The sequence below is a fragment of the Thermobia domestica genome, chromosome 10 (assembly GCF_964235325.1).
Source record: "Thermobia domestica chromosome 10, izTheDome1.hap1.1, whole genome shotgun sequence".
NCBI lineage: Eukaryota > Metazoa > Arthropoda > Insecta > Zygentoma > Lepismatidae > Thermobia > Thermobia domestica.
This window is the reverse complement of record NC_137463.1, coordinates 23,486,427-23,630,605: the sequence shown is the minus strand read 5'-3', so window position 1 is coordinate 23,630,605 and position 144,179 is coordinate 23,486,427. Positions and strand designations below refer to the sequence as shown.

General features: G+C 36.9%; 2 protein-coding genes across 3 annotated transcripts in view; both read left to right on the top strand.

Moving 5' to 3' along the window:
* LOC145662373 (uncharacterized) overlaps positions 1–40,561 on the top strand; it is a 134,992-nt gene extending 94,431 nt beyond the window's left edge. For both annotated transcript variants that reach the window (XM_081727888.1, XM_081727887.1), the window contains exons 4-5: positions 15,312–15,449; positions 39,985–40,561. In XM_081727888.1, the coding sequence (XP_081584014.1) occupies positions 15,312–15,449; positions 39,985–40,452 (606 nt within the window). In that variant the 3' untranslated portion in view covers positions 40,453–40,561. The remainder of the gene's footprint in view (positions 1–15,311; positions 15,450–39,984) is intronic.
* Positions 40,562–56,588: 16,027 nt separating this feature from the next.
* Positions 56,589–139,083, top strand: Clk (circadian locomoter output cycles kaput protein Clock). Its single transcript, XM_081727886.1, has 18 exons — positions 56,589–56,840; positions 80,371–80,508; positions 83,941–83,985; positions 86,585–86,733; positions 88,729–88,820; positions 94,663–94,752; positions 95,238–95,358; positions 97,548–97,664; positions 103,747–103,828; positions 105,443–105,574; positions 114,592–114,698; positions 119,338–119,485; positions 122,693–122,880; positions 124,074–124,276; positions 125,355–125,603; positions 126,854–127,021; positions 128,421–128,633; positions 133,300–139,083. The coding sequence occupies exons 2-18, from the start codon at positions 80,501–80,503 to the stop codon at positions 133,417–133,419; spliced, it is 2,232 nt and encodes a 743-aa protein (XP_081584012.1). The 5' UTR covers positions 56,589–56,840; positions 80,371–80,500; the 3' UTR covers positions 133,420–139,083.
* Positions 139,084–144,179: the final 5,096 nt, after the last annotated feature.

Genomic DNA, 144,179 nt, shown 5'->3' with positions numbered 1-144,179 from the left:
GTACGATTTAAGTGCTATATAGAGGAAAAGTATCTGGGAATGACTTACAAATGCTTAAAAGCGAACCAAAAATAACAACTGAGCAGCTAATAATGAACGTTAAGAATAATTCAATTAACATGTCTGTGCGCCTAATGTGAAAAACTTATAACAGTCAGTACATTTTCCCCCTGAAAGCACATCTTTCACTATCACGACCACTAGGAACAACACTGTTCTATGCAATCAAAATTTGCTAGTTGCAAACGCTTTCTTCAAAAAAAAAAAAAAAAAAAAAAAGCCGCAGCAATCCGTCGGAAATACGGTCTTTTTAGGTTGTCGTTTTCCCATCAACTATTGGAAAAGGATTTTAAACGTCAATGATTTTCTAAATTTTTTTAAAGTACAGGGGTCACACTCCCAATGGAAAATGAGATTTAAATAAAAATTAATGAAGTAAAAATTATAAATAAAAATACTGTAATAAAAGGTATGTGGTGGCGGAGAGATTCAAACCGAGCCTACACGCAAAAAAAAAAAAAAAAAAAAGGTGAAAGTAAACAAGAAAAAGGTGGAGAGTAACCATGCTAGTTTGTCAATATATGGAAAACAGAGACGTGTATCCAAGCAGCCAAGCCAAAATGTCTCTGCATTTGTTGTAACTTTAGTACTTAAAAAAAAAAAAAAAAAAAAAAAAAAAAAAAAAAAAAAAAAAAAAAAAGCGATCACTTGTCTGCTTACACCCATGACTATATTCGTAGAAACCAAACACTGAAATGCACTAAATACAAGTTCTAACGACTAAGTTGTCAGTTCTAACTCTATGCCTTAAATATTTATTTAAATACACTTTATAAGTGGAAATCATATTAAGATAAAATAACAATTAAGTAGGTAACTAATTGTTCATTTAATACGTTCCTATATGATTTATACATTAATTGTATACAATGAAACAGAAAAATGTGAGAAAATAATTTATATCGTAAATGGAACAGCCACATGCACAGTATACTCATAGTGCATACCCATTATATAGAGAAAAAAGGTTAATGAAGTCATTTACATAAAAAATGAAGTGTTTTAACATAATACTTTGCAAAGATCCTTTGTTTTAAAGGAATTCTTTAAGAGAATAAATGAAGGGAAGATCACAATTTTTTCTGGTCTATATTAGCACTAAAAACACACTAAATTGTATTAACAAAATACAATGCACATCGTATTAACTTATATACATTAGCCTATGTAATGAATCTTACCATCATTTAGAAGTTATATGTAATATACCTTCGGATGTACTACTACTTTTTTTTTTTTAAACAGAAATTTGTAGCATTCCATAACATTGAGTTTTAACACGGATAGCCTTCATACAGTATGTAAAATCAGAAAAGCAAATATATATGAAGTGATTACAATGTTCAAAAAAGCACTATATTATTCTAAAGAATTCCTGCTATCCATATTTTGTCTTGAATAACTCAGCCATTTTTCTTTTTTAGCCCATTGATATATACCAGGAAATCTTCCTCTGTTTCTTTGAGATTTTAAGGGTTTTACTTTTTATTATTTTTCTTCAGGTCTATTTAAATGTCTCTTACTTTGTGGAAATAAAATTCTGTGTTGTATGTTTTTAATATTCATAAATGACATCTAATTAAAATAATAATATACTTATATATACTAAAAGATCATTTTGACAAAGCAAGGGACATTTAAATAGATATTCAGAAGAAATCAGTAAAATCAGAACATCAAAAATTTTATTCATTTCAAAGAAAAGGAAGAATACTTCCCCTACAAATCAATGGGATAGAAAAGAAAGGAGGCGATGGTACTGAACCTCACCGTTAAGGAGCTTGTACTCTGAGAAATATAATTACACTTTCTCTCTTAACTGATTCCACGCAAAAAAAAAAAAAAAAAAAAAAAGTTAAGAACAATATCAAACAACAGTTGTCTTTATAATTGAAGAAAACTTCAAACCTATGAAATAGTAATGTAGAATTTAAATAGCTCAGAATCAGGATTGTGAGAATATAGAGAGATACAGAAAATTTTACAACACTGCATAGAAAAGATGAAGTAATAATAAAAAAAGAATTTAACGACAAAAACTGGGATAGGGAGACTAAGGTAATATTGGCAAAACAAAAATCAATTTCAAAGCCGTAATTCTCAATATTTGCTTCAAAGGTAAGTGATGACCATAATTCCCGTGTGATTTGAAATAAACCGCATTAAAATGGGAAATGTTTTACAAATGTTATGATTGAATGAAATTCACCCGTTCTAAAAGGAAAAAAAAAAATAAACTGTAGTCCCACATATATCCTACCACTCTTCACAAATATCTTTAAGGATGTTAGTACATATGATTTCTGTCAATACTCTCCGTTAGTGGCGTAGGGAAGGGGGGCCCAGAGAGGCCGGGCCCCCAAAGAGGTCCGACAATGTAGTTTGATGTTTGTAATTTTTTAGATATTTTTGTGTTTATATATTTTTTGTTTGGAATTGTTCCATATGTACCTATAACAGCACTTGCCCCACCAAACACACATCCTGGCTACGCTACTGCTCTCTGTGGGTCTTCTTCCATTGCAACACTTCTGTATTTCTTGAGCAACATTTCCCCTTGCTTCCAGAAATAAATGAACTATCTAAAATAGAACAAATATAATGCTTTGTAAAATATACTCTTCAATGTGTACGGCGTTGGCACATCACGTATATTTATTACAATCGAAAATATACTTCATCACACCAAAACCAAACCAAACTACACAGTGTAATAGACCTTGTTGCAATGAACCGGCTTCAACGCTATATGTTAGACGCTATATGTTACAAGAAAACCTGTAAGAGTAATGAAAACTATAGTCACTGATGAAGAATTCAATTACGTCGAAACAGTTAACTTTTACTTAATCTTTATTACAACAGTACGGTCGCCACCCCAAATGAGAATCAGAAAAGAAAAGAAATCCTGCCGTATATCCAATGGTAGGAATTTGAGTTTCTTGAGAAATCTTTGAAACATTAACCTTGAAGCTGCAAGTTAAACAATAAATCCCTAAGTCCCTCACCAGACAAAAAGATGTATTAAAATAGAATATTATATTTAGTGAAGATAGCATTATATTACTTTGAAATAGAACTTCGATACGCGTCAGGGTTTTGCGACACTATTGTATTGGCAATTGAGAATTTTGTATTCGGCTGAATACAAAATATTACATCTTAAAATAAAACCTTGTAAGTGGAACAAATAAAATGCACATATACTTAAATAAACTACAGGTAAAATCGATCAGGTGGGCAAAAATGATAAAAGTTTCAAAACAAATAAATTTTATGTTCTCCTAGGAGTCAATTTGAGTAACATATCTAAAACACAAACCATCTGTAATAAGAATTCAATCGAAGGAACATAACTTTGAGAAACGCTATAAAAAAAAATCACAAAACTATAACTTTACATTTGTTCGTTTGTCTGCCGAGCTCCTTTATGGCTGAGCGGTTAGTGTACGCGTCTTAGGCGTGGGTGACCCGGGTTTGCTTCCCGGAGAGAGCTCACGTGGTTCGGATTCCACCTTAATCAGTAGGTCCCGTCTTATATAGCCTCGCTGCTGAAAGGGACGTTAAACACAAAATCAACTCAACTTTCGGCCTTTTAAGTTAAAAATTTCAGAGTACAAGCACAAGACACTCTAAATTCACTGTTTAGATTTTGGCGGCATACCAACGTAATATATCAAAATGGCGGCCATTTTGTCAAATGAACGAGTATCTACGCTACGAAGCGCAATTTTCAGTCTTTTAAGTTGAAATTTTGACGGTAGAAGCACAAGATATGCTAAATTTGCTGAGTAGATTTTCTCGGCGGTCCAATGTAAAAAAAAAAATAATCAAAATGGCGGCCATTTTTTCAAAACGGCAGTGAGTAGAAAATTGTTGCAAGTTGTGACAATGACAATATTGAAATATAAATCACATTTTAACACTTTTACCCCAAAGACATTGAAATATTTCGGAAAAAAACGATTAAACCCAAAAAAAAAAAACAATTAAACTCGAAAAACACCCGAAAAAATGGGCCCAGGTGGGTTTGGTTTTTTCAAAAAAGCCCGGGTTTTTTCAAACCCTCGTTCATGATGAGCTTTTCTCCTCAAAAAAGTTTTAATAGTAGTCGCTAATGGTTTTCTACAGATGTTAATGTTAAATTGTTAAATTTTTTCAAACTTCCGATGTCCAAGTTTTTGTACCTACACATCGTGAAACAGTGTCAGGAGAAAGGGTTAACACTCGGAAAATGAAAATGAAATATTTGAGTTTTACGTCCCACGGTTATGCCGGTTAGGCTAAAGGAGACGGTGATGATGAGAGATGAATGAAAATGGTGGAATGAAGAAAGTGGGAGGAAAAGGAGAATCCCGAGAAAACCCACGCACACGGTGTTTGTCCACCACAAAGTTCACTTGACAGGAGCAGGGTTTGAACCAGGAATCCCATGCACCAGAGATGAACGCTCTACCACTGAGCCACCGCGGCCAGCAAAAAATCAAAATAAGACAGTCTGGTGCAGGTGTAGTTTTGGTGCACTACATTTTGGAAAATTTGCAGGTAAATTTCAATACTTTCCATGAAAAGACATGTTTATAAGGAACGAATTTCTACAGGTAACTTAATTACATACAATGTAATACAACTGTATCTTACGTTTACTAATGTTAAACCATTACAAGTGCTTTACGACGAATAAAACAAATGAGTGCATATGAAAAATGGCTCTATTAGATGTTATTTTCCACGGGCGGCTTATTTCTGCACCGTGTACACCGGCATCATATTTCTGCACAGCGTGCAGAACCTGTATTTTGTTTGCAAGTGGACAGTTACTAGTATGAAACAACAACAAGTGTTGTTGAAACTTGTATTATTCTCAAAACGCACTTCCTTCCACTACCCTCACTTCTCCGCATACACACTATCGCAGACGTGCCTGCTCCCTTCGGACGTATTCCCGCGCGGGCTCACCAGCTTCGCCCTATCTGACTCGGTTCGATAGCATTCGTGCTATTTAGTGGCCACCCAGCACAGATTGTTTTGTACTTTTTTGTGCTGTTTTTATGCTAGACATCTGGAAGCCTTATTTATACGCAAATCGTAAAAGAATTATAATTTTTCAACAATTACTTCTAGAGGTCCCCTTGAATTTTATTTATGCCAAGTAAAATATATTCCGCCCATTTGAAACCGACTAGGGGACAATAAAAAAGAAACTGGTGAAAGAATTATAATTTTTCATTTTTTTTTTTTTTTTTTTTAGTATTGCGCCACAAGTAAACCTGTACACAAGAGCGTTTAACCACTACCTCATTTCTCCTGGTTTTTTTTTTTTTTAATTGGAAGTTTTCGCTCACATGTGAAACAAGTCCTGCAGTATATAATCTAGTGGATCTTATTAGGTTACTAAAGATACACTAAATACTAGAGAATACTAAAGGAACACAAACCTTGTCATGGCACAAACATTATGAGAAATTGTCCACGTTTCTCTAAGATAATTTAGCACCAGGTGCTAGTTGGCCACTAAAGAGCACGAATTCTATATAACTGAGTCAGATCAGGGCAACGCTGATGGGCCCGCGCGGTAGCGCGGGGGGGTGTCCGAAGGGAACAAGTGCGTCAGCGACGGTGGGTATACGCGTAAGCGAGGGTAGTGAAAACATATGGGCTTTGGTAATCATACATTTTTCAATATCACTTTTTATGGTTTCATACTAGTAACGCTTCAGTTGTAAACATAAAATACAGCTTTCGTACACTGTGCAGAAATACATTGGCGTTGAGTTAGAAGACACTTATCTTAAAAACTAAGACATGTACACTTTTGCAATTTCAAGAAGAAAATAATGTACTACAGTTTCTTAACTGTCCCTCGTTTTGTAAATAAAAATTAAGTGAAACCTTTAAGTTTTTTGTCCAACGGTTATGCCGGTTAGGCTAAAGAAGACGGTGATGATGAGTAATGAATGGAATGGAGAAAGTGTAAATAAACGGGAGAACCCCGAGGAAACCCACGCAGACAGTGTTTGTCCATCACAAAGTTCACATGGCGATGGCTGGGATCGAAGCCGGGACCCCAAGTACCAGAGGTGAACGTTCTACCACTGAGCCAGCGCGGACCCTACAATTGTAAGCGAGTTCTTTATATACCGGTAACTCTTTACTTTGGGCAAGGCAATGATATCCTGTCAGTACATAGTATTGCCGAACGAGCGTAAGCGAGTGAAGGCGGGTTAGAGCCCAGCAGGGCACTTTGTTTTCTGTCTTTCCTTCTTGGGAACTGTAACTATAATTGCGGGAACCAGTTCAGATGACTTGGTTATTGTCACTGCCTTGCCTAAAGTAATGACTTGCCGATATACCTTAGGGGGTTCGTGAAGGTAAGCAGCAAGGCAACAAATAGAATCGAAGTTAATACACAGGTTGGGCTAGGTAGTACCATTTAAATTACTTTCTTTGATACCCGCCCCCAAAAAATTTTATATGCCAGAGACGCCAGTGCGCGGGAACATACTATAACCGAATCTTTTTCATGCGCAGCAACAATTAACATATGTAACACAACATATAAAATTCATGACAATTTGAAATGTATATGCATAATATTAAATTAACTCACCCCATGTATATGCATAATAAGTGCAATAATATATGCAAATGTATATGAATAATATTAAATTAACTCACCACTCTCTCACTTCATGTTTTCGTGGTATTTGCTTAACCAGCAACTGCGTACAGTTCCAATGAATGAATATTTTTATGATAAACATTATTTTCCCTATTTGTAAACTTATCTCAACGAATTTTTTTAAAGGACTTTACCCACACTGCATCACAATGTGACAAATAAAGAACGCGAACCGAACATACAGGCAGCGCAACCAGACTACGATTTCTGCAATCAGGCTCTTCAGCGGCAAAGGCGGCTCGGCGCCTGTCCGAGCATCTTTTCAAGGTCGGTCCATCCGCTGTTTGCCGACTTTCTTTCGGCTCCTTTACTTGTCGGCACGCCGCCAACGTTTCGGCGTCTTTCCGACAATATTTGCCGCGGTCGCCGTCCGCTGTTTGCCGTCTCCTTGCAAAATGTTTGTCAAGGATCCTCTCGTACTTGTAATTTATTTTAAGTATTTACTTCTCATATACCCTTTACGTGCAGTCCCTTTACTACATTTCTTTTCATGCATTTACCTTTTTCGTGGTCGGCACGCCGTCAACGTTTCGACGTCTATACAACCATCCTTTGACGCTGTCGTTCCGTCCGCTGTATGCCGACTTTCTGCCGACTCCGTTTTCACAAGACATATTTTATGGAATTAGTGCCCACCCACAAGAAAAACCTTCGGACAGTTTCAATTTTTACTTCATCATTAAAGAAGATACAGGCTCTATTCATTTTCCAAAATTCGACTCTTTGCCGCTGGTACGCGTTATTGCAACTTTCGCCGACGTCGTGCCGACGTCGCTTTTCAAGAAATTGCCGGCAGTCTCTTTTTGCAGTCGTCGTCCGACTGTCTGCCGACTGCTTCGAGAAAGCTTTATACGAGGGAAATATAAGCCCTAATTCGTATTTTAAAGTAACAAATTACCTTCTAACTCTCTTTGTTTTCTATTGGTGAACGAATCTCTTTTTGCTCGTCGCGGTCGAAAATCGAGCGGAAAGACGCCGGTGTCCGGCGCCGGCAATCCGACCGCGGCATCTGGTCGGCATGCACAAATTGTCCGACTATAGGCGGCAGGATCCTGATGGGGTATCATCATCAACTCTGACCAATGATCCACTCCCTCCTCTCAACTGAATAAAGAGTTTACACTTGTACACTTGTAATAAAATAAGGTTGTGAAATTGTCACTAATCGGAGTTTGAATTTCTACGGTCAATCGCTCAAGCACCGCTCTGTCACAATACTGGTGGATCTGACCTTTACGACATAAAATGGTAAAGTGTTTGTCATGGGACATCTTACGATGAATTTTATTTTATTTATCATATATATAATTGTTTAATTGTTGAATTACAAATACTTTTCAGTGGAAAATAGGGTGAAATTTGAGTCTCAAATCAAGATAAAGCAGGCCAACGAAAAAGGAAAAAAAAAAAAAAAACCTGTAAAATTCGACTGTGTCTCGAAAGCAAGGTAGTAAGTCCTATTGCTATTATTACAATTACAAATGTCAATATCCAACAGTGCCTGATGGTTTTCACTTACATATAGGGTAAAGTGAGGTACAGTGAGACATTTCTTCCGTAAGTAATAACTCGTGTATTATATGAGATATTAAAATGAAACAAAAACTGAACAGAAGGTTGTAGTTTGGGCTATCATACAATATTGGTTATTTTATCTTAATGTTAATCATCTCTGGTTTACTTACTTATAAACAAAATATGACAATTTATCTCACTGCACCCCACTATTGGGGTAGAGTGAGATATACACGCACTTAAATGTTTCGTTCTCTGTTACGAAGTTCAACGTATATCCAAAAGATGAAAATCAACAGAAAATGATAAGTATCACATTTGACATTTAGTTTTACAATGTATTAGCGGTTGTGGTAACTTCAGTTTGATGTCATTTGCGTTTACAGCTGCAATATCCTGAACAACTGGAAAAATAAATTTTCCGTACATTTTTTTTTTTTTTTTCGCAGAATGCTAACTATATAGTTATTGATATCACCATTCAGCTTCAGAACCTTCACAATATAATAAATGTCCTTTTTACAGTGAAATTCTACCAGAACATAATCATCCTCATTTATGTTTCCATCGTAGTATAACATCATCTGGGCCAATTTCAAGCAATAATTCAATTTCTTCACCTGATGAGGGCAATTCGACCAATTCTCCCTCTACGTCTGGATCGACTTCGTAGTCAAATAGGCATCTCTTTTAATTTTGTACTTGTTTCCTCTTTGTTGTTTTCTTGATGTTTCTTTCCTCAGCCAATAATTTCTTCTCTGGACACATATCTATTTTGTTTGAAGGAAGTGTCTCACTGTGCCCCAATAGCATCAATCGTATTTCCTCGGAACCACAAAAAAGTTTAACTATTAACAATATTGTGATAAATATCGACAAATAATAAAGTATCTCATGGTCTGAAATTAATCTCCAATTATTTGATTTACTTTGATTTCTTCAGACACTAAAGGAAATACAGAAAATTTAATTTTGCTTAATTGAAAATCACTGAACTCTCTCACAGCCTGTATCCTTCGCGTCAGCCATTTGCCAACTAAGGTGACAGAGGAAGGTCAACAGCAGCATGTCTGTACATCCATCATTTTCAGCTTCATGCGACAAATAATCAAGAAAAGCTCTTATCTCACTGTATCCCACTTTCCCCTACTCATGTCAGGTAAGTAAATAGAAACAAATGAAAAGAAAAAAAAATTGAGGTCTTGAAAGTAAACGTAGACAAATTCACCAGTGTTCAGAAGATGCTGTCTACAATGCATTGAGCGGAGTGGATTGGTTGGACGTTGTAGGTCAGTGGGGCAGAGTGAATAATGGTGTTTCGGTGGGTCAGAGTGGGTCACGGCGTGTCACAATCTGTAGACCCACGACCCACTGACCCACTCAATATCTGGTGGTGGTATGTGAAGATGATCCTTACCCGTAGGTGGGTCTCTCCGATATTTGATACGCAAATACCGTTGAACGTTAATCACTGACTTATTTACATGATAATCAAGCACACAAAAAGATCTCTGTTTCCCAGTCAACGCCATTTTCCTTAACTATTCGCTGGTGACTTAGCGGTAGAAAGTGGAAACACTGTGTGGAAACTAAAATTTTGAAAGTTAACGCATTTCTCACAATTACATGTTTATAAGATTTCACAGAATAAATTTATGAAATCACGTCCATCCTTTTGATTTGCCCTGTATATTTATCCTCTCTGTCCGTGTGTCCGTCCATCCGAGAGGCAAAAATAAATTCAAGAACTATGCTGGATAAATCACCATCAATTTCGACCAAAATATAGAGTGTGAAAAGTTAAAAATCGAGTTCATTGGCGTAGGAGGAAGTTGGAAATGGCAAAAAAAAAAAAAAAAAAAAAAAAAAAAATCAACCATTTCCGGGTTCAACGTTAATGACTATAGAGCAGAAACGGTAATAGATAGCGAGTAACGGCTTCCTGCAATCGATTAACGGTCTTTAGGAAAAATTCCTCTATATCTTTAACTCTCTACAAAACCGGAAGTGGTAGAAATCCACTACAACTTCCGGTTTCAATGTTGATCTATACAGAGCAAAAACAATCAGAAGTAGCGAGAAGCCTTTTTTAAATCTATTTGCGTTCTAAGAATGGGTGCCATCTTATCTGTTAACCGTCTATTCAAACCGGAAGTGATAAATATCAATCACTTCCGGTTGTAACGTTGATCGTTATAGAGTTGAAAAGGTAGTAGATAACAAGAAGTATTTGTTTGCAATCATTTAACCGTTCTAAGAATACATTCCAATTAAACTCTCATCTCTCTGCTAAAACCGGAAGTGGTTGAAATGTACTGCTATTGCCGGTTTTAACATCAAGAAACAATCACGACATGCAAACCAAACTCCTTCACAGGGTGTACACTTGACGTGACACTGCTATTTGTTAAAGTTCCTCATCCAATCTTTGGCCTTTCTCCTTCGCTTTTTATTCCATGGTGCGAGAGGTCCCGAGTTCGATTCCCGGTGGGAAGATTCGGTTCGAGAAGTTAAAAGCTTTTTGAGGACAGCCATTCTGAAAGAGGCTTTCCTGGGTTTTCCCCATTCTTGTGAGACAAATGTCGGGATAGTAGCTAACATACACGTCTCAGGCCGCTTCCTTCTTTCCCAATCCTTTCTCCCTTCCTTTTCCTCGGATATTATGATCTCCGTGGGACGTCATCCCTCATACGTAATAGGCTAACATGGTCATAGATGCAAAATGCTCGAAAACCTAAATCCTAATCCTTTCCATTCCACCATCTTTTCTTCAGTCTTCGCGATATTTATACTCTAGAAGCACACTATGTAAGTCCTACCGTTGGTTAATGGTCGGCTAGTTGAGAAAAAGCCGTTGTTGTAAAAATAAAGACGAATAGATGGTCTCAATGTAGTTTAAAGTGTATGTTGGTCAACCAATAATTCACCATCATTTACCCAACAGTTTCCACCTCACACTCTCTATCTCAATCAAACTTCTTAACGATATATTATAGTTGGCAAATGGTTAACAAAGCGGCCAGTTCCAACGAAGGGCCAACGTTGCCACGCGGCTAGTCTACCTTTACCCACTGATAGGCCTATTGTATGGGATGCCAGAGTACTTTAATACTTTCATAATTTTACTTCTGTTTCGTATCGTCCATACTTCTGCCTCACATAGAGACTACCGGAGACACGCACATAGGCAGAGCCACATTTAACAATTCTGCCTCCTCCAGCCATTAAAAAAAAATGCCGCTTCCTCAATGTAAATAAATACTGGTGAAGAAATTTTTACAGTGAAGTGAATAATCAATATAAATTGGTTTATAAACGTTCAAAACTGTAAGTTGGGGTTTGTCAGCCTGGAGGTTGGGATCTCTAGGGAGTCGCAAAAGAAATACATGGCAGTTGCTAAAATATAAAAGATAAATCTGATAGCGGAAACGATTTTTTTTAAAGTCTATTTTTTATTTTGATAGAGATATTTTTATCTCCACATTTATTCACAGCAAAGAGTATCAAAGAGAACTTTAAAGAAATAAAGAATTGAATTTCGAGGTGGAGGAAAAATAACTGGGGATCAAAATTTATGCATAAAAGGATATAATATATATCCAGGACGCCGGATATTAGTATCAAATTCAAAATTTTGGTGGGCCACTGAGATGAATAGTAACATATCCCGTCGCCGTTCAATTTTTAGTCTCCATCGTCATGGGGATTGATTGATTGATTTTGAGTTTTACGTCCCGTTCAGCAGCGAGGCTATATGAGACGTGGACCTACTGATTAACGTGGAATCCGAACCACATGAGCTCCCGCCGGGAATCGAACCCGGGTCTCTCGTCATGGGGAGTAGGGAGGGAGAAAACAACATATCCAAAGTTATTAATATCAGTGTCAAATTTATAGCCGTTAGGGTCGCTGACGTGAATAGTAGTGACGTGAATAGTAGTGACGTGAATAGTAGTAATAGTGACGCTTCAGACGCTGTTCAAGTTAAGCTTTAGCCCCCATCGTTTTAGGGATTAGGGGGGGGAACAACATATAGAAAATTACTGATATTATTGTCAAATTCACAGTTTTCGGTGTCGCTGAAATGAGTAGCTACACTATTGACGCCGTTCAAGTCCAACTTTACCCCCCATCGTCATAGGGATTGGGGGGGAAGACATATCCAAAATGACTGATATTACAGGTAGTGTTAAATTCATAGTTTTGAGGGTCTCTGAGATGAATAGTAACACCTTCGATGCCATTCAAGTGCAGGTATAACTGTCATTACCATAGAGGGGATTGGGTGAAATAACATGTCGAAAATGATTAGTGTCGAATCCGTAGTTTTCGAGATCACTAAGCTGAATGGCGACCATGCCGATCGCATTTGAGCCCAAGCTTAGGCAAGAAAGGCATGGCAACTGACAGGAGCAACGAAAAGGCGTTGCTATTCATTGTTTATTTATCTCACTCATTCTGACAGGATCAACATCTTAGGGGTTGCTTTTCGTTATTTAGTATTTATTTATTTTACTCATTTCTTTATCAACAAATCTGATATATTGCATAAACCTTATCCTCCCCGTGCGAAGAACAGGTATTTCATCTGGTATTTAATAAAAACAAAATAATTATTCGTCTATAATCAGCTTTTCGCATAGAAAAGAGTCGCCTAAAGCCATCAAATTTTGTATAGAGATGAGTCTTCAGCAGATTTAATAGCATACAAAGCCCTTTTTTATTATTATTATTTTCAGCTCGTGGGATCGGATTTAGGAGGATGAAAATGCAATAAAACCTATCTTTAGCGAAATCGGACGGGACTCGCAAAAATTTATGTTAAAGATAGACTTCCAGTTAACGAAGATAGACTTTTGGGGAAAAAAATTCACGCATATAGTGGACATAATGAGATAAAATGAAAAATCTTTGAGTTTTACGTCCCACGGATATGCCGGTTAGGCTAAAAGGGACGGTGATGATGAGTGATGAAAGAAATGGTGGAATGAAGAAAGTGGAAGAACCCCGAGAAAACCCACGCACACGGTGTTTGTCCACCACAAAGTTCACTTGGCGGAGGCTCGGATTGAACCAGAGGTGAACGCTCTACCACTGAGCCACCGCGGATTTTGGTGTGTAGTTGGTCGGAGTGGGTCATGGTGGGTCAGAATATGCCACGGTGTGTCGTGGGTCAAGTTTTTATTGACCCACGCCATCTCTATCTTGAAGGACTCCTGAGACACTTTGTATTATCCAGAATGTGTACCCTCCATCCCAATCCCCCCTCGAGTAGAAAATCGAAAAGAATAGTTTCGTATATGATAAGATATGGTTAAAGAACAATTTGTGTAAAAATTTATGGTTCTAGGTGATTCACTTGTATGCGAAAATCCAATGAAATACAGATATACATATTTTTATATATTAGTAAGGAACTAATTAATTAAATACTGTTCTAATTAAATGAAATGAAATATACTGGTACAGTTAAGACCTAAAGTCAGTAGCATCATTTCAAACTTTGCTTTGGGGGGAGACAAAATTCTATGCCCACACAAGAGTTTCACGTTTTTATTAATGTATTAATATAGAGTTGATTTCAAAATATGTACAAATTTTTGAACTCAGAGTGGGGGACATTGTCTCCTGCCCTCCCGAAATAACGCCACTGCACATTGTTTACAATAAATAATTATGTATGTTTAGGGTCACCAAATGACTTAATCTACACAGATATGTCCCCTTTTCTGGGCAGTAAAAATGATCCGGGTGAGTATAGTTGATTTTAATGTCCCTTTCAGCAGTGCGACTAGATGAGACGAGACCTTCTGATTAACGTACGAACTATATTAGCTCCTGCTGGGAATCGAACCCGGCTCTCCCACGCCAAAGGCACGAACGCTAACTATTTAGCCATGAAAGAGCTCAATGATTCGGGTGAGTTTTTAGGGAAGTAGGAAAATGTCTTTTTTTTGCGGGGGGGTACATGTAACACTTAATACTGGTATATATATATATGTTTGTAACTAATTTTTAATGTTAATATTGTTGTAGTGGTCAATTTCCAGAGAAATATAACACACCCAGCTGTAAGTGCAAAGGAAATAAACACTGTATTTCCGTAATCAGAATTCTAAAGGTTTAATTGTATAAATTCTATTTTCTAGCTATGATGAGAGTTGATGACAATGAGTTTTGGTGGGTGGTAAGTCAGAGTGCGTCATGGTGGATAGAATGGGTCACGGCTGGTTATGGATCATGGTGGGTTGTGTGACAGAGTGGTTCACGGTGGGTCGTGGTTTCAGCGGTGGGTCAGTGGGTCATGGGTTAAGTTTTCATTGACCTACGCTATCTTCTCTTCTCGTCTCCAGCCTTCAGTTGTGGTCACGTGCCTCGCAAAACTATTTCAGTTCTCGTCTCCGAGACGGGACTTTTCGCACTGGTCGCGTGTAATCTCGCAGTCCCACTGGGAATCGAACCCAAGACCTTTCGTACCAAAGGCGAGAGTGCAAGCTACCACGCTACTCAGGGCCACTCGAAGTTCGCGAGTCTAACGCCGTTGTGATCACTTCCTCAGGCAGACTTTCATTCTCTATAATCGGATTGGTAATATCCTGTCGTCCTGCTTTCGCGTTAAAATCCCCTAATAGAATTTTCATATGGTGCTGCGGAAGTTGGGCAAACACGTTCTACTTCTCCGTAAAAACTGTCATTTTTATAAAATTGCACCACGATCTTTAAGAAGAATAAAAGTAAGTATACCATTAAGAGATTGGACACGTTTATTTGCTGATATTATTCACTTGTGAACAAAAAACCTATTCCTAGTTGTTAATATTTATTTTCTTCTCAATTAAAAAAAAAAGCATAGAATTTACGGTCTCCCTTTCCTGCTCATCTAACATCCTGAATTCCTAGCAAATCCATTCCATATTTTGTCATAATTGTTTGCCTTAACTGTTACTGGCAAAATTACTTGTTTTTCTCAATCCCGTTGTAAGTCTAAAAAAATTACCAATATGCCTCTGACTGCAAACTTCTTATCTATTAATAGAAACGTTGTTTCTAACAGGTGTGCCTGAATGATGAAATATGGAAGTCATTGTATCTGAGATACATTGCTTGCAAGAAAAGGCCATCAATGGACGAGTTAAGGACAGCCAAAAGTCTGGGCTGGAGAAAGATGGTTTTAGACAGGAATCGTACAAAGGTTTGGATTCATATTCGTACATGTAGTTAATATGAATTACAAGTAAATTTTATACAACTCCCTTTTTATTTAAATAGTTATTAGTATTGGAGTAATTAGAGAGGAAGCAGAGGGCCAGGCCCCTCAAGAAAAATGTTGCTCTCCTTAAGCAAAACAATTAGATTATAGTTTGAAACCACTGTCAATAAGAATATTTTGAAAAGCAAGAGCATGTAGATCAGTTGGGGAACTTCAAACACAGGTTGAGAAGGAATTTCCCAATCAGTACAGTACAGTACAATAAAGTACAGGGTGTCCCATAATTATGATGCTTGACTGTAGTATTTGAGATTCTGGACAGAAGGTTTTTATATGGCAACACTGTTGCCTGAGACCGGGGATAACGGTCACTGGACTTAGAACCATTAGTGTATGCCAGACAGGATGGTGGGAGTGAACGAAACGTCCCCGAACCGCTGGATCGGTAGACGTGTGTCTGCGAAGTGGCCAGCTTGATCTCTCGATTTCACGTCACCTGACTTTTTCTTATGGGGTGTTTTAAAGAACATTGTGTATCAACATCTCATGCGAAATTTGGCCTAACTAGAGAAGCTATCACAGAAGAGTTCCATAGGATACCAGTACGAGTCACAAGCTGCTTGTGACAACATTGCTCTTCGTCTCCAGGCATGTAACGATTTGGATGGTGCATTAGTGGACCATTCAATGGAGAACAGAGATTGGAATTCTTGTAAGGAAAGGAATGAGAAGGGTATGATGCTAGTATCTTTACCGCAGTCTTTGAAACATCATATTCATAAATTATGAGCCACTCTGTACTTCAAATTGCTATAGGCTGTCTGTGTGTGTTTTCAATGTGACACATCAAAATATGTCTGAGAATTGCAATCATAAAAGATAGATTTCTGACCTTGCTTCTTCTTAATATTCAGAGGAACATTTTTTAAGCACGATGTGACTGCGCAAAAGACTCTAGATGTATGTTCAGCAAAAAATTAAGCTAAAACTGATCTAGAAACGAAATATATGATCGAGTTATATTATTTTTATGTTGGATATGTACTACGAGGGTATTTCCAAAAATTTCCTGCTTGGCATTGAATCATTACGTCACTGGTATACTTGCTAAGTTCAAATCGTCCCCATTCCTTTGTACTAAAACAAAAACTAACCGCATTTATAAATAACGCTCCAAACAACCCATAAACGACACGAGTGTTGTGTCGACGGGGTGCGTTGTTGCCATCATTTGGGCATTATCAATAATGGTAACAGTTTCACTAATATTAAAAAATACTACAGTATTTCTTTCAAAGCAATAAACATTTTAAGTACGGAGCTATAAAGATGAAACAACGTGTTGACTAAGTTTGTACATCACCTTTTGTATATACAAAAAGATAGAAAATGCAACATGGCTTTTGTTTTTCTTCAGCAGGTCAACCAGAAGACTACCCTCAATTAGAAGGACCTGTTGAAATATCCCTCTTACGTTAACAAAGAAATTTGTAGGTTAATTCAATGGTGTTTTTGACCGCGTTGACTTTAATAAACCAATCATGGTATATACAGGGTGTCCAGAAAGTCTCTTTACACCTTCGCTTATTTCAATTCTACACTAATAATACTGAATAATACTTACAGTTATATGTCCTAAACATCCGTATATGCGCCTCCATTATTCCTTCAGAGCTTGATATTGCTTCATGTCCCTTTACACATCCGCTTTAGCAGCTGCGGCGTCACAAGCTGGAAAGCTTCAAGCACAGAGCATCATTATCCACTTTATGCTTCTTCCCAACGTGTGATTTGATAATATATCACAGGGTTTGGTGTCGTATGGTCCGAATTTCGAGGCGGTCAAAGATAAGGGGCTGATAAATTTGGAGACCTCGTATTATCCATTGTTCAGAGAACAGTGCGTTTAGGCGTTTACGAAAAACAAGTGCGAAGTGGACTAGAGCTTCATCGTGTTCGTAAACAGCCGTGTTGTTGATGCCCAGATTCTACAGCTGTGGAAGAAGTCAATTATTCAACATCTCCAGATAAGTAACTTGGCCCACATAACCCTCAAAGAAGTACGGGCCAAAGATGTGCTCTTCAGTCATTCTCGCCTAAAGCACGATGTGCGGAGGATTGTTTTATTTTCTTGATAAAATATGGATTTTCCTGTGCCCGCATGAAGATATTCCTATCCCATAAACTCCGATAAATAGCACATTCACCAGAAAGAAGAACGCACTTCCAAACAGAAATGGTGGTAAGGCCTCCAATAAGATTCTTCATGCTTTCTGCCGCCGGTTTAAGTCATCATCGGTTACTTCATTGATGGTCATTGACCGGAATGCATGCAGGCCTAAATCCAATTTCATGTAGAGCTGCGTTGTTCTCCTCGCAATTCCAAGTTCTGCAGAACGCTTTCTGATCGACTTGCAGAGTGAACCCATCACTGACGCAATGATTTCCGCATACGTTTCTTTTCGGGTTGGCGGACGACCAGAACAATTGTATCCAAAACACTTCTCACGCGATCAAAATCTGATGACTCGGTAGCTCCTTATCAAATCGTTCACGAAACCTATCCATCACCTGCGGCTAGGGATGCGCACGAGTCGAGTAGAGACAGAATTTTCCTGAGAAAATTCGAGTCGAGACACAGCTCTTCCAATAGAAAAATATACGTTTTTCGAGTCGAGACATCACTTTTACAGCACATTTTCGAGACGAGACAGTCTCAAATCTTGTCTCGTGCGCATCTCTACCTGCGGCATATTTTCATTGCTGTGCTTCCGTTCATGGACCCACAGTCTTGTCACTAAGCGCTCTTCCAAACTGAAGTCACAGGTATCTGCCATTGTTATTTACCAAACACGGAAAGACGAGACAATGAACTGGAGAACACACAACTTTATTCTCCTTCCTCCGTGGGCAATTACATGACAATTCACGTGAGGAGCACTGCTGTCATATCAATGATCAGGATGGGAAGTTCAAAATCTAAAATATCTTTACATCTTATATTGTCACACACATTTAGTTCGGGTGTAAAGGAACTTTCTTGCCACCCTGTAGTGTCATATATAAAACAAATAATGTGCCAGTTCAAATGTCTAGCTGTGCCAGGTCATTGAAAGCAGACAAGCACTTTTGAATCCATTGATGTACGTTGAAATCACATTCTGCATGACAATACTCCAGCACATACAGCCAAGGCTGCATTGCTAAACCTGGGCTGTAGGGTGGGTACTGACTTTCCTGGAAACCACAGTCTTTCACTGTAGCCTCGGAAATAGCCGCGTGGGCTGTAGTATGATATGTGCTCAATGCAGAGCGACTGATCAAATGATTGTCTTCAACGCACTGACGTAGCTGTACAGAAACTGATTTATTATTTCTTCCGTAGATGGCACTGTATTCCATGAATGGTTTATTAGCGATCGTGCGATATTCAGTGTCTGGCCGGAAACTACATTTTCAGAAATGTTATTGCTAACAATATTATTATTATTATTATTATTATTATTATTATTATTATTATTATTATTATTATTATTATTATTATTATTATTATTATTATTATTATTATTATTTTACTAAAACACTGAACTGTACTGTCGTTGAACTGTAATCTAATTGTACAAACAATTCGTTAGAACTACGAGGGCCATTCGGAAAGTAATCTCCGATTGATTAAAAATGAAAAATCAAAGTAAATAAGAATAATTTATTATATACATCTGAAAACTGCTTCTTTACTCTGATTTTCAACATAGTTTCCATAAACATTTAAGCACTTATAATACCTTTGTACTAGCATAAAAATCTGCCGCTAATGTGTTGAGCCAGACTGTGACCGTATGTTTCAACTCCTCATCATCACCAAGGTACTGATATCCAAGCCACTTCTTCATATGCATGAAGAGATTGTGAAAGGTCGATTTTCACGAATTTTTCTATCAATTTTCTGAACGAGTTTATCAGTGACCACTGGTGGCCTGCCACTCCACTCTTCGTCATGAACGTTTGTTAGTCCACTTTTAAATGAACGAACCCATTCACGAACAACTTCTTCATTCACCACACTTTGGTCCATACACGGCACAAAGTTTCCCATGAATAGCTGCTGCCGAATATCTTTTTTATCATAAGGAAACGTATAATAGCTCACACCTCACACTTGGCGGGGTTTTCTATTGCAACACGCATTTTAAGACGCTAACAAAGTGGAACTAGTGATCAGACAACCTTCACTTTACTATGGCTGGATGCAGACTTATCTACCGTGCATGTCCGTGCAAAGATTGTAGCGTTACCCCCAATACTTCACGCACAGTGACCAATCGGAGATTACTTTCCGAACGCACCTCGTAGAAAGCCCACTGCCTCGATCAATTTGCCCTTTTTCTTTCCTGTCGAATAAACGATTTTATGATTCTTTAGTTTTTTTTTTCAGAATACAGTAATTAAATGTTTTTTATTGTGTTATAATGAGTAAAGAAAGATGGAACATACTGTTAACTTTTCATTAAAATTGATTTTAAAAAAAAGGCCAAAATTTTTCTGGCAAAAGTACCGTGAAAAAATCTTCGAATTTTTCAAAACTTTCAAGTTTTTCCAACCCCTTACATCTCTAAAAACAGATCCATTTCCTTTGCTAGATAGAGCTGAGAGTAGAAAACGTAGTGAGAGAAGAACCAGAAAAAAAAAAAAAAAAACTCGGGTGCTATAAAATTCACCCCCAGGCTCAGCGGGGTGCGATGCTAGAGATAAAAGGAAGACGAGGCCTTGTTTCGATGGTAGGGTCCGATAATGATGTGGCAAACCCGCGTGTAACATGTCCAAAAAAAGAAAAAAAGCATCTAACAAAGTTTTTACTATTAATTGGCGTGCAGAAAATGTAACGTGTCCTACAGTAAAACACACGATCTGTGTTTGAATCCCACCACCACTTTTATTTTGTTTATTATTATTATTATTATTATTATTATTATTATTATTATTATTATTATTATTATTATTATTATTATTATTATTATTATTATTATTATTATTATTATTATTATAGGCCATTAAACTAATTAAACCGAACACCACTCCAGATCCAGACAATATTCCATATTATGAATTAAAAGCTTTGTGCAACTGAGCTTTCAATTAGTTTGGCAAATATATTTAAGATTTCATTGCGTACGGACGTATATCCTTCAATATGGAAGCAAGTGTATGTTGTACCAGGCCCGCAACCAGCTACAGAGGTTTGGGGAGGCATGAATATATTAGGGGGGCCAAGTCATTAAAAAAATGTCTTACAAATAGCTAAATTGTGGTTTTTGTATTAATAATAGCATTTTGTGTTAAGATCTGGAGGGGCCACGAAAAGTTTAGGGGGTCCTGGCCCCCTAGCACCCTCTGGTTGCGGGCCTGTATTGTACCGGTATATAAATCAGGGATGGACAAAATGACGACAACTACAGGCAAAAACTCTTGTCAACACATTCTCGAAGATATTTGAACTAATTATAGGAATACATAAACATAAATTTTAATGTAAGAGAGAACTTAAATGATTCTCAACATATTTTTATAAGGGCAATATAATTGTAACCAATCTAATCCTTTTTACAGACTTTACTTAGCATGCACTGAAGAATAAATTGGAAGTCGATGTAATATACATAGATATTTCAGAAGCTTTTGATTCTGTTAGTCATAAACATTTTAGTAGCAAGTTATCGAATGTTGGTTTAGCATCCTTGTATATACATTCGCTGTTTTAAAAGCTATCTGTCAAATAGAATATACAAAGTTAAAATTAAGCCTCGTGTAATCTATATAAAAAATGGAATACCACAAGGGTTGCTCTTGGGGCTCTTCTTATTTTCTTTATTTTTAAATGATGTTCCGGAAAAATCAAATACTCTAACATTTTGTTATAAACTGACGATATGAAGCTGTTCAGATTAGTCAACAATGAATATGATAATTATTTTCTACAGCAAAATTTAGATGTAGTAAATACGTGATGTAAGAGCTATGTTGGAGCTATGTTTACTAAAAGAATTAATGGAAAGAAAACAAAATTTAATAAAATTTAATAAATTTAATACATACATAAATAAGACTCAATATTATGTCGGTAAATACGAAATCAGTAGTGTACAAGTTGAGAAAATAAACATTATTAAAAAATCTAGGTATTACACTTGACAAGTCAGTTAAGGTTTTTTACCAAATAAATTCTATTGTATAAGGTGTCAGAAGGAAAGTAGGTTTTATTTTTAAACAATGGCCTGTATTTCAAAGCGATAAAACACACACACACACACACACACACATAAATTATTCGTAAGACCAAAACTAGAGTTTGGATCGGTAATATGGAACAGCGTTTCTAAAACTTTGACAAACAAGATAAAATCTGTGCGAAAATATTTTGTTCGAGTGTTATGTTTTAAAATGAAAATGAGTTACTATTCACATAGCTATGAATATTGGCGATTGGAGAGTCTTACGAATAGAAGGAAAGATTTTGACAAAGTATGCATGCAAAAGATGCTAGATAATGTGTATACCAGTGAATGCTGTTTACGAAACATTTTAAAATACCAAATCATAGCATAAGGAATAGCACGATTGGAAATGTGATTTAAAAAAAAAATGTCAGATTAAGTTGAAGTCTACAATATCTCTTGCTTCTAGTCGTTACCCTCGTCGAAAATTGGTACCCTGACTAATCGTGGATCGCTAATCATCGTGGCGATAGTCACTTGCTGTGGAAATGTCTTGTTTACCCGCTACGTATAATACATATACCAACCGAGTTATACCCCCAAAAACGCCAGAAAAAGGCAGAAAATGAAAACTTTAAGCAGGTAAGCTGATACCTACGAGAGCGGTGCGGCAGTAGTGCCACACAAACAGTGTTGCCATCCCAATACAAATTTATAGTTTTTCAGATAGAACATATACCGTTTTATGGCATTAAAACAAACGTTATAAAACGTGAAAGAAAATAAGCAAAAGGAGGGTTATCATTGTTGCCAAATAAGGGAGATATGAGGCTCTAAAGTTGAGAAATAATGGGGTTTATGTAGAGAAATGAACAATGTACAACAAGAAGAAGACTGCAGAAGGACCAAATTTACAGTAGAGAGTAAACCACAGCATGCACAGAATTCAGTGACTAACGGGCTTGATACGGGATTCACTCAAAAAGGGCACATGGTAGAGTTGCCGTAGAGAGAAGAAATTCCATGAGACATTATGTCGAAATGTGAACAACAAGTCTTCCTGTAGTGCACAACTATTATGGCGTTTGTGTGGAATCGATATCTCGAACCGTTCTCGAGAGCTATAAAACGAATTGTCTTGGGGTTTCAATACTGTATAAAATCCTGCTTGCCTTCCAAACCACAGAAACGAAGGGGTAGCGCCTAAAAAGAGTACAGAAAAGCTGTGACACGGAAGATAACAAATCTGTGTCAAGAAAGTACGTCAGAATCGATTCACAAAGATTAATGAACTGTGATAGGTGTCAGTCGAGAGTATAGGAAACGTATAGTTAGCATGTGAGTCAACGATGAAGATAAAACACACTGCATTTCGGTTACCAGTAACATACAGGTGCAAAATATTTTAATATAATACACCAATTCGTACAACAGAAAAGTCACATTTAGTATGGAAGAATACGTATATTTCTCGCCCTAGGCGCACACTCGACATGACGTATCAAGACCGTTAGTCACTGGATACTGTGCATGCTATGGTTTACTCTCTACTGTACATTTGGTCCTTCTGCAGTCTTGTTGTTATACATTTGTTCGTTTCATTGTACGGACCCAATAATTTCTCAACTTTAGAGCCTCATATCTACCTTATTTGACAATACTAATAACTCACTTTTTGCTTATTTTCTTTCACGTTTTATGCCAATTGTTTTAATGTCACATACGTTCTTAAAAATTACATATCATACGTTCTACTTGAAAAGCTAGAAGTGTGAGTTGGGATGGCAACACTGTTTGTGTGACACTACTGCCGTGATTTTGGTCGTGTGTTCCCTCCGGTAGTTATTAGTTTACTAGCATAAATTTTTCATTTTCCGCGTTTTTCCGGCGTTTTGGGGGTATAACTTGGCACAGCCTCACCCGTTCACTGCTTGGTATATTATTATACGTAGCGGGTGAACAAGGCATTTCCGCTCCGACCACTATGATTAGCCATCCACGATTAGTCAAGGTACTCCCATGCGCAAAAAAAATTGCGCGTATACTGTAACTCACGATTTTCCGTATTTATTCCTTTTTCCTTACGTTTATGGATAAAATTGAGTTATTAGTATGTGGAGATAATAGAAAGCAATCCATCTAAGGAGATATTTCCAAAAAATATAATAAAATAATAAAAATATAAACAAAAAACAAAATTATGCTCGGTTTTGTGTATACTGGCAACGATGATTTCTAGGGATTTTTTCAGTAGTACAGCACGATTGCGGAGGGAATTCAGTAGGGAAGTCGAGGAGATGGATGAAGGAACTGGATACTGAACCAAAATGTTGCATTTATTGGTTAAAACCTAGTGTGTAGATTGCCTGCCAAATATAAATTAGCTTCTGTAACTAAGATGTCGTACGAAAATATAGAATTAAACAGAAAAACTCTTATGTTAAGGTTCGAAGCGATACGCACCATGGTTATGAAGATTATTTCTTAAGAAAAAAGAACAAACACAACGTAGCCTCTGTGGTTAGGAGGATAGAGTGGCAGACTCGTAGATATTTTATTATTTTGACACCACATCGAATCCCATCCTATCCCATCCTTTTTTTTTTTTTTTTTTTTTTACAAAACATTATAATTTTCATGTTAATAAGAACCGAAGCAATATACTAAGGACAACTTATTGATATCCAGGATTACAGTATTGGTAATAGCTATTGTTTTCAGTTCATGTTGTTGTATAGCTTCTCTCACCCTGTTTTCTTGGGAAAATAACAATTTTGTCTCCAACAAAATGTAAAGGATATATACGGACAGAAAAAGACATCTTAATATCAAACGTGATTTATCGTGATGAAATGGACTAGTTTGCCATTATTAAAAAAAAAACAAAAAAAAAATCCTAAAGTAAATTACTGAAGTTGACTTCCCTTTAGCTTTTAGCTAAAAAAAAATATTTTTTTCTTTATAAGACTATACTTTATGAGGCAAGGTGTGTGATCATACCCACAAATTTAGCTAGGGAGTGAAAGATAATCGTTTATACAAACATTTTACAGGTTTAGGTGCGTGAAACACCAATACACCATGGTCTCGCTTATCCGACCATCCTTTGTTACACATACCGTATGATCCGATATATCATTGCAGAAAGCACCAATCGGCAAGAAGAACTGCAAGTTGTGGTCTTAATCTATTTTTCATGCTCTGGAGTATATCGCCTAGCGCGCCCGTCTACACGTTGACTCATACATCTATCATTCAGTGCAGACACGTATCCAGGTTTTCTATTCGGAGGGGGCCCAACACGAATCCTCGTAAGCACGTAATTCTAATGTTTTAAAAATATCAATATCAATAATAATAATAATAATAATAATAATAATAATAATAATAATAATAATAATAATAATAATAATAATAATAATAATATGTTAGTGGTTTAACCTGTTCTTCTCCATAACCTCAAATGCATAGCATGTAACAGGCCACTACATAATTAAGTATAATGCTTCTCTCATAAAGCATTACTCTTATCTTACCTTTAATAATAAAAATAAATTGTCTTAATCCTCTTCTTCTCCTACAACCGAAGGTTTTAGCTGAAATCTAATTTTTATCTATCAAACTAAGGTTGTAGGTTTTTGCTCTGAGAAATATATATTTAATATATAACACATGTAGAATTGATATTAATTTATTTTTAGAATAAAAGTGCAAATATACATATGTACAAATAATCAAAATTCTGTCATCGAAGTTCTTTAAGCCTTAACTAATTAACCTTTGTATCTTTTGATTAGAAATTATCTTAATCGATGCCCACAGATTCCCAAATTTACTCTACTCGGAAACCCGCTGTCCGCCACTTCGAACTAGCTTCGACCGATGACCTACTTCTATCAAGAAAGTCTGACTTCAACTTTCTATCAGAAAAAAAATTAGATTAACCTTTCATCTATGACACCCACTTGTGAACATAGAAGGTTAACTTCCTTAAAGAGAACACCATCACTTTGGTCTCCTCTGGCCTAAATAAAAAAAAAAAATATCTAATACTTCAATATATTAGCCATTTGAATCTCAGAACTCAGTTAAATCAACGCTTCTGTATAGACCATCACTCAGGCCTTCCCTACATGAATTTATTTCAACATATTCTACGGCCATCACTTAGGCCCAGAGAAAATTACTTCTCTCTGCAACTATCATCACTTAGATAGTTCCCTACATGAATTCGTTTTAAATTAATATTTCTACGGCCATCACTTAGGCCCAGAGAAAATTACTTCTCTCTGCAACTATCATCATTTAGATAGTTCCCTACCAGAAGACAGAGAATTTCAAAAGGACATCACTTAGCCCTCCTGACCATCTTCTAAAAAATTACGACTGAGGGTCTTCTTTTATATGGTCGGTGGACGCGTTACTTTCTCTTTTTTATTAGGTTTATATTTTCGCTAAAGAAAAAGAACAGCTTGGGTAGGCAAACCCTCCGAGATTCTAGTAATTCCATTCTAAAATTTTCAGCCACCAAATATTTAAAAGCTAAAGGAAAAAAAGTACGTTAGAAAAAAAAAATAAGCACAAACTATGAATACAATTCTATACACAAGTTATTCTCTACAATTTATATATGTATATATATATATATATATAGATGTGTGTCTGGCCAGACCTAATAGATTATAAATATATAGTCTTACTAATTAAACATATAAATATGTATAAAATATATTTAATCTTTTTTACCTTATTACAGCAAACCAGTAAGGGCGAAGATACGTCCTTACAAATAATAATAATAATAATAATGCAACAGTTCTGTATTTCTCTTAAACTTTTTCCTACTTTTCATTTATAAACCGGTTTACTTTGGAAACTGCATTATAGCACAAACAAAATGAAACATATTTTCGAGAGAAATGTAACTAAAGAAAACTGTCTGCTACGTATATCACATAACAAAAATAGCAAGAAGACATTGAGTGTATCGTTCTAATATATTAAAGTTAAAAACAGAACGGAAACAAAATGTTAATCCTATTTAATTCCTGTTCTTTAATTCCAAATGGTATAATGGCATTAATGTATGTTCTTAGAATTATAACAAGACAACAGCACATTGCCCAAAGTTTGGACACTGACTATTAGTAAACTGATATAAAAGAATCTCAAAAGGATAAAAGCATGTTTATTAAAAAGTGCTTGAGTTTCGGAGGGGGACAGCCCTCAGGCCCTCACGCTGGATACGTCCCTGATTCAGTGCAGTGCAGTTATTTGTTATAAAACATTATTATTAGATGTGTAATATGTAAAATTATATCATAAGTTTTACTTTTAACAGGTCTTTTCTTAACACATCCATATTATCCAGCGTTCTGCCTGCCTGTTTATGTCGGATAAGCGAAATTCTACTGTATTTCCAAAGCTAGCATATACATGAACTAGAATTGTATTGTCCTAGAACAGACAATAGTGTGAAATGCTTATATTAAAAGGCTGGAATAAAAGAAAATAAATACTGTTTTGGTAGCGTGAGAACAAATTAAAAACAATTCAATATATTTCCTAGGTATTAGATTATCATCTTATTGTGTCGATATGTATTCTTTTTTAAACATAGTTTTAAAAGTCATACCATTCTCAATATTCCTTAGGAAATCGAAAGAAAAACTCCTATGTGCCTCTTGTGGTAAAGCGGCTTAAGTGCGTGGTCTGAAACGTTAAGGTATAGATAGAGTACCCGTACTTCAAAAATGCAAATTCGGGACGCTACTAAATTACGAGAATCTTTGAAATGCTTAAAATTGAAAGAAGTTTTGAATACTAATTTACTTTTCTCCATTAGATATAGTTGTTCAAGCATTACGTTATCACATTTTTATTCCTTTCACTAGACCTTCTTCCAAGGGCGCCGATTTCTCTGTAAATTTTTTTTTTTCTGGGAGGGCATTCAAATGCAGACGATATATATTAGGATTTTAAGGCAAATTGCATTCAAATGATGCCAAATATTGTATATTCATAAATACAAAGGGGGCCTACATGAGCTTTGGGGGGCCCGGCCCCCTAGGATCGGCGCCCTTGCCTTCTTCCTAGTTAAGCAAACGTAAGCAGATGATTTATTCCCTTCCCCTGGTAAGCAAAATTGTTTTTGTTTCTCAAGATTTGTTGTGTTTCGTGAAATAACAGCAGGAATTTCCAGATTACTTAACCATCTAAATGAATGTTTTCACTTAGAGCCATCCCGTCGATTCGCTTTGCCTAGGACTAAAATAAATTAAGGGTCAATAATGAAAGAGACATGTGGATCGAAGATCTTTCTTTGTTCGAACTTTGATTTTTTCAAATCCATGATGGGAAATTATATTATGTGTACAATTTTCGAAATTAATAGTATACAATCGTAAAAATATCTTACAAAACGATGGTTTATTGCAAAATACTTTGACTCAAAGAATAAATTACAAGTAATAAACTTGTTACTTTTCCTGGAGAGTCTAAGTCTTGAATGAGACAGAGGCTCTTCAGCGTAGTGCTTGGAAAGATTGCCTCACTTGTTCTACCTTCCCGTGACTCAGCCTTGATTCGACTTGATCCTAAACGGATTATTCAGAAGTCGAAGTCGGAAGATGTTTCCCATTTTTCCCAAACACTCTTGGTCGATTACAATCTGCCTCACTTGTGAGGGGACAACCCCATGCCGTAAGCGTCGGTGGACTACCGATAGACAACTAGCGACATGTCCCCAAAAATTGGTGGTCCGGCAGCCAAAAATTGGTCCCACTTCCGCTTTGAAAACTATACCACCACTGGCAGAGAAGCGACGGAACGCCAACGAACCACAAAATTGTTCCCCTAAAATACGTTAAATCGCCTTTGCATTAAGGTGAGTCTACAAACATTTTTTAAAAAAAAGTAAAAATAAAGTGCCCTGAGCTGGGCGTGAACCACCAACCTGAGGGTTATTAGGTGCGTGTTCTTCCGAATTCGCCACGGAGGCGATTGTGAAGACACAGCTTGTAGAGTGATAAATCGTTGAAGTATTTTTAATATTTCTAATCAGAGTGCTCCATTAACCGTGTATATTTGACGATAACTGTTTGGAATCAGATCAAATGCACTCGTCATGTAATTTTATAACAAAATGGCAAGCGTCTATTTACTTTTTTCATAGTTCTCCCATATTCACTTGCTAGTGATCGGCGACAGTTGCCAACTAAATTCATACAATTATACGCACCCATCTCAAGATTTTTCACTTCATGATGTAAAGGCAGGAGTTACTCTTGACAGCCGGAGCTCAAGTATTGTCCTTATAATAACAATTCGTCAGGGAAAAGTAATATATAATAATAACCGCATGCACATGACTGGGATAGTTCGTGTTGGTCCCTTTGCGATTGTCCGTGACAAATCAAAGGAGCGGGGATCAAAATGAAGTCCTCGCTGTTACGTGGTGGTAACTTCAATATCCCCGATTCTAGATATCTGCTTCGACTCGACGAATCCCTGCCACTAGTGGCACACTAGCGGCAATCCTTCGACGCGTCGCTATATTGACGATCGCCATTTACCAGCAAGTGGGCCACTAGGTGTTGGCGACGTTTACGGCATGGAGAAGCTAATAAACAAACAAACCAATAAATAAATCTAAAACCTTATAAAAATGTTTTCCCAAAATTTACATCTAGCAAAATCATTTGTTGGTATTCCAGAACTGCAAATTCACCTGTATTCATAATTTACTTCTATCGTAGTTTTGATATGAGAGTGATGTGTCTGAAACTGTAACACAGGTCATTAAGATTATTTTTTTGCTTTAGTCAGATTTAGCAGTTTTACTTAGCAGTTAGTCAATTTGGATCTGTGATTTTAGAGTTTTAGAGATTTCCTTAAATTTTTCATTTCTACAACAGTTGGCAACTAACACCATTAACGTATCTCTTTCGATATTTCCATAGGCAATGGCTTGGTCACTCCCAGTATATTTCATACAATGAACTACGGTGTCTTACTCCATTAATCCGAACTACATTTAATATCCAACAACTCTGGACATTTTCTCTTAAATCTGCAAACTTTCTACTAGGTTAAAACTGAGTATTTTCTATTTTCTTCCTTTCTTGCTAAAACGAAAGTGTTCTTTAGACAACCTGAAATGATGACTCTATATTACATTATGTTGCATAGGGCATTTTATGTAGCATATGATTTGACAGTTGGACACTTTCTTCGTATATTGAAAGCAACAGGGATTAAGTCCTTCTACACTTACATGAGAAGTAAACAAACTCCTTTTAATTCCTGGAATTGTGCCAATGCACTAGGTCCAGAGAGTTTTTAATTTAAGATTATTATTATTATTATTATTATTATTATTATTATTATTATTATTATTATTATTATTATTATTATTATTATTATTATTTTATTATTGACTTAGGTTTTCCTGAATATTAAGCAATATTTCACAAAAAGCTGGTATTTTTAAACAAAGGTGTTCGATATCAAGTTTTCATAAAGTAGTCACTCTCTCCTATAAATAATTTCAGAGGGGCCGCGGTGGCTCAGTGATAAAGCGTTCACCTTTGGTGCATGGGATCCTTGGTTCGACCCCAGCTCGCACCAAGTGAATTTTGTGGTGGACAAACGCCATGTGCATGGGTTTTCTCGGGGTTCTCCCGTTTTCTCCCACTTTCTTCATTCCACCATTTCATTCATTTCTCATCATCACCGTGTCCTTTAGCCTAGTCGGTATAACCATGGGTCGTAAAACTTAAAGATTTGATCTCAAATAATTCCAACCCAAACAGTTGCAGGAAGTATGTCATTTCGAATAAAACAAACTACTCTATAAAATTCTGAGTACAGTATTATTATTTTTTAAATATACAATTCTAGCGGACCTTATTTCTAAATCGAAGGGTAAGAAGACTAAATTCACTCTTATTATTATAGATTAATTTCAATTGAAGCAGTTAAAATAGTTGGGGAAAAATTAGAAAGCCATACCCTATATTCCAGTGTGCCACAACCGGATAACAGGCACACTGGCGCGCCCAGCAAATTACAAGAATATTTGTCGAGTTTATTTTATTTATTATTATCAACGATTCTCTCATGGATCAGCTGTCTGTAGATATACAGTTAAACAAACAAGTATCACGTTGAGGGAATGAGTGTAATTATTTACTTTAATAGTAATAGAAAGGTATATTTTCTTGTATTTTCTACCGGGAATAACTGCATCCGGTCTAGAAAGCTGGGGCTAACAACGAAGGAACCCGATGTGCCAAACACACACCACTCTATAGTCATGAGTGCCACAAGTCCTTTTCTACGTCTTGGCACCCTAAAGGTTGTTGCCTTCAAAGAGAGAGAGAGAGAGAGAAATAACTTAAGTCTATTGCACTTCCATGCTTAAATAAATACATTATGTAAATAACTGTTTCGTTTTCTGTTTTTATTATTATTATTATTATTATAAATTTCTTAGGAAGTTGACTGCCATATGTATGCACACTGCTCTCCCGTGCAGCGCCTCGTGTATGATTTTCCATACATAAACTATATATTCCAAGTTTGTTGTGTTCGTTCTATAGGTGTGTTTGTAATTAGATGCATATGGCGTATAAGTCAAAATTTAATGTCCACGCTACGTATATGCAAAACCATAGACAAAGAAAATTATGAACAAAGACATTTATGGCGCTAAAACAAAGGGCAAAAATAAAGAATTACTGGCGGATTGTTGCCCGTTGTGCACAGGTATTAACGGTTAACAGTGTTAAATTTAAACACATAGTTTTAATTAAGCACGAATTTAACTTATAGAGTACAGTGCGGAAAGGCTGAGGAGTTTGCTAGGATCGTTACAATATCGAACCCCGTAAAATGTACTGCAAACCTGTCCGCAAGCCCCCCGTAATGTTGAACAGATGTTGTGCATTAATGCTCATTTCAATGCAAACCTATATAGACCTACGCACTTCAATACTAAACGAAGGTGCAGAGACTATTCATGAGTTCCAGTATTAAACTCTCTCACCCAATGTATTTTCCTAACATGTCTTCCAGCGATTACAATTTGGTATTTTTTTGGTATCTCAATCACTTCCTAGTAGGATAGCTTTAACTAGAGACCACTGATTAACCTGGTATTGGATGTTTCACTTTCTTACCTTTGGAGTTGACAGTCATGGGTTGGACTTTTACACGCAAATATCTAATATTAACAACGTTTCTTCTAGAATTTCGTAATATTGTATTATTTCTTTGTATTATTCATTAGCTTGGTTAGACTTGTTTAAACACTTTTCTCTTTGCACCTATTCCTTAACGTTGGATACAAATACACTAGCTCTCACCGGGAATCAAATCCAGAACCAATGGACTTCAACCATTTGGCCACAGCAAGGCACACTTAAAAAGAAGTTTCGATTTTCTTAGGAAAATTGTGATTGGGTGTAACATTTAAAAATATATTTAAGAATGGGTACGGATGAAACGCCCTGAATTTTCTCGCTCGAATTTCTTAAACTGACTCGTGTTAGCTGCAGCTATTACTGAAACATTTATTTGGGAAATGCGAATAAAATAATGTGTTTTAGAAAACTTTGTTCGAAGCAACTTACGTCCAAAAGTAAAGTACCCATTCGTCATATTTCTGTTAGAAATAACTTATGCCATACATTAGAATTATTAAGCAGATAATTGTATGTGAACTGTGAGCAAAAGCGTCTGAGTACTTTCTGAGAAAATCGTTAAAAAAGTCATCCCCAAGAATAAAATATCCCTTGTATATCTTTTCAGGACAAACGAGTTATGCTATTTATGAAATACGAACAAAATTGCCAGAGTAATTATCGACAAAATCGTAGGGTAAAACTTGCTCCGAAAAGTAATATACCACTTCTAGCTTTTTAGGATGATGGAATTATACCATATCGTTAGGTTAGTTATGTAACATTTATTTATGAAATATGAACAAAATTGGGTCAGGCGTTAATGGGAAAATCGTCGAAGAGTAGGCTAAACTACCTCTTCTGAATGTTTACAGGACGAACGAGTTGTGTCATATTGTCAGGTTATTAATGATACATTTATTTATAGAATGTGATTGAGAAAATTGTTCAAAAAAATGCATCCCATACAGAAAATTACACCTTACGTATTTTTTCAGAGCAATGATTCATACTATATTTGTAAAAATACAAACAAAATCTTTACAGCCGTTTTTGAGACAATTTAATGATTTTAAATTTTCATCCTTCAGTAAACTACCCTTATTTTTAGGTGTCGGAGGATATAGAATTCGAAACGATAGTGTTATGAACACAGATCTCCGGGTGTAGATGAAATTCCGGCTGAGTTAATTTTAACTGGGGGCGAAAAATTGTGGAACAAGATACACAAACTCATTCTCCTTATATGGAACAAGGAAGAATTGCCACAAGAGTGGAAAGAATCAATCATTGTTCCAATTTACTAGAAAGGCGACAAAACTGTAATAATTATCGAGGCATTTCTCTTCTATCAACATCCTATAAAATCCTTTCAAATATTCTGTTAGCAAGACTGACCCCATACGCAGATGAAATTATTGGAGATTATCAGTGCGGATTTAGACGAAATCGATCAACTATCGACCAAATATTTACCATTCGCTAAATACTCGAAAAAAGTGGGAATACAATACCCCGGTACATCGACTATTTATTGATTTTAGAAAGGCGTACGACTCGGTTAGGAGAGAAACATTATACAACGTCCTTACAGAACTTGGAATACCGAGAAAGCTAATTAGATTAATTAAGATATGTTTAAATGAATCCCAAAGTAAAGTCCGGGTAGGAAAATTTTTGTCCACGAGCTTTCACGTCGAAAATGGCCTGAAGCAAGGAGATGCGTTGTCGCCATTATTATTTAACTTCGTTCTGGAATACGCTATAAGGAAAATCAAAGATAGCAACCAGGGCCTACAGTTGAACGGTATTGACCAGGTTATGGCATATACTGATGATGTAAATTTAATAGGGGATGATAGGAGAACAATAGAAAGAAATGCAGAGATCTTATTAAACTCTTGCAGGGACATGGGTTTAGAAGTAAATGCAGAGAAAACTAAATACATGGAAGTGCGTCGGGACCGGAATACAGCAAATTATGGATGCGTTAAAATATTAAATAATACTTTTGGTAAAGTGGATAGTTTCAAATATCTAGGATCATTATTAAGAGAGGGAAATCATATTCACGAAGAAATTAAATGTCGACTCAAAGCAGGGAATTCGTGTTACTATTCGGTTCAAAATCTCTTGTTGTCGCGAATTCTGTCGAGGAATTTGAAGCTTAAAATATACAAAACGATTATTATGCCTGTTGTTCTGTATGGCTGCGAAACATGGTCACTTACTCTGAGGGAAGAACATAGACTGAAAGTATTTGAGAACAAGATCCTGAGATGAATATTCGGACCCAAGAGGAACGGGAATGGGGAATGGCGGAAACTTCATAACGAGGAACTACACAATTTATATGATCTACCCAACATTGTTAGGGTCGTCAAGTCTAGGAGGCTTAGGTGGGCGGGTCATGTAGCTAGAATGGAAGAAAGTAGAAACGCTTTCAAAGTCTTGACTGGAAGACCAATCGGAAAACGACCATTAGGAAGACCTAGGCGCAGATGGGAGGACAATATTAAGATGGATCTCGCAGAGATAGGAATACAAAGTAGAAACTGGATGCAGTTAGCTAAGAATAGAAGTCAGTGGAGAGCTTTTGTGAACGCGGCATTGAACCTCCGGGTTCCATAGGCCATATAGTTAGTTAGTTTTTTTAAAGTGTTATAAAAACTTTGTCTAGAATTCGGTCCAGATACGTCGAACAGTATGGCCTCTATTTGAATACATGAAAAAGCGTGACGAACCGACAGACGAACAGATAGACAGACATCAAAATTACTTTTTCGATATGTGGGGGCGTGAAACTTGAATTCATTGAAATCTCGAATTCGATTTTTATCACTATTACTACAATTTCTTCTTTCGTCGCTCGAACGTGAAAACGAATAGGAATACAACGACACGTAAGGTGATAATTTGTAATTCCCAAAATTTAATGAGTTAAGTTTAATGTGTTGCCGTGCTAGAAAAAAAGCTTATGCCTGTTTGTTATATCATTTTAATATAGGTTTTTCACGCTACTATATAATGTAGAAATATGGTATGATTATCGTTCATATTCATGCTATCTTTTGGAAATATTCGTGTTCCGCATACATAGATCTGTATAATTTCGCTTCGTTCAACGAAAACCCATTCCTTACACAGACTTATGATTGCATTTTGAAATCGTGTTTTTGTCGTCGTTAGAATTTAGTAAATATAAGCATAACACTCAAATTAGTTTTTGACTTTTACAGAAAACCAAATTTCTGTAAAAAAAAAAAAAAAAAAAAAAAAAAAGAAAAAACTGCGGCTGACTTAATCCCCACCCTCCTTGTGCAGTGCATAATAAAACGCAAGTGTTATATAAATTATCCCCTACTCTCATTCGTTGCCGCTAGCGCAAATTATAAATAAAATTTTTTAAAAAATCATTCCTATAAATCAAAAAGGCCATCTAATCAAAGTAAATAATTTTAAAAAAATAAAAATTAAAAATAAAGTAATTGTTTTTAAGCACTCAGGTTGTTAAATATATAATTTGCTTGTAGTTTACTTATTGTATATTATTTGTTTAATCATAATACATAATACTCGTAATTTTAATCTCACGTTAAATTCTTAGTCGTAATCGCTCGTAACTTTACAGTGTATTATAAAGATCTATAAATTATTTGTTTTAATTTGTTTTTTTTTTATTCATTATCTTTACGGCAAGCACTTTTCTCTTCCCCAATATCTTTTCAGCGGCCGGTGAAAACGGGAACTGCTTATATAATTTATAATGACCTTTCGTGGGTGCTAAGAGCCACAAAGCCAAAGTTTAAAGCAAATGGTTAAAAAAATGTCGTCTGTTAGCAATCCAAAATTAATCGTCCTATTCCCAATAAACCCACAAAGGTCGGTCATAATTTCTTGCAATTGTGGATATGAAAAAAAAAGAGAGAGAGGGAGAAAGTCAATACTCTAAAAAGAAAAAAAAAACACAAGCACACACACACACAGACAAACGATAATTTGACATCAGCTTTTTCCTTTCTTCCTTTTTTCACGACAACAAGCATCATTCGATGTAACGTCATGTCGATATAACAAGGAGTAAACTTGGGAAGACTGTCAAGGTCGCGTATGTTATTTTTCCTGTTCTTGACACACAAATCCGAAGTGAGTTGTCTGCTGTTCAAGAACGGGCAGGTAACATACAAGACCATAAACTGAAAACAATAACTGTTTGCAATAGTACACGTATTCTAATACTGAATAAATACGTCGATTAAAGGATACTATCAATAAGTTATTTCCTTATTATACTGTTTCGGTTCTTATTAACATCAAAGTTATACACTTCCAATAATGTTTTGTTAAAAAAAAAAATGGGATGGGATAGGATGGGATTCGATGTGGTGTCAAAATAATAAAATATCCACGAGTCCGCCACTTTATCCACCTAACCACAGAGGCTACGTTGTGTTTGTTCTAGTGATGAGCGCAAGAGTCTTGGTCTTGCAGTTTTTGCAAGAGTCTTGCATGCAAGACCAAGACCAAGACCAAGACCAAGACCAGGAATCCTGATGCAAGACCAAGACCAAGACCATACCTGCAAGACCAAGACCAAGACCAAGACCATACCTGCAAGACCAAGACCAAGACCAAGACTCTTGCGCAAGAGTCTTGCACAAGTATGGTACTACTTGATTTTTTATAGAATGTAAAAAGGAAGGGGAAAAATCATTACATCTTTCACGTGAACTTCTTGGCTCCAGTAAAAATACCGCCGGAGTGAATTTGTTCCCAGCAGTTTATGCAATCCATGTGAGTCGATCTGCTCCTGTAACATATAGCTACAGTATATCGTTTTTTGAATCGGTTGTTCACGAGACGACCGACAGCATAATTCTATGAATTGTTACAACCTATAATAACTTCAGTGTCTGATTTACTTTGGTCATCATTTGATCATTCACGACGGCCCATGATTGGACTTTGGGAAATCATACGAAGAATAATTGTGTCCATAACAAGTGAATAAGCAAAAATAAACTAGAGCATGTTATGGACACGGTAGCTCAGTGGCAGAGCGTGCACCTCTGGTACATGGGGCCCTGGTTCGATCGCAGCTTGCGCTATGTGAGTTTCTTTGGTGAACAAACACCCTGTGCGTGGGTTTTCCCGTTTCCTCGTACTTTCTTCATTCCACCATTTCTCATCATCACTGTTTCCTTTAGCCTCAGTGTAATAATCGTGGGACGTTAAAGTAGATATTTCATTTCATTTCAAAACATATTAATGGTGTTCTTCCTTCCAAAACTAAAGAAATGTAGTATTAAACATCGGCAATTCCGTACACCATACATGCCGACTACATGGGTATGGCCTTGGCTCTGAGGTTCAAGCATCCGTTGGAAATTTTTAATGTGTACTTATAAAATTAATATTGAAATAACATTTTCATGACATTGACAAAAACTTAGCGCATGTGACCGCAAGTTTGATTTCATAGGTGGATGCTTATACGTTGAATAATTGTTTATCAATATAACTTATAGCCCCCTTAGGTATACGGCATATCTAGGATTTAACGATATAACAATATACAGCAATAAATAATCTATATTCACAACTGAGACTGATTTCGTACTTATTTCAAATAACTTGAAGTTTGATGCCGTTATTATGTATTTCTAATGTAGGTCAAAAGTATTTACATAAATTGAGTTTACACAAAAGACATAGATAGTTGAGTCATTTTCAGTTTTCACTCAAATTATTCTAAGATATTGGGGCCGCGGTGGCTCAGTAGTAGAGCGTTCAGCTCGGGTGTTTGGGGTCCCGCGTTCGATCCCAGCCCCCGCCAAGTGAACTTTGTGGTGGACAAACGTGGGTTTGGGTGTGCGCGTGGGTTTCCTCGGGGTTCTCCCGTTTCCTCCCACTTTCTTCTTTCCACCATTTTCATTCATTTTTCATTATCACCGTCTCCTTTAGCCTGGCTGGCATAATCGTGGGACGTAAAGCTCACAAATTTAATTTCATTTCATATTCGAAAATATTAAGAGGTTTAATTATTATAATTATTTTATTTTTTTCTCTCTATTTTGGTCAATATTGCAAAACATATCATCATCGTCATAATAATAGCTATTCTGCCATTATTGGCAGGTCACTTGCTGCAGCTGAGAAGGTTCGATGATGTGGTCCTCAGCTAGTCTCTTCGTCTTAACGTAGCAATTTTCTGTCTTAATATCTTTCTTCAACTACAATCTCCTTCGCCCCCTCCCTCTAGCATGTCCCTCATAATACAGTTCCTCCTCAGCCAATGTCCTCCTCTTCATTACATCTAAAATTCTTCTTTTCTCCCCTACTGCTACTATTTCTAAAACCTTCGCATTCGTTTTCCGTTCAACCCAGCTGATTCTCTCCTTTTTACTCCATGCCCACATTTCGAAAGTCTAACTGTTTCATCGTTTTTGCGTAATGTCCTTGTTTCTGCCCCATACAATACATATTAGAATCAGTAAAACAAAATTTCAATATTTAATTGGGAGTTTGTTTAATACAAAGATGAGCTAATCGTGGTTGGAAAGAAAAAAATCTGACGCCTTTAGAGTGTAAAAATAATTTTGCAATTTATGGTATTTTAGTAATCTGTGCCGTCTTGGTTTTCTTGCATGCGTCTCACTGTCAGAGGTAGCCTCCCCAGTTTGGGAACCAGTGGAGTATTGGATCTGTTAAAACATATAAAAATATTACGAAATGTTGTGATTTATCTTATAAGTAGTGAAGTGTGATCACCCATTGAAAAAAAAGTAAAGGTAATCGCCTATGTTGTACAGTATCATCACACTTACACGAAGGTAAAATATATTACATTTAGAAACATACATTGTATTTCCCTCACTATTGACGCAATGTAGGATTTATTATCCCTTATATCCAGAGTAAAATTTACTTATGAAAATCATAGATTTCTTAAAAGCAAAACTTGCAAGACTCTTGCAAGCAAGACCATGACTGGATGTGCAAGACCAAGACCAAGACCAAGACTAGGTGTGCAAGACCAAGACCAAGACCAAGACCGAGGGTTCCAGTGCAAGACCAAGACCAAGACCGCATGTGCAAGACCAAGACCAAGACCAAGACCACCCGGGTCTTGGTCTTGGTCTTGCATTTGCTCATCACTAGTTTGTTCTTTTTTCTTAAGAAATAATCTTCATAACCATGGTGCGTATCGCTTCGAACCTTAACATAAGAGTTTTTCTGTTTAATTCTATATTTTCGTACGACATCTTAGTTACAGAAGCTAATTTATATTTGGCAGGCAATCTACACACTAGGTTTTAACCAATAAATGCAACATTTTGGTTCAGTATCCAGTTCCTTCATCCATCTCCTCGACTTCCCTACTGAATTCCCTCCGCAATCGTGCTGTACTACTGAAAAAATCTCTAGAAATCATCGTTGCCAGTATACACAAAACCGAGCATAATTTTGTTTTTTGTTTATATTTTTATTATTTTATTATATTTTTTGGAAATATCTCCTTAGATGGATTGCTTTCTATTATCTCCACATACTAATAACTCAATTTTACCCATAAACGTAAGGAAAAAGGAATAAATACGGAAAATCGTGAGTTACAGTATACGCGCAATTTTTTTTGCGCATGGGAGTACCAATTTTCATAAATATCTCAAATATAGCTGTCACGCTTCGCATACGTTCCTTGCTAGTAGAGAACAAATATGATACTAACTAATCCGTGACTAACGCTTGATTAACGAATTGTCTCCGAATATCGCCCATAAAGTTTATCGTTAAAAGAAAATCAGTCTCATTACTTTTCTAATACATCTTGTAGAAAAATAATTCTCCATATAAATCAATAACCTACAAAATAAAAATGGTGTGGGTTTTCAATACCGTTAAATATGTCGGGCTTTATGCAAAGTTGTTCTTACGCATGATTAGTACCATACTAAAGAGTTCGACTAACATATGTTTCCTGTAGTAGTCAGGCCTTTAGTATGACACTAATCATACGTCAAAACAACTCTGCATAAGGCCCGTTGTAATTAGACACAGAAGCTTAAAAAATAAGCATTACGTGATCTTCTAATTTTAATTTCATTCCACTCTTTGCAGGCATTCCTGAAACCACAACCGTCCACTTTGGCATTGAAACCACCGAAAGGAGATGATAGCAAGAAGCGTCTGCAGGGAAAGAATCTTACTCACCAGCGAAGTAAAACTGAAACCAAAACTCACAAACCCGAAGATCCTAAGAAGGCGACCGAGGTAAAGAAGGTAAAATCTGACAAAAGTAAAGTAGAAATCAAAAAATCGGAAGAAATCAAGAAACCAAGTAATACTAAAAGCTCAAAACATGTAATAAGTAAAACCGAACTGAAAGCTCCAAAATCTGATACTACTAAACTGGGAAAAGGAGTGAAATCGCCAAGATCAGAAGATTCTACAAAGAAGACTACCCAGCAAGGAAAAGGTGATAACAAAATCAACAGTAAACATCTAGAGAATGATGTGAAAGCTAATAGGTTCACAAAGTCAATGCCAAATCTTTCAACAAGAAGGCCAAGATCTGGAACACTGTAAATCGGCTGTAATTTATTAATTTATTGTTGTCCATTTTTTTCTCTTGTTTTTACTATTGTCAATTTAAAAGAAAGAAAAAATGTAAGAGTTCTCAATAAACCTCTTTAACAACAAATATGGAGCTTTAATTACGAAAGATCGGGTGTCACGGAGAAATACGCTTAAATAGGGTTCCTCTTTCTCCCTAACAGTGGTTCCCGACTGTGTTTACCTGGCGCCCCCTTCGTAAACCATGCACATTTCGCGCTCCCCTCCTCGCTCGTTGGCCGTGCATGCTTTTTGTTGGAACCTTTCTGCGATTTCAAATACTGGGAGTATTGCAGAGAACGATAACACTCGAAGTTACATGTTAGTAGGCAGCACACTGTTGCAATGGGAGATAGGCATGATTTACTCGCATTCCAAAAATGCATGATTGTGAATGCCCGAGCGTCAATATCTCGACAACACTTGACGTATGCACTCGTTCCAGTGTAGTGAAGGTGTACAGAGAGTGGCAAGAGAATGGGGTAACGGCCTCTATGAGATGGAACTGAAGGGGCGTACGGAAGGTCACATTGTGGGGCGAGCGTTGCGTCAAATGGCTCGTTACTGCCAAACGAATAATCATTTTCCGGGAATTACGTGACCAATACAATAATGGATGCACAATATCCATATTCCACGCAACTATGCGGCCTATACTGGCACATATGAAGTTCCACATGCGACCCGCTTAATCACCCACTCCTCACAACTCGTCACCGCCGACTATCGCACTTTCGCACTATTGGACGCGGATGATTGGAAGACGGTGTATTGGTCCGATGAATCACGGTTTGTGCTACACAATTCGGACGGGTGCGTGCGCATGTGGCGTCAACAGCATGAAGCTATGGACTCCTCGTGCATGATGCGTACTCTACAGTGGCTGTATGGTTTGGAGATTCTTCTGTTGGCACTGGGATTGTTGGTGTGCATTGATCACAGTGTGGCATCCATTGTATATCTACAGGTATTAGAAGATCACGTACATCTTACAATGCAACTCTTCTACCCACACGGGAACAGCATTTTCCAGGACGATAATGCACAGTGACACCGAGCCAGGACTGTACTTGCTTGGCTTGAGAAACATTCAGAAGCTGCAGCATATAAATTGACCCCCTAACACGCCAGATCGTATTCCCTAGAACATCTATGGGATATGGAAGAACTCTTCGCGCCATGACTCCTGCAACAACATCTGTAGGTTCATTGTGGGATACAACCAGGAACATGTGATGTCAGCTCCCGGTGGAAACATATCAGCAACTTACAGAATCATGCCACGCCGTGTCCAGGCCGTCCTTCGAGCAAAAGGTGGAGCAGCAAAGTATTAGGTAAATGATCGCAATTCAGTGAGCACTCAGTGTAATAGTAGTATAACATAAAAAAGGTTACAGAAAATACTCAGGGCTTGTAATGGATAATTAATGCGTGATAGACGCGGTAATAACAAACCAAGCTTATAGTAAAAGTAGAAACATACACACAGGGTACAATTCAAATCCGTTGCTGTTCTGTTTAGAACTTAAGCCACTTTCTAAATTAATGGGCAACACGAAGTATGGATTAAACACAAAACCAACCAAACAGACAAAACGCACCTAATGCATATGGATGATTTGAAACTACGCGAGCGCGAAAATCTAACTGAGGAAGCTACTGAAGATCACTGAAATGTTCACGACGGTCATTATAGAATTTTGAATACAGATATGTAAAACACTACAGGTTAAATCAAAGGAGGCAAATTATCAAATAATATAAGTCAACCACAGAAAAGATAATGGAAGCTATGAAGCCGAAAGCAGTTCACAAGTACATAATTTCAACGAATCGAAACTAATATCATATAATACAAAAGACTGAAAGATATATTGCAAAACAAACCTCAACAGCAAGAACTTAAGCTAAGCTATCAATATATTTACAGTATTAGTTCTAACATACTCATTCGGAGTAATGAAATAGATAAAGAGCGAAGTAACAGAACTTAAACCAGAACGATATTCAGAGAACAAACCACTATACCCAGGAGTGGCTATAGCAAGAGTACCATTGCCAAGAGAAGGAAAATGAGGACTAATCAATATCCGAAGTTTGTGTTAGAGATATATATTATAAAGTTATTCCTGTGTAGGGATAGATAGAGCTTAGTATGGTAAATTATAGTTCGAAATCGTCTCACACTACCGGTTTTTATTATTTAAAAAATCCTCTATAAACAGTATTTTACAGAAATAATACAATGATGTAACTTCTCTAATATAAGGTAGAAGAAAGTGATCCAAGGCCAGAGCAACATAGGACAGAATTTCCGAAACAAGCTACGTGGAGTGGATTAGGAATCCCCAATGGTCCGAAGCAACCAGAGAGGGGTCAGGAGCCACAGATCTCCGAGCAAGCTAAGCGGGAGAAAAGGAAACGTAGAGTTCCAAAGCAAACTAGAGGCTTTGGGCTGGGTATCTCCTAGAGCTCCAGAAAAAGCTAAAGCAGAGATAGACCAGCTGAGACTTATAGCTGTCCGTGGAATCCTCTCGGCTAGATAAACGCTCCTCGTGAGGCGGTGGTGCTGCTATTCCCTCGTGCGTTGGGTATCTTCTAGAGCTCCAGAGCGAGCTAAAGGAGAGATTAACTAGCTGAAACTTATAGCTGACCGTGGAATCCTCTCGGCTACATAGACGCTCCAGGTGAGGCTGTGGCGCTGCTATTTACTCGTGCGTTGGGTATCTCCTAGAGCTCCAGAGAAAGCTAAAGGAGGGATTAACCAGTTGAGACTTATTGGTGGCCGTGGAATCCTCTCGGATAGATAAACGCTCCTCGTAAGGCGGTGGTGCTGCTATTCCCTCGTGGGTTGGATATCTCCTGGAGCTCCAGAGAAAGCTAAAGGAGGGATTAAGAAGCTGAGACTTATAGCTGTCCGTGGAATCCTCTCGGCTAGATAGACGCTCCTCGTGAGGCGGTGGCGCTGCTATTCCCTCGTGGGTTGGATATCTCCTAGAGCTCCAGAGAAAGCTAAAGGAGGGATTAAGAAGCTGAGACTTATAGCTGTCCGTGGAATCCTCTCGGCTAGATAAACGCTCCTCGTGAGGCGGTGGTGCTGCTATTCCCTCGTGCGTTGGGTATCTTCTAGAGCTCCAGAGCGAGCTAAAGGAGAGATTAACTAGCTGAAACTTATAGCTGACCGTGGAATCCTCTCGGCTACATAGACGCTCCAGGTGAGGCTGTGGCGCTGCTATTTACTCGTGCGTTGGGTATCTCCTAGAGCTCCAGAGAAAGCTAAAGGAGGGATTAACCAGTTGAGACTTATTGGTGGCCGTGGAATCCTCTCGGATAGATAAACGCTCCTCGTAAGGCGGTGGTGCTGCTATTCCCTCGTGGATTGGGTATCTTCTAGAGCTCCAGAGCAAGCTAAAGGAGAGATTAAGAAGCTGAGACTTATAGCTGTCCGTGGAATCCTCTTGGCTAGACGCTCCTCGTGAGGCGGTGGCGCTGCTATTACCTTGCGGGTTGGGTATCTCCTAGAGCTCCACAGCAAGCTAAAGGAGGGATTAACCAGCTGAGACTTATAGCTGGCCGTGGAATCCTTTCGGCTACATAGACGCTCCAGGTGAGGCGGTGGCGCTGCTATTTCCTCGTGCGTTGGGTATCTCCTAGAGCTCCAGAGAAAGCTAAAGGAGGGATTAACCAGTTGAGACTTATTGGTGGCCGTGGAATCCTCTCGGATAGATAAACGCTCCTCGTAAGGCGGTGGTGCTGCTATTCCCTCGTGGATTGGGTATCTTCTAGAGCTCCAGAGCAAGCTAAAGGAGAGATTAAGAAGCTGAGACTTATAGCTGTCCGTGGAATCCTCTTGGCTAGACGCTCCTCGTGAGGCGGTGGCGCTGCTATTACCTTGCGGGTTGGGTATCTTCTAGAGCTCGAGAGCAAGCTAAAGGAGGGATTAACCAGCTGAGACTTATAGCTGGCCGTGGAATCCTTTCGGCTACATAGACGCTCCAGGTGAGGCGGTGGCGCTGCTATTTCCTCGTGCGTTGGGTATCTCCTAGAGCTCCAGAGAAAGCTAAAGGAGGGATTAACCAGTTGAGATTTATTGGTGGCCGTGGAATCCTCTCGGATAGATAGACGCTCCTCGTGAGGCGGTGGCGCTGCTATTCCCTCGTGGGTTGGGTATCTCCTAGAGCTCCAGAGAAAGCTAAAGGAGGGATTGACCAGCTGAGACTTATAGCTGACCGTGGAATCCTTTCGGCTACATAGACGCTCCAGGTGAGGCGGTGGCGCTGCTATTCCCTCGTGCGTTGGGTATCTCCTAGAGCTCCAGAGAAAGCTAAAGGAGGGATTAACCAGTTGAGATTTATTGGTGGCCGTGGAATCCTCTCGGATAGATAGACGCTCCTCGTGAGGCGGTGGCGCTGCTATTCCCTCGTGGGTTGGGTATCTCCTAGAGCTCCAGAGAAAGCTAAAGGAGGGATTGACCAGCTGAGACTTATAGCTGGCCGTGGAATCCTTTCGGCTACATAGACGCTCCAGGTGAGGCGGTGGCGCTGCTATTCCCTCGTGCGTTGGGTATCTCCTAGAGCTCCAGAGAAAGCTAAAGGAGGGATTAACCAGTTGAGATTTATTGGTGGCCGTGGAATCCTCTCGGATAGATAGACGCTCCTCGTGAGGCGGTGGCGCTGCTATTCCCTCGTGGGTTGGGTATCTTCTAGAGCTCGAGAGCAAGCTAAAGGAGAGATTAAGAAGCTGAGACTTATAGCTGTCCGTGGAATCCTCTCGGCTAGATAGACGCTCCTCGTGAGGCGGTGGCGCTGCTATTCCCTCGTGGGTTGGGTATCTCCTAGAGCTCCAGAGAAAGCTAAAGGAGGGATTGACCAGCTGAGACTTATAGCTGTCCGTGGAATCCTCTCGGCTAGATAGACGCTCGTTGTGAGGCGGTGGCGCTGCTATTCCCTCGTGGGTTGGGTATCTCCTAGAGCTCCAGAGAAAGCTAAAGGAGGGATTAAGAAGCTGAGACTTATAGCTGTCCGTGGAACCCTCTCGGCTAGATAGACGCTCCTCGTGAGGCGGTGGCGCTGCTATTCCCTCGTGGGTTGGGTATCTTCTAGAGCTCGAGAGCAAGCTAAAGGAGAGATTAAGAAGCTGAGACTTACAGCTGTCCGTGGAATCCTCTCGGCTAGATAGACGCTCCTCGTGAGGCGGTGGCGCTGCTATTCCCTCGTGGGTTGGGTATCTCCTAGAGCTCCAGAGAAAGCTAAAGGAGGGATTGACCAGCTGAGACTTATAGCTGTCCGTGGAATCCTCTCGGATAGATAGACGCTCGTTGTGAGGCGGTGGCGCTGCTATTCCCTCGTGGGTTGGGTATCTTCTAGAGCTCCAGAGAAAGCTAAAGGAGGGATTAAGAAGCTGAGACTTATAGCTGTCCGTGGAACCCTCTCGGCTAGATAGACGCTCCTCGTGAGGCGGTGGCGCTGCTATTCCCTCGTGGGTTGGGTATCTCCTAGAGCTCCAGAGAAAGCTAAAGGAGGGATTAAGAAGCTGAGACTTATAGCTGTCCGTGGAATCCTCTCGGATAGATAGACGCTCGTTGTGAGGCGGTGGCGCTGCTATTCCCTCGTGGGTTGGGTATCTCCTGGAGCTCCAGAGAAAGCTAAAGGAGGGATTAAGAAGCTGAGACTTATAGCTGTCCGTGGAATCCTCTCGGATAGATAGACGCTCGTTGTGAGGCGGTGGCGCTGCTATTCCCTCGTGGGTTGGGTATCTCCTAGAGCTCCAGAGAAAGCTAAAGGAGGGATTGACCAGCTGAGACTTATAGCTGTCCGTGGAATCCTCTCGGATAGATAGACGCTCGTTGTGAGGCGGTGGCGCTGCTATTCCCTCGTGGGTTGGGTATCTCCTAGAGCTCCAGAGAAAGCTAAAGGAGGGATTAAGAAGCTGAGACTTATAGCTGTCCGTGGAATCCTCTCGGATAGATAGACGCTCGTTGTGAGGCGGTGGCGCTGCTATTCCCTCGTGGGTTGGATATCTCCTGGAGCTCCAGAGAAAGCTAAAGGAGGGATTAAGAAGCTGAGACTTATAGCTGTCCGTGGAATCCTCTCGGATAGATAGACGCTCGTTGTGAGGCGGTGGCGCTGCTATTCCCTCGTGGGTTGGGTATCTCCTAGAGCTCCAGAGAAAGCTAAAGGAGGGATTAAGAAGCTGAGACTTATAGCTGTCCGTGGAATCCTCTCGGATAGATAGACGCTCGTTGTGAGGCGGTGGCGCTGCTATTCCCTCGTGGGTTGGGTATCTCCTAGAGCTCCAGAGAAAGCTAAAGGAGGGATTAAGAAGCTGAGACTTATAGCTGTCCGTGGAATCCTCTCGGATAGATAGACGCTCGTTGTGAGGCGGTGGCGCTGCTATTCCCTCGTGGGTTGGGTATCTCCTAGAGCTCCAGAGAAAGCTAAAGGAGGGATTAAGAAGCTGAGACTTATAGCTGTCCGTGGAATCCTCTCGGATAGATAGACGCTCGTTGTGAGGCGGTGGCGCTGCTATTCCCTCGTGGGTTGGGTATCTCCTAGACCTCCAGAGAAAGCTAAAGGAGGGATTGACCAGCTGAGACTTATAGCTGTCCGTGGAATCCTCTCGGCTAGATAGACGCTCCTCGTGAGGCGGTGGCGCTGCTATTCCCTCGTGGGTTGGGTATCTCCTAGAGCTCCAGAGAAAGCTAAAGGAGGGATTGACCAGCTGAGACTTATAGCTGTCCGTGGAATCCTCTCGGATAGATAGACGCTCCTCGTGAGGCGATAGCGCTGCTATTCCCTTTTGGGTTGGATATCTCCTAGAGCTCCAGAGAAAGCTAAAAGAGAGATTGACCAGCTGAGGCTTATAGCTGTCCGTGGAATCCTCTCGGATAGATAGACGCTCGTTGTGAGGCGGTGGCGCTGCTATTCCCTCGTGGGTTGGATATCTCCTGGAGCTCCAGAGAAAGCTAAAGGAGGGATTAAGAAGCTGAGACTTATAGCTGTCCGTGGAATCCTCTCGGCTAGATAGACGCTCCTCGTGAGGCGGTGGCGCTGCTATTCCCTCATGGGTTGGGTATCTCCTAGAGCTCCAGAGAAAGCTAAAGGAGGGATTGACCAGCTGAGACTTATAGCTGTCCGTGGAATCCTCACGGCTAGATAGACGCTCCTCGTGAGGCGGTGATGGTGCTGTCCCCGTCGTCTGCAACTGTAGTACTCCATAGTAAAGTGAGCGTGGTTCTTGTTTATAAAGAGGAGCACGTGTAGAATGTTTGTAAACGCAAGTACGTGATACACTACAATATTCAAATATTAATAACTTATTTCTACAGAAAATTCAAAATAAAGCAGACCAATAGTAGCAGAAGACCACGCATATATACCATTCCACCTAGACCAGATGGAGGAATCGAAAGTAATAAGTAACAAACAGTACATACAACAGGAAACATAAGGAACCAATGGATGGACAAAACTACATAAAAAATTTCCAGAACAAGTAAACCAAGAACATGTACACAGAGACACAACGTTCCAGTGGATGAAAACAGGAGACTTACGCAGAGATAGAAGGTAACATGCTAATAGTACAGTATCAGGTAATAAATACGAAACATACAGAAAACACATACCGAAAACTATCACAACTCAAGGTGGCAAATGCAATAGATGTCGAATGTATCCAGAAACAATGCAACACATCACAACTAGATACAAAATGATGACAAACTGAATATAAGGAAAGACACGAGAAGGAGACAAAGATCATACATCAAGGAACCGAAACCCAAACTAGAAACAAACACAAACTTTACTAGAACAGATACAGAACAATACTAACCAACCAAGAAATACATTATAAAAGCCCGGACATCAAGTAACAAGCAAAGAAGAAAAGAGGTATACCTAAAAGACACCATGATACCATATACACGAAACCTGTAGAATGCACATGGAGAAAACAGAAATATACAAACAACCCTAGCGGAAACATCAGAAAACAATGGGAAACAAAACCTCCAAACCTGTTAAAATAATAGGAATAGTAATATCAATTACTGGAGTGTCCTACAAGACGTTGAGAAAAGCACTTGAAACCATCGGAATTTAAAAAAAAAAAAAAAAAAAAGATACAGAAGAATATAATACTGGACACATGCATATCGTAAGAAAGTTTCTGAAAACCCCAAAACAAAGAAAACACAGAAACAATAATATACAAGGAATACTGAGAAGTTTTTAGCTTTCCTAAGAAAAACAAATCAAAGTTTTATGATGGATTTACTCAAAATATTCCTTTAATTTGATACATCTTTTACTTCAGTCCTGCAGTTTGTTTAATCTTTACAGAAAAAAAAAATCGGCTTGACGTCAAACAATGCATTTGCAGCTGCAATCGTTTTAGATAAATTTATGAATGTTTGTCCTTTGAGGTGTTTTTCTTTTCTTATTTTCTAATTTGGAAATAGGTGCCATTCAAATTAGGCTAGGTCAGGTGTTTAGGGTGGATGGTTCAAGGTTTCAAACCTAATGTACTTGTGTTACTTATGCATGTTTTAGTTGTCCGAATTGCTATTTTAATTTGCTATCAACTTCCCGCTGAGTTGTTGGTCACACTGTATTCCAGATGGCAACCCTGTTTGTGGTCTTTCATAATCCTAGCTGTCTTTCTGATTGTTATTTTAGTAGGTTATTTCTGGCTTGCTTACTTTCACTCTCGTCAAGATAATCAGTTTCACCGTCGTTACTGACTTTCTCTCATTTCAGTGACAAAATTCTCATCCCTACTTCTGCTCCCTATAGTTCATAGCAGCTTAAATTTTGGTCATCCCTATTTCTCTTCGTGCTCAATTAGACGCCGTATGTGGGTATTGGCTTGCATAAGAGTCATATGTATCTTTATTTGTCAGTCTGATAATGAACCAGTGGCGTGTGGTGTTGTTTCCGATCGGAAAACAGGTCATGAAGAGCAATGTTGGGTAAGTTACTTGTAAAAATGTAACGCGTTAAAAGTTACTTTACTTTCCCTTAAAATATAACGCGTTACTTGTCTCCAGAAAGTAACTGTTACCTTACTTCGAAAGTAACGCGTTACTTTTACGTTCGAAACTTTGAATATGTTAAAAAATCTTATTACTTCAATTTTCCGTACTATTACTACTAGTACTGCTATTATTATTATTATTATTATTATTATTATTATTATTATTATTATTATTATTATTATTATTATTATTATTATTATTATTATTATTACTAGCAGCGTTCACCCCGCTTCGCTGCGGTCACCCCGGAACGCAATAAACTTTGTTACTTAGATAATTTTTACTTTTTCGCTTTCAAGTGATATGATAAAAACCATAGAAGATTGCAGTAAATGTTAACATTATATCGCCTGTCATTTATGTTAACCCGCCCCGCTTCGCTGCGGTCACCCCGGAACGCAATAAACTTTGTTACTTAGATAATTTTTACTTTTTCGCTTTCAAGTGATATGATAAAAACCATAGTAGATTGCAGTAAATGTTAACATTATATCGCCTGTCATTTATGTTAACCCGCCGAGTGACACGGTCATGCGGGTTGCATATAAATACGTTTATTTTTACCTATGATGAACTAACAAAGGATTTGTACGTTATGGACACTTGAATGGTCAATTATCTCAAGACACTGGTAATTAAAAATTAAAGTGATATGATAAAAACCATCTAGGGTCCAAATCCTAATAACCCCCCAAAAATGAAAGAAATTGGTTCAGCCGTATTAGCGTGATGAGGGAACAAAGGATTTGTGCGTTCTCTTTTATATATAAGATTATTATTATTACACGTCCTGAATCGCATTATGTAGATACAAGAACGTTACTTTCCAAGACTGATGAATAGTAATACAGCCTTAGGCATTGTGAAACACTTGATAATATTAGCATGCGTTTAACATGGAAATATTATGTTTATCGGTTTTCTCGGAGTTCTCCCTTTCCTCTTACATGACCATTCCACGAATCACCCATCTAATTTAGACTAAATGTTTAATCGCGGGGGTTAAAAACTTCATTTCATTTTTACACATGCTCGGTCAATAGTGCGACCTGATGGATTTCCAGTTACCAGATTTCCAAGAATCATGGAAATAATTTTTCCAACTGTAGGCCCTACCAGTGTTCAGAGTTGCTATGCCTGTTATTTTTTGAAGTATTATTTCAAAGACATAACTGAAAAATTCATGCTTTACTTTCGTTACAGAATTCCTTGGGTCATTTTGAATCCTATTGGAAGTTGTAGCAAACGTAGTTGGATTCAACAAATTGTTTACAATTTTCTAATCATATCTTACAATCAAATTCAACAGTTCAATGAAGTTGCTTTTGTTCATTGACTTGCTACTCACTTTTTTGACTTCTTTAATTCAGTCCCTGCTTCTGCTGAAACAGACCTTTGACATTAATCAGACATTTTCTTTTTCTGTTTGCTTTTACAATTTTATTATTTTTAAATACTTCATAGAGATGTTGATAATCTACTTGACCGTCAATCCTCGAGTAATCGAATGTCTTCATGTAGTACTTGAATAGAAATGGTTTTTGGGACTATTCATGACACCTACTGCCAGTAGCGTATTTAGAATTTTGTTTCGGGGAAGCTATGCGCAACACGGGGAAGCAAGAGAGGCAATTGCCCACCTGAGTTTGAGAATTAAATATATTTTAATTTATGCATAAATTGAAGTTTTAGTGACAAGAATTGCAGACTGATAAATCTTACGGTGTGTGATATATGATATACACAAACATTTAGCAGTGAATCTAACCTTTTATTATACTTATAGAACGAAAAGGAAGCATCCTCTTGTCGTACCTAATTTCCCAGGCTACTTTTTCCCCCTCTCTTGATTTTCTTAATTCAAAAATTTACCTTTCTTTATAACTAAACGATGTAAATATTCCTTTGCTATAATAACTAAAGCTCCGTTATGTTTATATCCGTGTAAGTTGGTGTGGAGCACCAGTTTCGCTTATCAGCTCCTCTTACAGTAGTTTTGGTTTTACTGCCGACGGCCGACTTGAATCATATCTAATAATGGTCGAAATTATGATAAGAGAAACGAAAGAAAGAAACAACTAAGAAAAAGAAACAGAAGAGTAGAATGGACGGAAGAAAGAAAAATAGAGCGGAGTTCTTACATGAAATGTAATTTGACAAATACAGTATTATTTCTGAACAAAGAGCATAAGAAAATGAAAAGTCAATGCAGTTCTTAGAAATGGTAAGAAGGGGCGGGGCTTGAGCCTGATAGCTCCCTCCTAACTACGCTACTGTCCACTATTTACATAAAAAGGGGTCACTGAATTTTCAGACATTCCAATAACCTTTTAGCAACAAAATAAAATATAACTAATGTAGGATAACAATTAACACTTCATGAACACTAAGTTAATCGTCTCGTAGAAGTATGATGACTATTTAGAAAATAAAATGACTGGTGTAAGATTTTATTTTTGTTTTAAATTCTGTAAGGTAAAGGGTAGACCTGTAATTTAAAATAACCGTAGGTTATCATAAAAATCAGTGAACAAAAAGGACACAATTTGACTTGATCTATCATACATTGCCTGATTCATTTATGTGCAAGACGAAATATTTAAATTCGTGAACCTAGAACAGCTACCACTCACTATATACGTTGCCGTCATTTGCAGAAATTTAACTAGCAGTATGGAAACGAAGGCTTCCATTTTTTTTTAATTGAAAAAGATACAATATTACATACAAGCTTATACAAAAGGATGAACAAATTTCTTTGTTCCTTTGTAAATTAAAATTACCTAAACAAATTGAACTGCCTGAAGTGCTGAATTCCACTATGCCCCATACTGTGGATGGAACGGATCAAACACACAGAACTCCCTGGCTTACTCTGTTTTTCTCTCTATTCGTATCTGCTCGGATTTATTCGGAATAAAATATTTCTCGCGCCTCCAACAACAACTGCATGTTAAAACGCGTTGCACCCTTACAGAACAGACGATATGGACATTGTCATCATTTCAGGTTTTGCTTGGGAGACCAGGATATGATCAAGGGAGGGAGTAAACCATAGTTTATAGGGAATAGAACAATCCCATGCCACAGTGTTGAATGTGTTGCATAATGTCCTTGGGTACCGAAAAATTGCATCGCGCTGGGCACCGCACCACCTTACAGACGTTCATAAATGGCTGATATACGCCCTCGCAGGTGATCATTTGGCACGGTCCAGACGGGAAGGTCGCGTGTTCATGGACAGGATTATCCCACTTGACGAAACATGGGCGCGTTCGTATGAGCCAGAACTGAAGTGCCAATCAAATGAATGGCACCACCCTCATCTCCCCGACCCAAGAAGCTGCGTCAGGAATATGGTAATGTGAAGGTAATGCTGATAGTGGAATATGATGTACAGGGTGTCATTTTACGGCATGCAGTTTCTCCGAACCAGACCGTCAATGCAGTGTACTACCGCAGGTTTCTGGAAGAACATCTTCGTCCTGGACTCCGCAGAAAAGGACCCAACTTCATCAGGGATCCACCCATTGTTTTGCATTACAACGCCCGTTGTCACAACGCAGGTGTTGTGAGGGACCGTTTGCACGATGAGGGTGAGAGGTTCTAGAGTACCCACCCTATTCACCGGACATGAGTCCATGTGACTTTCGTCTGTTCCCTTTGATGAAAAAAAAAACACTGAGAGGGGTGCGTTTTCGCAGCAGAGATGCCATACTTCGAGTTATAGGGCTCTCTCTTGCAGACATCAACAAAGAGGGCACCGCTGCTGGTATCCTGCGACTTCCCCACATCTGACAACGGATGCAACATGCTGAGGGGATTACATTGAAGGCCTGTAGAAGTTTCATGATTGTCCAATAAAGGGTTCGTGAATGATTTGTCTGTTGACACTTTTTTTCCAGCCCTCGTATATATATATATATATATATATATATATATATATATATATATATATATATATATATATATATATATGTGTGTGTGTGTGTGTGTGTGTGTGAAACTTAGGGAGCAGTTTCCCCCTGTCCTCCATAAAGGACGCCTCTGGATAATGGAGCCTTAATGCAGTAAAGTAGCAATGGGACTTTTTTCCCCTAGAAAGTACAGGGTTTAGAATAATCTAAAACTTACTTAGAGATGCACAAGTGGCAAGGTGACCAGACGTCCCGTTTTAGCCGGGACAGTCCCTTATTTTCAACCGTTGTCCCGTTCTTTTCTGATTCTCAAACGGGACGCCTAAATGTCCCGTTTTTAAAAAAACATGACCCAGGTGTCCCGTAATTATTATTCAAAATATAAATGGTCAATTCTACACTCTTCCGTACTAACACTCATTGGGAAGGTTCAGCTGTGCCTAGAACTTCTGAATATTCAAATGAGAATTGAGTGTTCTGTGGTTCAAGTGGGAATTGAGTGGGAATTCTGAGTGTTGAAGTAGTTAAAAGTATTTTTGGGTAGTACTTAAGTTAGAAACGCTGTGTTATCATTCTTACTTGTGTATTTTGTAAATTGAAAACACTGCTGAGTCCCAAAACGCAATGTGGAAGTCACCCCTCCCTCCCGTCGCCAATTCGTATGCGTCCCGTTTTTGAAAGTAAAAGTTCTGGTCACCTTGACAAGTGGGATTGAATAGACTGTTCCCTCTATTTCATGGAGAAATCGCTAATGTAATGAACTGAATGTGAAATTTAATTGTTGGTATTGTTACTTTAAAAGTAACAATGAATAGTAATTATTTGAATAAACGAAAGAGTTTGTTACCAAGACTATATTTTTGCTATGCATAACAAATAGTAAATCAAAGTCGAAATCTTGCATAATGTTTTCTCCATTAAAATAACAACGAACAGGGGGGGAAATGGCGAATGATCCTTCAACACCTAAAGTTTGTTCAATGTGTTTAGAAGTTGTTTTGAACAAGGGAAACTTAAAGGAACAACGATTCGGACTGTTGCTTAATTGTTCTCACTGCTTTTGCATCACGTGCATTAGAAACTGGCGCAAGTGCATACAACCTGGTTATGCTTATCTAGAGACAAAATCCTGTCCCTTGTGTCAAACGGTATCCAAGTTCGTTGTGCCAAGTCGTGTTTGGCCAGAGACTAAAGAAGACAAACTAAAAATCATCAACGAATTCAAAGCCAAGGCCAAACAGAAGAGGTGTATGTTCTTCAATATGAAGCGAAACTGTCCTTTCAGAGACCAATGCTTGTATCGCCATGTGTATCCCGATGGAAAAGAGCCACAGATGGGTAATGCGAGATTCAGACATCAGCTATGACTGGGACAAGACTCAACTAAACTCTCCGGGAACTTTCTTATTTGGCACTGTGTCGACTCGTTTTTTTCTCTAAATGAAGAATTAATCTAGTGCTAAATGTTTCATTTCATACAATTTTTTTAAAAGATTTTTTTTACATATTCATATATGATTATTGCGTCTGTTTCACCAAGTTCATGAATAACTTATGAAAATAAATCTCGCATTTAAGAAAGCATGTTTTCTTTACTGCTCACAATTACAATCCATTATACGAGGAGCAATCTAAAGTTCCCGAAGTTTCCTTGTAACTATTTATTACCACAATATAGGTACACATTCAGTTAATCGCCTTCAAAATAGGGTCCTCGGGAACACACGCACTGGTTCCACCGTTCCTGCCATAACTGGAAGCAACGCTGAAAATCCTGTTTTGGTATGTTCCGAAGTTCAGTGATCGCGTTGAATTGGTTGTCGTCTACGGTGGCAAAACGGCTCGCAGAAACGAACATTTCTCTCTTCTACTAGCTTCCCTACTCACTGGATTTATCATCAGTGAATTTCTGTCTCTTCCCCAAGATCAAAAAGAGCCTCAAAGGTAACCGTTTTACCACCATAGAAGACAATCCAAACTAACGCGAAGTCTGAACTTCGGAACATACCAGAACATGACTTTCAGCTTTGTTTCTAGCAATAGCAGGGGCGTTCGAACAAGTGTGTTTGTTCTCAAGGAGCCTATTTTGAAGGCGGTAAAGTGAATGCGTATCTATATTGTGGTAATAAATAGTTACAACGAAACCCTGGATACTTTTTTGACTGCTCCTCCTTATATATACTATCTGAAATGTCCCTTCTTTCCACAGGAAGAATAGATTCCTGGAAAGTGTGTGAATCCCTTCTCCTCTTAGAAATTTCAGTGAAATTGTAATGACAAAATCTATATTATTATCCAAATCCATAATCTTTTCACCTCCATGCTAATGGGGATGAATTTGGACTTAAGTCCAAAGTCCATCACTATTAATTTTAGCATCCCCGAATTTAAATTAATTCAACAACTTGTAGAATTGTAATGCTACCAATGGCGATGCACAGGGCTGTGGTCCAGGGTATACGGCGGTACTCGTCGTATACCCTCTGCTTTATCTTAGTCGTTAGACTGTACTTTCTGCTTCAAAGCGTATAATACTTTCTACTTTGTTTCGTTTATATTTATATATTTATTTAATCGGGTCACGACTTCAATGATAAAGTGACTATCTATAATCTTTTCTGCTCTTATATTCTTACCAGGTGTACGAGAAAATATAATGAAATGATTTTAGACTATAAAACAGTAATGTATCCTTTATAATTTAATTGAATTGACTCATTCATTTTACATTGTTCATTAAAAATGCCTTCTATGTCTTTTTTGATAATCATAGATGATAACAAAACAGCGTATACCCTCTGAAAATTTTAGGACTACAGCACTGATTACAAAGTTTAATGAAAATGTCCCGCGGAATCCCGTTCAATCCTTCTCGGCCCCTAGGTCCGCGGACCGCAGATTTGGAAACACTACTATATCGATATGATAACGCCAACAAAATTTAAATGGATGGAAAATATCAAAATAATACATTTTATAAGGGAAAAGTATACTTTAACACAGAAGATTAACGTCATAAATACAAAATATTAATTTTTCCGTTTATTTTATTTGTGTTACTTTTTAAACGCTCACTTTTCTTTCGTCTGCCATGGTTAGCCCTATTACTGCCACCTGTTGGAAACTTTTAGAAACAAGATTGAATTTCCGGTTCCCGTAGCAGACGTAAGTTTCGTATGGAATCTTCGAAGATCAAGGTGACTCCGCTTCATTGAAATGGCGTGTTTATGTAATTGCGCGTGAAGCTTAATAATGTTGTGTTGCTCCCACAGGGTAGTGTGATTATTGCTTACAGCCATATATATTAGGTCATTTATACACAACAACCACCAAAAGTTCTCTGCTTCAAAGAGTAAATATATTGTCAAGAAATTTAAGTGGATCACATATGTCTTCATCTGAAGGTAAGGTTTGTCACTATGATGCTCATGTTTTCATTCAAACATTACTGATTTTTAAAGAGGAATGTTTTGTTATCTTTAAATCGAAATATTTATTCAGGAACCTTGGCATTGTTACAGGAAGCTACCTAAGATTTAACTTTAACGAGTTGAATGTTCGACAATTATTATGCTTTATGATTGCAATTATTATTTATCTTGATTTTATGAAATTTTTATCACAGCTGGATTGAATCCATTAAAAAGTGAATATAAGTGTAGCAAGCCTCTAAACTCCTTTGTAAACATGTAATTTTGAAAAGTTATTGAATGTTGCTTAAGGTTTACATAATGATTAAAATTGTTTAGGTTACTCTGATAGACATTTTAGATGTAAAAGTATTATCAGTTTTTTAGTTCTTGTGCCCCACATTCAATTTTAGGCAAAGATACAGAATATGGGCGCCTCAGTTTGGAAAATAGGTAAACTTAGCAATTCCAAAGGAAGATTGCTTCTAAGGAACTGATTAATGCAAGCACTACACCTCTCAGTAAACTAATGTAAATAATGATTTAAACATCATTATCAAGTAATACTCTGTGCTGTTGACGTGCCTTTACTCTCTGATACATGCTAAACTATTTTTAAGACAAATTGATTGTAAACAGCCTGCCCAAGTACCTTTAGCTTACTATACACTCTAGTACTTACTATACTACTGAATTACTGAACATTACCTTCTCTCGCTACTAATGTCGGTAAATGTTTAGCAGAAGAGTTCCAGAAGTACGTAAGAAATGCAAAATTTACAGGAGAAATGGAGGATGCAAGTACTTAGACCTAGCCTAAACTGAACGGTGATAGTGCATATTGTGCAGAACAAGAGATTTTGGGTTAACAGTGGGTGGGTTAACTTTACAATGCGTGCACCAGTTGCTATACTCACTCATAAACGTAAATTAGACTATTAATTTTATGAAAATGGATCGAAACTTCCCAAACCTTATGCTAACCAGTTTCTACTCTACTCTACTGTACCCTTTTCAAGCAGTCCTATTTATCGATGCGCAGCTGGAGCGTGTATTGTAAAGTTTACCCATTATGGTTTCTCCCCCGATCTTGCAAATATAAGATCTCCAGGTTACTTACTTCACAAAACATAGCTGAGCGAGTGAAGGGAGCTAGAAGTCCCGCAGACCTCATTTAAGTATTGGTTCCTATAAATGTTCTGCACAAAGTGTACTCTTACCAACGAAACTAACCTAATAATAATAGAAATAAGCGAGAATTATTATTATTATTTTTTTTTTCGAAAATGATGCTGGACCGCTACTCTAACCTAAACTAACCTAATGTGAACAGAAACTACCGAAATTGTGACATTTTTTAGGAAAAAAAATAGCTGAACCTCTTTTGCTAAACATTGTCCCTAGTCTCTAATGCTCCCACACTTGTTGGTGGCTAACGAAAGAAATTATCTCGTACAGATATACGTAGTGTAAATGAAAGCCTTACAATCATTAGGAGTCAATTTTATGCATTATACAATATGTGTCAAGCCTTACTGATGATTGGGAAGGTCTTTCCTTTAGGAATTTCAATCAACGAATTGATTGGTAAGCAATTGCTTCTTCGAGTCAGTTCCTAACTGTTCCGAAGAATCAGCTCCTTGGAAATCAATTCATTCTATGAGTGAAGCCAAAGGGTGCCTAGTGATACTTGAAATACTGGGAATACTGAAAGTTGTTATTACTAGGGAAATACAAAAGTCCCCTTTGAAACCGTACAAGATCTCTGGCCCGTCAATTGATGTAGTGGTGAGTGGACACCCAGGCCACAAACTGGCCACCTAGTGAAATATTAAGTAGTTTGAAGAGGTCTCGATTAATTTTGGCCAACCACACACACGCGAAAAAATATTGGTTACGATAAGCATTCTGGGATAGGTGACGTACAGATAACGCTTACTATTTTTTTTTTTTAATTTTTTTTTAAGTAGGGTGCTAAGTATCACAGCATACAGTCGTATGTGACTCTCACTTCTCGGGTATTATTTTGTGTCTCCCTCAAATCACTTCATGGTAATTCTGGTTCACTTTGTAGTGATTGCGGTTCGTTATTTGTAACTGTGATAAATATAAATACAATTTGAGCATATGACAGAAAAACTACAGTATATAAAACATGAACCAACTTGTGCTTGATGGTTACTGAAAAGTACGAATGCTATATAACCGAGGCAGGGCAGGATCGCAGCAGGAGACTCGAGTGCCAGCTAGGGGTTACGTCCGTAGGGAGCACGCGCGTCAGCGTCGTTGGGCATTCGTATAAACGAGGTCGTTTGTAACGGTTACTGTAAGTCATAGTACGGGCTCGGGAGCCATCATTGGATTTGGGGAAGATATTAAATGCCCTTTTTTTTTTCTTTTTCTAACAGGGCACTGGAGATATCACATTCTGAGTCAGAGATCAGGCGCTAGCTGTTCGACCAGCAAGGAAGATATGGTATAAGCAAGTGATGTAATGCACGAAGGTCAGAGGACAAAAACGCACAATGGAGGGCACTGAATGTGAACTAGAAACAACATAGCCCTATTATACTCTGAAGGGAGCAGACCTTTCCAGTCCCCCACTAACAATTATACCAAACGAAAATTAAATACCAAGGACCACATCTCGTATTGGTTTATTTTTGGCGTGCCACTAGGAAGAATTGTTGACAAATTATAGTTCTGTGACTAATTTCCTCCTTATTATCCCCTAAAAGATTTGCGACGGGCGAGATGAACTTATCTCACTTGGCATTGATAACGTTTAAGGGGTCCACAGTACATAATGGTTGAGAATTTACATTTCTTTCACAAATTTTCCTGATCTATTTCAACATATTTGCACTAGAAGACATGATAATACCTTCTTTACGTTTAATTTAGTTCAAGGGGCCACCAGAAATAATTGTTGAAATCACTAATCAACCTATGCCAAATCACCACTAAAAATCCCGATCCGAGTCAGTGCAGGGCGAAGTTGGTGGAGCCACGGGGTTGCGTCCGAACTGAGCATTCGCGTCAGTGAAATTGGGCATAGGCAAAAGTGACTATTCACGATAAAAGCACACACTCTTATTCCCTACTTGACCGTTATAACAGTTATATATTTACCGGTACCTTACTCTTACTTTTTTTTTTTTTTTAATCATCCATGCAAAAAACTTTGATGGTCTGTCATTCTTCTTTCCCAGCTCTGAGAAGAACTTATTGTTTGGTATACCATCATTGCCAATGTACTTCCCTTTTGCTACATTGGAAAAAATCTTCGTTCTCTTTCAATGTCAATTGATATTGGGAAGTAACATCGCTTAATTCTTCCATCGTCTTCAGCTCTTCTTTAGCGACTTTACCGCAAAACTTCCACTGTCAACATCGCTAACGTTAATTTCGTTTCTATTTTTTTTTTTTTTTTTCCTTGACAATGCTAAAGAAGGGTCCGAATTCTGACCCAGTGCGAGTCTGTGATAATGCACTGTAATAGATATGACAATACACTGCATTGGGATTTTACGTAAGTTCATGCCGCTTTCTGCTTTCTTGTTTTATATTTCATTCTGTCGCCTACAGAAATTTATTCCTTATAAAAGTATTGTATTTTACCTGTAAATCGTCCAGGATGTGCGCCAAAAACTACACCTGCACCCCGCAATTAATGTTAAATGTCAGTAAAAAAGACATTATATTAGATACCTACTTGATGGTGTCATCCCACCCCCATAGATTTTCTCTCTCTCTCTCTCTCTCTCTATATATATATATATATATATATATATATATATATATATGAAAAATGGAATAAATACTGACATTTTAACTTGAAGGATACAACATGTTTGATAAATGTTGCTGAAAGATAATTTATCCTGACATCGAACATTCTGCTCAGGCTACTAGCTTTGATGCAAAATTCCCTCCTTCATAAATAATATCCAAACTGTAACATCATGCCTTCCGAGCCATGTGTAAACTCCCGACTTCTCTTTAAATGCGGTAATAAATTTTCAATACTCTGATTGTGTGCTTCAGTAGTTGGGTCAACAAAATTACATCAGTGATTAACAGCTAAAATGGTTCCCCTACACACTCCATTTGCACACCGAATACCACATTTGGACCGCGTTTTATACAAACTAAAGTCTTCACTTAACTTTTAATATGCCTCCACTATGACAAAATTTGCAACTGTTGGTTTCCGTATCCCAGGTTCTAGTTCAGTGATGGCCAATTTCTGACCCACTGCGGGCCAGTACAAAATAAAAACTAAACTTTGGGGGCATTTTCAACTTTCCTTATCCTCTCCTGCTGTTTGTTTTATGTGTTCAGCCAATTGAGCTTAAGGTACGAACGTTTGAAAGTAATAATATGTTCTTTTTTTTTTTTTTTTTTTTTTAAATTAAGAATCGGCCTGTTACCAATGGCCTTATCTCGCAGAATGACCTTGGTAATCAAAAAGTTAAGAAAATGTTTTCACAATTCAATCCAGGTGTATTATTATAGGCAACTACCCGCTTCCCCTTCATTTTCGAATTGGAGATCAAAGATGAAAAAGTTCTCCTTTCACATCAAGAAATTTCACATAAGTGTGACAACTGGCAACCCTTACTTAACTGATTCCAGATAGCGTAGTGTATTAGGAATTCTCTGAACCAGCTAGATTACTGAACTAGTGTAGTTATTAGGAATGTAAGTTAGCGAATAAGATGTCCGAGCTGCTTTTAGTAGCAAGAATAGGTAATCTTTTATTCCCTGATAAAGATTAAGATATTGATTACTCAAAGACATTGAAAAACCTGTGGTTTTGCTTCATCGTCATGGGGATTTCAATGGATGAGTCAAAGTGATTTGGACACTTCCACTGTCTACCTAAGTGCAAGGATCTAAAACTCACACTTTCGGTTCCAAACAATACGTCTGCTAGATAAAGAAAAGATAGGCTCATATATGTTTAACTTTATTTTCATGTAAAACCTGTTTCCATCCCTTACTTGTCTGTGATCTCTCTGCTCTTTGAAGTTGGTTCTTTCAGAAACTTGAGCAAAAATTGCAATTGTCGTTTTTGTTATAATATTTATAAGTCAATACAAAAACTAAGCATTGCAAGTTCCACATGTACCTCACGTTTTTAAAATCCACTAGAAACTAATGAACATCAAGTAGTGGCTGAAATATGTCATGATTAACCTATTCATTACTATCATCGTGGCCCCGCGTAGCGTAGTCGCTAACGCTCTTCTCTTCGGTGCGAGCGGTCCCGGGTTCGATTCCCGGTGGGGGCACTCGGTGGAAAATATGTACAACGCTTTTCCAGGCCAGCCATTCTGAATGAGATTTTTCTGGTTTTCCTCATTCATACCAGGCAAATGCCGGGGTGTACCTAACTTATAGGTCCCAGGCCGTTTCCTTCTTTCCCTTTCCTCGGATTGTGTGGTCGCCGAGGGACGTCATCCCTCAAAAATGTGAAGGGCTAAATGGCTTTAGATGCCGAAAGCCCAGAAATCTAAATCCTAAATAATTATTATCATCCTCGTCCTTATGAGTTTATTTGCTCTTTCTCTTCAGAAGACCGTCATTTGTTAGCTTATAATCAGCAAGGTTTTGATTTTGTCGACTTGGAACTTTTTTAACTATTCATTTTCTTCAAAATAAATTTTCCTTTAAAAATCACTGTTAATATTTTATTCTTTCCATTCATTTGTTTCATCAAACTTACCCAAGTCTTGTGGATTGTTCATTGTGTTTCTGTGTACATATGTTTGAGCACTGTTCTACGGGGAAAGAAGATTGTCCGTGACCATAGAAGAGAGGGATCTGTCGACGATAATAATGCTACACTTCTGAAAGCATTATTATTATTATTGACTAATTATGTGGTAGCTCCCATATTTTTAATCAGTGCGCACATTAGTTAGGTAACTACCGTATTTGCTTACCGAAACTCATCTTCTTAAGACTTTCTATGATTCACTTTATATTAATATTGAGAAGTTTTTGGACGAGGGGTGATGGTAGCATTGTGGCTGAAGTAATTTACATAAGAAATTTACTCGTCGGAAAATAGTTCTTCGAAACGGTAAAGTTAGAAACGGGACTTAGGAATTTGTAGTTAAAATTATTTCCTTAGCAAGGTGACGCTGACTTACCTTTGCTTCTCTGTTTATTAATTTTCTATTATGTGAATGAATTTTCACAATTGTTTTCTTACAAGTTAGTTTTTGAAGTGAATTGCCTTAAATATATCTTTAACTGGCTTGCTGTTTTCAGGGTTTGGGGTGACGGACAGGGCCGTATTTCCCAATAGGCCCGGGCCTATGGGCGCAAGCTCCCAGGGGGCGCACGGCCGAGAGAAAAAAAATTAAAAATATCTAGAAATAAAAATAAATAGCCATAGCTTAACATATTTTTTGAATTGATTAAAAAAATGAGACTAATAAAGCATTCTGATTTTGAAGTTCATTGGAACAAATAATTGTTGGTAAAGTTCACCAATCTTTTGTTAATACATTAACGGTATTTTGTTAAGCCCAGAACCAAGTTAATTCCTGAAAAAACTTGCAATTATAAAATTGCATCGTGGAGTGGTGTTTAATCAATTAACATATAGACCTGATATTTTTTTTAATAAAGGTTTTTAGAAAAGTAACTTTAACCAGACTAGGGGGCGGAAAAATACATTGGGCCTAGGGGCGCCAAAATGCTAAATCCGGCCCTGGTGACGGATGATTAAGGCAAGTAACTGATGATTGAAGAATTGGTGGGATGAAATGTGGGAGTAGTTCTAGTAACTTCTCTATGTTGCAACTTGTGAACAAAATCATTTTAGATTGTTAAAACTGCTGTAAAATTAGGACGAATTATTTCAGGATATTTGAGAGCATCCATATCTGGTTACTTTGTATAGGGAAAAGATATTCATTGTTTTAAAGATTTTTTCCGTGTAATTTCTCGACTTCTGTTTTTGTGGTGCTAAACTAAAGGGTGTGCTGCTTTTAGTCAAAGCACCTAAAATACTATGTGTAAAAGTTCATTAAAGAAAATCATCCCTATACCCTTACTTCAATTATTTTTATATTGCAACTCAAGCAAGAAAATTTATTCTTTTTCTTTTTAGTTTAACGTCTCTTGATTATGAAGCGAGACTAAGGGAGACGGTAATACTAAGATGTGTGATAATGGTGGTATGACGAAAGTAGGAAGAAATAGAACCCCTAGAAAACCCACACACGATACGTGTCCCCTATATATTATGTGAACTTAATATGGGCCTGGTGGGGGTAGAAATTTTACTTTGTTAAGGGCGTGTCTAACGTTTAGAGCTGAGATCATCAGTCCCTATATAATAACATGGTGAACTTCTTTCCAAAATATTATGAAAACTATTTGTCTTATGCAGTTCAAACTTTCTCCAGATGTTAACCTACCCCAATACTACATGTTTACTTTTTTATTTTTAATCTAGCTCTTGTAGTTCATTAATATTACATTTTAAAAATAAATGTGACAACGCTGGAAATAATTTAAAATAAACACAAATTCAGGTATTGGAGAGTCACCAGAGTTTCATTTTCTGCTCGTGAAGTTGCAGATACAATCTCTCCTGATTCATTCACACCATTGGGGAAATCCCATCGCATTCCGAGTGTTGGACACAGCCTTAACAGTTGAGAGTACCGGAAATGAGGTGTGGCGGACTTCAGTGTAGATAGCTAATAGTAACAATACGAACAGAAGCCAATAGGGCAAACAAAATGAGTGAGGAAAGTGAAATTGTTCATTTTTCGAAGCAGATCTCGCTTCTAATTGAAATCGAGTCAAGCAACACAAGAGGTAGATGCATATAAAACTATTCAATAAAGAGACAGAGAATGATAGAGTGTATAACATGATTCAGGGGAGATTTCGGAAAATTTAAAGAATGTGAAAGCTCTTTCCGCTATCGATATTTGCTGTGGTTGATCGTAAGCTTGTGCTAGTGGAAGTGGGTACCCAACTGGAAAATGTTAGTAGAATAAACGGAGACAAGAAGTTGAATACTGTAAAATTAAAAACCGAATAAGAAAATGATTTGTATGAACATAAGAGGGTCATTTTTGGAATACCAATTAACCACAGATGCTAACTGGCCGTGTGAGCATATCAGGGTGTCTATCGGTCACGAAAGTCATGAAAAAGTCACAAAATCAGAAAACGGCCATGAAAGTAATGAAATTCAGCTTTTAGGTCACGAATTTTTTTTCATCTGTACAAATATAAGTATAGACTGGAAAATTTTGTTTTATAAAACGTCAAAATTCACCTCCATAGATGTCTATGGTCGGCTTAATTCACACCCAAATTTGCTATTAAAAATGTTACTACATTTTATGGTTTGGGAAAGAAAAGGTCGCGAAATTTCATTTTGGAATTTTAGTAGACACCCTGCATATTAAACTTGCATGCATCAGACCTCATAAATAGTAGAGTATCACTAATAGAAAATAGCTAAGTAAAGCGTAAGTTACAGAAGGAATGGTACAGAAAAAGTGAAGGGAAGGCCTGAAACCTTGATAATATCGAAAGAGGATATTACATAACAAATTAAGAAGGGAAACATAGCAAAGGAAGAAAAGTACCGAGAGGAATGAAGTTATGAAGAGATAAAAAGAATATAAAGACTTGTACGCGAGAGTTAGGGCAGCTCCCTAGACTAGATATTGAAGAAGAAAACAAAGAAATCAGTGATGCTAAAGGGTTTACAATTCGTCGGGTCGAATTTGTAAAAGTGATATTGAATGTGACGAATGGAAAGGTACCCGGGATAGATAATGTTCTAACTGAAATTATTGAAAATATAGGGGAAGGAAGATGGTTCGGATACCGTAATCAAATGTATGAGACGAGAGAGTTGTTATGTGCTCCTTGAACGCAACTATGATATCATTAGCTAAGAAATGGAACTCAGAAAAAGTGAGAAGACTACAGTACAATTGGTGTCGTATCACATGCAATAAAAGTTAGACGTAACAGAAAGTTTATGAATGAACAAATTCGAAAGTTGAGGATTAACATTTTAGGAGGAGTAAGATCACAAGAGATGTTGGTTGTTTAAGATTAATGAGTGAGAACGATTTATAGAAGAGGGCAAGGAAGAAAAAGTTTTATAGAAGAGGGTAGGGAAGAAAAAGGTTTATGAAAGAGGGTAGGGGAGAGAAAGGTTTATAGAAGAGGGCAGGGAAGAGAAAGGTTTATAGAAGAGGGTAGGGGAGAGAAAGGTTTATAGAAGAGGGCAGGGAAGAGAAAGATTTATAGAAGAGTGCAAGGAAGGGAAAGGTTTATATAAGAGGGTAGGGGAGAGAAAGGTTTATAGAAGACAGTAGGGGAGAGAAAGGTTTTTGAAGAGGGCAGGGAAGAGAAAGATTTATAGAAGAGGGCAAGGAAGGGAAAGATTTATAGAAGAGGGCAAGGAAGGGAAAGATTTATAGAAAAGGGCAAGGAAGGGAAAGGTTTATAGAAGAGGTCAGTGAAGAGAAAGATTTATAAAAGAGGGCAAGGAAGGGAAAGGTTTATACAAGAGGGCAGGGAAGAGAAATGTTTATAGAAGAGGGCAGAAAAGGTAAAGGTTTATAGAAGAGGGCAGAAAAGGTAAAGGTTTATAGAAAAGGGCAGGGAAGGAAAAGGTTTATAGAAGAGGGTAGAAAAGGTAAAGGTTTATAGAAGAGGGCAGGGAAGAAAAAGGTTTATAGAAGAGGGCAAGGAAGGGAAAGGTTTATAGAAGAGGACAGGGAAGAGAAATGTTTAGAAGAGGGCAAGGAAGGGAAAGATTTATATAAGAGGTCGGGGAAGGAAAAGGTTTATAGAAGAGGGCAAGGAAGGGAAAGGTTTATAGAAGAGATCGGGGAAGAGAAAGGTTTGTGGAAGAGGGCAAGGAAGGGAAAGGTTTATAGAAGAGGGCAAGGAAGGGAAAGCTTTATAGAAGAGGGCAAGGAAGGGAAAGGTTTATAGAAAAGGACAAGGAAGTTTAAGTAGTATTAGTTAATCTATGAAAGACTTGTAACGGAGCGATGTGGAAGTTTTGACGGAGTTCTAAAGAAAGTAAGATGGAAGTAAAAGTGTCTTGTCTAATGTTCTTACATGTGAATTGCTAGCGGAAATATCCATTCTTAACATGGACGAAACTGCATGTAACCTGCATTACCAGAGTAGGTTGAAGGGCTTCTGAGATACTCTATACTTTTTAATTTTATGAAGATCTGTTTACTTAATTTGGTGGCTCTGGGCAACTTTTTTTTTTTTTCTAAAGTTAATTGTACACACACACACATCCTTTTATAATTTATATTAGTGCGAAAGGAGTAACGAGTGGGAGAAGGAAATGACAAATTTTGCTTTTGATTTGTTTTGAGTTTAACGTTCCTTTTGAGCATCAGCATGAAATGTGGTTCTTAAGGTGGGGTTGTCGAATCCAGTTTGGGAACCACTGCAATGAAAGAATGCATTTGAATGTGTTTTGTCCACTGTCTCCGTTTCGGTCCATTTTATATTAGAAACTATCAAAGAGTCTACAGAAAACCAAAATGAATTTGTAATTAACAAATGCAGTCCCTGTCTGGACTAACATCATTTTTGAAATAGCCCTCATTGCGGCAGAGCCAGTAGGTTTCCTAATTTTGTATATATATATATATATATATATATATATATATATAAACTCTATGGCTTATGGAACCCGGAGGTTCAATGCCGCGTACACAAAAGGTCTCCACTGACTTCTATCCTTAGCTAACTGCATCCAGTTTCTACTTTGTATTCCAATCTCTGCGAGATACATCTTAATATTGTTCTCCCATCTGCGCCTAGGTCTTCCTAATGGTCGTTTTCCGATTGGTCTTCCAGTCAAGACTTTGAAAGCGTTTCTACTTTCTTCCATTCTAGCTACATGACCGGCCCACCCAAGCCTTCTAGACTTGACGACCCTAACAATGTTGGGTAAACCGTATAAATTATGTTCTTCGTTATAAAGTTTCCGCCATTCCCCATTCCCGTTCCTCTTAGGCCCGAATATTCGTCTCAGGATGTTGTTCTTAAATACTTTCAGTCTATGTTCTTCCCTCAGAGTAAGCGACCATGTTTCGCAACCATATATAACAACAGGTATGATTATCGTTTTGTATATTTTAAGCTTCAGATTCCTCGATGGAATTCGCGACGACAATAGATTTTGAACCGAATAGTAACACGAATTCCCTGCTTTTAGTCGACATTTAATTTCTTCGTGAATATGATTTTCCTCTGTTAATACTGATCCTAGATATTTGAAACTATCCACTTTATCAAAAGTATTATTTAATATTTTAACGCATCCATAATTTGGCGTATTACGGTCCATGTATTTCCATGTATTCCGACGCACTTCCATGTATTTAGTTTTCTCTGCATTTACTTCTAAACCCATGTCCCTGCAAGCGTTTAATAAGATCTCTGCATTTCTTTCTATTGTTCTCCTACCATCACCTATTAAATTTCCATCATCAGCATATGTCATAACCTGGTGAATACCGTTCAACTGTAGGCCCTGGTTGTTATCTTTGATTTTCCTTATAGCGTATTCCAGAAAAAAGTTAAATAATAATGGCGACAACGTATTTCCTTGTTTCAGACCATTTTCGACGTGAAAGCTCGTGGACAAAAATTTTCCTACCCGGACTTTACTTTGGGATTCATTTAAGCACATCTTAATTAATCTAATTAGCTTTCTCGGTATTCCAAATTCTGTAAGAACGTTGTATAATATTTCTCTCCTAACCGAGTCGTGCGCCTTTCTAAAATCAATAAATAGTTGATGTACCGGGGTATTGTATTCCAACTTTTTTTTTTTTTTTTTTTTTTTTTTTTAGTATTTGGCCGAACTACTTTGTCTTTTTCATATAACTCAGTGTGTTAAATATATTTTAATAATTCTAAATTTTCAGTTTCAATCTAGAAAAAAAAGTAATTAATAAAAAGAGTTGATGAAGCGAGATCCGGGTGTATCTGAGTGACATCCACACGTACATTCATGATCTACTTCGTAGAAACGTGTTGAGAGTAGCGTATTAATTTGCTCTATTGAGGAGTAGGTCTTTCCTGCTAAAACTACGTTATGTTTACCTGTTTGTTGACGGGTATTAGAACAAAAATGGTAGGAGATAGCAGGGAAACGTTATATATGGATTGAGCATTCCACGAATAGGCTCCACTTCAGCCCATACTCCTTGAATCAAACCGGAAGTAGCAGAAATATGTACCACTTCCTGTGTCAGTACTGATCGCAATGAACGGAAAACAGTACTAGGTAGTGACTTTTAAAAAAAATGTTCCTTACTTTTTAAAATATGGACTCGTAGTAGATGCTTTAAGGTACCTTTTCTTGGGTCTTGAAAGCGAGTACTGCTAACTGTAAAACTAAACACTAATTTTGGATTCTGTGCTGTTTTCATTCCTATAAAAGAGAAAAAGCTCCGGACAGGAAAACGGTATAAACAGTATAGGATGTCAAATTAGTATTTTACAGCTAGTCAAAAGTAGGCTCGTATTTAAGACCCTCTTCCCAAGAAAGCTTGAAATATAGAAGAAAATGAACTCATAAAAGACCAATTCCATTTCAAATCGTCCAGGCAAACCACAATTGGTCCCCATCATAGTCTCAGATTTCATTTATTTTTTTAATATGGGATCTACATGCAATATTATTAGACCCATATTTTTTCTTTTTGCTGAAAAAAATTTTTCCTTCGATATACAGCCTTCCAAAATGGCCGCCCTCCTCTCGGATTGCTCGAAAAACTGAAAAACATGTCAAATTAAAAGTTTTGTTGTAGAGAAACGAGTGTACTTAGTAACGTAATCGCAATAGCAGGAAGAGTATAAAGTTGTATGTTTCGTTGGAGGGCCAAAATTCGTCTATTGGTCCAATAGGAATCGCGCAATTCACTCGCAATGTTGCCAACTTTGATGAAATTTTTGCTAACTTCAAACATTTCTTTTTCTGTCCTCACGAGCAATATCAACCATCTGCTTCTAGCATCGAAATCTACTCCATAAGGTCTCTTGAAAATGTAAAGGACTTACATTTCTGATTATTACATCCCACGTTATAGCATGATGAAAAGCTGAAAATTGCATTAAGACGCCATTTTCTCAAAAAACCCACCTTTTAAAAATCTGAATTTTTTACATGTATTGGAGAAGTACCTAAGTATTTAAAATCCGCTAACCGTTCATGCGGCTGCAGCCCCTAACATTCGCAATTAATTATTGAAATTTCGATTTTTGTACTTGCAATGTAAATATTTCCTATGGGCATTTAGGTCCTATACACAAGGCGATTTGAAAGGGAGTATGAAAATTTTGAGAGTAGAATCCTGACATCAAATCCAGTAGAAAAGTTCCTATAAACATGAGTCGAATTCCGCTTCGTTTTCGAGTTACAGGGTTTCCAACTCGGGATCCAAAATCGGTTCGGGACAATAGAAAATGAAATATATATTTCGCGTTAGATCAGAAACTGTGTGTTAAAGCTTTTATAAAGTTCAGAAAGTTGATTTGTATCAATATGATGATTTTTACGTGCGTTGCAATTCAGTTGGCAGTGTTGCCAACTTGCTAGAACTTTTATTTGTTTCCAAAAGACACTACGTGGATTTTATTTGATATTTGGTATTCATTAATGATTGCCAGCATCACATGAAGCATAATTTTCCCCACATTACCACAGTTTTCGAAAACTTACATGTATTTCATTAAAAGGTTTATCTCATGCGTTATTGATAGTTTGCAACATTACGTGTGAATTTCACTTGATGTATGCCATCATTAGTAAAACCAAAATGTCGAATAAAAACTACGTCTGTGTAAGTTGTAATAATAATAATAAAATAATAATAATAATAAAGATGAAGAAGAAAAATATTTTTTATTATCGCAAAACCTCTCGTAACTCCACGCATCAAGTTCGAACTTAATCAAGAAGTTCTGCTGCAACCACGAAACAGTTTATTACGAGATTCGGTGTCGTGAACATCGTCCTAGTGTTCTCTGGAACCATGAAAATTGTTTTCACTGGTAACATGACATTGTAGTGCACTAGTTACAGTGTTTATGTGAATAACAATGGGGAAGTCCTACACAGAGAAAAATCCGTTCTCCGTACAGCAGTATATTGTACAAATATACGGTATCCTCTTGCTTACTATAGAAATCAGTACGGAGTATACGTTATCCGTATGCTACATAGGCACTGCCCTTAGATGTTACATCATGCTGTTGCAGGATGTCTGACATCTAACAGTTTTCCGTATATCACATGTATATACTTATGTTACTTTCGCCAGCTATATGTTATATACGTCCATTTGTATCTGAGATCCTGAGCACCTACATTATTTCATACAGAAAGTACGTATAGATGGAACACTTATACAGAAAGTATTATAAAACATGCATTTTCAGTTATACGTCTGCTGTACGTTGTCCAAAAAATACAGGAATTACGCATGTAACCTATCTTTTTAAGTTACCACCTACAATTTTTTTCTCAGTGTATTACAGTAAGGACCGTATTAAATGTGTTGATGATTCTAAAAGGCATAAGATAATTGTGTACAGAAAGAATTCTTGACAAACATTTTATCTTGCGGTAAAATATATGTATTGCGTACAGCGCGTCTGCCAAAACGTAGTATTAGGAGAGGATGATTATTCGTGTAAAGGGTGCTTTGAATATTTACCGTGAACAACGTGAATGTGTGTGATATATTGGTGATCACGAAAGAAGATGTAAATATGAAATTATGCACCAGCAAGATAAAGAATTTGTTCCTCTGAATGTAGATTTGGAAACCATTAACCATAACATGCTAAACATGAATGTGTCCCCATTAAAACGGCCGTTATCGGTGAAACCTAAACTACGGTGAAGGATTCACATCTCAAAATTTTTCATACTGCCTTTCAAATCGCCTTGTGTACAAGACACAAATAATCATCCTCCCCTAATAGTACGTTTGGGCTGACACGCTGTACGCAATCCATATATTTTACCGCAAGATAAATTTTTTGTCTAGAATTCTTTCTGTGCACAATCACCTTACGGCCTTTAGCATAATCAACACATTTAATACGGTCCTTACTGTAATAGGACTTCCCCATTGTTATTCACACAAACACTTAACTAGTGCACTACAATGTCATGCTACCAGTGTAAACAATTGTTCATGGTTTCAGAGAACACTAGGACGATGTTCACGACACCGAATCACACAAACTATCAATAACGCGCGAGATAAAACCTTTTAATGAAATACATGTAAGTTTTCGAAAACTGTGGTGATATGAGGGAAAAGTGTGCTTCATGTGATGCTGGCAATCATTAATGAATACCAAATATCAAATAAAATCCACGTAGTGTCTTTTGGAAACAAATAAAAGTTCTAGCAAGTTGGCAACACTGCCAACTGAATTGCAACGCACGTAAAAATCATCATATTGATACAAATCAACTTTCTGAACTTTATAAAAGCTTTAACACACAGTTTCTGATCTAACGCGAAATATATATTTCATTTTCTATTGTCCCGAACCGATTTTGGATCCCGAGTTGGAAACCCTGTAACTCGAAAACGAAGCGGAATTCGACTCATGTTTATAGGAACTTTTCTACTGGATTTGATGTCAGGATTCTACTCTCAAAATTTTCATACTCCCTTTCAAATCGCCTTGTGTATAGGACCTAAATGCCCATAGGAAATATTTACATTGCAAGTACAAAAATCGAAATTTCAATAATTAATTGCGAATGTTAGGGGCTGCAGCCGCATGAACGGTTAACGGATTTTAAATACTTAGGTATTTCTCCAATACATGTAAAAAATTCAGATTTTTAAAAGGTGGGGTTTTTGAGAAAATGGTGTCTTAATGCAATTTTCAGCTTTTCATCATGCTATAACGTGGGATGTAATAATCAGAAACGTAAGTCCTTTACATTTTCAAGAGACCTTATGGAGTAGATTTCGATGCTAGAAGCAGATGGTTGATATTGCTCGTGAGGACAGAAAAAGAAATGTTTGAAGTTAGCAAAAATTTCATCAAAGTTGGCAACATTGCGAGTGAATTGCGCGATTCCTATTGGACCAATAGACGAATTTTGGCCCTCCAACGAAACATACAACTTTATACTCTTCCTGCTATTGCGATTACGTTACTAAGTACACTCGTTTCTCTACAATAAAATTTTTAATTTGACATGTTTTTCAGTTTTTCGAGCAATCTGAGAGGAGGGCGGCCATTTTGGAAGGCTGTATATCGAAGAAAAAATTTTTTCAGCAAAAAGAAAAAATATGGGTCTAATAATTTTGTATGTAGTTTCTTATTTTAAAAAATGAACTAAATCTGAGACAGTCGTGTGGACCACCCTGGACGATTTGAAATGGAATCACTCAAAAAAAGAATTACCGGGTACTAATGTATTTTTAGTTTTTCTTATGGATTCATCATCTCAAGTTGGCTCTTATTCTTCTGTTGAAACTGGAAGTGGCTGAAATCTACTACAACTTTTGGTTTCAATATTGTTTGTCCCATAATACATATATGTATAATTAGATATTGATTCAGCGTCCGAAGAATAGGTTCCATCTCCTCCATTAACCATCTATTCAAACCGGAAGTGGTAGAAATCAACTATTCCAACGTTGGTCACCATATAACAGAAACTGATATATATAGAAGAAGCAGTTTATTGCAATCGATTCATTGTCTCAAGAGAACATATCATTTCCCCCCATAATACTCTACCAAAATCAGTAGTAGTCGAAATTGGCTCGTACTTCTGGTATCGATACTGATTTCTATAGAGCAAAAATGGAGAAAGATATCCAGAATCATTGTTTTTTTTTTTTTTTTTTTTTTTTTTTGCAATCGACTCAGGGTCCCAAGAATAGGTTCCATCTCCACTGATAACACTTTATTCGAACCGGAAGTGGTAGAAATCAATCATTTACGGTTTCAACGTTAATTTCCACAGAACAGAAACAGTAATATGTAGCGAGAAACATTTTTTTTTTTTTTTTTGCAATCGTTCCAGTGTCTGAAGAGAAGAAAGCGGCCTGGGACCTATATGTTAGGTACAATCCAGGCATTTGCCTGGTGTGAATGAGGAAACCCTTACTCAGGATGTCTGGCATGAAAAAGTTTGTACAATTTTTCAACTGAGTGTTTTGAAAGTGGTGAACGTGTACCAGGATACTTACAGTCATAAAATAGTACTAATTAAAATTCCATTTACTCGTATTTTATATTTGTGTTAATAGAAGAAAATAGAAAAATTAAGTGAAATTTTTGAGTTTTACGTCCCACGATATGCCGGGTAGGCTAAAGGAAACGATGATGATGAGATGTATGAAATTATGGGGAATGAAGATACAACGGTTCTTTTAAATTATTGAGCCATTAAAATGCCAACTTCGTTGAATAAAAATCCATTTATTTATATCTTGTCGTCCTGACAACGACATTCCAAAATCCTATTATTTAAAACATATAAAACATATGAATATCTTTTTATATCGATATTATAATTAACATTTTTCTTTTTCTTCTTCGAATTACATAATCAATCTAGTACATATTTTAAAATATCTTACGCCCTAATAAAATAAGGATTTACAAGTGGTAAAAATATACAAATATACAACGTACTGTTGTAAAGAAAGTGGGAGGAAACAGGAAAACCCCGAGAAAACCCACGCACACGGTGTTTGTCCACCAATTGGCGAGAGCAGGGTTTGAACCCGGGACCCCAAGCACCAGAGGTGAGCGCTCTACCACTGAGCCACCGCAGCCTCTAGAAGAAATTAGGTATTAGTTTCTTTTCCTTTAATATTGGAAGGTTTTATAGTGTATTTGTATAAACTACTTACAATAGAATTTCCATAATTATTAAAATGTATATTATTTGTATAATCTATCATTCTTTGAGATTATCTACTTTAGTGTATGATATACAATTCACTTGAACATTTACCTTATTTTCTAAAATCTAGTCTTCAATCTAAGAGGATCACAATTTGTGAAATGCGGTTGTGGGCTAAAAGGGGGTGATGATTGATGAAAGTGAATGATTGTGGAAGGAATTGACGGAATGAGAATGTGGGAGGAAACGAGAACCCGAGAAAACTCACGAACACAATACAGTTCACCACAAACTCTCTTAAACTGGGATTAACCAGAGACCTTCACACCAGAAGTGAGCGCTCTGCCACTGACCTACCACGTCTCTTGTTTCCGAGTTTCGGTCCACACTCACCAGTAAGGTATAAAATTTCTAGGGAAAAAAATGAAATTTTCCAGTTTAACGTCCCACGATCATGCCCGTTAGGCTAAGGGAGACGATGATAAGTGGATAATAATGGAAGAATTGGTGGAATGGAAAAATGGATAGAAATGGGATTGCCCCGAGAAAACTCACGGACACGATGTTGTCCACCACAAACTTACTTGACCACGGATCGAACCAGGGACCTCATGGACCAGAGGTAAGCGCTCTACCAGGAACCACTGTGTCCAAAAAGAATTCTTGAATGAAACGGTAGCGAACTTAAGTTTTAGAAACCAGAAATATTGACATTTGAAATCAATGTGATGATCATACGTCGTAAACGCGCGCAATCTGATGGCCGTAGATTTTTATTGCCTTTAGCGGTAGGGAAAATTTCCAAACTATTAGAACATATAGGAAAAGTAAATGCGTACGTGCAAACATCATGAATATTGTGCAGCTGGATAGCACATGAAATTACACGTGTGAACCAGTCACGCTATTGGTCCTGCGTAGTGAAACACGACTTCTTCCATAGTCAAAGAGCCTAATTTTTAATACATCTGATCAACGAGATTTGTGGTTCGTTGCACTCATTGAGAAATAGGTGTACAAGGCTGAATCATGTATCTCTTCTTTTTTCATGACATTCAAAGTAGTAATTGTGAAATAGTGACTAATTTTTAACGGACGAAGTTTTCTATGCTATGTTACGCGGTTAATAGGTTATTTTATTGCAATATCAAGACCTTAAATCTGCATTTTTTTCTTTTTTTTTTTTTTATTTGTACTTCTGCGTAGTAGCATATTGGTTAGTCCACTTGTCATTGGTAGGCGTGGTCCTGAGTTCGGTCTCCGGAAGGAGTACATAATTTTTGGTGTTGGCTCGATAGTGTGAATCAGTTGAGGATTAATTGTGTAGGATTTACCAAAAACAACTTCAGAACTTCAAAATGAGGTAGAGTGAAGACTACAAGTGATAATGAAATATTTATTATCATAATTGTGAAAAGTAATTAGTGGTATTATGTTTTGGATAGTGTCGTTCAAATGGCCTCCTCTGCTTCGGTAAGAGGAATCGGTTATGATGGTCCGTGTTTACGCGATAAATTCACAGTGGTGCGTTCAGCGTTCCCTTTCGCTTAACTTATTCTCATTTAGTTGACTTGAGGTAACCCCATACAAAATGATGCAGAGTGGAAATATCACTTAATCTGGGAGGCCAGTTCATATTACCATTTCTCGGCAGATTATGTCTGGGAAACTTCCCGTGCAATAAACCAAAGAGAGTGGCGAACTGTGGGGCTAGTTATGCCGTCTTGTTTAAAAAAATGTTTGTCATGATTTGCCAGTTGAGGCCACGAATAGTGCGTTACCTTATTCCTGTATTGGACGCCTTGACAGTGTAATGATTACCATTTTCGTCCTTAAAGGACATAAGGGTCATTCACACTATTTACCCAAAAGTCAAACCACACAGTGACTTTCTCAGAATGGAGGGATACTTCTTGAATTGCGTGCTGATTTGCTTTGCTTAAACCAATAAATCAAACGTTCTGTGGGTCGATTATGTTGGTTATACATTCCTCGCACCCGCAATGCACGAAACGTCTATCGAGTTGAACACACATTTTGATGATAAATATGAATAATTTCTATACGTTGTTGAATTGTGTATTTAGTCATGCTAATTTACTACGCGCAGCTATCACAATTTAATCTCGCCAGTCCAGTCAGTGTTTCCAGAACAAGATTTCAAAGTTCTGACGTTCTTTTTGATAACCCATGTATTAACTAGATAGCAAACTCTTATCTAGGAATCCTGAAATACCGGATGCCCCACACATCACTCACATATAAATTATCTGATTGACCATGGTTAATCATAGACTATAACTAGAGGGAGTACATTGATTCGAAAAGAAAGTGGGTAAACAGACCTGGAATGTTCCTTTGCCAGTAACGAACAAATTGACCTCAATTGGAGCAATTTTCAGAAGTATATGGAGAATAATGTTTTTTGCTAAATCAATGGAATCAAAATTGGACGACTAGTTCTGATGTTTGGTGTGTGTAATCATTTTCGGACATGCTTGCAGGAAACAAATATCTTCACTGTGTCAGTAAATGTTGCACGTTTAGGAAGATTTTAAAAATGCTTCAAAGTATTTTAATTAAAACTTACCGATATATATATACAGGGCCAGTCTTTAAAGTAGTAGGACTGAGTCAATTAAAAATAAGATATTGCCAGAAATAACACTTACGGTTAATATTCTTCGAAATATGATCCTCCTACATCCACACACCGCTGCCAGCGGAATTTCCAGTTTTCATACGCTTCCTGGAAGGCGGAAGCTGGAAATGCTGTTCAGCTGCCTCGTCACGGCCTGTTGTAATGCTTCCACCGAGACGTGATGATGCTCTTTCAGGGTGGTTTTGAGGTGGGGGAAGAGGACAAAGTCTGCTGGGGCAAGGTCTGGATTGTAGGGTGGCTGAGGCAAGGTTGCAATGTTATGTTGGGCCAGATACGCCACCACTCGGAAGGCTGTGTGGCTCGACTCATTGTCATGATGCAGTCGCCAGGAGTTGGCGATGGTTGGGCGGACGCGGACGATGCGTTTCCTCAACCGTTCCAGGACCTAGAGATAAAAAACTGCATTGACAGTCTGTCCGTGTGGAACAAATTCCCTGTGGATCACTCCTTGTGAATCGAAAAAGCAAATGAGCATGCTTTTCACTTTTGATTTCGTCATGCGCACCTTTTTGGGGCATGGGGAATTTCGGGTGTGCCATTCCGCGCTTTGACGTTTGGTCGCAGGGTCATATTCAAACGTCCACGTCTCGTCCCCAGTCACCACATTGTCTAACAAGTTTGGATTTTCTTTCACTTCTTGGAGAAGGTCCTGGCAGATCCGTTTGCGAACGTTCTTTTGCTCGCCTGTCAGCACTCGCGGCACCAACTTTGCACAAATTTTCCTCATTTGCAATTCTTCGTGCACAATTTCGTGAACTTGGGTTTTAGCAATGCCAAGTTCATTGGCAATCATGAGAACAGTTAATCTTCGGTCACTGTCCAGCAAATTCTTCACTCTTGCAACATTTTCCTCCGTTTTGGAGCTCGAAGGTCGTTCTGACCGTGCAGCGTCTTCAACTTCTCTCCCCTCCCTAAACAGCTTGTGGCACTCAAACACAGTCGATTTTCCAATGGCGTTGTCACCGTACGCCGACTTGATCATTGCATGAGTCTCTTTCACAGTCTTACCGAGCTTCACGCAAAATTTGATGGCGTTCCAAAAGATTGGCCATGACGCAGCGTGACGAGGGTCACTCGCAGAGGTTACGATGACGAGCGATCTTTACCCTGCTATGGCTGGCAGCCGACTGGCGCTGCTTCCTGTCTTTCCTTAGACCCACCTCAATCAACAACAGGTGGAGTAACCGCCGTCAGTCTACAAAAAGAAAAGAAAAAAAATCAGTCCTACTACTTTAAGGACTGGCCCTGTACGTCTGCATAAGTTGTAATTATTATACACATAGTACTGGCGATCGTGCAGAAGCTTTATGGAGGTTTTTTAAAAAAATGTATCTACTCCTGGCGTTATTATTATTGTTAATTTTCTTCTTTCTTGGAAGCACAAATCACCAATTTAACTATTGTTGTTACCATTCACGTAATTTACTGTTTCTCATATAGCCTCGCTGCTGAAAGGGACGTTAAGCTCAAATTCAACTCAACCCTTAACTAAACAACACATTCTTATCGTATATGCGAAACCGGAAGTACTGGTAAATTTCAACCATTTTCATGTTGGTGATGATGGTATGTTCTTTTGAGACGCTGAATCGATTAAAAAAAAAAAAAAAAAAACATGTTATTTACCGGTTCAATTCTACTGGGACCAACGAAGAAACCAAAATCGTTAATTTTTACCATTTCCGGTTTGAATAGAGGGTTAACAGGGGACATAAAACTTATTTTGGGGACGCTGAATCGATTGAAAAAAACGCTTCTTGATATCTTTTACTGTTTTTGTTCTATAAAAATCACCATTGGAACCGGAAATGGTTCATTTCTACCACTTCTGGTTTGAATAGAGAGTTAACGGATGAGATGGAACCCATTCTTGGAACGTTCAATGGATTGAAAAAAAAACTTCTCGATATCTCTCACTGTTTTTTCTATTTGGAAATCAGTATTGAAACCGGAAATGTTAGTAAACTTCAACACTTCCGGTTTCGAAAGTATTGTGAGTGGTGAAGATATATAGCCTGTTTATATCAGGAATGACATAACTCAAAAATCGCTCTTATTGACTTATGGGCAGAAAATTAAAGCTAATCTTGATGTCTATCTCTGGTAAAAAATTTCACAGATGTGCTCCCAAAACTGGGCGTTAGAGAGTACTTATGTCGTTCTTGCTCTAAGTCGTTTTCATTGCGTTTCAAAACTTTCAAATGCTTCTTCTGAAACGTTAGGAATTTTGAGTTAATGTCAGTCTCGAAATAAACAGGCGATATGTTCTCCTGTGAAGGAGAAAAAAAAAAAAAAACGCATATAACTTTTTTTTTAACGATAAAGATTGAAACCGGAAATGATTAATGTAAACTGCTTCAGATCGAATAGGGGGTTAACATACTGTATCTATTCTTGAGACTCTGAAACAATTGTAAAAAATATCTCAGTATCCCTGTTCTTTTTTTGTTCTGGTATGCCTGTCGACAGACAGATGGACATAGCCGTTTTATAGAACTTCCGACAGTTATACATAGCATAGTTTGGAAGTCTAATAATACACTTACATTAAGCTATTAATAGCATCATAATCTTTTGTCTGTTAGACTGCCTAACTATGGGGATACATAAGTGTCTGAAGTCTTACAGAACAGCTTTGTCCGTCTGTCGACAAGTATCAGAGTAAGAACGGTTAGAGATATGGAGATGTGGTTTTTTGCAATCAATTCAGCGTTCCAAGAATAGGTTTCAACTCCTTCGTCAACTCTCTGTTCAAACCAGAAGTTGTTCAAATTAATAATTTCCGATTTCAACGTTTATTGCAATAGAATAAAAATGGTCCTGTTTTAAATTTCTGTAACTACTTTGCTTTATTTATTTATTTCAGTTTTTTTTTTTTTTTTTCAAATGAAATTAAGAAAAATTTCTTTTATTTTTTACAGGAATGTTCTTATCTTGGCTAATAACAGACACATCAACATAGATGTAGAACCATTGATGTTTTTGTATTGCCTGTAATCACAGTAACAAGACGAGCTTAGTGTGACGTGCCTATTCGTTTGACCTACAGTCATGATAAGGTATGTATGGTCGTAGCAAGGTATTGTAATCTTTCAGGCAACTTTACTTGCTTTTGCGTTAAATACTAATAATTATATTTAAGATAAACCTGTAAATTGCAAGATAGTGATAGTTTCAAAAGCAAGGAGGGAAACATTGTGTTAAGCATATTTACTACGATTCTATATATTATTATTAATAATAATATATCAAACTATGTCAACTTTCGTGTGGGTGGGTGAATTTAACGAGCTTCTTGTATGTCGATCCATTTTTCATTCATTTCATTGATGTAACGTCTTTGGTTTCTTAGGTCTGTACGGTGGCTCAGTGGTAGAGCGATCATCTCTGGTGCGGGGGTTCCCAATTCGATTCCAGGCTATGTGAGTTTGTGGGGATTAATATCATGTCCCTGGGTTTTCTGGGGTTCTCCTATTGCCTGCCCCATATTCATCACAGCACTTCTTTCATACTCGTTCACTTTTATGGATCATCGATCTACTTAGTTTACAGGGCATGATCGTGATCCTATATCCAAACGAAATATCACACATTTCATCTCGCTTTTCGTAAGTCTTCTTTTTCTTTCGATTTCTCTCATCATTGCTTTCCTTTCCACGTAAGTTTTGTCCGTTCTCAGAACCATCTCAGTCATGTCTCTTACATATTTCTCTGCTTCTGTTACTATAGTAAAGTAAAGGATGCCCCCCGCCCTCTCTTGTTCAAGTTATACCATAGACGGCTCAAGGGCCGGGATAACACTTAGCAATTTCAGGAGGCTGCTTAAGGTAAATGATTATGAAAATGCAGGTGGCAGACACGAGTTTCCCTTCTCAAAGTGCCATAATGTATCCCTCTTCAGCATATATTCTTCAAAGAATGTCATCAGTAATTTGTCAAGTCTGTAAGGGTCTTTCAATTCTTTACCTGTAGTAGTGATTACCTCATTATGGAAGTAAGCATTACAATTAATCAAAGTCATTAGGTGCAAAATTGAGACAATCATCTGAATTGTATTGCTCGTTGGCATTCGTGAACAAAATTGCAAGTTCCTAAGTCCAGTATTTTGTAAAATGTTTATGAATTAAATTTTACACGTTACCTTACGGAGATCCTAAAGCCTCTGATGATGAATAGGCATCCCATAAGGTGATGTAGCCAGCGCCTTAGCGACTACCCACCCGCGACTCGGCTTCTTGTACAACATCTGTTAATAATTCAGTTCTGATTATGCCATGCTTGATTACATCGCACATCAATCTTAGCATTTTCATATCCATTGTCCTTCTTTTGTTGATGTATATTTATTTTATTTTACTTTATTTTTTTGTGCTATACGTCACTAGTTATTCTCCCTAAGCCCTTGAACCGCTGTATCAACCGCTATAGCATCGAGGTTAATTAAAAGTTCTACTTGTTTTCATTTCACTTTTTTCAGTTGGCCCAACTAACTTGCGATTACACAAATATTATAATCGAATCTAAATGTGGTTCTGGCCTGCTAATGGTATTTTTTATTTATTTATTTTTTTGTAAGTTTAGTGTCCGACGCTTATGCCCTTTAGGTGAAACATGACAGATGATTGATGAAAGTCAATGATTATGAAATTATTTTTGTGCTCTCTCATCGGGAATCGAATACGAGACGACGTGTACCAAAGACACACGTGGTAGTCACTAGACCACCAGGGAGGGCTCCTGTCAATAGTAGTATGCATTATGTGGGTTGGTAAACGTTGTCAAATATTGCACTGTCCTAAAAGTAAACTATAACAACTGTCTGTAGTTCCCATAGTGTGTTCATGGTGCTTACTTACGAAAGTATATTGTTCTTGACAAAAATAAATACTTTTTCATTTTATATAAGTAATTACAGCCTATATATATATATATATATATTTTCACTTTATAAATTTGGATCTCATAGCGTCCATTAGTAAATAATTACAACCTTATCTACATTTAATAGAGCCCCGTCTTAATAATAAAAGCAAAATACGTTCATGTTTAACCATGTCTTAATAATAAACAGCAAAGCGCGTTCATGTTTAGTCCTGTCTTAATAATAAACAGCGAAGTATGTTCATGTTTAGCCCTGTCTTAATAATAAATAGCAAAGTATGTTAATGTTGAGCCCTGTCTTAATAACAAATAGCAAAGTATGTTAATGTTGAGCCCTATCTTAATAATAAATAGCAAAGTATGTTCATGTTGAGCCCTGTCTTAATAATAAATAGCAAAGTATGTTCATGTTGAGCCCTGTCTTAATAATAAATAGCAAAGTATGTTCATGTTTAGCCCTGTCTTAATAATAAATAGCAAAGTATGTTCATGTTGAGCCCTGTCTTAATAATAAATAGCAAAGTATGTTCATGTTGAACCCTGTCTTAATAATAAATAGCAATTTACGTTAATGTTGAGCCCTGTCTTACTAATAAATAGCAAAGTATGTTCATGGTGAGCCCTGTCTTAATAATAAATAGCAAAGTATGTTCATGTTTAGCCCTGTCTTAATAATAAATAGCAAAGTATGTTCATGTTTAGCCCTGTCTTAATAATAAATAGCAAAGTATGTTCATGTTTAGCCCTGTCTTAATAATAAATAGCAAAGTATGTTCATGTTGAACCCTGTCTTAATAATAAATAGCAATTTACGTTAATGTTTAGCCCTGTCTTAATAATAAATAGGAAAGTATGTTCATGTTGAGCCCTGTCTTAATAATAAATAGCAAAGTATGTTCATGTTGAACCCTGTCTTAATAATAAATAGCAATTTACGTTAATGTTTAGCCCTGTCTTAATAATAAATAGCAAAGTATGTTCATGTTGAGCCCTGTCTTAATAATAAATAGCAAAGTATGTTCATGTTGAACCCTGTCTTAATAATAAATAGCAAAGTATGTTCATGTTTAGCCCTGTCTTACTAATAAATAGCAAAGTATGTTCATGGTGAGCCCTGTCTTAATAATAAATAGCAAAATATGTTCATGGTGAGCCCTGTCTTAATAATAAATAGCAAAGTATGTTCATGGTGAGCCCTGTCTTAATAATAAATAGCAAAGTATGTTCATGTTGAGCCCTGTCTTAATAATAAATAGCAATTTACGTTAATGTTGAGCCCTGTCTTAATAAACAGCAATTTACGTTAATGTTGAGCCCTGTCTTAATAATAAACAGTAAAGTACCTTCATTTTTAGCATCATCACTATCATTTTGCAAATAAAAGCAGACAGCAAACGTAGCAGATAATAACGTCGCATATTTCCATGGTGATAATATATAGACGCTAAAATGGGTAAAGCGCGTTGATCGTATGGAAAATATGCGATAAGGATTTGAGTATACGTACTTGCATGTCCTAGAACAATATAATTCTGCTGTTACTGTTTTTAAACAATTTCTGTTTGCGATTTCATTTTTAATAGTTAATTTTCTTTTTAATCTGATTTCAGTGATACTATTGATGAAGATAACGATGACAAAGATGACACCAAAAGGTAAGTTAATTTCTTTTTTTAGGAAATGCTATAAATTGTGTCTATTAGTAATTAAACTAAATGTTAGGTCTCTAGAAACATTTACGTACTGTATTTGCCAGCGTATAAAACTTTTTTTTCTGTCTTTGAGAATAATCCAGGGGGAAATGCGTCTTATACGCCGATACACAGATTTTGATTATTTCAGGTTCAATAAGTATATTCCCGGTTCTGTGTTGATTGATTTCTGTTTCCGTATGGTGTGCTTCAGATTCTAGTTTTGTACGGGTCAGTGATTCAGTGAATATACAATATGTGCCAAAATGTACAATGCTGAAATGAAAAAACAAAGAATAGTTCGTTGTTGTCATATGTGCTTTTATTGTTTCTGAGTGTTCGAAATGTGAACCGTCACGCTGCGAACAGTGTTGATATCACTCTCACAGATCCTCAAACATATGCCGGAACAAAGGTTCCTGCAGACTGGCATGTGTAATGCAATCACAGTTTTTGTCAAATCTTCACAGTTGAACACACTCTTTAATATACCCTATAAGGAGGCATCAAGTGGCGTAAGATAGGGAAATAGGACGGGTATGGGAAGTCAGTATTACGTGAAATGATTCTTCCGGGAAAGTTGTCCTGCAGAATGGCTAGAGATTGTCTAACGGTATGGCTGGTTATTCACTCGTATTGATACTTTTGTCGATTCAGACGTAGGTTTTCTCAGATCCTGAAAAAATGGTTTGAGCACCATGTTCCGGTAGCGTTCTTGGGTCACGATAAGAACATTGCCTTCTTCATTCTCAATGAAATAAGGGCCCAGTATGCCGTGTGCTGAGAGGGCATTCGATATTGTCATACGTGCACTATATAACGATAATATCTTGTCGCTGAAAATTAAGGAAAAAAATTGTCTAACGATTGATGTGGCCAGTGCAGGGTTTACGTATAAGCTAAACAAGCTATACCTTAAGGCCCCATTCTCTTGGGGACCCCAAAAATTTTACAGAAAAAAAAGGTGGATGTACATTTCCAAACTATAGGATAAAAAAGAAATTTTAAAAATTATGAAACTTACACACATCAACAGTATTTTGTATTGTGTAGGCTGCTATGCTGTAAGTAATGAAGCCCACGCTGCTAGCCTATTCCCCCAAAATATCACTAGTTTCCTCATTTCTGCACATAGGGTGTCTTTCTTCATTTGCATAGCAGCATGTAACATGCAGGGCAAACAGTTTGACATTGACAAAGGATAGCTGGACATATTGAGGGCCCCATTACCTTCAATTGCTTAGGATCTCATCAAATCTAAATGCAGCTTTGGATGTGGCCTTTTGTAGTGAATGTGATTTTCGTCGGATAACTACACGTTCGTCAAAAATGCTGGATTCCCCTTACCATGGCCAAAATTGTTCCACCATCCTGGCTTGCATACCTGGCTCTTGTCAAGCGTCGTCCAATCTGTATTTTATACAGAAATCCACCTATATTCTTAAAGAATGGCGAAAAGATGTATCGCTGATCCTCAGAAGGACGTTCGTCGAAGTGAATGTAGCACTTGCTGCAGAACACATACTTGATTCTCATTCGTCGAAACAGTTACTGGTCAACCAGACTTCCCCTTCCGTTGACACAAACAAAATTTTGTATGAATTGCTAACATAACTGTCACTTGGTGTCGGCTTAAAAAAAATCTTTTTCGGAATTGTGTCACCTTTTTAAAATCACGACTACTTCTGCAAGAGCGAAAGTAATACTCAACAATGAACACCTTTTCCTCCGTCGAAACCCATCTCCAACGACAATTGCACAACACAACTTCCTTTTCACTATTGGGAACACATGTGAATCTGGTTCTGTCGCGTATTCGAGCTGCAAAGTACTGTATATTTTGACGCATACCGTAATTTGGATATAATCGCTTGATTTATTGTTTCATATTATGCATACTTTTATCTCGATGCACACGAGCTTGAACACCCGACATGCACATGCGATTCTATATTTACTTTGGTAAAAAAAATTTCAATGTAACAAAATTGCTTTTGCAGAGATTTTTGGTATTTTTCATTTTATTTTGTTCAGACAACCATAACATATCGTGTAGTGCTTTTTGATGATGATAGTGGTGTCAGTTCCAAATACATTCTCTGAAAACTGTGTCGACATTCAAACATTGTAAAAACTGTAGTTCCATATAATTCGATTGGCAAATGTATCCTGTACCTGAAATCTAAACGAAAATACCTGATTTATCTCTTTTTACATTTGCTCTGAGGTTTTATGATGCTTGTCTCCATTTCCTATTTCACCATTGGACGCTATGCACCCCTCCTCTCTTGATGTGTGGAGCTAGCCGTATGGTTTATTCTAATTCTATGGAAAAGTATATCAAAGGATGGCACTTTATTTGTGTTCAATCCCCATTCAGCGTTCTTACATCATATTGTTACTGGCCAAAATTGACAAGAAACGATTTTCAGAACACCCCATTAAATTATTCTTTTCTTTGCAAATATAATTTTATCACTTTGTATTTTCTTAATTTTTAAATTACTTCCTGTTTCTGCATTAAAATACGTTGATTAGTTAATTGTTGTTTGTCCATTTGCAGGAAATCAAGAAACCTTAGTGAGAAGAAACGGCGGGACCAATTTAATATGCTTATCAATGAGCTTAGTTCCATGGTGTCAACCACCAATCGAAAAATGGATAAATCAACAGTCCTTAAGTCTACAATTGCATTTTTAAAGAATCATAATGGCAAGTAAAACGTAATATAATTTGGAATGTAGTGGTGTGGTTGCTGTATCCCCTGTATTCCCTGTAATATATCTAAAAGCAAGACCAGTTAAATCATGAAGTACAGGGCGTTTCAAAAGGAATGTTGGGGTTTTAAGTCTTTGTAGTATTTATTACATTTAATATACAATTATAAATACTATGTCAAATGAAAGAGCAACTCAAACACTTTTTGCTACAAGTGTTCAATGTGAACACCATTCCTCATACGGCACACATCGAGTCGATAGGCGAGAAAGGCCCGTAAACTTTCCGCCGGGATATGACACAAGACACATTCAATTAGAGCAGTCTCGTTTCAACTGTACCATCTCGTGAGGATTTGCTGGCCCTCAGATGCAAACATTGTTGAGTGTTCACATCGCCATCGCCATTTGTTACATCGCTACTGAAGACAACACGATCCAGAAATTCTTCATCGTCATGGAGCAACATTTCATTTGCAAAGTTGACATGTAAACCGTAGTCTGTAGGCTTTAGAGCTTGTAGCAATTGCAAACGATAAGGACGTAGTTGTAAGCGTTTCCTTAGAATTCGCCACACAGATGGTTGCACTGTAACTACAGTTCATCTTTGCAAAATGTAGAACAACAAGCTTTCTGCTCACTAGTCGCCATCTTAGCTACTAGCGCTTTCTAACGACAATGCATGCGTACAAAACTGTTTGAGTTCCATTTTCATTTGATGTATTATTTATAATTATTAGTTAATTGTAATGAACTCCACAAAACCTTAAAATCTCGACACTCATTTTGAAACACCCTTTATAAATTACAATAGCTAGCCTGTATATTTAGTTAATTACAAATTATGTTTTGTGTACAGTTGTTGGTTTGAAGCTTAACGTCTCCTTCAGCTCCGAAGTTTTATGAGACGTACACCCACAGCTTAACTTGGGACCCAAATCAATGAGCTTCCAGCGAGAATCGAACCCAGGGGTTCCCCTAAACATATAGCTGTAAGGGAACTCGAAGGTACTTGTACAGTTAGAAACATGAGGGCTTACCTTCTTCTTTACATTTTCTCTTTTGTTTGTGACGAATAGATGAATTTAATTAAAGCAAAAATGGTTGATTCATTAATTCTTTTCGTATTTGTTGTATTGATATAAGACAGACAAAATCTTATCGCTTAATTGTACAGCGAAGAGATAAATTAAAAAGAAGTTTCATTTAAAGCGAACTCCCTTGCAGTTGTATGGTTAGCGTGAGAGAGCCGGGTTTAGTTCCCGGTGAAAGCTCATGTAGTTAAGAACCCACTTTAAATTTTAGGCGTACGTCTGATACAGCCTTGATGCTGAAAGATCCATTTAACTCCAACCAACCAACTTCAGTATTTACTTTGTAGTGACTTGTTTTATAAAGCAACGGTTAGGAGTTGTCTTATTCGTTGAGGATCGATAAATAAATATCAAATAAACAATTGTGTGGTCACTTTCTTTATTCCACCATTTGATTCATTTCTCATCATCATCGTCTCCTTTAGCCTAGACGGTGTAACCGTGGGACGTAAAACTGAAAGATTTCATCTACTTTTCTTTCATTATGGTTTTAGCTTGGAACCAGAAATGTTTAATAGAGGACATAGTCTGTTAATTGGGGTATTCCAACCAAGATCATGACGACTGGTTCTTTTTTAAATATTATTGAGGCTATTATTGTAAAGATTATTAATGAGTTAATTAGTAGCCAAGTGACTCAGATTATGTATGTAGTTGGAGCTCGATGTGAGATTATATAGAATAGTGATTGTGGTATTTTAACAATTCTTAGTAGTTGGCTATCACGTTAGGGTTAAGATATGTATTACTTCGGTAGCCAGGTTATTAAGTATGGCTGAGCCAACTGGTAAGCTTTAGGCTATGGATACCCTTAAGATGTATTATTTTATACTTTACTACATCTATGTGATTTATTATGTAGCATTCAATTAACTTATAGTCCGTTTATTTTGTAGAAATTGCAGTCCGATCGCGGGCACACGAAATCCAGGAAGACTGGAAACCTTCATTCCTTTCAAACGAGGAGTTTACTCATCTTATTTTAGAGGTAAGCAAAATATACGAGTCGTAAGAACTTGACAATGTGTATTTTTCTCTGTATAATAATAACTGATTTCAGAAAGAATGCTTCAATCCAGGTATCTGAACCGCATTACATGTTGGCTTTTGCAGTTCAGTGATTGATGTAGTCCCTTATTCACAAGTAAAGGGTCCAAATAGATGAATCGAGTTGCGGGATGAGACCTAGTGCGCCTGATAGAGGATGTAAAAATATGTATATGTGCAAAGTTATAGCGGATGAGCACCATAAGAAACTGAAGGGGGAGGGGGTCAGAGTTGGTAGGAAAAGGGCTATGCTATGTTATTAAAATATATAAATAAACTGCTGAATCGTGAAAATAGTGAAAGATAGAAAATGCAAACGGTGGTAGTTTCATGGTGGTAGTTTCATATATTGGTAAAAGAAGAATGGCCAAAGTAGATTACGAACCTCCGCCGCCATCTTGAAATCCACCATTTTGAAATTTTTGATATTTTTTGAAATGGAAAGGTAGTCATGTGATATATCAATCCAAGTTGTATATTATTACATTATTATTATTATTATCATCAAATTTCACTGTTAGTTTTTTTGACTTGTAGATATGTTTAACTTACATGTGTTTTCGTGATGATCCAAATTTTCAACATACGAGTATGTGTCGTAGATTCTCGTAAATAACTATAAATAAGATCCTAAATCTTCTAAATATGTACAGATAACGATCACTAATATTCATAATTGACTTTTTGAGAACATGCTGGTCCTAATTGATATGTCACATGACTACCTTTCCATTTCAAAAAATATCAAAGATTTCAAAATGGCGGCGGAGATTCGTAATCTACTCTGCCCATTCTTCTTTTACCAATATATATGAAACTACCACCGTTTGCATTGTCTATCTTTCACTATTTTCACGATTCAACAGTTTATTTGATGTATTTCAATAACATAGCATAGCCCTTTTCCCACCAACTTTGCCCCCCTCCCCCTTCCGTTTCTTATGGCGCTCTGCCGCTATAACTTTGCACACATACATATTTTCACATCCTCTATCAGGCGCACTATGTCTCATCCCACAACTCGAATCATCAATTTGGACACTCTACTTGTTAGATCAGCGTTTCCCAACCTTTTTCAACTTGCGGCACACTACGGGTGTAAGTTGAATTCTCGCGGCACACTCATAGATGATATTATTATTATTATTATTATTATTATTATTTGCAAATATAAAATACCATGATATTTTTTCTGTGATTACTGATCTCCTTCTCACAGAGATGAAAGCTCGATCACTGGTTTTCCCCTATGCTATTTCATTATGTTTATTTTTTGTTCTAATTTTAAAATAGAAAACAATTGCTATGAAATAAAGGACTCAGATTTTTAAAAATACTTTCTTTTTCGAAACTGTATCCAACCTTTCACTAAGAACGAAGATCACTAAATAACGAACGAACAAACAAATGTCTTGTACTTTTACCTTTGCTGTTTTAACCAAAACCGGTGCATATTATTGCAATCACACAGCTTGCGATGCGTGAAAGTCAAAACACAGCTATTGAACAAAGTGTTGTTCTGTCATTCACGTGCGAATGAATGTTCTACGAACGTTCACATGACGCGTACCATACAAGTGCTTCCATTTCTCGGTGTTAGTATGACTCTCAATTGAAGCGTAACATAGCAACTAACCGTGGAAATGAGTACGAACCGAAATACTGTCTGCTACACAGTAATAGATATAGAATAATATATTACAATTACAGTATTTTTTTTTCATGGTAGAAATTCATAGTAATGTGAAATACAAAAATATACATCTTTTTTCCTATGTCTTGCAATTTGGTTGTTATAGAATTAATAATTTTGTTTCGATTTCCTCGCGGCACACCAGCGGCCCATTCGCGGCACACCAGTGTGCCGCGGCACACCGGTTGGGAAACGCTGTGTTAGATACTTAGACGTTGTCTCTGCAACTTATACAGAGTATACAGTGTGCGTCGTAATTTCTTCTGTGTTTTTTGAGCAATGACAAATTACTAAGATGCACAACAGGAAGAAGCATATCATAGGCAAAAACTCATCAAGTTCTTGTAGAATGAATTCGATACATTTTGACGTAGTTATAGCTTTACTCAGCTAGAAGTAACAGTGTCACAATTATGGCGTGCACATACAGCACATGGAACAGATGATGTTTTTCGTGGATGAATTAAAAAAAAAAAAAAAAAAAAGCCCATATTGACAGTGCAACAAAGTTTTTATGCAGAATACAACAAAGCGGAACTTGCAAATAATTTGTAAGTGGTTCTCGGAGACTGGTTGCTTTTGCGCTGCTGAACAAACCAGCTGGCCGAATTTTTCAGAAGTGACTGTTGAGCATGTTCGAAAAACTAGATTACAGAATTAACGTTAGCTTCGTCTCCGAGAAGAGAGAATCAAGCAACTATAATGTTCCCCCAAAATTAGTGAGTTTTGCGTCTAATGACATGCTTGTGTCTGTTGTAGTGTAGTGATTGTTCCCCTTTAGTCTTTTTAAAATTGAATTCGGAAGCTCACTCACTCGGAATATTTATATTGCCTTAAACTGATATTTACGTATTTATACAGGGTGTTTCAAAACAACACCGATAAAGCTTGGGATGTGATTCCTGACACCAAGATAAGACAAAAAGTATAGACCAATTTGGGCGGACAAATACTTCCTTTCCGAGTTATAGGCCCCCGAAAACATGAAAAAAATCAACTTTAAAGGCCCATAGCTCCAAAACTATGGAAGCTACCGTAGTCGGCTCAATACTTCAATTAGGAATAATATGTGCTCTATCCAAAAATGCATGTTTGAGAGCCCTGCGGTTCTCCAGCGACAATTTTTATAGAGGTAATTGGTGACTACTTCAATTTATGTTCGTAGCCAAACTCACTCTATAAAAATGATTGTGGAAGTACCTCAAGATTCTGAAACATGTATTTTTGGATAGTACACATATTAGTTCCTAAGCGAAGTCTTGATCCGACTGCGCTAGGTCCCATAGTTTTGGAGCTATGGGCCTTTAAAGTTGATTTTTTTTCATGTTTCCGGGAGCCTATAACTCGGAAAGAAAGCATTTGTGCACCCAGGTTGGTCTATACTTTTTGTCTTATCTTGGTGTCAGGAATCACCTCCCAAACGTTGTCAATGTTGTTTTGAAACACCCTGTATGTGTGTTTCTTCCTGATTGTGAGTTTTAACCTATTTGATCAGCAGAGTTATGCGGTTCCAGTAACTTACTACATCACAGGTAAAATGGCCAATTACTTTCCATATAAATTATTAAACGTCAAACTCTTCATTCAGCTTGTCATTTCATGGTTTTCAGAACCAACTGATGAAAGGATTTACAAAGGAGATTAAAATATTGATAAAAGCATAGAATAATTGTGCTAGCCTGTCAATTTAAAAATATTCTATAGGCAGAGCTGCTTCAGAATCCACATGATATCCTCCTTACGCCTGTTAGCAAGGAGGTGTATGAAGGTATCTCCATACACCAACAGTAGACTCTCTAAAATTCGCCTGCTCTTGTAGGAATCCTCGGACGGGACAGGACGTTTGGGCACCACCATTTGGGCGCGGACGTTTCGGCGCTGCCGTTTAGGCGCCAGACGATTGGGCGCAAGGTACATAGTAAAAATCACAATTTACGACATATAAAGTAAGCTAGGCACTGAAAATTAAGCGCGAATCAAGATATATATACACTTCTATCTTTATATCACCTCATTTATCTGTATATTTTCTATCTCTATCTTATTTATTCATCTAAATTAAATAGTTTAATGCGTTTGTGGCATTTGTTGCCTAACCTCGTCAAATGGATTGATTTTTCGCTTGTTTACGATTCTTGTACTTCTGATCTAATGATCTCATTTTTGTATTATATAAGAAAGCTAGGAAATGAAGGAATCAGACGAACTGTTAATAATTTTCTTAATGTTAATTAAAACATATTGATTTATTTTTCGTATTTTTTTAAAGTTAATAATTACATACTGATGATTATTAAAATTTGTTTTCTTTCGTATTACGTTTGCCAAACTCTTCTCTTCCTTAAGTCCAATAAAGAACTACCAATAAAAGATTTCCGCGCACTCGAGTTGAGGGAAGTGGTCCCGCGTAGCGTAGTCGCTAACGCTCTCGCCTTCGGTGCGAGTGGTCCTGGGTTCGATTCCCGGTGGAGCATTCTGTCGAAAAATTATAACATGCTCTTTCAGGACAGCTACCCTGAATGAGGTTTTCCTGGTTTTTCCTCATTCACACCAGGTGGTACCTAATTTATAGGTCCAGGCCGCTTCTTTCCTTCCCTTCCCCCGGATAGTATGCTCCCTCAAAAGTGACGGGCTAAATGGCCTTAGATGCCGAAAGCTTACAAATCCTAATCGAGTTGAGGGAAAGATGTTAATACAGGGTGTCTAAGATATTGAGTTTAGGAACTGGAGTATGCCGTATTTTGGGTATCACTTCTTTTTAACATTCCAATATAAAAATCAAAACTTAACACACTTTTTTTTTTTCGTCCCATTGTAAGCATTTAATCTGCATTGAAGAAAGTAGCGAAAGGAAAAAAAAAGAACGGTTTCAAAGTGAAAAATAATAGTTAAGTGTACATATATTGGTCATTTGGCCACTAGAAATGTGTTTGACATTTACACTTATTGCATAACTACAGTAGAAGGCCTGCTTTAAGTTTTTTAATGGAATAGGCTCACTATGTACGTAATGCAGTCAATCTTATCTAGTCTGGTCTACTTACCTTAGCTTGAAAAGTTATCAAACAAAAAGCACACTTTGGCTGAAACTTAAATTTACAAAATTTAATTGTTAATTCAGTTTTTAGAATTTTGAAATTACAGTATTTCTAGTATATAAAACAAAATCCAGTATAATTCTAGGACTTCCACTACAGTAGACACCTTGTGATATCTTGATTCGAACTTAGTACTCAGCGCCTGACATAAAGTCTTTTTAATTTAACTCGCGCCCAAACGTCTGGCGCCCAAATGGCGGCGCCCAAACGTCACGTACCTTCCTCGGAGGACTTTTGACTTCTGTAAGACATGGAATGTAATTTAGATATAATAGATGAAGACTGTAACAAGTAGAAAATGAAATGAAATTTTATAGTTTTAACGTCCCATCTTTATGCACCTAGGCTGAGGAAGATGTGATAATGAATAAGATGGTGGAGGGAAGAAAGTGGGATAAAACGGGAAAACCCTGAGAAAACTCACTAGCATGGTATTTGTTCAGTACACGGAACATTTCCAAAAAAATATATATGGAAAGAAAATGAAATGAAATGAAAGGAAATATTTCATTTTAACGTCCCACGATATGCCCCTTAAGGTTAAGGGAGACGATGATTAAAGCAAGTGAATGATGATGGAAGAATTGGTGGAATGAGAAAGTGAGAGGAAATGGGAGTACCCTGAGAAAACCTACGGACACGATGTTGTCCACCACAAACTTACGTGGCTGGGAATCGAACCAGGGATCCCACGGATCAGAGGTAAGCACTCTGCCACTGAGCCTCCCCTAGACACTATTAAGTAGCAGGTTGTATCAGCGTGCTGTGAACAGAGACACGTATTTTTAACATTAGCACATATTTTTAACAGTAAAATTCACATAATGCTGACAATGTTGCTTATACTACTTGTAAATGTGAAATGTATTTAAGTTTGTTTCACTCTATGTTTGCCTATACTTTGAAAAGAAATCAAATGTTCAATTTTTGTATATAAAATTGTAAAATTGATAATTCTCATAGTATGTCTTTTTTTTAATTACTTCTGACAGGCTTTAGATGGCTTTATCATGGTGTTTGCATCATCAGGGAGAATTTTGTATGCTTCAGAAAGCATAACATCGTTATTGGGATATTTACCAGTAAGTATTAAATCTTTGCTCTTCTTAATAGTGACCTACTTTGCACTTCAGAATAGTAGTAAGATGAGTTGAATTGGGGTTTAGGAGATACACATACTTCAAGACTTGCAATACTTTTTTTTTTTATGTTATGTCATATGTTGAATTGTCGAATTTTCGCTGACGTAAGTATACTCGAAAGTAAAATCACAGGAGTAAAATTGAATAAACAATATAGAAGGTAATGATATCAAATTTCTGAGGCCAAAATATGAAACCATTTGTACATAGTATATTGTTATCTTGTGATTTAGGAAAGTTTCCATTTTTAAATTACTGTCCGCATTAAAACATTTAGATCTATTGTTGATGTAAAACTGAAACATTGAAGGTAAAAGATTGTTTAATTTGAACTGTAATAAGCATTGAAAAAAATGTTCTGATCTTTTATATCTGCTTCTTTATCATGGCTAATATAAATATATGTATATTTTTCTCTCTTTCAGAGTGACCTGTTAAACATGACAATATATGACCTAGCATACGATGATGATAGGTCAGAACTGTACAGTGTTTTAGTTAATCCTACAAATTGTGCTGACCCGTTAAATTACACAATAACCAAGGGTAAGTTGTCAGTATCATTAACTATCACATAATGTTACAGTGCGTTTAACAATTTAAAAGTCTGTATTTGAATAACTGCAGCATACACTGTATAAGCCGCCTGCAAATGTGGACTTTCTCATAGTTTTTAGAGTATGTTTTTTTTTTTTTTTTTTTTTTTTTTTTTTTTTTTTTTTTTTTAAATTCAGGTATATATGCTTTATTTTCCGTTATATTAAAATAATAATTTGGGTGATCTTTTCAAGAATACGTGATCAGTGTTCGAAGTGGAAAAAAAGCAGAGGCGGTATGTTTTATTACGATTTTGACTCGACATACCGGCTATTTAAATGTTGAAATCCAGTTAGGGTATTTTGCCTAAAAGATTGCATTTCTATTTACATAATGACTGAAAACCATTGGAGAGCCTCTCTGTAGTAACAAGGGAGGGAAATATGGAGAGATTTTGATCCCCCGCCATTAACTTCGTGAAAAAAGAAATATATATATCCCCTTATGTTGTATTAGAGAGAATTATACACGAAAATGCTCAAAAACCGAATGAGGATGCTAGCAATTTCCTGTTGGAAAGCTCCAGGTCCCCCACTCGACTGTGGGGTATTCCAAACTCTCGGAAGGCCCGTCCCCCACAGCTGACAACCCCTAAATCCGCCCATGCTCAAAACACGGCATTTATATGCATTAAGGCAAGAAGAAACACATACTTAACAAAGAAACTAGGTAAACTTCTTTGAAAACACATTTTAAAAACACAAGGTAGGAAACGATGATAAAAATGTCGGTGTTGTCAACTTAGAAATTATTTCTGCATAAGAAATAAAATCTTTTTATATGCAAAACTGTTCGTCAATTACTGTATATAAAAATGGGTTTATTAAAGGTATTTAGCATTTACTTTGCAGTGACGGTATGTTTTGATCATTGAAAAACCAGAGACGGTATGCCTTCATCACAAGAACCATAGACGGTATGGCATACCACCGCATACCGTCTTACTTCGACCATTGTACGTGATTGATTGGTTTTCATACTGCATAGAAGCTCCGTCATAACTTAACGATTAATGGTTTTGCCTTCACAAATTCCATGTTAAACCTATGCGCAAAATTCTCTCCTGGCTGAAAAGGGATGTGAATTTCCAGATAATTCAACATGAAAATTGATTCGAAGTCGCTTCAAGTAAAAGAAAGTAAATTATTAATATTTTACTCATTCTCTGTAGCAGGGGATATGGTGGCTCAGTGATGGAATGATACCTCTGGTGTGTGGGGTTCGTAGTTCGATCCTCAGTCAAGTCTTGGAGAACATCGTGTCCATAGGTTTTCTCGTGGTATTCCCGTTTCCTTCCACATTTTCACTTTACCAGATCTTTCATCATCATTTACATGCTTTAATCATTCGTATCCCGTAGCCCAAAGGGCATACTCGTGGGACATTAAACTGAAATATTTCATTTTTTTTTTTTTTTTTTTTCATTCTCTGTAGCGATTTCCTTGGAGCGACTCCCATTATCCATAATATATTGAGGATTAGATTTGTAAAAAGATAAATTGCTTGAGGAATCCCCTGAAAATGAAATGAACCGTGAAACAATATAATAAATAAATAAATAAATAAAAAAATTTAAAAAAAGTACAATATTAAATTTTAGAAGTTTTTATAAAAAAAACTAACGTCCCTTTTCTACATCAGAGCTATATGAAACGTGAACTCACAGTTTAAAGTAGGATCCGAACTACTTGCATTCCTGCCGGGAATCGGATTGGAGTCTTCCGTGAAAAGGACGACAGTGCTACCGACTTGAATATTCGTCAAAAATAGGTGTTGCGGATAGGCTTTTCAAGTTCCCTTCATGTATGGTTACTTGGTGTGTGACAATTGTTTCCGATTCCCCCCCCTCCCTTTCTCTAACGTATGAGTACTTTTCAGATTACTGATGACATCCGTGAACTTTCATTTGTGAGAAGCTGCTTGACCAATCTCGACAAAATTTGATAAGTCTTAAAGAATCATCAATTACTTTCGTGATTTTGGTTGAGATCGGTCAAAATGTTCTTTAAGAAGGTGACAAAGCACGGACTACATAATAAAAATTTATAGCATAGTTAGATTTATCTGTTTATATGGTGTGTGTTCGATGAGTATTTGTCAAAATTGTAATTCGAAACTACTTTCTTTTTCTCCTCCAGAGAATCAAGTTTCATTTTCTTGTCATTTGAAAAGGGGAAGTTTAGATAGTCACGATGAAGTCACGTATGAGCTAGTACAATTTATAGGATATTTCCGCAAGTGGATAAGGCAAGAAGGTATGTATATTTGCATTGTTCACTTTCTAAAAGTATTATTACTGTATAATAACTAGTAGATGCACTAAGATGCATATTTAACATAGGAGAGAAATTTACCTTGCATTCAATGCTTTTGTATCCCTGTTAAAACTTAATATTCGATATTTCAGCCCGCGTTAGGGCTATAATCGTGAACACTCCTACTGCAACTGTAAGAAATCATTGATATATTATCACGACCCCAGCGCAAAGTGAAATATCAAATATTAAGTTTTAACGGGGGTGCAAAATGAATTTCTTTCCTATCATTACAATGTGTTTGGTGTTCTCTTTAGTGGAATTAGAAGATTGTCTCCAAATTGACATCTTGTAGATTCTTTGGAAATGAGAAAATCGGATGTCACTGGTTACTTTCTAGGCTACAGCCTTACATTAGGAGTTAGATTTCTGGGCTGTCGGCAGCTAAGGCCGCTTAGTCCATCACGTATATGAGGGATGACGTCCCTCGGCGATCACACTATCCGATGAAAGGCAAGGAAGAAAGGATTGGAGAAGGAAGGAAGCGGCCTGAGACCATTATGTTAGGTACCATCCCGGCATTTTCCCTAGTGTGAATGAGAGAAACTCAGGAAAAATCTTACTTAAAATGGCTGGCCTGAAAAAGCTGTTACATTTTTTCGACCGAGTGTCTCCACCGGGAATCGAACCCGGGACCGCTCGCACCAAAGACGAGAGCGTTAGCGACTACGCCACTCTTCTTTAGTTATTGCTTTCGTTAAATGTGACGTTGATCCAGAGAACGTTAGGAAATAACTGGAGAATGGTTGGAACCAGGAAGATCTAGCGATAAGCCACTTCCGTACAACTTCACCATAATAATGAATTGTCGGAAAAGTCATGACGCATTTTTGCAGCAGATGTCGCTGGTTTATTGTTGGAAGTACTAGGGTCATTCGCATCTTGTATGTTATTACTATATAATTTGGCAGCTACCACTTACAACTTCATTCTTAAAAGAATGAAGGATTTGACTTAGTTTTGCAGATTTTATAAGTTAAAGATGGAAGAATAAACTTCATTTTAATCATTTTTTAAAATTTTCTTCCATTGAATGTAGAACTCGGGTCAAAATTGTGAAAAGTTTCGTAAAATTTACGGTAACAATGCCCTACAAAAATGTCAGTGCCAACGATGGGGTTCACGAAATTATATGGTGGATGTTTTTGGTCTCAGCTACGCTCCTACAGGTCAAGAAAGCCCACTGTGATTGATGACTACAAAATAAATGTATTGATCGAGTCAAACCCACATTGTACCACACGAGAGATTGGAGAAATATTGGACACTAAACATTCAATCGTTCACAACCACCTGAACAAGTTGGGATGCGTAAGCGAGTTCAATGTTTGGATTTCTCATGACTCAAAGAAGTTCATTTGATAGCACATATAGACATCTGCAAATATTTAATAAACTTTAGCAGAATTATCCTTTTTCGAACCGACTGATAACTGATTATGACAAGTGGATTGTTTACAACAATGTAGTGCGCAAACGATCGTGATCCGTACGTGATAATTCACCTCAAATGACATTAAAAAATGGTCATCCCTTCAACGTGTAGAGATTTTAAAGGCGTGTTTCGAACTTCTGTCAAGGAATCAAGCAATTAATTCGAATGTACTGTCGGTCGGCAGTTGGGACATTTTGAACGAATCCAGAAATATTCCGAGCTCGTTAATTGTAAAGGAAAAAAATAAATCTTTCAGTTGTACGTCCCACGATTTATGCCGTGTAGGCTAAACGAGACGATAATAGTGAGAAGGAATGAAATGGAATGAATGAAATAGTGAAATGAAGAAAGTGGAAGGAAACGGGAAAACTAAAAAAAAAAAAAACTCATGCACATGGTGTTTGTCCACATGAAGCTCACTTGACGTGAGTTGAAATCGAACCAGGGATCCCATGCACCAACGGTGAACGCTCTACCACCGGGCCACCACAACCCTGATTAATCCTAAAGTTGTGTTTTATCACTACAACTCGAGACTACACCCAAGTTAGATCAGCTGTCAAAAATTATTGGAACTTAGGTGGAATGTGTTGCCACATCCACCATACTCGCCTGATCTTGCGCTGTCATATTTCTATTTGTTTTGTTCCCTCCATAACTCCGTGGTATAACGTTCAATTCAGATGAGACTAAATCAGCATCTTGTTCAGTTTTTAGCTGACAAGGATTTAGAATTATGCTCACTGAAAGATGACAGAAAGTTATCTAACAATGGGGAATATGTTATTTCATTGATTTTCCCCTTTACATAGATAAATGATCTTTGAAAAACAGAAAAATACGCCATGGCATTTCTGACAATTGAAAAATGCAAAATGTAACGTTCATGAATCTAGTATATAACTGGAGAAACAATCATTCGAAGAACTAATAAAAAGTTGAATAATTTCCAAGGAGATTAATTATTAACATAACGTAATATAACACATAAGTAGAACATTGTGGAGTACAGGATAGAAATAAAGAGCTTAAATCATCCTTAGTTTTAATGACAATTTTGGTCCTTTATTTTTGTCCTGTACTTTATAACAAACGGAAATGTTTGGGTTATACTCAGGAGCATGTAGCTGACGTGGGAAATGACTTTATGCTCTATTAATAAATTAAATAAAGTAATTGACGCATGCTGTTGAATAATTAAATTGCAACTGACTTACTGAGAAATGCATCTTATTGACAGTTCGAAACTTCCAACGGCAACTTCCTTGTCCTCAGTAGGTAAATACTTCTTGCTAAGTGCCTCTTGTATGCCAAATTTGGGTATCGACATCATAACAATTGCTGATTGAGAGCAGCATGTACGATTTTTCTTCAAAAGTTCAAATTGAGAATGTAGTTTTCTCTTATTTATGCTAAAGGCTAATACCCACACACAATGAAATAATAATTAATTGTGGTGAATATTCACTCGGTATTGGAAAGAAACAAAAGCTACAAAAACAAATTAGAATTTTCATAAAGTGTACATATTATGCATTTTTATAACAATGAATAATAAAATTCTTGATAACCTTAAGTGCTTGTATTTTTACTTAGCGATATTTCGTCCTCCTAGCTTCCTCGTTATGGGCAGAACTTCCTTTCAGATTACAAAAAGTAGCACAAAATCATGGCTTCAAAGTCGCTTTCAAATCTCAAAAAAATCTTCAAAACATTTTGACAGGCTGTAAAATTTGGATGGTAAGGTAAACTCGGGCGTATACGTGTGACCCGTGTAGCGTAATCGCTAACGCTCGCCTTTGGTGCGAGCGGTCCCGGGTTCAATTTCTGGTGGAAGCACTCGGTCGCAAAAGTGTAAAAAGCTTTTTCAGGCCGGCCATCCTGGATGAGGTTTTCCTGGGTTTTCGTCATTCACACCAGGCAAATTCCGGGGTGGTACCTAACATATAGGTCCAGGCCGCTTTCTTCCTTCCCTTTCCTCGGATATAGTGATCGCTGAGGGACGTCATCCCTCATACGTGATGGGCTAACATGGCCATAGATGCCGAGAGCCCGGAAATCTAAATCTTAAATCCTCGGGCGTCTACGACGTGGGTTGATTGTAGCCAACACATATAGAGATAATACGAGAAATAGTGATACGAGGATCAAAGAACAAATCAGGGACTCCAAAGATGTAAATCAAACAGTTTCAGGATTGTCAGAACGTTCAGATGAACTCAAGCATACTATCAAAGAGGTTAATATATACATAAGGTGTCCTCGTTAGTGGAAAAATCATTATTCGAATTATGTTTCGTTGGGACAAAAGACTAAATTGAATTTAGACAAAGGCATCCTAGGTAAATAGTAAGATTTTATAATAAATAACCAAAAAGTTTTATGGTTATAAATACCTACAAAAATGTTCCAAGACTTAAGCTGAGGGAAATCAATTACGTTTTTCTTTTTTTCTTCTTTTCTTTTTTTTCTTTCTTTTTTTTTAAGGATAAAATTTACCCGTTTTGGCATTGTTATCCCGTAATCATTTGAAAATCACAGGTCATGCTCTTCAGGAAATCAAAGTCCCACGGAAGTAGGATAGTGTTGTTTGAATCATTTTCTAGTGAGACAGTGTTGACATCTCTAGAACAATACAAATGATTTACATTTCGGATGGTTTTCATTGGCTGAATAGTATTTCATGTGAAACTGCTCCAGTTCTAATTTGTCTTGCTTTATGCATATACAACGTACTTATCTCATGCATTTTATTTTAAACATAAGCTGAATAGATTTGAAACCAAATGAAACTTGGATGAAATAACAAATATGAACTTAATTACTATATACTTACGAGAAACACAGGAAAAAACCAGTATCTTTTAGCACTAAATTCTTTGTAACTGTAGATTCAATGAAATACCTAAGTATACAGAATGAAAAAGTGCTCGAACACCGATATCCAGCTTACTCTTCCGATGGATTATCCAATCCTTGCCCAGACTAACATACATTTTTCACCCTTTAGATTGGTGTTCATCCGTTTTAAAATGTCACTCTCCTCTGAGGAATAACCGAATAGCGTATTAGTCGGATCGACACCGGAGATCAAAATTCGATATCGGTTGAGTGCACTCTTCCACTCTTGAAATATTATTATAAGTTATAATTACATGGGCACATGGGGGGGGGGTATTCAAATTTTTTTTAAAAAAGGGGGGGCTACTTACCAATGAATCCTCCCTTGAAAAATTTAAAGGTTTTGACGATTCGGAAGTCTCAGCTGGTTCCTTCCTCAGTGGCAAGGTAAAAAGGAAAGGAGAAAAAAGGAGTAAAACCAGGAATACATACCATTATATAAAAGTAACATACAAAAAAAGATCCTGACATGAATAGAGCAGAATGAAAAAAGAATGAACTGAATAATAATAATAATAATAAAAAACTCTCTTTCGTGAAAACTTGAAGGCATACGGTAAACTTGTTAGCAGGTTTTTAGAAGATAATTTAGAATGAAAGTATTATTATCATGCCTTTAGTTGGTAACTTAAGATAGATGGGTTTCACTGTAATTATTGTTTGTAGCAAACAATAATTATAATTCTCATTGTAGAAGTTCGAAATTGTACTTACTCAAGATTTATTAGCATTAACGGTACAAATATTGAGGCGGAGAGGAAATGTAAGTATAAAATAATTATATTGTACAGTCATCGACAAAAGAAAATTGCATCTTTCACATGCAAATTGCATATACAAGGGTGATTCAGAAAGTAATGCTTCCAAGGTGATACCTTTATTTGTGTTTGACATAGCACCGATACAGGTATCAGTCTTTGCAATGTCAGTTACAAATGGTGACATGATTTTTCAACATAGTCCCCATTACGGACTTGTGCCAATGTGGAACAAGGTTTTTCATGCCGTCGGCGAAAAATTGTGCTGGCTGCTGGCCGAACTGCTGCTTCCACGTCCGCGTCACAACTGTAGTGTTGGACCTTAAAGTGATCCTTAAATTTGGGAAAGAGCCAAAAATCACAGGGCGCAAGATACGGACTATAGGCAGGATGAGGCAGAATGTCAACAACACTTTGCCAGCAGATAGGACAACTTTGAATTATTTTGGCGGAAGAGAGGACGTGTGGCGGTACTCTATCGACTGACGCTTCGTTTCCGGGCCGTAATGGTGTATCCATGACTCGTTGCCGGCGATGAGTATTCCTGGGCGTAAAACCTCCCACAGTCAGAAATTTAATGACAGCCCGCTGTTTCAACCGGACGTCACCACTGGATACCATGCATTCCTCCATTATTCTGGAACGAGAAGAGATCGGAAGGTGAAACAAGTGACAGTCTATAGCTTAAACATCAATGCATTAACGATAAAACAGTTTAGAATGTTTGCAGTTCTATTGGCCAAGTAGTGGGCTTGGAGGCATTACTTTCTAAATCACCCACGTACAATATGTTTGTTGTACTTTTGTAACTGACTGTACGTAATGTTACTGTAAAATATTACTTAGATGTTTATATGTTAGTTTTCACTTTGATCTATGTAAATGATGTTTACTTTTGTACTACTTCGTTTTCTATTAATTGTTTCAGGTTCTGACAGGGATACCTCAGAAGTAGAAAATATTATTTCTTCAAGTAGCAAATTTAGTAATTTTTCAGATTCAGACCATAGGTGAGTGATACATTTTTTACTTCTCATAATCATCATTCTAGTTACTTCCAACATTTATTAGGATCGATAATTATTATTATATTTTCTGTATTAACGAAGTTAACTACTTTGTTATATCTTTATCATTTCTGATTTTTTTTTTGTTTAAAAAATAATAGAACGTACATTTCGCAACCATTAAATTGTTATCCATTACTTTTCTAGATAGCCACATGTTTTATTTATTTATTTATTTACCAGTGGAATACCCGTTCTTCGCATGGGGAGAGTAACTTTCATTTTAGACATAAAGAGCTGAATTTGAATTTAAACAGCATCGGAAGTGTCAGTGTCCTGTTCGTCTCAGCGATCCCGAAAACTATGAATTCGACACTATTATCGGTCATTTTTGATCATTTTTATATATCTTCCCCTCCCCCAAGTTGCGGAGCTGAATTTGCATTAGAACAGTATCGAAGTGTCACTGTTCATCTCAGCGACCCCGAAAACTATGAATTCGACACTAATATCGGTCATTTTCGATCATTTTTAAATACCTCCTTGCTCCCCCTTCCCTAAATAGCACCGTCGAAGTGAAATGGTAAAAACTATCCCAGGCCCGAACTTAATCTCTGTTGAAAATTTGATCGAGATCGGTCGTGTGATTCAAGAGTTAAGTCACAAACATAGTCACGTTCACTTTTGTTTATTTTTATATATTTTTCCCTCCCCCTCCCCTAAGTTGCACCATCAAAGTGAAATAATAATTAAAAAAAAAATCCCAGACTCAAATCTCATCTATGTTAAAAATTTGATCAAGTTCGGTCGGGTGGTTTGAGAGGTATGAAGTCACAAATATAGAGTATTCACTTTCATTTATATATATATATATATATATATATATATATATATATATATATATATAGATTTGGATCCAGTGTACTGCGCCAAGTTTAATTCACTAATTAGCTTCGGAATAATACATTGGGGAATTGCTGAAAATAATTTCCGATTGCAAAAGAAAGCGATTAGAATAACTTTCAGAAAACCCACAAAGTCCTCAAGTAAAAAGATTTTCATGCGATGAGAATTACGTAATTCAGTGTTCATCTCATACTCCTGATCTAATTCCCAACGGCAATCAACTCGTCTAAGAACTGAAAGAACCCTCACGTGGTGCGCGATTTCGAAACTTAAAAGACGTAAAGAGTGCTTTGAACCAGTGGACAAAAGAGACTTCGAAGAAGTTTGGGGAACAGAAAAGTTGTTCCGCGCTGGGAGAAATGCATACAGTTAATTAGAAGTTACATAAAAGAACTATTTATAATGTAGGCGAAGAGTAATCAAAATATATATTCAAAACAAAATACCCAGAATTTCGGAAACATCCCTCGCACGAGAACTACTCAGATTTGAGTGCTTCATTAACTTTGAATTTTAACAATGGAATAGAATTTCCAAAGAAAACTACATCAACACGTAACCGTATAGTATAAAGTTGATTGAATCCAATTCTTTATTTAGCTTCATTTTTGTGTCAGTGGATAATGCGATATAATAGTGTCACGAATACTAATAATAATGATAAATGTTTAAAATCTCTGTTAACTATATTTGATGATTATGTACTTGCAGATTAGTTTTCGTGGGAACTGGGCGGTTGCAGACTCCGCAGCTGATAAGGGAAATGTCTATAGTTGACTCATCGAAGAGTGAATTTACCTCTAGACATAGTTTAGAATGGAAATTTCTTTTTCTTGACCACAGGTAAGATCCTCAATATAGTCAGTTGTAACTCAAGTGTACAGTACCTGCTAAATATTTCTGTTTTGGAATTATTTTCGGGCCAGCACTATTTTTAAGCTTTAAGATTTAAGCTTTTAACTATGCACTGTGTATATTTGTAATTAATGGAAAGATAATATACAGTTACGTTCAGAACTACTCCCAGCCATCTTTAATTTTTACAGTAGAGGTACGAGTATACTCTTCGTTACATGCAGTGATGATGCTAAAACATTAAAATAGTCTTACCTCGCTATCCTCTGTATGTGGGTAAATGTAATTTTTTCAATATTTCGGCTAAGAATCGTTAAGCCTTTTTCATCAAGATAGGATGAGATTGTAGTAAAGGCTTTGGAGAAAAGTGGACAGTAAAGATCTTAAAAGTGCACTGTACAAATTGTACTAATCCAATCTGCTCTATTTAATGAAAATAGCGGTTGGATAATCTGTGTATTTAATTATTGTACAGGCGACGACACTTATGTAGGCATAGCAAAAAGGAACACACATCCACACTAGACTGAAAGCACATGTTCACGATGCCAAAGGTAACAATGCTCCAACAGTAGGCCTTTGAAAACACCGGGAAGACACGAGCGTAACATGAATAAAGTGAAATTAATAATAATAAAAAAAATCTTTACTTATAGGAAGAGAGCCACACGAGACTTTTTTTTTTTTTTTTTTTTTTTCATTCCAGTAAGCGGATTAAAATTACAAAGAGTGAAAAAGTGACTGAGGTGTTCTCATTTCAGATCACGTACGTTGTACCACGGCTCCTTGCTCTGATTGAACAATTTTGTGTCTATATTCCGAGCACCTTATGACGGTTGAGATTTCATATATACTAATGAGGGGAAACAACCGATTCTTTTTACACACCAGAATCCTCTGTAGGTGCGAATTCTATGAGATACAAAAAAAAGTGACTTGCTGGATCGGGACTTGAACTCGATACCTCCGACATACCGTACAGATGGATTGTCCAATCACAGCAGAGTCTGTGATACAACCCACGTGGTCCGAGAAGAGAGCACCGTCCTCGAGAGTGAGAGACTGTTCTTGGAAGCTGGTCCCGGGCTCGATTCCCGGTGGGGGCACTCGGTCGAAAAAGTGTAAAAGCTTTTTGAGGCCAGCCACTCTGAATGAGGTTTTCCTGGGTTTTCCTCATTCACACCAGGCTAATGCCGGGATGGTACCTAACTTATAGGTCCCAGGCCGTTTCCTTCCCTCCCTAATCCTTTCTTCCTTCCCTTTTCCCAGATTGTGTGCTTGCTGAGGGACGTCATTCCTCAAAACGTGAAGGGCTAAATGGCCTTAGATGTCGAAAGCCCAAAAATCTAAATCTTAAATCCTAAATCCTGTTCTTGGAAGCTGACTGGGTGGCGTAGTGGTTAAAGCATCGGCACGGTATACCGGAGGTCCCGGGTTCGTGTCACGGTCCACTCATTTACTTTTTTACTCTGTGTATGTTAAAGAATTCGCACTATAGATTCTGATGTGTAAAAAATGTTTCCTGCTTTCATTAGCATATATGGATTAAAATTAAATTTGGACGTGGGCACTTTGGATTAAAATTACATTTGAACAACTTGGAATAACATCATTGACATCTTCACCGCCGTGACCAACTATTGAAGAAAACGAAGTTTTTAAGATGCGTATTCTTTGGAGCAGCTAAAGAATTTTTTTTTATTGATGATTGTAAACATTAAATTTCTGTACACCCTGTTCCTACTGAATAGTGTTCGTTACGTAAGTCTTTTGACAATGCTGACACCTGTCAGCGAAAATTTCACATTTATATATATATATATATATATATATATATATATATATATATATATATATATATATATATATATATAATATTAAATCATCTTTAATAATTGGGAGGAGCAAATGTGAATAATACCTTTTTGAGTTTATTGAACATACTATAATTTTCGTAAGTCGGGATTTTGGATTCTTTAAAATAATAATGATAATACGAGAAGAAAAATTTTAGTCAGTTTTCTTTAAAACAAAAAATCCAAAATTCAACGTTTGACCAAAACAGTTTACAGAAAATACGTTTTCTTAATTATATAAAATAAGTCCTTCTTGGCTATGTAATTAGTGCACTTTCCTTCGAAGCAGGAGACATGGGTTAGATTCCAGTGGGAGCTCATTTAGTTTGGATCCCACGTTAAGCTATAGGTCCACATCTCATATAGCCTTGGTGCTGGAAAGAGAGACTACATCTCGAAATCAGTCAAACAGTTTTTGGATAACTTTAATTTACACAAAAATAAGCACAGTGGTCGGAAACAATAATTATCTAACTGCCAATTTCATCAAATAGAGCCTATCTTGATCACAATTTTTACAGTGCAATTTTAAGATGTACATTGCACACTTCTGTACTCCGAACCTTCAGAATACGATCTTCATGATCAAGTTTTACGATTTTCAGCCGAAATGTTAAAGAAATTAGAATTACTCACATACAAAGAAATTGCACTTACTGATTCATATATAGTAAGATAAAACAGTTCGAATCTGTACTTACCCCGTAAGTAGAGTTGTAATATGAAATCATGCGACACCTTACTTCTTCTGAACTTATTATCACTCAGGGGCGGCTTTATTATTTTCATTTTGGGTAGGTCCGCTTCCTCGCTTATAGATACTTATATATACAAATTTGATTGATTAAGGACAGTAGGAAATCACTTTTACAGTAGTGGTTGATGCTATTTAGTAAATGGTTATCTACCATTAATATAGGAGTGGAAAATACGTTTACTCTTTATTGTATCTTTTAGTTTTTATGTATTTTTCAAAAATCTTTGGGTAGGACCATGCCTACCCGGCCTACCCGCTAAACCCGCCACTGTTACCACTCCTAAATATTAAAAATATCCTATGAACACATTGATGTCGAGTAAAAAATCGAAAGTTTGATCGAAAAAATTGAACCTTCTTATATGTTACTTGCCTGTGCCTGTACGGTTCTACTTGAGCGCCAGGATTCAGCTTCTATTATCGTCTTAATTCTACTTACATTTCTGTTTCTTAAAAGTATCTTAGTACATATAGTTCGTAAATTACCCATACGAGCTATATGTACAGCCCATGTTCAATATTTCGAACATTGTTCGGTAACCTGGAGTTTTTCCTTATATAACTTCCACGATTCATTCGTTTGTTCAGCTATTATTACATCAAATACATATATAATATAACCACAAGTCAATATACAGGGTGATTCAGGAGGAATGTCACATAATTTGTAAGGTGATTTTTTCATGTGAAAATAAACCGAAAAAGTCCTATGAACATGTGTCCGATTTCCTGTCGCTACGGAACTGAGCGGGTTGAAGACTATACACATCCATGAATGATTATGCAGACAAGTGTAAATATTACTTAATGAAAAGCTGTGTAGAGGCTGTGGTGTACAGAATAATGGTGGGACAGATGACTGATCCATCCTACAAGAGGTGTTCAAAATGTCCCCCACCCATCTCAATGCACTTGTCAACGCGTGTGTTGTGTTGCACATCGAACATCATCTCGGCGGGCTTTAATGCGGGCAACAGCGTTGGTGATACGAGTGGTGGTGGAAGCAACACGTGTATCCACCTTCGTAGAATACACATCTCGCTTTAACAAGCCCTATAAACAGAAGTATAATGGGGTGAGGTCGGGTGATCTGGGAGGCCACGGCCAATCCACCGTTGAGGAAATGTGTTATTCAGATACTGGGATACTTGTCTGGTACAGTGAATCGGTGCAACACTTGCACGACACGCACACGGCCTCACGACTGTTCACTGAGGATCCAACCCAGAATTGCACACTGGGTACGCTTGAAGCTGTCGCCTCGGTGCGACGTCACAGTGCTGCCATCTATCGAAGAACCCCCACACCTTTTGTAGGATGGATCATTCATCTGTCCTACCATTATTCTGTCCACTACAGCGCCTACACAGCATTTCGATGAGTAATATTCACACTTGTCTTCATAATAATTCATTTGTGTGTGTAGTCTTCAACCCGCTCCAGTTCCGTAACTATCGAAAATCGGACTCATATTCATAGGACTTTTTCGGCTTATTTCTACATGTAGAATTACTTCACAAATTGTGTGACATTCGTCCTGCATAGAGGCCAGCCTTTCTGGGCTTTGTAGACCTGTGGCTAAGGCTGCTTTACATGATTAGTATTATTATTATTACTTGTATAATGAGGATATCCACTTATGAAAGAAATTTTAGTATTTTTTTTTCGTTTTACATATATAAAACAAATGTTTCAGATATAGTTTATTAGTTTTTATGAAAAGTATGAATCGAATTACAATGTTCTTTTCATTCTGTCTGGTCTATAAGTCTATAAGTAGTCTGTAGCAAGTTAAGTTGGAAGGTGTCATAGTAATTGAGGAATTCTATGTAATTGCGGCCTATACCAGTATAGGCTGTTTCTAAGGAGATTGGATTTTTACATTCTTCGTATTAGGTTGGTATGCCTGGAAAGTTTTATTGCGATATCTCAAAGTTTCGACGTTGCTCCCGTAAACGAACAGAAGTCGTCGTGAGCCGGAAGCTGGTGCTAGTTGACTGAAGAGCATTGAAAAATGTCTTAATATGAATATGGTAGCACGAGTTCACAGTGCGGTGCTAATAATCCGAAGAAACGTAAAGACGTTAAGTTATAAGAAACAAAGACGACATTATTATGAGCTGCATATTGTGTTAAAGAGTTTGACTACGCACAGAATTTACCAATGCTGAAAACACATGAAAGTGCACAATTTTATATACTACTCCTGTTGGTGTATTTGTTTAATGCTCACTGTCACAATAACAGCATTGTTACTGTTGTCTAGAGACTGAATCAAAGGAAGATCCCAGTATCATGTGTTCGTTCCTATACGATTTTACGAGGGTCATCCAGAAAATGAAGACGGTTTAGTTATACAAAATAAAAAAAAAAATATATTTATTGGAAAAAACAATTTTGTTAAATACCTGAAGCTTCCTTCACTTCTCTATATAATCACCTACATTTAAACATTTGTCATATCTATTCACGAGCTCTAGAATTCAGCCATTATACATTTCTGCCGCCAGCTCATTAAGCTACGTAATCACTGCATTCAACAGTTCTAAATCACTTACCGCCCAAAAAGTGTTGCAGCTTAGGGAAAAGGTGGAATTCACTATACTAATGCCACATTAACTTGATCCCTAGTCTTCCGTTGCAAGCGCTGCTATCGGCTGAAGGATTTCCACTCGCTTTCTCTCGCTTAGCAACAGCTGAACCCTTATTGGCTCAACGGGAGGGTGTGTGAGGGTGTGAGCTTTAGTTCGCATTTTTGCCACGGCTCAAGACATTTTGGCAGCACAATAGGAACATGACCACCTGGCTTAATGAACTTGCGGCAGAAGAAAATGAAATGAAATTTTTGAGTTTTACGTCCCACTTATGCCGGTTAGGCTAAAGGAGACGGTGATGATGAGAGATGAATGAAATAGTGGAATGAAGAAAGTGGGGCGAAACGGGTGAAACCCGAGAAAACCCACGCACACGGTGTTTGTCCACCACAAAATTCACTTGGCGGGAGCAGGGTTTACACCCGGGACCCCAAGCACCAGAGGTGAACGCTCTACCACTGAGCCACCGCGGCCCTGGCGGCAGAAGAATATAAAATGGGAATTCTTAAGCTCGTGACCAGACACGACAAATGTTTAAATGTAGAAGAAGGTGATCATGTAGAGAAGTGAAGGAAGCTTCAGGTATGTAACAGAATTGTGTTCTTCATTTTGTATAACTAAACGGTCTTTATTTTCTGGGTAGCCCTCGTATAACACAAAAAGAGACTGACAGTGCACGAATACAAGACTTCATTTTCATGTCTGATCTTGCCGGAGGCCAAAACAAAAATATGGTAATATTTTGTTCTTGGATTACTATGAAATTTGATGCTACAGTGAAACATATATTTCCAGTCAGTGATCACTGTTTTAAGCAGTGGTTTGTGTCGCTTAAAACTGGGCAAAGAAGAAAAAACTACACACTTTTGACAAGTACGTGGATGTACAGAAGGCAAGTCGAAAAAACCCGTCTCCTTTTACCGTAAAACTTAGGGCACCTGTTATCAAATTGTGGAAAGAAGGAGTCAAAAGTGTAGTGAAACATCAACCAATTACATCAACGGATATCTAGAAACTACGTTGTTAGAAAGCCAACCACTGCAGCTGGACCCAGACAAAGGAAGAGACGTACGAAGTTCGTTTCGTTTTCTGGACCTAGATGCTATTATTAGTACAGGGAAGTGTTTCGTCAAGTTTGAAGCACAAACCAAGAACCAGGCAGCGGGGATCCTTATTCGTAGATGGAACCAGTATCCAGTTTGGACTACTTTGCACCTTTATTCCTACAAAAATATTGTTCCATTTATTTTCTGCTATATTCCCGGTCATGGTATTATGTTTATTTCGTCAGTTTCACAAAAAAATATCGTATGAGTGCTGAGATACATGTAGGCAGGGACCATACAAAGTTGTTCACCCTAAGAAAGCCCCATCCACGTACGCTTTATTTTAAACGTCCACATTTATGTTAACAGAGGAACAAGCGCTTAAGTTTCTTATTATTTTGTTGAAGTAGGCAAATAAAGTATGTCTTTTTGTTGAATACACCAGGCGCGCACCCAGAAATTTTTGTTGAGAAGGACGCAATACTATAAGCTACTACATCTATGCGGTATTGAACGGGTATTAATCTGCATCCGAAAAGACGATAAGTAATTGTAAAATACTTCCACCTTTATTTTCATTAAAATAAATAAAGATGATAGAACTAGATTTTTTTTTTTCATAAGAGAAAGAGAACAAATGATGTGTCAAGTTAAATTTTCATGCACATCAATTATTTTGCTGTTAAAACAAGTTCAGTTTTATTGAAAAAGTGTACGAATTCATATTAAGTTACAAAGTTTTGGAAAGGTCCGGACCTGTAGTGCACACATGTTCAAATATTAAATACAAAAGATATCCGTGTTTTAAATATTTGCACGTTATTACCTCAAAACATGGTTTCCCGTTATGGGCCCTTATTACATAGAACTCCTCAGTTACAAATTGTTGTTCAATATTTTTGAACATAAATCTATTGAAGTTAGAGCAATCACCTTACTCCTCGATGCATGTGTAAATTATTAATTAGATATGATATCTTGTAGTATATTCTATACAAGCATGCTCAAGTGAAAAACAAGTGATTTCGGGGATATGAAATACAGGTTTTTTTGTTTACTTTATTGTTCCGTAGCAATTATGCAGTATTGCAAGTAGTTGTATGTAAAGATTAAAGACAGTAGAACTTACCTCTAAACGATTGTATGATATTTCTATTCTACACAGTTTCCGTTGACTGTAAGGTCCGTTGAACATAGTTGTAGTGTACTTTCTTTTGCATTAGTATGTACGAATAGATACTTGTTTTCCTTAATCGTTGAGCATCTCATTTTGGAAAATGTATTTTTTCCTGTCGGTTTGTCGAAAAAAAAAAAAGTCACACACGCAGAGGTTTTTGTGTGTAGATCTAGTTTTCAGTGTAGTACTGTAAGGAAATTTTATTAACCCTCGAGTATATACACTGACAAATAGATAGATTACGTAATTGACAAAGTAATCACTGAAAACTGTAACTTTTTAAAGAAAACAATAATAACCACTGTTATAATTAATGGAAGTAAGCCTAAAATGAAATAAGGTCTTTTAAAATTACCTCCAGAACTTTTAATATTTTCATATACATATTCGGAAACGAATGATTTTATATATATATTTATATATATATATATATATATATATATATATATATATATATATGTATATATATATATATATATATATATAATATAAAGAAAACGAAAAATAGTTAATTACCCTTTGCATGGGCTAACACTTCAGCGTAGCATTGACGCATATTTAGGGGCTTTATCACTATATAAGTTTATATTTATAACTTGTATTTCGGCACTGGAAACCCAGGTTCGATTTTCCGGTGGGAGCTCATGTAGTTCGGTTCCCACGTTTAAGCTGTAAGTCTACGCCTTATACAGCCTCGACGCTAAACTCCAAATTTCAACCAATCAGCAGCGAGTATATATTGAAGTGACTTTAATCTCATCTCTCACTTCAAGGCGTTCGAGTTGAGAAACTTTCAGGAATTTTTTAACGGTGAAATCGGATTAGTTTCGGAGTAAAGAAGTGTTCAAGAATAAACTAAGTTACCGGAAAATAAATCTCTAAATTTTTATCTTTCTAACATAAAAGCTTTGTAAGGTAAATACTAACGTAAAGAAGGCACAATCATTAACGTCGAGATAATAAAACCTAGCCAAACCACTTGGCGTTACGGCCCGACTTGTGGGCCTGAGCCGCTCCAACGCCATCTGTGAGCGATCGGCTGAACTATGTCCATCCTAGTAACGAACTCGTGCTCAGCGCCCTGTCTCTAACAGGCGTATCACGAACTTTCTAGACTTAGTTGCCGTCACGTCTTTTATTCACACGACTCCCCGATTTGCCTCACGACGCTAGGTGGACGCCGAAAATTGGGGAAGCACTGGCCGGGAATCGAACCCAGAACCACATAGACATGAATCCAATGTTCTAACCACTAAACTATGGTGTCTTCTACATCAAAATAATATATTTTGAAAATGCTCATTCGTCAGTCAGGTAAAGTACCATTACTTTGTTACACGTTGAGGGAGATGCCATGCTTCGAAATTATGAGAGTCCTGATATTGAATGGTGAATGTCAAGTTCAGGATTTTTTATTATTTTATGAACGGCTATTCTTGTGTGTAATTGCCAGTAAAACTATTATTTTAGTACTATTTAAATTGCATGAACATAGTGTTCCAAATAAGAGATGCACGTTTGTATATACATTTCTTGCATGTCATTCACAGAATTTCCATTCTCTTCTTCTTCTAGAGCACCACCAATTATAGGATATTTGCCATTTGAGGTACTAGGTACTTCAGGGTATGACTATTATCATATAGATGATCTTGAAAAAGTTGTTACCTGCCATGAAGCATGTAAGTTCATATTTCTGTAGATGAAACAAAAATGTAGTTATGTATTTATACATTTCATTTGTAGATAAAATCGTGAAGTATTGTCATTTCTTTTTTGAATTTACAGAATAAAGTATATATACATAGACACTAGTACTGTAGATGCATTCAGTGAGGTGTTCTATGTTTCAATGATCCTGAAATAACCAAGTCGCTCTAATTGACTTTGAAATATCATGGGTTACTGATAGAGAGCATATACATGTAATGATGAATAGCGCTTTACGTAGACTCAGTAGGAAGAGAATACTAACCGTGAAAACTCCGAACTCATGATAACTGAAGTGTTTGGGTGTTTTTAGTACTGTGATATACGTCAATGGTGGAGACAGGCCAGAACAACATAGTAGAGTACGAGCGGTTTGTGGGGTTCGAGTGAGGGTGTATCGAGTAATCGTTCCGCCCACTGGAAGTATCCGCATTAATGTTGATACCTTGGTCTGGACGCAAGGCTACCATTCTGTGTGCCTCTCGACAGTATTTCCGTAACGTCTCACCACCATACAGATCGCTTCCAATGATTTAGCGAAAGAAGTAACGGAAGGATGAGTAGTGTATCATTATCTTTAGTTATGAGAGCCATTCTTCTTCGAATCTAATGATGCCCGTTTGCGGGTTCAGTGACAGGCGATTGATCCACACTTTCCTTAGTGTGTACGTCAGCGAGACACAGGACCATACCATACGTCAGCGAGACACAGGACCATACCATGATGTGTTGAATAGTAGCCTACAATGGCCGTTCGGGTATAACATTCGTGCATAAAACATTGAACAGTGCTGCGTACATCCAGAACATCTTCAGAACACCGCTCATGATAATACAACCATTGAAATTGAAATGTAATTTCTCATTTATTAAGTTTTATTTATTTATTGTAACTTCTGTGGCTGTATTATTGTACGAGGCAAGAGTATGGGACGACGTCGTCCCCATAAAGAAAAGTTCGAGGAAGTTTTTCTCGAAGGTATCAAGAAAATGTAGAGAGGTAACAAGAAAACTATGACACATAAAAGTGTGTTTAATTTAAGATGCAACGATATAAATCACTTTTGTGTATCAATTGTTTTTCAAATTGTAGATACTTTGTCAAAACGAAATGGTAACATCTACATGAGGATGACAATACATGATATGTACATTTTTACAGAAGAGCAAATCGCAGCCTTATAAATTAAATCTATACGAGAATGTCAAAACAAATGTAAATTTTTGGTCATTTTCTGGATTTTTTCGCTCCGGTAGTTGGTCACACTGAGATCTATATGCTGAAGAAAATTTGACTTAGTTAAAAAAATTCACTATTTAACAGTATATCTTTCGTATTCGTATAGTATTTAACAGTATACAATGTTTTGCCATTCCTCGTATAGAAATGTTAAAATACCTAATGTGCTTAAGGTTTCATGTGTGTCACGAGGATGATAGACAAGAGCTTGTCATGTATTTGAATTCAATATGGAGAGTTCTATAATTTTCTCTTGTGGCCTTGTTGATTAGATTAACTAATATCCACTAGTGGAAATATATTTGAAAACAGCTCGGTTTCATGTCTGATTAGAAAGAAATTTCAATTACATAATGTATGTCTGGAGGGCATAGTGGTCTTAGTTTGAAGAACTCAGCACATCAGCCACTGTAGGGTCAGGTTGATTGTTGAGTCCATGCTGATAGTGCTTTGAGGGACTTCGGACGACGCGACAAGTGTTGTTGTCTGTGCTAATCCGTTGCGTGTGGATTACAGTTTGCAGTGTCAAAATAGAAACAGAGAGCACCTTTTATGCATTTGAATTTCTTTAAACATGACCGTGTGTTTGGGCTCCAAGAGGCCGGGTGGTCAGTACGTAGAGTTACCTCTCGCTTAGCTCTTGAGGTGTCAATGGTTCATCCGTGATGTGATGTATATGTTGGAAAGCGGAAGGTTCCTACATCAGACTTGGCCCCGCAACGCACCGGGAAAGGCTTGAACAGAAGGACTATGTGTGGCCGTCCTAGCTGGCAAAATGACAGTCGCTAGTGTAATCATAGTCATCTTGGGACCCTCATGTGAACACACTAAACAGTAAATAATCGATTGTTGAAAGCAAGATTACGTTCTCGCGTTCCTGTCTCACGTTTACTCCTGATATGTGTCAGGAAAGACTACAGTGTTGAGGCGAATACGGATGTAGTATTCAGTCCTGGGAGTTGGATTTGTATTTCCAACACTGACTGTCATCTGTAGACGTGCAAGTGAGCTGTAAAATCCAGCATGTGTTCGTACTCTCCATATTACACCAGCACTTGACATTCAGGTGCAAGGGACAGTACTTATATATCCCGTTCGCCTCTGATCTTCCTTCAGAGAAGTATGAGATCCGTTATATTACCAATCGTGTCCTTCAACATTTTCTGGATAGTTGGTTTGATCCTATCTTCAAGCAGCAGGATAACCCGTGTCTCCATACCACCAGAACAACCCAACGTCCTCTACCCTGACTTACTAGTTCTACAGACGTATGTCTTATCGAGCACGTATGGGACATACAGAGGTTCTTTCCGATCTATGGTGACGATTTCAGACTGCACTTATCTTAAGAGAAACCATTTTGCCACTGTTAAGAGCACTCTAGTTGGTGGCCCTGTATCTGGGCAATTGCCCGACAGCAAAGTTTCCACTGTAGGAAACTGGCACGCAGTGTAGTAATATCAAGCCGCAACCACTCCTCCTGACAGACTTTCCATAGCTCTTCAACAGTAAGGGGTCTTCTCTGAAACAAGGCTCGTTTCAGATGGCCAAAGGTGCAACAGTCCATTGATGACGCATCAGGGGACTTCATTGGAATGTCTGTGAATGGAATGACATGAATTCCAGTTTCTTCTGCCATTTGTTGGAGAAAGAGGCGGGTTGAGCGAGATGTGTGACTTGACACCTTGTCTTGATGCACCCACACATGATTATTGTCCCTCCCGTAGAGATGGGGAATGTCATTTCGATAAAAGAGTGTCAGAACGTTAGCCTGATAATACTTCGAATTCATCTTCGTATTTTTGGCTACACGTGTATGGTCAGCTTGCCCTGATATGATATCCAACAATGATCATAAAGCCTGTGCCAAAACTTTCCTTGCATTCAGTGAACTATCTTTGAAAGTCTCTCGCACTTGTCGATGGATAAAAAGTTGCACGTGGCTTGTGACAGTCATGCAGATAAAGATAAAGATGCCCCGTCCAGTGTTACAACAAACTTCCATTTTTCACCGGCCAGGTATCACTTACAGTTTTCGACAATTGGTGCGAATTTCCTAGATGTGTTTTGGCAAGAGCTTATGAACACGCCCCTTCCGTCGCTTTCCAACCTCAAATCGCGGTGAATGATGATGTGCTGTCTTCAGTGATATCTGTAGCCAGTTCGCGATATTCCTGTGTGTGGGTGGATTCTCCCTGGTGACTAGAGACCCGACTTCCCAAATTTTAGCTCATGTGCAGCTAGTGACAGGCCAGAGGTTGGTCTGTTTTTGCCACACACGAATCCTCCCATGCCTCGTCTTACCAGCCCCTTTCAACGCCTGTGATATGCCATTTTTGAACATAGTGAATCCACGCTCCTTGCACAGTTTGATAATGGCACTATAACTATAGTTCACATCGGAAAGGGCAGTTTGTAGCCCTTCCAATAAGTACTTATTTTAGGCGGCATTTGTCCCGACATGCACTTAACCACCACACCTGTCTCGCAGTCAGTGGTCCAAGGTACCCACACGACTGGTAATTTCCTTCTCTTCCCGTGGTGGTGCTGCACGAAGTGTGTAATTTCGTCACCATAGATCGGAAACAACGTCTAGTGGAACAGCGCGTCACCCTTATCCGAACCGGTAATGTCCATCTGACAGATACACCAAAATCTGCAAATCTGCAGCAAGCTGGGTTACTGGACACTACACAAACATTCAGCATTTGTACGACCTGGTTCTTGTTCGAACAACTATGTAGTGACTACTCGAGATGGATTCATGTAGTATCAAAATGAGTACTATGTTTTTAAACACCCTGTATAACATTCTGGATGTTGCATGGTCACTATGTTGAGACCATTACAAGTAGCACTTCCTTCTTACGTGTCAAGTTTGATCCTTGAATTCTTACTTGGTCATCTTTAATCTATTCCTATAGACTAAACTAAACTGCTATCAACAGCCCTAAGGGTGGCCAGGGCTTATTAGTCGGCTTGTGGCACTTATACGCTTGGAGTGAAGTGTACATTCACATCGGGTCCCCTCGCCGTTAATGCTGGTTTTCTAGAACGAAATTCGGTAGTTCTTTCTTTCAAGGTGCTCCCCAGTTGTCCTCATGACACCAACACCATCTGGTGAGCACAAACAGTCACCCATCTTCCCTCTTCTCACACTCAACACTGGTTGACTTCGCTAATCTCACGAGAAATGGTATCCCAGTTCGGCGAGGGCGTTGGGTAATCTTTTCGACTAGTGTATAATTGTTGCATATTCAGAATACAACATAATTTCTCATTATGTAGAAAGTTCTTAAAATATGCAATAACTAAGTGTAAGTAGTTTTTGTTATAATGTTTGTAACTTTCATTTTCGTAATTCTTTATAGTAATGCAGAAAGGTGAGGGCACATCTTGTTATTATCGGTTCCTAACGAAAGGCCAACAATGGATTTGGCTACAGACGAGATACTACATAACGTATCATCAGTGGAATTCGAAGCCGGAATTCATAGTGTGTACTCACAGAGTTGTGAGGTAAGTATTTATGCAAGCTGAAATGGGTGTTATCAAATTTTACTCCTGTTTTCTCAAGTTGTACTTTGAAAATGGCTTTTTTTTTTTTTTTTTTTTTTTTTTTTTATCTCAAACGTGTAGTAAACGAAATGGTAATAAAAACCTGAACGACAGTAATAGGAAACAAATGAATCTTTCAGATTCCTCAGTTTGATACTAAGTTTGTAATTTTTTTTATATTGAAAAAGAAAGGCGAGTATGGTAATTAGTTAAGTCTTCATCCCGTCGAAATTAAAATACCGCTAATTTTACAGTAATTATGTGATATCTTCAAATAGATAAAAGATAATTGAAATGTGGAACAAGAGCGCCCTAGACAATATCATTTTACATGAGAAACCGTTATCACGACTTACTTATCTGCTTTCGATTTCGAGCCATTTTGAAAATCGGCATTTATTTTCGCGTTTCTAAACAGCTGAAAACGGAAAGCCACTAGGTGACTTGTGATAACGGTACCTCACGCAAAATAATATTGTCTAGGGCGCTCTTGTTCCATATTTCAATTATCTTTTATCTATTTGAAGATATCACATAATTACTGTAAAATTAGCGGTATTTTAATTTCGCCGGGATGAAGACTCTTAAGAGTGCAAACGTTTTTCTTTTTTTTCTTTTATATATATAAAGTCTATTGAAGTACTGTCTTATAAATAAACTCAAAACGGATACTCTCTTTGTTATAGATACATATATGTTGAACATACGAGGGGCTCCCTAATTGAAGGAGAAGGAATGTCACAAAACTGCATTTTCGAGAAAACGGCGTTTTAATATTGAAAACATAAAAAGAACAGAGTTAGTTAAATATTTTGCCCCTTTTTACATGGGCATTTCTACATCTAAGCATGCATGGCATATACAGTCAAATAGTACCAAGAGTCACCAACAGATAGGACAAAGCACCCTATAAAGCACATACATGGGCATTCCTTGTTTTTCCCCCCCTTTCCCTTCAATTATGAATATGACAAGCGTGAACAGGTCATAACAGTCAGTTTACGAGTAGGGCACCTGAACGGAGAAGTATGTGGTGCTCAGTCAGAATATTGTCGCAGTTCGAGCACGCGCCAACATAAAGTTTTTATACAAATTGGCGAAATCTGCTTCAGATACCTACTTTAATAGTCTTAAAGTCAGTTTACGGTGACAATGCTGTAAGGAAAATGGCGTCGGTATCCGTTTCGTCACCGTAGAAGACATCAAAACCAACGCGACTGCTGAATTTCGGAAGATGCCAAAAATGCCCTTTCGTCGGTGTTCCCAGCAATCGCAGGAGCGGTGAAGCAAATGTGTGTGTGTGTGTGTGTGTGTTCCGAAGATGCCTACTTTGAAGTCGATTAAGTAAATGTGTACTTATATTGTAATAAAGAGCTACAATAAAATTCCGGAAACTTTTTGAAGCTCGTATATCAGGTGGTGACATAAATAATTCATTACTTTACACTTTTTTCTTTTCCTTTCTAAAATTTACGAGTAATATTTCCTTACAATTTCATGAGAATTTACTCGAAAGATTTCAGAATTTTCATGCGCCAATTAGGTTAGTCATGTTTTGAACATTGTCAAGACGCAGACATGAAAAGCCCATAGGTAATAAATACATTTAAAAAAAATATGAAATTGGACTCAAAACAGTTGAACAAAATTTGGAACCCAATTGTCAGATTCTTTGGAAAACATAAAAGGTGTACAAAGTTACCGGGAACTCGGAAGTCTGAGTATGTGTATGGTGGTAGCCAGCTTGTATTTAAGTTGATTTACTCGATGCAGTTTTTTAAAGTTTATTAAATTATTTTTTTTAAAAAAACTTATTTTTAGTTAGTTTTAATTTTGAATCTAGATATTGTTTAGTTATCCTTTCTGTATGTTTATCTTCCTTATATACACGTTTTGATATCAGTTGAGGGAGTCCGAAATGTTCTAAGACGTAGAAATGTGAGTGGCATTGAAATTTTGAATGATCTTTACTTGAAATATTTTGGAATACAGTAGACTATCGATAATTGGAGTCTCAATAATCCGATATTTTGTATAATCCGAGTCACCCAAAAAGAAACCAGCGCTAACAAATGAAAATTCCGTTTCCAGTACGCCCTTGAAGTAAGTACAGGGTGTCCGGAAAGTCGTGCATCCCGACTTCCGGAGCATCGGAACTTTTGAACCTTACGTGCGAATGACGTGGACCCAGAGAATTCCTGTCTGTATAGATAATTTTGAGATAGAAACCATGGGTAGAGAGTTCGACATTCGTTTTTATGAATACCAGAAACATACTAATATGAAAATTGGAGACTGTGTCAACACATGTGGCTGACCACCAAGTATGCTACGGATAGACTGTTACAAACAAACAAAAAAAACTTGCTAATCTCTGAGGAAGTCGTTGCCAGGGGTAGGTAAAGTGTTACTTTTCCCAAATTATTTTCAAGTTTCGGGGGAACACGTTGGCTCAGTGGTTGAGCGCTTACCTCTGATGTGTGGTGTTTCTGGTTCGATCCCCGGCCAAGTTAAGTTTGTGGTGAACAACATCGTGTCCGTGGATTGTCTCAGGGTATTCTCTTTCCACATTCTCATTCCACCGATTCTTCCATCATCATTCACTTACCTTAAGAGGGCTTTCGACGCCGAAATTAAATTGCCCGCAAATTTTAAACTTTTCCGTAAATATCTCAGAAACGTATAAAGCAGAGAAAAATTGCAAGTTGTTGTTCTTTTAACAATATGATTTTACAAATGATAGCGTAGTTGCAAATTCTCTGAATGTTTTCCGTTGTTTGAAAGTTAGGAAATCAACTTTTTAACGCGAAAAAAACAATTCGTTCCTAGCTTTTTACATAACCAAAACATTCAGAGGAGTTGTAACTACGCTATCATTGGGAAAATCACATTGTTAAGAGAACAACAACTTGCAATTTTTCTCCTCTTTATAAGTTTATGAAATATTTAGGGAAACGTTTAAAATTTGCGGCAATTTAATTTCGGCGTCGAGAACCCTCTTAATCATCCGCCTCCCTTAGCCTAAAGTCATGCGATTAACAGAAAGATTTCATTTTCAAGTTACTTGTTCGTAACAGCGCCTCCGTTGTAAAAGAGGAATCAATGTTTGTCATCTTAAACAGATTGTAATGTAGTGTAATTTCTGAAATTTTGTATTTAATTTTTCAGCTACGCTGATGTGATGAAACAGCTTCGGAAGAATAATCAGGATTCCAATAATAAATTGTTGTCGAGTGACAATGACCCGGTGCTCGGAAATGGCGACAGCAACAGTAGTAGTCACAAACAATTACAACAACAACAAGTAACCGCTTCGCAGAGTGGTATGGGGTCCTCGTGGTCTTCCAGATCATCGGGTGAGTAGTAGTTGCTTATCTTAGTCCTCTTGTGAGGGAATTTGAAAAAGATAGCTGAGTAATTTTTCTTGTCATTGTAAAAATTTGTGGAAATGAAGAATACATTTTGTAAAATGAGTTATTGTTAGCATTAAGAACTTGCCATGTGCCACTGTCCTATTATTTTTCTTCAGAGTTTAATTTTTCTCAGTATTTCGGCTATCGTTGTAGCAATTAACAAGAGCAGTTTTAAATGCAAGCTAAGCATCCCTTTATTTTCACCCTGTAAATAATTTCTTGTTTTGCAAAAGAAAAGTTGGCCTGAAGTATTTTAACAAGCACTGTAAAAGAAAAATAAATGGACGAAATATTGACAGGAAACCCCCCCCCCCCCCAAACAAACCAGATAAATAATGCTAAGTTGAAGAAAATTTATTATATCTGATTATAGAAACTTCTGAACAGTCAGCAGAAAAAAATATATGTACCCCTAATAAAGGTTGTAATCACTGAAGTATCCAAATGTTAAAACTGCGTACTGACGCTACGTTTCAATGATCTCTTGTCATCTTCATCATGCGTGTTTTTTAAGAACGAAATTATATTGCTAGGAGATCTACGTATTTTTATCAGTTTCCTTCAATTGTAGAGGAAAATTTTAATATTTTCTTTAGTTGGTGCAAAAAAGTTCTTGCTGAAAACTACTATTTCCATTTCTTACCATGCATTCCGCAAATACGGAAGAATACCTATATCGTATTAACATACTTCATGATATTGCTCCTTGTCGTGTTATTTTTATATATAGTCTATAAGACAGTGAGCCAACAAGAGGTATATCTCTGCTCCAACCGTTCTTTAACCACTTCATTCATAGCAGTGTATTTGACAACTTCTGCATAAGTATTCTGAAAATCCTTACTTCTGACAATAGGAACGATTACACTGTCCGTCTACCTTTGCATGCGCTTGCCCTAATTGATTTTCCTAAATTACATTATACTATAAAGTAGAAATACTTTTGATTCGCACACTTAAATAATTCCTTAAAACCATTACTTAATATATTTATAAACAAAATAGTACCGTAGCTATATATATATATATATATATATATATATATATATATATATATATATATATATATGATGGCACAGATGGATGTTATAGTCAGTCCTTTATAATACATATGTTTTTTGAATTTTTTGTTGCAGCGTGTAGAAGTCCTCGTTTTTCGAACAATGCAAGCCATAGCGTGGGTACAACGATGAGATCTGCAGACGCATCTCCATCAGCGTCGGGAATGAACGTAGGGTCCGTGAGAGTCAAACAGTCTCTACAGGGTCCAGGTTCAGACTCTACTTCCATGTCAGCAGATTCTCCAGGGTCAAGGCATTCGCAAATGACACACAGTACAGTAAGTAACTATTTGACCGTAAGAGTGTAATATGAGTGGTTATTAATCTTGTTCATTCGTATATTATTAATTATCAGTATGTTTCTAGAGATTCTCTAATTATAACAAAGACAGTATTCATACTCACACAGTTATTTTTGGAGAAGAAAATTAAAAATTCTCTATACTATTAACACATTCTTCTAATTTAGAGAGCCGAGGTTCAGAGCCTGATATACAATATTCAGATTGAGGTTGTAGTTACTTTTCCATTAGTTTCCCTTAGTAGTCAGTATAATATTCTCTGACAGTTTTACTAAATCATTATTCTGGCAATTACTCAAGTTAGTGCTACGAGTAAGTATGGTGAATCTGCAGCCATGAACTTATATGAATTGTATGTACGCGTTTTGCACTTATTCTCTGTTTATCATAGTGTAATGACATGAACATTAGACAGTCTTAACCTACACACGAGTTTGTGAACTCCGCATCTTTTTTAAAATCACGTTAGTGGTCCTTCGCTTTAATAGGCGATGCGCTGTATCTAATTAATTCATTTTTGTAAATCTTTTATGGTGTTGGTCTCGATAATTATGTATTCCTATTAATAAACCTTTTTGGTGGTGTTTGTCTTAGAAATTACCATATTCTCATTTTAAATTATCAATATCCTTTAGATTATGCAACCCAATCACCACTATGCTCACTCAACAATACCACAAAAATAATCAATTTTTACACTTTTTACTATGTATATAAAATACATGTTAAGTTGCAGATTATATCGATTACAGTTGGTCTTGTAACGGTGACACCACTACTCCTAAGAATGACGCACACGTAATTTGTAATTTAAATTAATTATTTGTGTTTAGAGTTTCTGTGAACGACAAATTAATCTTTTTTGAACTATTTCATCTTCACATAATAGTAGTGTGTATGAAGAAGGAAATACAGAGAACTAATTATGTCGTTGGCAGATCAATGATAAAATATTTACATAGCCATAACTGGAAGACTAGGTTTCGATTTCAAGCCAGTTTAGCGATCAGTTTTCTGTTTAGTATATATCATTTTATTAATGTGTTACTTTCAGAAATCCAGCGTAGTTCATACTCCAAGAGTATCGCAAGGGTCTGGAAGTGTGTTAGTATCGCCTCCTCCTCAGCAGTCCATGAATAAGCCTGTCGGATCAATGCCTCCACATTCCCAGCATCTACAGACCAATTTCATGGAACAGCCGCAACAACAATATGTTGCTGCCATTCCAGTGAGGCCTGTCTTGGCGAGTTTTCCTGCTCAAGCGGCGGTGGTTACCTCTCTTCCTACAAGTGCTGCACCTGAAGTAAGTAATTATTGTTATGAATAATACACACGAACTGCTTAGCAGCTAACAGTTTTAAAGATAATTAGTATTCACGAGTCATGGTTTCAGCATAAATTACTGAATACTGAAGTACAAGTAATACTAAATGAATTTATTTTATACAGGAAGAAGGATTGTACCGTAACTACTGTTTCAAAAACTACAAGGAACTCATCTTCAGTTATTACAAGGTGCTTCACAATAAGAAGTTAGACAGCAATTAAAAAAAAAAAAAAAAAAAAAGTCAAGTCTATTTCACTTTCAAGGGGCACAATAAAAATGTTAAAATGTTAACAATTTAGCCGCACTGGAATACAACTTCTCATGAGAACAGCAAAGTCAACGCTTGCCTGTCTGTGGGAAGATGGGTGGCCATTCTTACTCACCAGTTGGTGTTGGCAGTGCCGCATCCACCTAGCGTCGTGAGCACAATTGGGAATTCACTTGAAAGAAAGAAGCGACGAATTACGATCTAAAAAGCCATCGCTAACGGTGAGAGGAAGCGATATGCTTGACCACACATCACCCCAAAGGCATAAGTGCAACAAGCCGACTGGTAGGCATTGGGCCCCTAAGGACAGTTGCACTAGGAGTTCAGTTCAGAGTTCAATTCCAAGAGGAATATATCAACTAGAATCAAAGAATACGTAGATATCATTTAAAAAAGTGATTACCCGACCTAAGGATTATTGAAACATTTTGCAACATACTCATATTTGAATAATATTTTGTGACATCTCATATACATGTTTTGAAGTCAGTATAATATATGAAAAGAAAAACAGTTCTACTACTCTACTTATCACTTTTCAAGATATAATATGTCGTGTATACTGGGCAGCAAATCTTTATCCCATCCTCAAGACGAAACGTGAAACATTGTAGATAAAATATCTTGAAATCATTTATACATAAGAACACACAAAAGGAATTATTAACGTTCTGAACATAATATAAAACATATCGATATTTGCGGACTTATACAGGTGATGGACGAAGATTTGTAGTCCGAAAATATTGGTGTGTTTTTGCTTAGAAAGTTGATACCATAAGCCTTCAGTTTTTTAATTGTCTATTCCGTTTATAATATATGTTCAGCTCACCATCAGAAAGTACATCTATATAATCTTTCACCTTATTTTACTATCTTCTTTTTAACTATTGTATTGTAAAGAAAAGTTATTTAGTTTTTGTACGTTGAAAGTTAATAATGACATTTGTGATTCCAGTTGCTTCGTCAGCCTATTGTGATGACGTCAGCGCAGACGCAGCTGCAAGAACAACTTCAAAGAAAACATGCAGAGCTTCAGCAGTTAATAGTCCAGCAACAGGAGGAATTGCGGCGAGTGCAGGAACAGTTAATGATGGCGCAGTATGGCCTTCTTCCTTTCATAAATGTAGGTAGCTTTTGATTATATTGTAATGTTTTGTGTGAATAGAGACAATGACAATTTGGGATTTTAGCCCTTTACGTAAGTTATTTTACAAAATAATACAAAATAGTTTTTGTGTTTACAAGGTTTTTTATGACCAGAGATGTGAAGGAAGGAATGTTTTATACGGGAACCCGGGTAGCCTCCGGGGCGTTTTGCAGTGATTTTAGGTTACGGTTTTTTGATCACCTCAGCTTATGGTAACCTCGTGAGGTACGGTTTGTGGTGAGTAATACCCTTCGCTCAAAACAGCCTCCAGGGATTTTAGGCAGGGTAGAGCTCGTTTGTTTAAGGCGATCTTTAGAGCAGGTATAAGTTAGTGATTAATGGTTAACTGATGTCTCCGTCTTTTCTGGCTTTGCTTTTATAGGCCATTTTCAGGTGGCTCGTTTTTCTTCGGTTTCCGTCGTGCTATTCTTCCTGTCTTCCTGGTTTTGTATATTGTTTGCTGTTTATAAATAATAGCACGTGGTGCTTGTATAACATGTGCTCACGCTGTAAGGTAAGAATCCTTGCAATATATATATATATATATATATATATATATATATATATATATATATATATATATATATATATATTGTTGTATTTTTATGTTTTAATTCCCAAGATTGTGCTCTTTAAACGAAGGAAAAAGATGATAAATAAAGGCTGATAGGGATGTATATAATAGCTATGCTCTGAGTGGGGTTTGAATCCGCTGCAGACAGTTCTTGCGATCATCAGCCTAGTGCTTTAGGTCGCTCGACCGTGCTGACTGGTTTGTATTTCTTTTGAACATAATAATCTATCTTTCATTCATTCATTTTTTTATATTTTTTTTTTTTTTTTCATTTTTCGTTCATTCTCTTCCTTTCCTGTTTCCTTTCTTCATGATTTCTTTCTTTCCTTCATTCACTGTTCCTTTCTCGTGCATTCTTTAATTAATTACCGTATTTGCACGATTACCGATAAATAATTCGTTTCAAGTGTATTTTTGTTAAGTGATTTATGACCTATCTTATATAATTATGCTTGTTACCATTAGTTAAGTATAACACCTGCAACATGTTCTTTTGTTCAAACGCAGAAGAACATCCAAATGTGTTTCAACAAAATGACCAATTTCAACAGTATTATTACAGGCGATTTACGGCAAACAAACTTATATTCAAGTTGTCCCTCTGTTCCAAAGCCATTAGCAAAACACCAAGTAAGTATATTTATGCTGGTAACGGTCTGTCTATTCCAAAGCTATTGATAAAACAACGTCAGTCTATTCAAGAGCCATTGATTAAATGCCATGTAAATGTATAATTTTGCTGGTGAGAATACATTTGTGTCTGAAATAGTTTGTAATTGATTCTTTGTCTTTATTTTATAGGTTAGTGTGCCTTATTCACCGGAGACAGGTGAAAACACAACAAGTACCTCTTTAGGGCATAATTCAACGTCTGCACCCTCCGAAATGTACTGCACACAGTCCACAAGTGAAATGTCGGTGTCCTCTCAGAGTAATTATTCTCATTTTGTTACCACGATGGCAAGTAATCAGTCGCATGTGGAAACAACTAGTATAATAGCAGATCCAAATCAGGTAATAGTATGTTAATCTTTCCTAATAAGTACTACTAATAAAAAGTAAGGGTTCTACTCTCAGTTGCGAGTGAATAATTTTCCGTATATTTTGGAGGCTAGTTGGATTTTCAGGGGATAAAAATGCAGATATTGAGTTGTCCACACACATGGTAGGAAACTACACTTCATGCTCTGTCCTACAACTTCTGTACAGACTAACACTTCATTGTTTTCTTAAATGTGAGAGAAACTTTTTTGAAATATTCAAGTCTAAAGATCCGGTTAATGATCTTTTTGAGTGCTAGACTGCCAGAATTATTTTTAGAAAGAAAACGCGAAATTTCTGTGTATAGTTAGTACTATGAAGAATTCTCACTTCTAATACCTAGATCTATTGAAAGCTCGGAAAACTTTTCTAGAAATTATTTCATTCAGTAACACGGAATCTGCTTGATAAACGTACAATTTCAAGTACATATAATACAAGTGATACAAGTAGTATGTATTGCTGGTAGAAATATTCAACATTCGAAAATGCAAGTCTCGTCCCATTTCTCCTTCTTACGCTTTTACACCGTAATAAATTAGGCTTTTTTTTTTTTTTTTAAACAATATGAATATGTATGTTAATTCTGTAATGTATTTTATATCTTTCAGCTAAAGCATAGATTGTAATGCAGGTAAAATATTTAGGGTTTACTGATATCAACTTTCAGTATACTGTACTTCCAGCTACATTACATCCGATTATTAAATATGATATTACTTTCTCTCTCTCAAGTATAGTTAGATACGATATCAAAAAAAGGGTGGGATATCACGTTCCCATTCAGTCCCAATTTCGATCTTTTAAATTTTACATTAAAAAGAAAAAAGTATTCTGTTCCATCAACTCAGTAAAAATTGCACAGAATATTAATACTGGATGATGTCTTAACATAGGAAACAGAAAACTGGTTAACCCGATTATTGTAGGCTAAGAAAAATTTATTCCTTTATGCATCTTAATACGTATAATACAAGATCCAAGGTCCTGTCAAACATTCTGTTAGCAAGGTTGACCGTATACATATTGGAGATTGTGCCTACTGATTTAGGGGAACTCGATCAACTAACGGAGCTCCTCCGTGGCTAAGCGGTTAGCATACGCGCCTTTGGCGTGGGAGACCCGGGTTCGATTCCCGGCAGGAGCTCATGTGGTTCGGATTCCACGTTAATCAGTAGGTCCACGTCCCATATAGCCTTGCTGCTGAAAGGGACGTTAAACTCAAAATCAACTCGATCAACTAACGGTCATATATTTATCATCCGCCAAATACTCGAAAAGAAATAGAAATAGAACACCCCGCCCCCGATAAATAAATTGTTTATTGATTTCAGAAGGCCTACGTGTATAACTCGGTTAGGAGGGAAACATTGTACAACATTCTTACTAAATTCGATATGCCAAAAAAGATAGTTAATATTTATAAAGACGTATTTAAATGGAATCCAAAGTAAAGTTCGAGAAGGAAATACTTGTCCACAAGCTTTCACGTCGAGAATGGTCAGAAACGAGGAGATGCGTTGTGGCCATTATTAAGTTTTGTTCTGGAATACACTAGGTGAAATTAAAACATAGCAACCATATTCTAGAACTGAATGGCACTTCACCAGATTATGGCTTATGCTGATGATGTCAATCTGATAGATGATATGAGGTCAGTAGAAAGAAATGCAGAGGTTTTATTAAAAATCTGCAGGTACATAGGATTAGAAGTAAATACAAAGAAAATTTAATACAAGGAAATTCGTCGTGACCGTAATACTGCAAATCATGGATACATTAAAATATAAGTAATACTTTCGAAAAAGTAGATACTTTCAGATACACTACATTGCCATCAATAGCCGGTCACCAGTAAGTACTTACTCATCGTGCGCTGATAAGGCGTGAATATGCCATATGTCTGCTTTTTGCTGTTGCGACAACGTAGAGCCTTGTAGGAAGACTTTCCACAAAGTTGCGGTAGATTTAGGCAGGTATTGTTCTCCATTCTTCCTCCAAATTGGCATCCGTGCGGTTGTGATTTTGGAACGTTGTGGCCGGGGTCTCCACTAGTACTCTGACAAATCCCAAAGATGTTAAATAGGGCTGAGGTCAGGGTTTTGGGCCGGCCAGTAGAGTACTTGCAGCTTCATGTCCTCAAACTGCTCTGTTGTAATAGTGTGTGCTTTATTGATGCTGGAATGGGCATGTAGAAACACAAAGGCCCAATACTGAACGGCTGCCAAAAGATTGGTAGCGTAGAATTGTTTAGGATTGCTTGATAGGCGTCGACATTCATTGCTCTAGGCACCAACGCTAGGGGTTCCAGTCCATATCAGTGAGAAAGAGGCCTACATCATGATTCCTCCACAACCAAATTTCACAGTGTGAACAATGCATCTCAGTAAATAGCACTCACCTGGCATGCGCCATGTCCACAAATGTCCGTTGGATTGCCACAATGTGATCAGCGTGATTCGTCACTCCACGTGATGCTCTTAGCAACTTATATATAGACTTTGTAGAAGAACAGTTACGTTCAGTAAATTTCCGCTTTCATACACTAAAGAAATTTCGGTGAAATACTGATCAGTTACAAGCCTATAAGTTTCTTTAAAGTAGTGACTATTTTAGTACTGAAATGATATTAAATTTTAGTTTAATGTGCAACGATTATGCCCTTTAGGCTAAAGGACTCGGGTGATTAATGAAAGTGAATGATTGTGAAATTAAATTTTTATGCTCTCCGGACGGGAGTCTAACCTGGGATCATATACCAAAACCATGTCACCGTCGCATTTACGCTAGAGCAAATGTGAGGGTGCATATTCCTTAGTTGCGCAGATGGCTAGTGGAGTGGTGAGGTGGTATCCAATATTATTTTTAAATAAGAATCAAGGTTTAAATATTTCATATATATTTTATAAAAATATTTATGAGTATCGGATACAGACTGTGCAGGTATACTGAGGTAGATAGGATACTTATCATGACATCCAGCTGTCCATTTCACTTCACAAAGAAAACTGAGTCTATAATTCTCGTCGCACTCGTGTTTCAGTCCATGCACTTCATCTTCCCCGAGCCTGGTCTCCGGTGCCCCCTCGGTACGGGTTCCAACCCTTCCGCTGCTGCCACTGTTGATGTTCTCTACTCGGGTCCCACGTGAAGAAGAAAGGCTCTTCTCACTCTGATGTATACAGCCCCCTTGGCCGGATCCTGCGCTGCCACCTGGCGAGAAAACTGGGAACCATCCAGAGACGTTTCAAAAGCATGGGACGATGTGGTGGCGCTGACTACCACAACCATATACGCTAGCCAATAGACTAATGGGGAGAGCTTTATGTAGAATTGATCATTGTTTCTGGTGTTGCGTAGTACAGTCTGTTTCAAAATCGATGTTAACTAATTATTGAATTCTTCACGATTTTTAAATTCTAAAATTTCATGATACACCTGTTGGGAAACACTGGATTAGAGTATAGCGTCCTGTTCAGAATCAAAGCCATGTGAGACGTGGACCTATACTTTAACGTGGGATCCGACCTACCGGTTCTCCCTTGCCAAAGATGCATACGGTAACCATATAGCCACAAGAGAACTCTTCTAGATTAATGGATGTTGATAAATGCAGAAAACGATAGCTTACAAAGTTTGTAAATTAATGAGACTTGTCAACGCGCGGTGCACCAGTCGCTAGTAGCGCGGTGCACCAGTGGAGGAGTTTGCGGTGGTGGAAGTTCTGAGCTAAGCACCGCACCGAGCGACAGTCGCGTCTGAGCTCTGATGCAGTGAGGATTACGCGTGGCACAGAAAAGCTGTTATTGAGTTTTTGTCACGGCAAACAACGTGAGAAATCGAGCGTGTCCGCTGCAGCAACACTGCGCGATTAGATTTTGCTTTCACCTGGGCAAAACCGTTTCCGAGACGCTAGCTTTGGTCAAGGAGGCTTACAAAGACGACGTCCTGTCAAGAGCCCAGGTTTTCTGGTGGTTCAGAGAGTTCAAGAACAGACGAAAGAGACCGTTTGAAGACTTGGAGCGAATGATGGTCGGAGTCCAGGAGATTGTTCCACACCACTCGTTGAAAGGTGTCCAGATCGCTCCATGTCTTCAACAGTCTCCCGTCCGTTCTTGAACTCTGAACCACCGGAAAACCTGGGCCCTTGACAGGGCGTCATCTTTGTAAGCCTCCTTAACCAAGGCAAGTGTTTCGGAAGCGGTTTTGTCCAGGTGAAAGCAAAATTTAATCACGTAGTGCTGCTCCAGCGAACCTCCATTTCTCACGTTCTCTGCCGCGGCCAAAACTCAAAAATAGCTTTTGTGCAACACGTAATCCTCACTGTGTCAGAACTCGAATGCTACTGCCGTCCGGTCAGTTGGTTGCTTAGGACCCCCCCCCCCCCTTCCCGCCGGGGACTGAAGCGCCATGCAACGGCCAGTCTCATTACTTTCCGGATAAACCCTGTAAGTGTACGATTTTCAAGATATTTTTCGCAAAATGGACATTAAAGATTTAATAAAGTACTGTAAACATTAGTTCTCTGTTACATACTTCTGTTCTGAAGCTCTGCATTACTCAAAATATTTTTATAACCATTGGCTTAAGTATTGCGTACGTTGAAGACTTTTATTGTGATTTGTTCTTTTTTCTGCAGGTTAATATCCAAGAGAACAACGTTGAAGAGGTGATGCCTTTTCAGTTTTCTCAGCAACAAGCTCAACTTTTGTTCTCGTCTGATTTGAATTCGCCAAATTCAGGACATCATAGCCAGTAACCGGAAGTTTTATTTTCCATTGTGATAAATAAGTTTTCTCGTTACAAGACAAGATAGGTGCGTATCACCGACGATGAAATTTTTAAGATTTATGAAAAGCGTTTCGTTCTTTTTGTGTGATGGTGAAAATGAATTTTAACTAGATTTGCGCGTCTTGTGTCATTTTTTTTTTTTTCAGACAATCGTATTACTTCGAGTGGCCAGTGTTGTTGTTTATTTGTGCCGTGTCTCAGTGATGATTGTTTTGATAGCGTACGTGCCGTATTGTGGTGATAGTTTTTAGAGTTTATTGTAGAAATAATATGAATAATGACACACTTGGCATTTGCAATCTGTTAAGGTCAAGTTGCAGTAATTTGGTAAGTAAAACCACAAATGTGGTCCTCTACGTCTTTAATATTATTATTATTATTTCTAAATAAGTAACGAAAATGCGATAATGGAAATGATTTCTGACCTTTTCTTGTCAATCTAGATCTTCCTTTCTCTTCCTATGTTTTGTTCTTATATTTACCCTTTTTTTCTGTCTCTTGATATATACAGTGTGTTTCATAATACCTGTTTCAGCGCTTGGAGGCTGAAAGTAGATATGAAAACAAGCAAAACAAAAAAGTTTATTACACCGAAGTCGAAAGCGGCGTCCTTTCCGAGTTATGAGCGCGGGAAAGTGCAAAAAATAGAACTTTGAACATGAATAGCGAAAAGACTTATAGTGTTAGAAGAACCTGTATGTATGGTGAATTTCAGAGGAAACCATATCTGTATCTTTGAAAAATGCCACATTCAAGATGTTCGGGAAATTACGCAAGATTTTATTAAACCTTGTCCCATTCAATTCACAATTATCTATAAGACTTTGACTTAATTTGTAAAATTCTGTGTCTACTTTCTCCATACTCTTGAACTTGGTATTTCCTGACAACACAGGTGTGATTTCCTCTGAAATTCACCACACCGCTTCCTCTAACACCATTAGTCTTTGCGCTATTAAGGTTCAAAGGGCAGTTTTCTGCATTTTCCCACGCTCATAACTCGGAAAGGACGCAGCTTTCAATTCCGGTGCAATATGCTTGTATTTGTTTTCGTGTTCAGTATCAACCCTCCAAGCGCTGTAAAATGAATTGTGAAACATCATATATATATATATATATATATATATATATCAGGGTTGGCAAAAACCATGGTTTTTATTTAAAAAAAAAAAAGTTTTTTTTCTTTTTGGTTTAAACTAGGTTTTTATGGTTTAAATAATTTGCTCTATATATTCATATCATATATGGACAAAAATAAGTTTGTTTCGCCTTGATGTTATTATGCAACAACCGGGTTATGCTGGAAGGGGTCACATAAAGCTTAAAGCGGAATAAAAACCGCTTCTCGAGTTACATCCGAGAGAAATTGTCCTCCATTTGAACTCGGAACAGGACTAATTGGCCATAAATGCGATACGTCTGCCGACTCACTCACGAAGGAATCCTGATAAAAAAATACGTTGTACTGATCTTTACATGCTTCTTAATATAACTGTCAAGAGTCATTTCAGAAGGACAAAAAGATAAACAGTTGCACAATTGAAACCATTACACAGAATTACATATGAACAATTTCAAAGTACTACGGAGTACAGAAGAACTAATTTAGTTCAAGTTAGTTAACAACGACTTTTATTAGTCCAAATTAAACAAATACACCGACTTAATCTGCATATCAATAAGAAAAGTGAATAAAGATATGAATTATTTGAGTCCACTTTGGCTCAGACTCATTTATACATAAATAGATACCAAAGATACTTATTTCACTAAATGCCTCTCGTGGGGTCTGTATGACCCCCCCCCCCCACACACACACACAAAAAGTACGGCATTTTGGATGTATTTTATCAATAGTAAACATTGAAACGAAACAATATTTAGAATTTTTCTTCGATTGCAATTACATAACAATAATAACAACTACAAAAAATCACAAAATAAACATTTATAAACTTATAAAAAAAAAATTGCTTTTGTAGTATAATCTTTTTGAGTAATGAATGGGGAATTTAGGTCTGAATATAATACGAATAATATACGGGAGTGAAACGTGATAACCCACAAATGTATGTTCATCAAGATTTTACAAACACTTACACTTTTACGAACATTTTTTTGTTTTTTGGTTTAAACCAATTTTTTTTTTTTTTTTTTTTTTTTTTTTTTGAAAAAACCAGCTGGTTTAAACCTTGGTTTAAACCATGGTTTAAACCAGCCAACCCTGATATATATATATATGAAAGAATGATAATTACAGATTCGCCGTAAGAATTATAAATAACGAACGTTCTTCTGTTATTATTTAACTTCAAACTGGTCAAATACTGTAAACATTACTGTAGTAATATGGTATGTCTAAATAATGATGTAAGACCATATCTGGAAGTTATCATTTGGTAACTGGAATTTCACTTCATTCACTATGATCATATTACGGGTATGAAACTTAAGTCTTCTATCGTTAACTACTTACATTAATTTAGATATTCGTATATCTAAGTGAATTTAGTACCTAAAATATTGCTTCTACGAGATTAATCTTCATAGCCTACTTGTCAAGATAGATTCGAGTACTTGTAAGTGTTGGCGAAAAAATAATCTTGAAGTCCATTTAAACACTCGTAATATTAATATATTCGAATACGTTTCGGTCACTGTTTTTTATTGTCAATAATTACGTGATAATTAAGGAATCTTTACATTGATTCATTGACTCGCATAATACTAAATTTTCAGTCCTTAAAAGAAATCACTATTAAACTTCGTGATTACCAAATCACAAGTGAAATTTTTACTCCAAGAAATCACTTGAAGGGTTGGTAAAATTCCGTGTTACACAGTGGTTTCCTTCTTATGTCTTTAGTTAAGTAATTCATGGATGAGGAATTTACCATTCTAAATCTGCACCCATAAATCCAAAAATATTACCTGGGCACTAACTATCGAAATAAAATAACTTGAAGAAAAAATTCTTTGAGGGGTCGCAGGGAATGGATGAGTTGTTTTAAATTCAGCAGTGTGCTTTACAACCTTATTTCTACATAAAAAAAAGGTAGGATGCAAGGAACTTTTTTAATTCCATCGGATAACAAACACTGAAGTTTGAAGATTTTCCAAAGGAAGTAATATCTCATATTATTTTATTTCGATAATTATAACCGAGGTTAAGTTTTTAGATTCTGGACACAAATTTAAAATAGTAGGTACTCATCCACAAATTATTAATTTAACCAAAGATGTAAATAGGAGGAAATATGATTGTGTGATACTAAATTTCATCAGCCTTTTTTAGTGACTCATTGGAGTAAAAATTTCAGTTTATTATTATTATTATTATTATTATTATTATTATTATTATTATTATTATTATTATTATTATGTATTCTGTCTTTTAGCAGGTTTTGGGACTGATGAGTTTTTTTTAATTATAGATTTAGGCCTGGAAATGTTTCTTTCACGTTTTACGATCGTCAGCTTCTTCTTTTAACTCCGAATATTTTCTTCTGTTTCTCAAATTATCGATCATTTGTGTTCTTCTTATTCCTCACTTTCCTTTACATCTTTCTCTCTCTATGACGGTATGAAGGAGACAATTTCTTCGCAAAATGTGTCCAATCCAATTGGCCTTCCTACGAAGGATGGTGTTTAGAAGCGTCCTCTTCTCTCCTATCCGTTTAAAACATCTTCGTTTATTGCTTGCTCTGTCCATTTTATCTTCTCCATCTTCCTCCCAACACCACATTTCGAAACTCTCTTAACATTTCTTCTCCAACTTCCACCATAATATCCAAGGCTCTGAATTATACAGTCCAATACTCCTTACTTCACCAATTTATTCCTTAGTCCAATATTGAGCCTGCTAGTTAAGAGTGATCTTTTCTTGTTGAATGTTTCTTTGGCTATGGCAATTCTTGACCTGATCTCTTTGGTGAAGTAAGCGTCTCTTGTCAAAATACTTCCCATATATTTAAAATTATCGACCTCTTCAAGTTCTCTTGGTTATTCACGAAGTTTAATAGTGCTTCTTTTCCTCAGAATCAAAAATTAGCCATTATGAGATGATGATGAGGGGTCATCGAATCGTATATGAATAAATTAATAATACGGGTGCTTAAGTAAAGTGCAAAGTTAGTACTTTATTAATAAATCTGCATCCTGTTTTATTGTATTTAGTAACTTAGGAGTATTGTTCATTAAAAATAAGACCAGTTTTTATTTTCTTTTAATATTAGAGAGAATTTGAAACTTTTAAATGTCTAATAACGACTTGACCTGAATGCATTGTAAATACTAAGTGCGTGTTGTAGATAACTATAATGTGAAAAAGAAAAAAAAATCATGTAAGTTTTATAAGTTGTGATCATAACTCTTACTATTGAAGTAAGCTGTTTTGACGTCCAGGAAAAAAAAAATCGTAATTATCCATATCGTCAGACGTGGATGAAATCCATGACTGGGTTCAAACGTTAACAAGTAAACTAGTTTAGCAGAAAATACTTATATATATATTTTTGGAAATGATGTTCAATTTGTAATATGCTTTTAGACGAAACAAAGGAGTATCTAATGTACATATGTTAATCATGTGAATATACATCGTAGTACTAGTCATCATAAACCTCTCTCTCTCTCTCTTCCTGTGTGTTTGATAAAAGATTTTTTTTAAAAAAAAAATCTTTCAAAACCAAAATGCTTTAAAAGAAATAATTAACTATTTTGTAGTACAAAAGCACACAAAAAAGAAAAAAGTTACAAGACAGAATGGCAGCAAATTAATCAAATGATTTTTTTTTTTTTTTTTTAAAGATTGAAATTTAGGTTAATTTTATATTTAAATCAAACGTAATTGTTATAAAATATACTGATGTTGATATGACTGTCGGTTTATGTAATTATTTTTGTTTTTTTTTTAGTTCTATGAATCCTGTAATTTTTTATTTGGGATAAAGTAATGCAATTATCTGTTTAAAAAACTTAAATTAATTTTACCATATGTGCATACATGGAAACATGTTTATAGCTATATCACATTTGGCGATATTCTTCAGCGTAACGCATTAACCATAATTTAAATAATTCAATATGCTTATTTATCAGTACCAAAGCTAGGTGAGATTGAATTGACAATTAAGTATGGGGTCCGAACCAAATTTGCCTCAGCCCTGGGATCGAATCCAGCACCATAGATACAGGAAGCACACATGTTTGTTACTTTGTTATCACTAAGTCTGTAACGTCAATTTGATGACTGACAGACGGTGTTTTGTGTGGATAGAATTCGTAACTAGCCTAATGATTCATGTGGGCATTTTTGGTGAGTATGCTTCCGGATCAATTGTCGGTGGAAGTGGCTTTTAGTGCTAGATATAACCAAAGTGCTGTAAAACTTGTACCGATCAAATTCGTAAACGACTTATCAACGATAACACGCATGACATTCATTATATAAATCACGTCGCCAAGTGTGGTATGGTCTGTTAAGTTTATTAATTGTTTTTTATATGTTAAGACTATTTGTGTTAATTCTATGAAGATTGTTTATTCGTTATTAGGAAGATATATTAGAAATGATGTACTGTATAATGATGTAATTTCTGTATAATGATGTAATTTCATTTTTAATATTGTATTTTTAGTTTTTTTTTCTTGGGGGGAGGAGTCATTTGAAGATAACATATATTTAATAAAATTTTGTCAACAATTTATCCATTAGTGACCACGTATTCTGTTGTAAAGAAAGTAAATTTCAAGACTGACTGACTTTTTTTTTTTTTTTTTTTTTTTTTTTTTTTTTTTTTTTTTTTTTTTTTTTTTAGCTTGTAACAACTGAAAAGTTGAAAGCGCTGACGAAAATCAATATTCTTGGTACAACATGGGTGTCTAAACTTTCCAAATTTAATTAGAATAGTATGTACCACCCACGTTGCGACAGTGAACACTTAATGGATTAACTAGATCAGGTCTATTGAGTCAACAGCAGATTTTAATGTGAGGTTTTTATAATTGTTCGGGCCCATTTCATAAAAGGTACATGGCAACTACTACTACTACCGGTGTTCAACTTGGAAAATATATTAATAGACAGTTTAATGCGCCATAAAATTACAACTGTAGGAACAAATTACAAGTAACATTTCAATTTACAGTTGGTTTTATAATCACACAAGGTTGGTATTCCATATTAATTGGTGACTTGTGGAAAAAATTTACAAGTCTTATGAAATGGACCACTGATACTGTGTGAATGAAACTTAATTTAGCTGGGCAAGCGAAGCTCTGAAGGGCTTACTTGTGGGGATACTTTTTAAGCAATCTTTTCCAAATTTGGTATTGTTGGAATTCACCGAAGGAAAAGCATCTGACGCCGAGATTTCAAGCATCTACTTCGTTTAAGAATAGACGTAACTGAAAAATTCTCTCATACATTCTTAACTTAATCGTGTTGTGTTGTGATCGTTGTCCTTGCATATTTTTCCAGAAGAGAGTATTTGCAGGTATCAATCTATGTCACCTTGTAATTAAATTATGATTTTCTCGCATAATACATTTTTCATTATATACCGTTGATCGAGTTCAAAACCAATTTTTGAACCGTTATATACCGTTTATTCGATTGTATCTGGTTTTGCATAAAGTTAATAGTATTCCCATAATCAGTGTATAATGCTGAAAATGAAAATATTAGAAATGTATTCGACGAAACGAGCGTCCAAATGCGTCGACGAATATCTCCAGAGAAATCAGGTCCTACTAAAAGCGTTTATATATATATATATATATATATATATATATATATATATATATATATATATATATATATATATATATATATATATATATATATATATATAAGCAGTTATTTCTGCATGCCGTGACATTAAGGACCAACCGCAAGAAATGATGACCCTTAATTCGTGCGATGCACTTACATACATTAGACAATTACAGTATGGAATCGCACGTCTATTACCGATAAGCTCACTCAGTTTAGTTTCATTTGTCAAATAAATTTGGTGTTGTTTGGTAAAAGGAGAATTTATTGTGTAGTAATATTAAAACAGTAGAGTTAAGACGGAGCTTGTACTGGTTTAATGAGAGTGAGATCATCTATAAATATCAAAAATCAAAATAGGTTTTATTAGGTGTTCCATAGTTAAGGAGCTTTTCTACTAAGTTTGTTTCTTCGTGCATTATTCAAATACAAGGCATGTGAATAAAGGTTGAGAAGTGGTTCTAAACACGAGGAGTACGATTGTAATTTCGAAAAGTTTCACACTTGCTTTTCAAAGTATTTCCATACACAATGCACTTTGCCATCGTACACTCATGTCCAAAATGATTGTCGCATATCTATAACTGTCTTCTTGTAAGAATATAATTTAATAATGATTTTGCAGGGTACTTTTAATACTGGTACTACGTGTATAATCGGGAAATATATATTTGTGGTAAATTTCATAGGAAAAGAATTATAAATACGAAAATTAGAATGAGTAAAACAAAATGTTGCTAAATGAACAAGAAACTTTTATTTTCGTTTTATTGTTCTTATTTACTGCTCTTTTGACATGAAATTTGCCACATACATGTCTTTGCCGATTATACACATACTAACATTATAAGAAATAGCGGGCAAATTCGTTATCAAATTATATTCTTACAACAACATATTTATAGACATGCGACAATAATTGTGGACATGAGTGTACATACATTTTTAATTTTTAGGGCAAGTCCTTGCAAGATATCCTTTGCAATAAGATTGTGACCCTTGCTTGAATGTCTAAAATGCTTGAATGCTGTACATCTTTAGTTGTGAAACTAAAAAGCAATATTTCGTCGGAGAGTGAATAGTTTAAACAATGATTTCCTGTAACAGAAGTATAAAATGGTACATTATCGTACTTTGACATGGTGAAAAACGCTGAACATATTCTTATTTTATGCATTCTGAAACATTAAGTTCACTGTTTTGTAACATGTTAGTTTAGGGTACGAACTACATCAAAGAAATATAATTTGTTAGGCGCATGAAATCCATAATTTAATTATAGTAAAATTGTACTTTAGGTTTCGACGTTAACACGTAGGTAGTGATGCACATTCAGCTGTTGCGAGGGCAGTTTATTAGATTCTTTGGATCAAGGTGGTGTTATAAGAGAAATATGCAACAGAAAGTTCCTTTTTATGTTGATTTAATACAGAGAGATAGAATTAATAAAAACCTAGTAAAAATGTAATGAATATATAGTAATGAATTTGAGATTTACACATTGGAAACCCCCTGTATGAAAAAAAAAAGTCATGTCGCCCGTCCGTTTATGCTGAAACTTAAAGCCCACTTCATTAAACGTTCAGATACTTTTTTTTTTTCTTTTTTTCTTTCTAATGGAATTCTCTGATAGGGAAGAGTGGCAGGGTTCTAATTTTCTCCTATATTGATAAATACGGATGGTTTACTGAAGAATGTTAGTCTATAATTTCTTGTTTTGTCGAAAACTGCTCCAACAGTTTTGTTTATATTTCATCTATACGTATAAACTAAATATAAGAAAAACAATAAAAATAAAATCTACTTATAGCAACAGTGCTTCGTGTTGTGTAGATTCCTATGATGTAAGTAATGGGGTACCTTCTGCTGGCCTGCTTCCTAAAATATACTAGCTTCTTCATTTCTGTATATAGAGTACCTAGGTCATCTTGATATTTAAAGGGCTCCATTACCTTTAATAGCTTAGAGCCCCGCCATACCTAAATCCAATTCGGTATAAGACCAGTCCTATAAGACATTGAAAAACCCAAAAGTATTAGTAGGAGCATTTAGAATCAGATATGGACAATCTTCCATTAATACAGTTAACCTCCTGGCATTTGGATTTTTTTTTTTTTTTTTTTTTTTTGGTCCTCCGTGACCATTTATAAAGAAATTTAGACAAAGTATTGAAATACAGAAGAAAACAACTTTTTTTTAAATGTATTTTCTTAAATTTTAACTGAAGAAGGAAAAATATTTCCGAAAAACTTCCATTTTAATGTAATTGTACTGTGAAATCAACGGAAGATACTAAGGCACGTACACATTCAAAAGGAGCAAGTTACTGGTGGGAATCATTTTTTAAAAGATTTTCTTATGAACGTCTCAGGCGATTTTCTTCATATTTTTCTAAATAAATATCTTCTTAACAATCTTAATACGATATACAAGTAAGTTAGTTTTCTTCGAAAAATCCACAAGACTGGTAATTTTCTCGAAGGAGTGAATTTTATTGAGGTGTTTTGTTGGAAATTATAATAGCAAGTTTGTTTCATAAATAAATATTTTAGTAAAATCCATGATGAGATGATTAGTAGCTGATTTCAAGTAATTGTAACAGTTCGGTAGCTCTTAGCTTTTTATTTCGTTCACCTTTATCCATGTGGTGAATCATCACATAGAAATAAACGTAATTGTGAACTTGAGATGGGAGTAATTTTTTCTTCATGTTTGCATTCGGTTATGATTGAATATTTTTACTTAAAAAATACGAAAAAAATGGACAGAATAGCTACATATTCGTGGTCTTTAGTAAGATTAGCTTAAGAACAGTTTTAACTTTTTTTTATGTAGGTGATATTAGTTATATTCTACAAGATTTTTGTTTATTCAGTTCCGCTGAACAAAAATAAATAAATAATAATAATAATAAAAGATAAAACAAAGTAATTCATGCGAAAGTTACTTTACAACGTAGTACGAATTGTTTTTCCGTTACAGAAAAACTTTTTAAACTTTCGACTACCTTTTTTTTTTCTTTCTTTCTTTTTAACTTGATAGGTTAACACAATACTCTGTTAAACTCATTTACCTCATTCTCGGATTCTCTTTATATAAGATAATGCAAACAAGAGAAAAAATAAGTTAACAGGACTTTGTATTTACCCTTCCACATAGAAAAGATAAATTCACCGGAAAGAATTATAAACATTATAATAAAAGTGTTTCGATAAAAAGATATAAAAGTAGGAGCATTGTTTGACGATAACTCATTTCTTCTTATTCAAACTGCATACACTCGACATGTTTTCTGGTAATTCCATAAATTAATGATGTTCCTTTTCACAGATGGATGTTTTTTATAAGCTAGAGCCACTTTATTGCATGTTGTTCTTGAAAGAAGAAAATTTATATAATATTTAAAACACCATTTAATATGTCGCCATATATCTTGTAACACAGATAAATCTAAGTATATATTAAAGTTGTTCGCTACACGCACCAGGACTTAAAAAAATCAGAGAATAACTTAAAGAATGAAATATTTAGAAAGTGAGTCAAATAGTATCTAGAAAATGTTATTAAAACTATTAAATAAACGGATAGTTCATTTCAAAACAGGGTTGTCATTATTCTGAAATGGCAACATGCGGACACACTTTCATCTGGCTGACTCATTAAATAAAAACTTTCGACGTAAGAATGGTGTCATTTTACTTTCATGTTTGCTATTAAAACATTATGGAAAAACAGATTGCAATGTATAACTAATAATTAAACAAGAATACTTAATCAACATCATATTGGCATTGCCTTTTCATATTTTTCAGTATATTTTATTTTTTTAAACACTTCCTTTGCCAAACATATATTTAGATGTGAAATATTTTAAATTGAATTAACAATGTACTTTAGCATACAGGATTCCCACTGACCTGGAAAAATAAGGGAATTTCGTGGAAACCTGGAAG

Bases quoted from the DNA above. Each gene is read 5' to 3' on its own strand.
- Clk (XM_081727886.1), top strand. The intron at 94,753-95,237 runs GTAAGTATTAAA...TCTCTCTTTCAG, and splicing joins CGTTATTGGGATATTTACCA to AGTGACCTGTTAAACATGAC. The intron at 125,604-126,853 runs GTAAGTAATTAT...TTGTGATTCCAG, and splicing joins CTACAAGTGCTGCACCTGAA to TTGCTTCGTCAGCCTATTGT.